The following is a 121,896-nucleotide window of genomic DNA, read 5'->3' as shown; positions in this document are numbered from 1 at the left end:
GTCTGGAACCTTCTGGCATCATCCTCCTAAGAGGGACCTGGCCTTCCTGCAGTGACAGCCTTAGCTTTGTGTCCTGGAATATATGCAAGAGAAAAAAAAAACCCTCCCTCCTTTCCCTGCTTTAGCTCTGCCTTAGCCCACCTGAATTTCCTGCATTTCCATTCATTACCATGAGGTCAGCAAAGGACACTGAGTAGACACAATGAGGTGCTGCTAGTTCAGGAACCTTCCAGTGATGACACAGGAAAGCTGCAGCCTGCATGCAAGCAAGGAGCAGTTCCCACAGCCAGGGACAAGGGGGTCGGAGGGACCCCTGGCCAGCCCTGGCCAGCTCCGGCTGCAGTAAGGGCTGAGCACCTGGGCAGTTTGTGAGCGATGCTGGGTCAGAGCAGCCCACTCCCCAAACCGCTGCCGGGTGATTTAGCCTGGTGAGAAATGTTTTAGTTGGTTCAGAACCTGCAGGGTAGAGAAGAGGGGTGCTTTACGTTGCATTTACAGTGAGCAAAGTCTAAAGACCATCAATACGGGGTCAGCCTCAGAATATTAGTGTTGCTCTAAATATAGGCAAGGAAATCGAGTATTAACTGCTCAGCCTGAGGTTCCAATCTCCTTACCTGAGCTGTACTGTACTGTAACCAAACCTAAACAGCAGCATTGCCTTTTGCTTCCTGGAGATAGTTATCTAGCAGGGAAAAGTGTTTTGCGGGAGGCTACAATCCAGCCCCTGAGCCATTTAGGCCAAACCTCCTCCTCTCCCAATTATTGTTCCTAACAACTGAAGTTTGGCATTAAATGAATCAGAGTAAGTGGACTGCTTTCTGTTTCTTTTGTCTGCAGATGATGTCCACCTGAAAATGTACCTATGGGCTCCCCGTTGCCCTCTATATAGAAAGACTGTAACAAACATCACTAGTGAAATCCAGCTCAGGGAGAACGAAGGTCTGCCTTCATTCAAGACCTGCCTTGCTGAATGGCTTTCCAGCTTGTTTATGCTATTCTATCTTAATGTCAACTGCTCATAGCCTGGGCAGCATCCACCTATTCAGAAGCTGCCCGGCTATGAAATTATTTAGCTGCTTGGAACATGTGACCCAAGAGACTTACTTTGCTCCTGTTTCCCCTAGGTGAAAGCAATAGCTTTAAGCCCAGAGTTGTGCCCAGTAGGACTCAGAGCTGGTGCCTGGCAGCACACCTCGCTGCCGGACTGCCAATTCCCACCTCCTTATGGAACCAGATCTTCCCTAGAAACATCTACTGAGTCAATGGCAGCACAGGAGACATGGGGAGGGCTGGGCAGGGGATCTACTGTCTGGATCTTGTTTAAAAGTCTCACGAGCGTGATAGTTGCCAGCTTGTGCTCTTCTACAGGCCCCTGCAGACCTCTCCCACACCCCCAGAACACCTCTTCCCAACAAAAAGTAACACCCAAAGATTTCACATTGCCAGAGATCCTGCAGACCAGGGATCTTCTGTATCATCATCTTCCCTTATATCTTTGACTTCCCTCGTTGCACGTAAATAATGGAGATTTTGGGTCCCTGGTAAATTAACCTGCAAGAAAAACAAGAAAGGAGAGAAAGAGGTCAGGTATGTCAGTGGTTTTGTCCCTGTTACTAGATTGTGACAGCATCCTGCCAGCACCCCTGCTGCCACCCAACCCAGACTGCACATAGGTAAAGCAAGCAGGATCGCTGGTTCAGTGTGCTCGCTGTACCTCTCCTTTCATTCCCAAGCCTTAATTAAAGCACCATTTGAGGGTCTGGGAGAACTTGAGATGAGAGCATACCTTCTTGTTACACAGCCCCAAACAATGAGCGCGAACAGCAACGCCTACGAACAACTGCACCAGGTGGACAGTGCAATGGTAACCAGGTTGGTGGTGGAATCATCCGGCTGCTGGATGGAAGGACTGGAGGACACCACTGCGGAGAGGGCACCCACTCCCACAGCCTTCCCACTGGTCCCAGTTAGCCTGAGATGGGTGCTGTCACATCTCTCTACTTTGCAGTGCTTTTGTTATCGATCCAGGCACTGTGGGTCTGGACTCAGTTTACAGTCATTTCTTTCACAGGAGTGATTCAGCCAGCCATGCACAGAGCACGCTGCCAAGGTCAGTATGCATCCAGCTGCCCCAGCATGTGGGCTGAGCTAGGATGGGTTGGCTGGGGGTTGAGCATCACCCTGCACACCCATAAGAGAGCCCCATCCTGCGGGGCTCATCGTGGTGACAGCCTAGCTGGAACAAAGATGAGCATTACTGCAGCAGAGCCCAGCCTTGAGGCTCCACGTGATGTGCCCACAAGCACTGGCTCCCGGTCCTCCACCAGGAAAGCTGGAACAAGCTGTGACACCGGGGACACCCTGCACCACTCACCCTGTGCGTCAGCAGCAGCCTCAGCTTCTCAAGTGGCTCAGCAAGAGGTGGTTAAAATCCATTTCAGTGCAACTGAAAGCAGAGCAGGATGGGTTTGCAGCACAACTGTGCTGCGCTTGCGACAGCCCACGAGGATGCTCAGTGCCAGGGATTTTAGGGAAGAATGGGCAGATCTTTGCTGCACCAGTCCCTGCTCTGGCCAAATCCCCAATGTACAGCATCCCCCATGGTCCCTGCAGCACCAAGGGTGCTGCACCAATTCATCCAAAGCGCTGGCACCGCACCCTCCTGTCCTCCGAGCTCAGGGACGCAGAAATGCTCAACTCTGCACATAAGCCACCAGCATTTTCCATCCAGTTTGTTTGCAACCCAGCAAATTCCCTGTGGACATCCCATCCAGCAGCAGGGCTGGACCCAGCAGAGGAACAGCACACATGCACACAATGTCACTTCTGTATTGGAAATAGGTCATTCAGGATGTCAGAACCTTCAGAGGGACCAGCAGAGCTGAAGCCAGGGGTTGTACCGGCAACCAGTCGTGATGGTTCGATGAAAGCTGGGACCCACCTGCCTGATGGAGGGACCCGGGGGTCTCCCCGCTGCTGTCAGCTCTGCCCACTGGTGCCTCAAGGGCTACCTGCAGCAGGGGATGGGGCTGGAAGTCACTGAAACACTTGCAAACCTTCAACCCCAAGGAAAGGGCCCTGCTTCACTTCCTCACCCCTTGTGCTAGGCACAGGTGGTAAATTTTCCAGGAGTTAACATCAGTTTAATTTTTCCCAAACTTGAGCTCTGAGCTCAGAAAGTTACATGGAAAAAATTGGGGGGGTGGATTTAGCTCCCCCCTTCAGCAGGGGCAGGTCCTCTCCCACTGGGCACGAGCGAGGGGCTCTGCAGAGATACCCAGCAACAGCAACAGAGCAGCAAAAGAGACCTGCTGAAGAAAAACTGCTACTGCCCAGCAAATTACTCAAATCCCTTAGCCTTAGGAAATCTCATTAAAGAAATCCATGCCTGAGGAACACATTTCTAAAGGAAGAGGCTGCCTCTGCTGCTCGGAGCAGAAGCCAGGGCTACGGGCACACAGCTTTTCAGGAGAGGTTAATTGGGAGATGCCGCCTTCAAAGGCAGCAATCAGAAAAAAAGCCTTTCTGTTTGAGAAGGCAGCTTGCAAGAGGCACCCAGACATCAGGTCAGGGGCAATCACATGAGGAATTTTCTGGAAGATTTCTCCTGCAGTGCAGCTTCATTAGCAAGTAGGGCAGCGTTTCTATTTGTGCTTCCCTGGAGTAGGAGCATTTTCAGGGAAGGCGCTTGCTTGAGCAGCCCCAAGCTCACAGCTCTGAGACAGGACAGCTCACTCCATTGACGCACATTGTTTCAGGGGCTTGTTCAAGAGCTTTTAATCCCTCCACTGATGCCACTTATAGTTTAATCAGGTTGAATGTTCATTCAGCATCAGCAGGATATGAAGCAGCAGCCCATAGAGTCCTCATCCAGCACCTAAGGAAGACAAGACTAATGCGTGGGTCACAGCAGAGATGGGAGGTGGCAATGCGGTCTGCCTGGTATCAGAGGACTCGGTGCAGGGGAGGGAGAGATAACCCAGCACCTTGTCACGTTAATCACATTATCTACCCCTGCGTGGGAACACAGGGTGCAAGGGAAGGAGGCCGAGAGCCTGCTTTATCTCCTAAGTTCTTCCTCATGCTCTGTACCTAGATTTGTGACTCGCTCCTTGGGAGCTTCCTTAAATCCAACTGCAGCAGCCTCTCCCAGGAGGGAGAGGGGGGATGACGGTGAGCAAACGCAAACACTAACACTCCTGGCCAGAGGTGACATGATCCAGTTCATCCTCAGGGCTTTGTTTCTCCCCAGGTAGAATCAACGTTGCCTAGAAAGACGTCAACACCCTGCAGGGTGGGCCTGCGATGCTGCACCCACTGCTACTGCCAAGATGAGGAACTGACCTTGCTTTTACTGTCCCATGGCTTTGGTCCGTGCCAAGATTCGCAAACCACACTGAAAATAGTCTGAAGTCAAAACCAACATTGTTTCAGAAATGAAGCCACTATCCTTTTCCTTGACTTGCTCACCTGTTCCTGGCCCATGGGGTCAGGGCAATTCTACCATATGGTAAAATTTGAGTTGAGTGGTACTAACAGAGAAGACCTAGCTTGATGCAACAGCCCTGCTCACTGACAGCTCGCAGAGATACTGCTGATGTGGGCTCAATCCCTGCCCTCCAGGTCTGAAATTCTGTAGGGCAGCAGTTTATTAGTGGTGCTCAGGAGCGGCTGGGCACAGCACCAGAGAGCTCTCGCCAGGGATAGGCACCATCATGCAGGGAGAGCAGATGAGCTTGTTCAGCATCAGCTCCTGTTGCATTTTGAAAATGCAAAGATGAGAACAATGCAAATGCAAACAGTTACTTTCAGCTGAAACCGGAATGATCAAAACCAGCGACAGAGAAGGGGGAGGAGTGCTGGAGTGAACCGGGTTGGCCTTGGCTGTCAGACACCTTCCTGTGGAGGGCAGCCCCTGAGATGTGGCAGTCTGCACCACACCACATGCACACATTCCTGCCGTTCACCTTGAGCATCCATCGCAAAAATCAGACCTACTCTTTTATCCACAGTGGAAATACCATGGAAGGATTTACCAGAACAAGCTGCCTTCTACACTGATCAAAACCATTGCAGTTGGATGTCCTATGTGAATTAAAACTACAAAGTTTCTTAAATGGATAACTGTAGGTGGTGGGTGATGCTGCCACTTGCTCCCCTTGTTTCTGTGGCGAAGACCACTGGTGCCACTCCAGCGAGCAGCAAACAGCCATGTGCTCTCACTGTACCTCACTCCTTTGCACAACCCCCCAATGTTAGAGGGTCCCACTGAAGCAGAGTCCATGGGAGGCCCCTCGCCTGCCCTGGGGAGCTCAGAGGGCAGCTACAAAAAAAAGACACACAAAGAAAAAGATGTTCACATTGCAGGAAAGGAGAGAGGTGAGTGGCCCCAACCTTTCAGTACCGACAAGGAAGGGTGACATACTCCTTAGTGTACTTCGCAGTCAGTGCTGGGCTATCACACAGCAATCAAGATGATCAGCATGTACCCAGCACAATCCAGCCACTCCCTAATTGTACTAGAAAGGCTTTTGTCCTCTTTCCCCAAAAGGCATGCTTTTGGGCACAGCAATCTTGGGTTTTAGAGATACTCCTTCTGCAGAAGGCGGGGAAGCACAGTGTTCAAATAAGAAAGAGAAGGCCTTTCTTTTGCCCAGGGAAATGCTGCCCACCTCTGCTGGACCTACCGCCCTTGGGCCACCAGCAGCACTGGTAAGGGCAGCAAGGACATAAAGCAGGCTCATCTCCACCCCAGACACCCTGGTGTCCAGCAGAAACCAAGCCAGAAACACTTCCCTGGCTGAGAACTGACATTTAATATCTGCATTTTGGAAGGGTAACAGAGCATGAAGCCTGCTGACTGGCAGGTGCGTGCAGCATCCGTAGCAGAACTAAAGGCAAAGCTGCTGGGACATGAAGCAAAATTGGAAGACATCAGTGGCATATCAAAGAATAAGCAAAAATCTGCTTGTCTGGGTCAGGGAAGGTTACGGTTTTCTAAGTTATGACATGAACCAAGGCTCAGCAGGGTCTGAAGCTGTCCTGGGGAAGAGCTCCTCACTGCACGACCCAGCAGCACTATAAGCTACGCGCCAGTGCCACAATTAAGTTGGAAGAGGTTACTTGAGTTTCTCGGTCAACTTAAATTACCTGAGAGCAGAATTCAGGCCCTGCTCTAAATCCCATTTTAAGCTTCTCAAGCAGGTTTCCAATTTAAGATTTGCATTTAGTAACAGCCAGGGGTAGGCTGATTTGAACGCACAAATACACAACGTATTAGAAAAACCCTACAGGAACACACACCAAATATTCTACTGCCCCATAAATGTAAAGCCAGAGGAATGCTCCCCACGGCACAACACTCTGCGTTTGCGGCGAACATACGGCTGGCGCCAGGCTCCTATCTGGGCCAAGCGTCCACGCTGCGTATGCCAGGTTGCGTTATATAAGTGCATCCATCTCTGCTGCAGCTGTGTCACTGACGGAGCCAGATCGACGCAGACTCACGGCCACGGATGGAGCGAGGCGGGGGGGTTGCAGAAGGCAGCTGGGTTTTAAGCAAACAGCCCCAGGGTAGGACTGTCCCCTCGGTGTTTGTTATCCCTGCATGTACTATTCTGCAGATATGCGCAGGATGAATTTTCCCCGGAGGGCACGGGCTGGTTGCATAACTCAGCAGCATCGTGTCAGCACAGAGCAATCGCAGATGGCAACTGCAATCCCCGACCCTCCGCCACGCAGCAGAGCTGCTCCCGACAGCCGGAGGAGACCCACGCCTCGCCCTGGGACACAAGGTGGGGTGCCCTGCTTTTGCCCCAGGTCTTTATCGCACCCGTCTTAAAGACTCACATTTCTGCAGATTCACATTTCTGCAGATTCACTTCCCCACCCTAATCCCCAGCCCACACTTACACTGGGACCAGTAAGGAGCCTCAGCCCCAGGCAGAAGCAGTCACATCAATTATTTGCGCTGGAGATCTTAAGGGCGTTAAATATTTTGTGCCAGGGTGTGGAGGGGATTGTCTGTGGATCAGTTTGGACAAACCAGCAGTGACAGAACTAGACCTACCCCATGGGCCTTTCCATTTCTATATTCCTATTTCTCTGCAAACAGCATAGAGCTTACCTGGGCACACACGCAGAGAGGGGACGGGCAGCACATCACTTTACATAAGCTCGGGAACCCTCAGGTGGGCAGCGATGAGGGGTTTTTTTAGCAAAACCTGCCAAAATGCCTGCACCTTCCCCACTGCCCTGCTGCTGGTTAAGGCTTGCTCTCGGGAGCAGGCCAGGCACACGGCCATCGGCTGCAAGGCTGAAGGCCGGGTGTTTGCTGGCTAGGGCAGCCATTTCGTCCCTCTCTGCTCTCTTCTATCTGTGGTCTGGTCTGGTCCAGCAGGACCTGTGTGGCTGCAGGGTGAGATAAGGGCTGGGACCCAAGCTGCAATGCCAGCACCTGACACAAGCAGGCTTTCAGAGGTCTCCTATGACCAGCAACAGTCAGGCAGCTCTGCAGGAGCTTAAGAAAAAAACTGGGCTGGGAAGATGTCAGCCTCAGCCCTTGTAATCTGTAATTTTTCAGTTTCATTGAAGTGTTTGGCCAAGAGAATCCTTAGTAACAGCTGCTGTTTACAGACAGCTTTGCCATGCAGGCAACACCTCCCAGTCCTTTGGTGTCACTGCCAGCTACCCCACGTCCCTGGGGGTCCTTCCAGACCATGCGTGACCACCCAGACCTCAGGACCGCGACCTCTGAGCTTGGGACTATTTAGGAATCAAGCTGGGAGGGGAGCAGGGAGGGGACTCTGCTTGAATGGAGCTGAGCTCAGTCTGAGCACAACTGTTTTGTAAGCTTCCTTCCTGAGCAGATGCAGGTCTACAAACTCAGATGCTGGAGACCAAAGCATCCTACTTGGTTTGGGCAACTGCAGTTCACACCACAGGGAAGTCCGGCCTTCAGCGAGGAAACGAAACGAGACAGACCCACAAGAGGGACCCACGTGCCTCATAGGTGAAAGCAAAGGAAACAGCTTTGTCTGTGCTGAGACAGACTTGCCACTCCACTTGGTGCCTGCTCACCAAGCCAGCCAAGCCCCGAGGTGTCCTGAGTCTCAGAGGGGAAGGGGACTGTGCGAGACAGCGAGGTGCTCTCAGCACTGACCACAGATATTATACCACGCAGCAGAGGAGGCAGAACTGGCAGTTCCTTCCCTGCCCCTGGGAGAGAACAGATGTATCCAAAGTTGATGTCTGAGGGTGCTCGCAGGTCTCTGCCGTGCACCAGCCCGTCTCAGCCACTGGCCAGAACCTCTGCGGAGCGACGCTCCTGCACAGCCCTGCCAGCTCCGCTGGCCTTTTGGGCAGCAGTGGGATGGGCAGCTGCTAATTCTCTTTCCCACCTCTACTTTATTTTTGCAGTAGAATAGGTGGGAAAAAAACTCAGAAGCAGTGCTCTGATGAGTCACTATAGAAATAGCTCTGGGAACATAAAAGACTCCTTTGTGTCACTACAAAGTACATTATCAGGCTGGTGCAGCAGACAGAATAATACAAAAACTGCAGATCACTTACCCAGCTGCAAAGCACAGCAGTGCCCTGCCCTGAATTTAAGCAGCACATGTAACCTGGTCCATTCTGGTTTCAAGCTCAAAGGCATCAGGTCGATCCTGTGGGTTAGCAGCCAACATGTCTTTCAAGAGCTGCTTGATCCCCTCAGACATGGAAGTCCTGCGTTTCTGAGGGATGTGCAGCTCCATCTTTGGGTTTTCTAGCAGCGCTTCCCCAACGGGCACAATCTCGGTCCCCTGCTTGATGTAGGTCCCCAGCAGCTCCTTCTTGGTCTCCGCGTCGATGAAAGTTATCCTCTCAATCATGGCCCAGATGATGATGCCGAGGGCAAAGATGTCAGCCTTGGCGGTGTAGTGTCCCTCCCAAACCTCGGGCGCCATGTAGAAATCGGAGCCGCAAGCTGAAGACAGCCAGTACTTGTTCACATTCACATTTTTGTTCTCACGCCCACCCTCCTTGCCCCGAGCAGTCAGGCCAGCGCAGACCTTACTCAGCCCGAAGTCAGCCACCTTGAGAACAGGGGTGCCAGACTTCTCAGTTATCAGGATGTTGTCTGGTTTCAGGTCCCGGTGGACAATATGATTCTTGTGTAGGAAGGCAATGGCGCTGGTCAACTGCAGCATGAAGCTCTTGTTTGTCGCCGGGTCTGGTCTTCGTGAGAGCACATATTGGTTGAGGTCTCCCCCTTCGCAGAACTCCATGACGAACCACAGGTAGCAAGGCTCTTCTGCATAGCCCAGGATCCTCTCACCTAACCGAAAGGGACAAAAGCAAGAGTGGGTTTTTCAGACACATTACAAAATGTCCACACTAACTCAATGCGGGCAAGGAACAGGTCTGGTTTATGCAGATAGTAAAGGCCTTAGGAACGTGACTGGGACCTATCGCACTGCAGGGTACCAGCAGTGATGCTGGCACTGCTGTGGCTTCAAGCGCTTTAGGATCCCGTTGAGCACCACTCACCAGCAACACATTAATCTGGGCCCACTGCCTGGGAGCCAGCTCAGGGACCTGTTCCCAGCAAAGTGCAGGCATGTGAGTGAGATCGAGCATGCGACTTCTCAGGCGCTTGCAGGGAACCTGGAAGCAGAGGGTTATTTTCCTGTGCTACCGTCAGGCAATTCTCCCCAGGCTCTGAAAGCCAAAGCAGCAGACACTAAAAGCACAATTAGCAGCGAGTCTATGGGAAAAAAATCGGTTCTATGTGAATGCCAGCTCTCCCACCTGAGCTCTGCTGCAGGAGGCAAAGGCTGGCTCATACCTTATGCTTTATTCGTATAACTGCAAGTGGGGAGTAAATCACACCCCTTAACGCTGTGCCAGTACAGCCTCACTAAGAGCAATCACACCAGTGTCAAAGCCTTGCAGCACGCTGGCTCTTCTCAGACTAAATCTGTGCATTTAAGCATTGTGTTTGTGCTAGGGAAGCTCTGCCACTTCATACAGCTTTCAGTAAGTGCCAACAAGTCTTTAAAGAGAGGAAACTGGAGGCCCAAGTATCAAACAACATTTAAGTGCAATCTCAGCCACACTTAGAATATAACTGTTGCCTCACTCATTAGTGCTGCTACTCAAGATTATGACCCAAACAGCTTCTTCCTTCACCAGACATCTCACTGAGCTCTTCAAGCTGAGCATCTCAGGTCCAATTCATTGCATCCAGGTTTTACTCCACAACCCCCCCGCTGAGGCAAACCACTCTCTTGCACATAAACTAGACACGTGGAGAAATACAACAGCATCATATCAGCAAACAGGGCCAGGTCTGCCGCCGGCGCTCCCCAGAGCATCCTGGCATCGCGATGCGATGCCAGGATGCTCCGGGGAGCGCCGGCGGCAGACCCGGCCCCATTAGCTGACGCCAGGATGCAAATCCCTCTGCCAGACCCCAGGTCACCTGCACAGAGCACCTAGGTGACAGACAGAGCCTGCGCACACAACCAGGATATCGTTTTGCTCTAGGAGCTAGGTTTTTTTACCCTCAAGCACCGTAAGGGAGAAGCTAGAGGACACCACTCACCTCTGCCACAGTTAACAAGTCACACAAATGAATCCAAGTATTTTGAAAGCAGTTAACTAACTCCACCCATTTGACAAAGTTGGGTTTTGTTTTAGCAAAGCCCCAGAGAGCATCTGGGAAAGCAAACTTCCAGCAGCAGGTAAAGCCAAGGACTACCAGGGACACCAAGCCCTGGGCTGCCCGGCGCCCGTCCCTGCAATGGTCAGTGATCAGTGTGGGTGGGAATATTGGTTATTTGCACAAACAGTCTGTATCCATGGCTACTGCTATGGAAATGAAAGTCTGCACAACAGAGGGATTTGGCTGCACCTCCCTGCCCTCAGCAGAAGATGAAGGTTAGGTCTGGGGGATGGGAGGGATCATGAACAGGCTGGAGATACTGGGCACTGGGTGCACTTTGAGGAGCCAAATGAGACCCCCAAAGTGCCAGAGGGGGGATCAGCACACAAACCCAAGGGCTAACTGGGAGCAGCACAGGACAGCTTGGCTCTAGAGTCCAAAACGCTGACCAGGAAAAACAGCTTCTCCGGTGCGAGTCACCCTTTGGTGAGACAAGCATGATGGCATGGAAACCGAAGCAGAGGCTGCTCGTCCTGGGAGAGACCTTTCACAGCCAGGACAGCCCCAGCTCACACTGCTGCCCCCCACCTCAACTTTGCTAAACCCCAGCAACACCGCAGCAGGGCACGGGGCTTTGCTTTCCTGCTCCCCTCAGCATCCACACAGCCCCAACACGGGGAGCAGGAGGGTTTGGCTCTTCTCAGCCAGGAACTGCACCACGATGGGGAGCACATCAGAGCCCCGTGCCAGTCACACACAGCCAGGAGCATCAGGCCAGGGGACACAGGTGGGAGGGTGAGAGCATTCACACGGCAGCACTGCCGACAGCCCCTTCCCACAGGGAAGCGGCTCGAACACTGGCTCACCAGGACCTGCTGGCTCCAACAAGCCAAGGTTTGTTTTTAGTGTAACGAAGGCTCCGATTTAAAACTTGGCCCCTGAACCTCAGCAAGGACAGGGAGGACGCCACTGGCCCAGCAGTAGCTGCAAGCACCATGCACTTCACTTTGGGTGGAGCGCTGCTAGGAGAGGCTTAAGCCAAGAGTAATATTTCCTCATTTTCTTTCTATAATCTGAAAGTGGTTTAGTTGTTAAATCATCTTCCTGCCTTCAAAACAAACAGCTTTAAACCTAAAGAGTTGGCAAGCCGCTTCCTAAAGATGAGATGTTAGCAAACCAAAGTCAAGCAGCCAAGAGCTGAAGAGATGCAGACCACAGGCCAGACCTGTTCTCCATCATGAAGCAAGCATCCCTGCACGCTCCCTGCCCGAACACAGGATGGCACATGCTAACCTCCCTGTCCCTGCAGCAGCCCTCCCATGACCTATCCTGGGAGCTCATTAACAGCTTACTAATTTGCTTAGCATCACAGGGGAAAAGAAAAAATTAAAAAAATCTAATGACAGCAGAACCGGCATCCCACTCCCCACTGCTGCATGTAACCTCTGACTCCCTCTGTGCAAAGAGGCTGCGCCAGGGAGACAAGAGCTGGCGGCACGAAGCCTGGGTGCTTGGACTGATGGGAACATGCATGGGCGATGCCAAGGCAGTGCATGAGTGACACTGAGCACTGGTGGCAAGTTGGTGGCCCCACGGGTGACACACTAGGAAGCAACAACTTATACCTGTTCACTTAAGGCAGCTCTATCACTGCTATGGGTTAGGAAAAACAAGAGGGGCACGTGGCTGTGCACAAGCCCTGAAGGTGTGCATGTATCAGGGCACATTGCTCAAGTACATGTCTCTCCTCCAGACTCAGTGCCAGGCTTTCAGCTTCCTTTTTGCACTCTGCCCTTAAATTTATTATTCCACATCTCATTAAAATGATGAAGGTTCAGGCTCCGCACTGTAGCTGAGACCCAACATCGCGCGGTATCCCGACAGTTGTGCTCCCGATTCAGAAAGTCTCCGACTAATCCCTGCCATGCCCTGAGCCCCGGCGCGTTGGCACAGCATCTGTGCAGGCCCGTAAATAGCCCAGCTGCGGTCGTGCAGAATGGCACGGCAGCACAGCTACGTGCCGGCTACCTCGGCCGGAGTGACAGCATGGCAGCTCCGCGCTCGCAGCCTGCATGCTGCAGGCAGGGAAGGAGAGCAAGCAGACCTGGGAGGTTCATCTAGCTCTAGCTTTTGTCTTGAAAATATTTATGGGTGCTGTATCAGACCCAAAGCTTGGGAAGACAGTGAGCACAGCCTCTGCCCGAGGCTGTGGCCAGCATGACACAGCCCAAAGGGCAGTCAGGAGGAAAGCAGATGGAGGGGAGGATGCACTCTGGTTTGGGGGGTTAAACTGCTGCTCTCCAGCCTTGGGATGGAGAGCCCAGCTCCGCTCCCCTCTTCAGAGGGCTGCAGCAGGACCGGGGCAGGCAAAGCCCTCCCCACAGCAGGGTAGTCAGAGGGGTCTCTCCCCACCTAGAGATGGGAGGCACCTATAGCTACTCAAGAGCTTTCCCCAAGCCATGCCACCTCTTCTTGGGGTGTGCAACATGACAAAGGGGGGCAGGAAACCCTCATACCTGCTAGAAAGAGCTTGACTTGCTACAGCTGGACACACACCTGAAGGGAAGAGTTGGCTCCTCTCCCAGGGAGTCATGCCCACAAGAGCACATAAAGGAAGCACCCAGGCTATACAGAAATTAGGACACTGCCCTTCTTGGGGAAGCTGTCTTGGGTGGTTGTACATGGAATGTGAACAGAGAGCACGACCACATCTGCATGGGGGAGAGCCAGGCAGGTCCAGACATGTCCACCCAGGAGTGCAGAGGGGACAGGTAAGGCAGGGGCAGTCTGAGAGCCACAGGTTTGCTCGGAGGATGCGTCTCAGCAGCCTTGCATCAAGTCTGTGCCTGGCACAGGGTTTGGAGTCTGCCTACACTGGGGGGCTCAGCTGGGAGGGCATGGGGAGACTGAGCTCCCCAAAGAGCATACAAAGTCCTGGCACACAAATTTGGGGAGGGGAGGGGGTGGGGGGTGGGTGAGCTGGCTCTGACTGCGGCAGGCTGGGGGGCATGGGGGCATCGAGGATACAGGGCTCTGGTATTTTTCCACATCTTCACTGCACATTGGCAGAGCTGGGTCTGACAAGCAGCCAAGGGAGCAAAGGGAGGGAGGGAGCATTTTGGAGATGTCACCATCACAGTCATCAACTGTGGCAGGAGAAGGTGACCCCTGCCAGCCCCGTGACGCTGCTGAGGGACCCCAGGGGAAGACGGGGAAGTCAGCCCAGGCTACAGGCACTGGTGCTTCCAGGGCTGTCCCCAGGGAGCCAGTACTTGGGAGGGGAATGGGGACAGGAGAGCATAAAGAACAGTCCCAAAGCTGTAAGAGCTCAAGGAAGGAGGCTTGGGGTGCTCAGAGGAGACGGGACTGTGTGTCGGGCAGAGAGAGGGGAGATGTCCCCTTGGTGTGACTGGGGCAGAGACCGGTAAAGGTCCCCAAGGGACAGGCATGGGCTGTGGTGCAGATCAGGGTAATGAAGGGAGCCCCAGGAGGGGGGGTGTAATGGAGGAGGAGGTAAGCACTGAGGGCCACACACAGGGATGCTCCCCAGGGCTGGGTCTGAGCCTGGAGGTGACAACGGGGTCCCTCAGGAGGAGGGGCTGGGGTGCTGCAGAGGTACAGGGCACAGGGAGGGACCCCACAGGCAGGGCACAGGGCTGCCAAGGCACGGGGTGGGGGCTTAGGGAAGGAAGGTGTCCCCAGAAGCAGCACACAGAGGAAGGGGAGTGAGTGGAGGGGACACACAGGCAGAGCCCAAGGGTACGGCACGGGGCAGGGCCCAGGACAGGTGGTGCTGGGCAGGGGCCCCAGGGTGTGCTTGGGGCGGGTGGCAGCAAAGACGGGTGCTGGGGGCAACAGAGGGACACTGCGGGGGAGCCCTAAAAGGACAGGACCGAAGCAGATGATGGGAGCGTGCCTGGGGCAGGTACTGCTGCAGTACAGAGGGACTCCAGGGCTGGCAGGGGTGACAGAGGAGACTGGGACAACCCAGGGTGCAGTGTGGGGAGCCCAGGGGTGGTTATATTGGTCAAAGCGGCAAGCAAAGGTGGAGGGAGAGGTGTTGCGAGAAGCAGGGGGGGGAGCTTTGGGTGCTCCTCTCGAGGGCAGGTGATGCCAAGGAGGGATTTGAGCAATGGGGAGATGCTGGGGGGGGAGGGGACACGACAAAAAGGGTGTCCCGGTGGAATGGGGTGTCCTGCGGAGGGGGCGGGGGGGGTGTCCCAGAAGTTAACCTGCTGCTGGGGGGGGCATGGATGACAGCGGGGAGGTGGCAGAGCCAGGCTGCTCAGGGGTGGGTAACCTGGGAGCTGGGGTGACACTGGGGTGGGCAGGAGGCCCTGTGGGGTGGGAGAGGACGACACTGGGGTGCCTGGGGAGGGGGAAAGGAACAACTCCTCGGCACGGCAGCAATGCCGGGGTGCCCCGGGTCGGGTCGGATACCTTTGAGGGAGGTCTCGACGAGGCGCAGGTAGAGCTGGCTGCGCTTGTTGCCGTGGCTCATGCGCTGGCCCAGGCCGTGCCGCTGCAGGACGCACTCCTCGAAGCGCACCACGTTGGGGTGCTGCCGCCGGAGGCTCGTCAGGGCCCAGAATTCCGCCAGCGCCAGCTCCACGTTCTCGGGGGCGTCGCAACGGATCCGTTTCACCGCCAACCGGGCGCCGCTACGGCCCGACACCGCTTCGTACACCACGCCGTAGGCCCCGCGCCCGATTTCGGCCAACAGGCTGTACCGTGGAGGACCGCGACCGCGACCAGCACCACCACCACCCGGGCCGGGCCCCGCTGCTGCTGCCGCCGCCGCCATAGGGCCGCGCCGCGCTGCCACCCGCCGCCGCCGCGCTGCCCTTTGTGTCCCACGGCGGCCGCCGTCCGCCGGCTCCATGGCGCCGCTGCGGGGGGGGGGGGGGGGGCCGGGGGGCCGCGCGCCCGCCGCCGCCGCCGCCGTCGCCGCCGCCGCCCCCCCCGCGGAACGCCGCGCCGGCGAGGGGGCACGCGCCGCCGCGTCGGAGGGCGGAAAAGCGCGCCCTGCCTGCCCCTTTAAGCGCTCGGCCAATCGCGGCGGTGCGGGACGAACCACAGTGGCGGGTGGGGGGGGGAAGGGGGGGGGAAAGGTGGGAGCCACACCGGGATCCCGACCTCTCCCCAACGGAGGGACGGGCCTCGGTAGCGGTGGTCAGGTCTCCCTACGCCACGTCCGGTAACCGGGGAGCGTGAGCCGCCCGGGGCGTCTCAGCGCGGCGGGGGGCTCAGCGTGGCGGTCGACCCCCTCCTCCCCCCCCGCCGCTGTGGTACGCGCCGCCCCGGTGTAAACAGGCCGGACATCGGGGCGGCGGCGCCCGGTGGCGGCCGCCCCGGTCCGGTCTGTTCGCTCCGCTCCCCGCCGGGCACGGCACAGCACGGGAAAGGCGGCGCGGGCCCGGCCCACGGGGCTCACCTGGGGCACGGGTGGCGGCGGCGGGAGTGGTCCGAACCGGGCGCTGCGCGGCGGCGTGTGAACAGGAGGGGCGGGGCGGCGGCGGCGGGATAAGAGCGGGGCTGCGCGTCCTGACGTAACCCCTTATGTAACGGCGGGGGTGACCCGCCCCCTCCCACCGCAACGGGACGGTCGGTGCACCGGGGAAGGGGGTGATGGCCCCCGGGGGCCGTGTACCGGGAGCACTGGCGGTAGCCGGTGCGGTACGGGGGGGGCGAGGGGGGGTCGGTGCACCGGAGCTGTACAACCGTACCGGGAAGGGCGAGAGCGGGGCTCGGGGCCGGTTTGAGGGCCCCGGTGACGTTCGGGGACCCTTCCCGGGCCCTACCGGGGATGGTCCGATCCCCGCTCCCGGGGCTCCCCCCCGGGGCGGGGGGTTTCCAGCTGGAAGTTCCCCGGGAAAGTCGCTGAGATCCCGGGGGACGTCGCCCCGCTGCTGTGGGGGCCGGGACCGGGCGGGTGTTGGTGCAGCGGGGGCTTTTGGGGCCCAGCAGACTGGCGTGGGGTGGCCCAGCACCCACTGGGTGCCCGTGGGAAATGCACTGGTCACCAAAAACGGGGCACGGTGAATGCCGTACACCGGGACCCTGAGGGGGGGTGGCGAGGGCCGGGTGGGAGCCCCCCGGGATGACCACGTCCCCTGTGACTCGGGTCCTGGATCCCCGCGGGACCAGTTTGGCCACGTTGCTCCCGTGGGCAGGTGGTGTTGGATGGCTGCATCCCCACATGGGGGTCCCTGTCCCACATGCTGTCCCCAAACTGCTCTTCACCCCCCCAGCTGGGGATTTCACGAGCATCTGTCCACCCTGGGTGGTGTGGGGAAAGGGGGTCTAATCCTGCCACTGGGCTGCTGGGGCTGGGAGCTTTGCGCACTGCCATGCCGCTCCCCTTGGGCTTGTTGGGGGGGAATGGCGATCAAACCCCGTAATAGTTTTTCTTCAAGCTGCTTTTCCCGCATTTTCCTGCCTCCGGCGCGGGTGACGTTAGCAACAGACACTCTGCGGACGGTCAAGGAGAGCCGGTTTACAAAGGAGCTCTAAAAATGACTGGTTTCTTGACTCACTTCTGAGGCATGTGCCGCTGCGATCACACAGCCCGCAGCAGCTCTGGGCTGCATCATGCTGGTGTGCGTCCCCCCCTTGGGGGGGACGGAGACCTCCGGAGCCACCGGTACCCAGGGCTTGGTGTGTGGGGCGGGCGATGGCTCCCATGTCGGGGCTGACCCTCTGCAGCGTGGTGGTACGACGCAGGCTGCAGCTCCTGCAAGTGGTTTGAACTCAATTTGCTTTTAAATGGAATCACTTCACCTCCCGGGCCGGGAAATGAGGGGGGCCGTGCCGCAGCCCGGTGCTCCTGGTGCCGCTCGGCAGCCTGGCGCGGTGCGTGCCGGCGGCGGGGATGATGGCAGCGGCATGACTCGCCGTGTTTACGTGGGCTCCGCTTTCTGTACCGGTGTCAAGTGGCCACTTGTGCCACCTGCCCACGCAGGGAGGTCACCGTGTGCCTGCACGTGTGCCCGCCTGGGCTGCGTGGTGACCTCAAGCCACCGCGGCGTGACACAGCCAGGGGCTGCATTGCCTCCTGGTCCCACGCCACTCTTCTGCCAGCTGCTGCGTCCACCGCAGCAGTGACCTCCCACGGCTCCGCGCTGCCCGCCCGGCATCTGCCTTGATCGCGCCGGTGCAGCTGCTGGAGGTTCGCTCTGGGGCTGTCGCGGTTGATCAGAGACTGCACGGCTCCCGCGAGCGGTTGGGAGCAGACCCCCCCTGGGTTTAGCCCCCCTCCGCAGTTCTCCCCACAATGCTGCCGGGGCCTCCCATGGCCCATGAAATACAGCCGGCGCATCCCTCGCCCCGCAGCCCAGCTGCAGGCAGCCCTTGCTGCCCCATGCCTGCATCTGCCTGCAAAAAGGCCGCTTTTCTGCCCTGCCCGCAGCAGCCTGGTGTTGCTTTAGGGCCAGGAGAGAGAGTGAGCAATGGAGCCGTTTCTGGAAAAGTCCTGTCCCACTCAATAGGATAAAGCTGACGGTGCTGGAGGAACCACAGCGGAATGACTGCTATCCCATGGGATGCTCCCGCTGGCAGTGCTGGGTCATGGTCCCCCTGCTCGGGGACAGCCCAGGCAGCTGGCAGAGCTCGTCCCAGCCGTGGGGACGATTTACCCCATCCCAGGATGGGGAGCCGGACACCCTCGAGGTGCCCTGTCTGGTCTGGGAGTGAGCCCCCCCGGGAGGGGCTGGGGGTGTCAGGGCAGAGTGGCAGCGCCGTGTGACGTTAGCTGCCATTAACTCCCACTTGCTTTCGCAGGAGCCTGGTACACACACACGCTCGTCCCCCTCCTCACTGAACCCGCTTTTCACTCATGTAGTTAAGTAAACTTAACTTTTCTATTACCGCACATTTCTCTTACCCAGGTGCTTAATTACCATTGTCCCAGGGAAATGTCAGTGTGACTCAGAGACAGTTTCCCATTAGGAAGCGACAGATGAATATTAATTAAACTCGCTGGTGGGTGGGCTCGCTCCCAGCTCCTTTCCCAGGGGTGGTGGTGGGGGGACACACGACCCTGTCACCCCCCACCCCTGCCCAGATCGTGACTGGCCCCAGGGAGGACCCTCTCGCCCAGCTCATCGCATCTGCGGCACACAGAAAATAAGACGACTCTGCTCGGGGGACAGGAGTAACTCGACCTCCCTCCTGGAGCAAAGGGAACCAGCCCTGAGGAAGCAACCTTATTACAAATGACTTTGCGCCCGTGGGGTTTGCTCCATCTCCAGAAGAGCATCTCCCTCCAGTGCAATTACCCTGCTTGGGGAAGGCAGCTGCACCCCGGCCTGTTGGGCTCCAGGGGGGTGCTTGCAAGCAGGTCTGCTTTCGGGGTGAGGAGCTGGCGGCAGCTGTGGCCACGCTGCTCCCCTCCACGCTCCGTGGTCCTCGGGCAGGCAATAGCATCCTTTGGGGCGATGCTATTGCTGTCACCCAGAGACACGGTTCCTGGACGGGGCCGTTTGCCTGCGTAATGCCAGGTTGAACCAGGGAGGCCAGGCTTTAGGGATGGACTTCATGGGTTTGGGAGGGTTATTTGTTAGAAATAATGGTTTTGGTGTAAGAAATGCTTCTCGCCACCATGTCTGCGGTGCTTACAGGACCGCTAGTCCTGGCAACAAGGGTTAAACCTGCCCGGGGGATGCCTGCAGTCCCTGGCTGAGGGTGTTTGTCGTGGTTTGCAGCTGCATTTTATTCTTCTCGGCTTTGTTCTGTGCTTGCACAGCCCAGCACACTGCAGCGAGGGGGGGACCATGGCTGTCCTCTGCCCTTGCCCCCCATGGGGCCCAAGCTCTGTCCCCTCCTCACCGCAGCACTGCCACGTCCCAGGATGAATCCCGCAGGGGACATCTCCTCCGTCAGCCCTGGGGAGATGCAGGATGCTCTGCCCTTGCCTCACCCCCCCCCCCCTTGCCCTGCTCCCTTGGCCCCTCCATGCTGGTACAGCCCCGGGCGAACTAAAATGCACCTCTGAGCAAAAGCTGTGGGGTCCCATATACTTTCCGGGGAGCAGAGCCTGGCACCCCAAACATGGGTGCTAGCGGAGGCAGCCACCAGCCTTGGGGATGGGGAACCGCAGGCGGCTGGCGCAGGCTGCTCTGCTCGCCCGGCCGTGGCTGCTGGGTGCCCAGCGGAGGGTCCTGGCCATGCCGATAGCCCCCCATGCCCTTCACCGGCACCGGCAGGGCTGAGCAGGGGGCACCGGGTCCGGCAACTGGTGTTCAAGCCGGGGAGAAAGGCAGGTTGCTGGGAAACATCCCTCTTGAGCTCCGATAAAAATAGCTCCGTCTTCAAGGTGAGAGGACGGGCTGCGCTGCCGGCGGCACGTGGGATGCGCTCGCACCCACCGGGGCTGCAGGGGATGGGAAGGGCTGGCCTGGCCCCGAGGGGTCTGCACCCCGGACCCCCACCTTTGTCGTGATATGGCACAGAGGGACGGTGGTGCATGGGCTTGGGGGGGGTGGGGGGGGTGGCATTGCCCAGTGCTGCCATTCTTCACCCCTAAATCAGGCTTGGAAAGATGTGAACAGGAATCGGGGCTGAGCAGGGAAGGTTTGTGGGGGTCTCTGTCCCCCCACCCCGCTCCCTCAGCCCCTTTGGCTCATGTCTTTGGCTTTGTCCCCAGGGGAGAGGGTGGGGGGGTCCGAGCCCCGTCGGTGCAGAGGTGGGGGGTTTCCATGCGAGGGCTTTGCTGCCCAACCGTGGCTGGGTTGGGGGGGACAACACACCAGCCTTTCCCAGGGCATGAAGACCCTCTTGCTCTTCCCGGTGGCTTCGGATGGGCTCACTCCTCTCCCCAGCATCACCACGAGGACACTGCCTGTCCCCAGCCTGGGGAGCAGGTTGGGGAGGGTCGGGGCTTCACCCCCCCCTTCTTCTTGGGCAGGATCTGAATTTGGTACCCAGGGAGGGGATTCACACGCCCAGCAGCCAAACTCCAGGATGCAGTTTGGTGTGTGTGGGGGGAAGATGGACCCCATCCCAGTCCCCTGCCACCTCCCGTGTTTGGGGCACGCGTTTTGGCCCCGAGGACCGAAGCTGGCGCTGATGGGGGGGCCCCAAGGGATGCAGCCAGCAGCAGTGCGGCAGCAGAACATGCACCCCGGTCGCCGGGGGGGCTGCAAGGAGGCCCCGGCACAGCAGGAGAGCCTGCTGGGGAGGTGGCGAGGATGCTGCGAGGCTGATTATTCACAGCTTTCCCTCGCCCCGATTGGCTCCGCGGTGCCGAACGCAGCCGGGCCCCGCTGCAGGAGGAGACTCCGTGGCCATAAAAGCGGGCTGGGGAGCCGGCGGGCAGCGAGTCTGGTGGGCAACCCGGGTACCGCCGTGTGGCCACCAGCCAGCGTGGCCTTGCCACCGCCACCGATGCCCGGCTCAGCCTGACGCCCGCGGAGGGACACCCACCACCCACGACTTGTCCTGACTCAGCGAAGCGGGTGCTTGGCGGGACGGGGAGCAGCGGCAGGTAGGGCTGCCGGGGTCACTGTCCTGCTCCCATCGCGCGGGCGCAGCTGGGCGATTGCTCCTGCTCACCAAAGAGTGACTCTGTTTAAAAACACCCCCCCCAAGCCGCGGTGCCGAGAGCGGCTGACGGTTGGGCTTGTTGCATTATTTTGAGGGGCTCCCGCCTGGCCACAGGTGCTCCTCTTGTCCCTCGTGCGGTTTCATAGCCCGTGAACCGGTGTCCAGAGCTTCGCTGGGGTTCATTTCGATGCCGATGCCATATGTCTGCCGCTCTGGCAGCGGGGACACCCGGGGCTCGGAGGGGCAAAAAGGGAGCAAGGGGAGAGGATGGGGGGGAGGTTTCTGTCTCCCCCACCTTGGCTCAAGCAGCAGCGGTGGCCACAGTGCTGGGTTTTGCGATTCTGTTCCAAAAGTCATGGGCTTTTTTGAGAAGCCTTGTCCTGAAGGTGTTTCCAGGTCATTTTTAAAGGTGAGCAAAGGAACTGCTGGACGGTGATTCTTCTTCTCCACCAGGAATACCTGCAGGGTCCTAACCTGCCTGAGTTAGACCTGTGTGGGAGGAGAGATCTGCTCAGCCTGGGAGAGCTGTTCACATCCCTCACTAGAAATAATCACAGGTTAATCATGATGGGGGGGTCGGTCTCTGGGCTGCCTGGCACACACAGTCCCGATTCCCCATCCCTCCTTGAGTCACCGAGTCTGTAACTGGCCTCCGGGGTGCATGGATGGAACTTGGGGCTTTTCCACACACTAGCAAAGCCTAGGCACCGAACACTCGAGTGGAAACGGGACGGGGGAAGAGGGGACCCCGGCAGATGCCTGGCACAGGTAGGATGCGCTGAGCCTGGCCGCAACGGCCAGGACCCACCGCTGGTATTGCCGGACGCTGGCACGATCCTGTTGAGGCATTTCTGGAGGAGAGACGACTCCGGAGCCTTGGGGCTCCTCCAAGTAACACAGGATCAAGCTCTAACTCTACAAGCAATGCAGGATTGAGCTCTAACTCTGCTTTTCTTCTTCCTCCCTTTGCGTGCTGCTGCTTTTCGCTTTTGTTCAAAGCCCTTTGTTTTCCTCCCCTTTTCCTGCCCCAATTTTGCCAGTTCCCCCCCCCAGCCACAGGAGCAGGCAGAGCGCTGCGGGGACATTTGTGGCACCGCCTGGACAAGGTATGTTTGCAGCTGGGTATCCCGGGATGCCCACGCACGGAAGCTCCTTGGCCACGCTGTGCCCCGGAGAGCTGCAGCTCCCCTGAGAGCCATGAAGTCCTCTGGCTGCAGCAGGGCTGGGTGCTGGGTGACAGGGATGGGACACACCATGTCCAAAATGCCAGAGGACGGAGCTGTGCGGTGCCGGTCATGCTTGCAGCTTGTTTCCTGGCTGCTGGACATGCATGGGGTGAACATTGCCGGTGCAGTCCCTGCACGCTGCTCCAGTGGCACCCGCGGGGCTGCCAGCAGCAGAGCAGCATGGCAGGGGCAAGGGAGGGAAGCAGGTGGGGAAAAAAAAGCAGGGAAAAAGATTCCCTGTGGGGCTGCTGGGAAGCAGCCGGCAGTTGTTCTTGGGAGCTTCGTTCCCCTCGGTTCTGCAGCTGGCACCTACCTGCGCGGCCGGTGAGTCCTTGCTCATCGGTGCTGTCTCGGTGGCGGCGAGGCAATAAGGGACCGTCACTGTGTCTCAGCGGCGAGAGCTGGCTGAGGTCCCACGTCGCCTGTGCCCATCCTGGGCATCTGCCTGCCCTGGTGCCTGCTGGTCTGCCAGGGCGAGTGGAGGTGATGTGCTTAGAGGGCTGCACAGAGCCAGTGCGCGGTGCAGCCGAGGACTGCAGACAGCTTGACACACGATGCTGCAGATAATTCAAATTAAATTTTAATCTAGCATGAATTAATACTGTGGCATTAACATTTCTTCATCAGTACCAATTACAGTACATTAGCAGATACTGCTGGCGAATACAATAGTCTCTAATATGCGTCATTAATGTGTAACAGATCCCTCTGGGTCATGCCTTTCCACCCCAGATAAAAGCAGTCCAGGAGGCAGGCGGGTGTTTGCTGCCAGCACATCCCGTTGGGGTCAGCTCTTGCTTCCAGGGCCGTCGTGGTCCTGGCAGCACCGCAGTCCTGTGGCACTGCAGCCGGGGCTGGCACTGGCCCCTCCAGCCTTGCCCAGGGGGTTCTGGAGTGGCACCAGGCGCTGCCACCAGCACAGCCCCTCTCCCACCCGTTGCACAGTGTATTCAGCCCTCCCTGGCCTCGTCCGTGGAGGTGAGAGGCTCTGGCACGGCTCCTGGCAGGCTGAAGGACAGTGATCGTGGCTTGCAGGTAGGCTCGGACCTGGAATCTGGCTTTTCCCCCCCTCCCTCCTGCAGCACCAGCCCAGCAGAAGCGATGGGTGGGAGGGAGGGGACAGAGCTGCCCTGGCATGGGGTGCAGCAGCCTGGGGTGAGTCCATACCAGGTGATGGCATCCCCCTGTCCCCTTTCTGCTGGCGGCTCCGATCATGGTGTTTTTCTTCCCCAAGGCCAAGGGGGAGAGCTGGTGATTCATCCCCTCCGTACCGCGCGAACGTGGCGATCGCAATATTGCAGAGAAACTCGGCGCTAAAGAAAAAAAAAAAGGGGGGGTTCTTTCTAATGGTATGGCAGGACCAATGGAGGAGATGGATGGGATGGGATGGTGGTCCCTGCCCCAGGGACCTCGGTGGCCTTGCCATGGGTCAGGGCTTGTATCAAGGACCAGGCTGCAGCCAGGGTAAGGGATCGCATCCTGCGATGTCCCCGCCGGTCACTCCGGTCCCCTTCTCTCCTTGCCTGGGACCCAGGAGCAGCACCCGGAGGTGAGTCCTGCGGGCACGGGCACAGTCCCGGTGCACGTCCCCAGGAGCAATGGCAAGGTGGAGGCGGTGGGTGCCCCACGCCGAGGGTGCCAGCGGGGCAGCGATGGGCTCCCCGGGGCTGGCGCTGGGAGGGTGACGGGCTCCGTGCTGTCTCTCCCTCCCCAGGCAGTGGTTGTGGGGTGAGATGGCGTGGCGGGCGCTGGCGTTCTGCCTCTCCCTGGCCGCGGCGGCATCCGCCGATTGTGTGACCCAGTGCTCCCTCTGCGCGGTCCAGACCCGCGGTGCCGAGAGCAGCGTCCGGCCCCTGGTGAGTGCTGGCCCCATGCAGCCGTTAGCCAGGGTCGGGGGGGGGATCACAGCAGCGGGGGCATCGTGGGTGCTGGTGCATGGTCGGCAGAGCTGGGTGCTGCTGGGGTGGTGGTCATGGGCACCCCAGGGTGCTGGGAACGTGCAAGCTTCGGCTCCTCGCTGAGCTTGGCAGCACGGCGGGCACGGACTCCTGGGTGGGGTGGGAGGAAGGTGGAAGTTGGGGGGGGGTCACCCTGAGCGGCAGGGTGATGCCATCAGGCACCCCGGGGGCCGCTGCGGCCGCTGTCTTGCAGATGTGCCTGTGGGAATGCCAGGGCTCCTCGCCGCCCACTCCCGAGTGGGAGACGTGCAGGAAGGCGCTGGCGCTCCTGGCTCCGTTGGTGGCCCTGGCCGAAGGGACAGAACCATTCCCTCGGGAGGTGGAGGAGGACGAGGCAGAGCCGGAGCAGGAGCTGGTGGGTCCTGGGGAGCTGCCGCTGGCACCGGCCAAGCGCTATGGGGGCTTAATGAAGAAGATGGCCAAGGGGAAGCTGCTCTCCTTGCTACGCGAGAACGCCCACAGCAAGGGTGGCCTCAGCAAGAAGTTTGGGGGCTTCAGCCGCAAGCTGGGGGAGCGGGCGGCCCCCGAGGACTACCCGGGGCTGGGGCGGGCAGGCGACGGGGGCGAGGAGCCCACGGGTGCCAGGGCCGAGGGGCAGGAGCTGGCGGAGCTACACAAGCGTTACGGCGGCTTCATGCGCCGGATCCGACCCAAGCTCAAGTGGGACAATCAGAAGCGGTACGGGGGCTTCCTGCGGCGGCAGTTCAAGGTGACCACGCGGTCGGACGAAGACCCCAGCACCTACTCAGGGGAGGTCTCGGACCTATAGAGCCGGCCGTGCGACAGGCGGCATCACGGTCCCCACGCTGCCGGCCCGGACTGCGCCGTCACCCCCAGCCCCCGCCCAGCCCAGCGCGACCAGCGTCATCCCTGCCTCGTCCCCCCAGGGGACCGTGGGTCCCCATCCCCAGTTGTCCCTCTCTGGTTCACCTGCCCATCCCTTAGGGACCCTTGTGCATCGAGGGGACGATGCCACCCCTCCGGCTGCTGGCGGTGTGGCTGCGGGTCCAGCCCCAGGGCTCCTGGGGACAAATCGAGGGGGGGGAACCCCATGTATCTTCCACCCTCCCGCGGCTGCAGAAGTGCAGCAGGGTCTGGAAACCGTCACAGCTGATGTACAGGGCAATGGCCTCTGAGCACCGGGAAGGATGAGCTGGGGCAGGATCAAGCCCTCGGGGCTCGTAGATGGCTCACGCAGCCAGCACAGCTGTGGGGAGAGGTGGCTGGGCAGGGCTGGACCCGCGGCACCATCACCGGGGCAGGCAGCCGGCCGAGAACGACCCCGACTCTCCTCCCCGAGCCGCTCGCCGTATCCCACCCGTCCCAGCGCCCGCCTGGTGCCCCTGGGTTTCCCCCCTCTGAGAAGACCCCCGGAGGCAGGGTCCGACCCACGCCCCGGCCCCCGCTCCCCCCGCAGCCAATAAAAGGCAGATGCCAACGAAGCCGAAGCCGTGCCGGGTGCTGAGCGACCTCCACGGGGCAGACCAAACCCTTGGCGCGAAGGACCCGTGCACCCCAAGCTGGGGTCTGGAGGTTGGGCCGGGGGTGCCAGCTGCGAGACCTGCAGGCAGCACACGGTGGTACCCTCCCCGTGCCAAGGGGGACGTGGGACCCCATGCACCCTATTGCTGCTGCCCCTGGAGCCATGCTCCGGGGAAGGCAGGGCCCCCCCCCCCCCCCCAAGCTGAGCAAGGGCAGGGATGCTCAGCCCAGCCAGGGTTGCAGGCGGGGTGCTGGCCGGGGACCTCCCGCAGCGCAGCAGAGCAGATCCCTTGGGAATCGCAGCAGCTACCCCAGCCGGGAAGGGGCAACCGAGGGCAGTGACTGAGCTGGGGCAACCGAGGGCAGTGACTGAGCTGTCCCCCCATTCCTGCTCGTGCTTTGAGGATGGCGTGACCCTACCGGCAGCAGCTCGGTGCTGAGAAAGCCCAGCCTGGGCAGCACGTTTGGTTTTGAACTTCTTCATAGCCTTACCCTCCACGTAGCTCATCACCGCAGGAAGCCTCACGCCACAGCTCCTGGCCCCGGTGAGACACAGCTTGTGTGCCAGACACAGCGGAGCCACCAGCTCCGAGGGGCAAAAGGGGGGACGTCACTGCAGAGCACTGGCACACTCAGCTCACCCGCGGCACAGGCTGCAGCCAGCACCCAGCCTGCCGCCAGCACCCAGCCTGCCTGCACCCCAGTTTGGGCACCCCCGGTTCCAGCTTACCTCCCAGGGAATGGGGGCACCTAAAGATGCAGCAGGGCTGTGCGGGGAGAGCTGGCCGGACCCTGCTTTGTCCCCCTGCTCAGGGTGGGCTGCTCCCCTCCCTCATGCTGCCCAGGGGGACCAGCACCATAGCCCCCATCCCAGCCTCAGCCTCCCGCTGCTGCTGTCTTCCTCCTCCTCCTCTTCCCTCCCTCTGTAGCACACCACAGGGCTGCGCAGGATGAGGCCCCCCCCTCCTCACTGCAGGACATGCGGACCCCCACCCCGCCACGCACCCCCAGTCCAGGTGACAAGGTGACTGCCCTGAGCACGGGGACACGCTGATCTGCAGGAGCAGCACAGGACTTTTCACTTTTATTATAAAAATATCTTGCAAGCAAAAAGAAAAAAAAAAAAAAAGTCTGTACAAGCAGTCACACTGTTCTCAAAGCAACACCAGGCCCCCCCCTCAGCCCCCTGCCAGCCCACTGCTGCAAGGCCACCCGGGTGCTGCGGGAGCCAATGCAGGGTGCTGGCCCCATGCAGCAGCCCAGGGAGGGGGCACATAGAAGACACTTGTCCCCACGGGTGGGCTGGGGGAAGCCCACCCAGCCCCAACAGCAGAGCTGGGGGGGGTCGTGTAAGTCTCTCTATGGGGTTGAGGGGTCGTTACCGAGGCCTCGGTCTTAATTTTGCACTTCTTATTCTAGTGTTAAGTACACAGCAGTACACCCACGTACAACACGAAACATTGGGTTTTAGCTCTAAAAATTAACAGTTACATGTCAAACAGTCAAAACGTGTTACACGGTACCTGCGGGGAGCTCCTGGGGGGAGCCAGGCTGGCGGGGGCACCTGCAGCCCGGCCGGCGTGGAGCTGCACGCTTTGTACAAGCTTGGGGCAGCGCTGGTGGGTCCCAGTGTGGGGCAAGGCTGTGCAGATGAAGATGAGGAGGAGGATGCTCGGTGCCAGGGAGCCGTACCTGGGGCCTCCCTGGGTGGCAGGATGGGGGAAAGCCTGCAGCAGGGGGGGCTCGGCTCGCCGGCCTTCCCAGCCTCATTGGCCTTGGTTGCAAGACCGAGGTCCTGCAGAAGGGACACTTGGGAAGAGAGAGGTGGACACTTAGGTCCTTCCTTTAAAGCCAGAGTTTGTTTTCCAGGCGCCGGTGGCAGAGAGACCCAGAAGGCAGCGCGGGGCCCCGGCCGGTCTCTGTGGGGTCAGGGCAGCTGTGGGAAGCTGTGCAAGCCTGGCCGGGCAGCGGCATCCCCACGGGAGCCAGGCATGGAGGCACTGTCCCTGTCCCTGCAGTCCGGCCGGCCGGAGCTTCCCGAGGAGCCGCTGCTCCGCTGGCTTAACCCACTCACGGCCAAACCCGGCACACCGAGGCTGAGCAGCCCCCGTGGCTGCGGGGGGATCCCGAATGGATGGAGCCGGCAGCCCCAGGACCAAGCTGCCCCGCAAAATTGGGTCTCTGCGGATGGGAGCCAACCCCCCACAGTATCGCGGGCTCCATTTCCATCCCAAAACACGAGTACCGCAGCGCATCTTCACGTCGCTCTCGGTGCTTCCAAGAAAATCCTCCTGGGGAGGAGCAGAGCAGCTCCCCGCGAGGTGGGGGCATCCCGGCAGCCGTTGCAGCCCTGCTCACTTCCTCGGGATCTGGACGCTGGCGTACTCGGAGCTGGCCTCCTCGGGTTGAGGAGCCGGTCGCCTGGGTGCCTTGCTGAGGTGTACCATGTCCAGGTCGGCGTAGGTGAGGTTGTCATCGCCGGTGGGCCCCCGGTTGGTCTGGATGCAGGCGTACTCCGACTGCTGGCTCATCTCCACCATCCGGCGGATGGTCTTCCTCTCTTTGTCGAAGTTCAGGTCCGCGTAGGTCAGGTTGTTGGGGTCGGATTCCTGCGCGAGACACCAAGAGTTCCTCCTCTGGGAGGACGAGCGAGAAGCCCCCCGTGCCCACCCGTGCCCCAACCCAAAGTCCCACGCTGAAGTCAATCCCACTGCGGCTCGACCTGGGACAGCTCGGTCTCTGCTTGTACAGGGGGAACGATGCCAGCAGCCGGCTGGGACGATCCCGCAGCAATGCTTTACCCTGTGCTACGTCTTCAAGTCACCAGCCACCGCCGCCACTGACAGGCTTCAGAGCCACCACCGCAATTCAAGAGCCACCACTGCAGCTGCCCCGTCACCCTGTCCTGGTAGGGATGGGCAGGGGCCAGCCTGCCCAGCGATGCCCACGCAGGAGCTGGCAGAGACTGGGTGGGATGGACAGATTGCTGCTGATCACAACTTTGCTCGTAACTGTGTCACCAAATGCAAAATAACTCCGCAAATAGCCTGGCTGGCTATCGCACAGCTGGTTCTCCAGGCAGCACAAACCCAGACTTCCCTGGGAGGAGGAGGAGGAGAAGAGAGGGCGAAGGCAGAAAAGGTGCTGGGAAGTGGCTACCCCATCCCTGGGGCAGCTTCTCTTCCCTCTCCAGCCACAGCGTGGAGACATTGAGATGTTTCACAGGGGAACCACCACCCTCCACTGGAGACAGAGATGTTTCATGCAGGAACCACCACCCTCCACTCCTGCCGCTGGTGCCTCCCCGGCTGCTCTCCCTCCCCGGGTCCCGGGGTTAAGCAACACACCTGGGTAGTGGCCTCGCTGCTCTTCTCCGGCTCATGTAACCTGAAAGGGGGAACAAAACAAGTCAGATTGACTGACTGCTCTGTTGACTCTTCCCTAGCGATGGAGCAGCTGGGGGGGTTCAGATGCAAAACAAGGTCCTCGCAGTGGCACCCAGCAGGATGAGTCTTCACCGGTGAGCATTTGCTCACGTACTGGTCCAGCTACATCTCTGCACATTGGCAACTCGGCTCCCACCCGCTTGTTCAGCCTCACCAAAAGCCAAGTGTTTGGGTACAAGATCACGGCGGGGGCAGAACCACAGCTGGGGAGACCGGAAGAGCCTGCACTCCTGCCTTCCCTTTCACAACAAGCTTTTGGGGATCCAGCTCTGTCCCGATCCCAAGGGATGCTGTTTGCAGGCTGGAGGCATCTGGCTCAGAGCGCCCGCCGGTTACTCAGGGACTAGAGGAGATCAGCACTTACCTAGCAGATGGCGAGCTTTTACCTGCCAGAAGAGAAATAGTTTAGGAAAGAAATAGTTCAGGAAACAACACGACCCCCACCCCGCTCCCCCAGGCACATGAGCCCCCATGCAGAGACTGCTGCAAGAGCAGATACATGTCTTTTCCCAGAGGCAAGTGCCTGCAGTTTTCTGGAGTTTCATTCCCTTTACCGCAAGACTGCTCCTGGCAGAGGGCAGGAGGTGCGGGGGGGGGGGGGGCAGTCAGACATTTTACGTACAAGGAACAACAAAAGCGTGTTTGACACTGCTCCTGGCAGGCATTAGCATGCAGCAGCAACCAGGCAGAGCTTTCCCTGCAGCCTGCAAACAACCTGGGCAGCTCTGCTCCATCCCCCCCTTTGGGCAGGAGCTGCAGCAGCACAGCTGTGAATTCAGCATCCAAGCACTGATGCTCGAGAGAGAGGGAGAAGGGGGTCAGGAGCAGCTGCTTCCCTGTCATGCGCTTGGTATCCTTACCCTTGCTCTGTTTTGCCCGGATGAGGTAAAGAATTGCAGCCACCAGCAGTGCCAGCACAGTGCAGACCACTCCCACCACGATATAGATGAGGAGCAAATTGTCTGAAACATGAATGAGAAGGGTCACCATGGGCTGAAAATGCTGGTACTGAGCAAGTGCCTGCAGCCTTACAGCTGGGGTTGGGCTGGTGACACCTGAAGCACCAAGAATGGCGGCTCAGTACCTGCCAGCATCACACCCCCCCAACCCCCCAATATGGAGTTTTTCTGTCCTTGAACCAGACTCTGGTGGGACTTTGAGCTTTCTCAGGGGGGGTGACATCTTACAGCCTCCCCGGCAGGGACCGCATCCCAGCGGCTCTCACGCACCGTTATCTGCCTGGGTCCTGTCGCTCGATCCCCCCCTGGCTGGGGCAGCGATCCACAGGGTGGCCGTCCCGCTGATGGGGTCCTGGGCATCGTGCACCACTCGGCAGGTGAACACGGACCCGTTCTTCTCCTCCGTCGCTTGGACCTCCACCACGCTCCTCAGCTCAAACAAGCCCCGGGGGGTCTCCACCGGCTGGGAGATGTTCTCCACCTTTATCTCCATCCCGTTCTCCAGCCAGGCGACGGCCACATCTCTTGGGTAAAACCCCTTCACGTGGCAGGTGAAGTTCATGGTCTTGTTCACCTCAACGGGGCTCGGCACGTCAGCGACCACGCTGACGCTGGGGGAAACTGGGAAGAGAGGCAGCACCTGGTGCCTGGCGTCCCCCGGCTCTGCTGCCCACAGGGTGCCCTGTCCCTGTCCTGGGACCCCCAGCCCCACAGGAGCTGGGCACCCCGAGCGCCGGTTCCCCCCCAGCCCTCACCTCGCAGGGCTTTGCTGAGCTTGTACATCCCCCTCAGCGGGGTCGTCAGCGTGGAGTGCCGCACCTCACAGATGAGCTGCGAGCGGACATCGTCCTCCTGCAGTGTCACCACCGCAGTGCTGGACATGTTGTAGGAGGATTTCGTCTGCCCAAGGGTGATATTGGGCGGCTGAACTGAGATCCGGTCCTTGCCCTTGAACCATTTCACCTCAACCTCTTTGGGGAAGAACCCTCCGGCCGTGCAGGTGAAAGGCACCCGTTGCCCCAGCCCCGTTCTGTTGTTGGGTCCGGACACGAATGGGGGGGTGGGTTTGGCTGTGGGGAGAAGCGTGGGGCCGTCAGACCAGGCTCTGCCACCCCCACCCAGCCCGGGGCTGCAGGGACCGGGGTCTCCCATGGGGGCACGGATGTGCCTGGGGATGGCCCATGGGACCCTCTCCTGGGACCGGCCCCCGAGCCCCTTCCCCATCCCCGCTCGCCCCGAGCGGAGCCCACCGGGCTGAGATGGGCCAGGATGGGCCAGGGGCAGCTCCCAGCAGGGCTGGTTCCCACTGGGAGCTGCTCTGGGAGCCCCACTCACCGTGCACGGACACCACCGTGCCCTTTCCACGCCGAAACACATCAAGACCGCCCAGCCGTTTGTCGAACTTCACGCAGTAATAGGTGCCGGCATCCTCGGGGCGAACATCCCTGATGCGGATGCTGAAGTCTGTGTTGGACTCACTCACTACCCTCGTCACGCGGGGGAAGGAACCCGCCTGTTCATAAACGGTCTCGTTCCCATCGTCCCAGCCCTTCAGCCACTTCACAGGGCCAGGGGGACCAGTTCCAGACATGGTGCAGGTCAGGTTGAGCATCTCCCCCGCTGCCACCGACACCTTGTCCTGGGGCTGCTGCAGCTCGAAGTCTGGACCCCCCTGGGCACCCACACCTGGGGAAAAAACCAGACCGCGTATCATCTGGCACCGCACACCCGGCCAGGTTCCCCACCTGCCCTCCCCAGCCACGGGACGGGCTGAGCACACAGCTCTGGTTAGCAGGGACCACGGGTGACGGGGCTGTGCCAGCCCCACGGAGCCCAGGGGAGAGGCTGCGGTTACGGCAGCAGGTGCAGACCTCTGCCCGCAGGTCTCAGCAGTGGAGCTTTGCCAGGTGACCACATGTCGTGCTCTGTACAGCTAAAACATCGAGCAAATCCCAGCTGCCCGCACCTGCCGGCCCCCCCGTGCTGCCTCCCATAGCTGCTCAGCTTTGTCAGTCAGGAGGAAATGAGGGCACAATATACAAGGCACTCTAAAAAGCAAGCTCCCCTCGCAGACGCAGATGCGATACCATGTTTTCCACACTGAATCTGTCCCATTTCTCCATTGAATCCAAGCCCTGATTTGTTCTGGCAGCGCACAGCCATTAGCCGAAGCCGGTGCCAGTCAGGCACACGCCATTCCTGCTTGTCACCGACAAGAGGAGAGCAGTCCCCTTCGAAGCATCTCAACAGCGAGGCTCCCTAATCCAGCTGACCGCGTTGCACCACCATCCCAAGTGACCCCCACCTACGCACCCATGGGTGCCAACGCACCTTCCCGCATGCACGGTCAGGCGGGGAGAAACTCCCAAGGTCTCCAGGAAAACTGCAAGGGCTCTGCTCTCCCTGCGGGCAGGCAATAACAAAATCCATCTCGGGTGGACCTGCAGCCAGAGCTGGCGGGGATGGGGGTCCGAGCTCACTGCCATGCAGGTGTGATGCACCGGGATCCGGCCAGCTTAGCCCCCAGTAACCAGCGATGCTGCTGCTCCCCGCTCCCTAAAAACAGCTGCAGCAGCAAAGCGAGCCACCCCATAGCCTACACAGCCCCTCAAGGGGTTAAATTTGGCAATGCTTGCCATGTCAATATAGTTATTGCAACTGAATCGATAAGATTCCAATACAGGTCACTGTTTAAAAGAACATTTTTAAGCAACGTGGGGGAGAGGTGGGAGAAGCACTTAAATACGCCTGCTGATAACAGGGGCCAGGCACTGCTGACCGCTGCAGTCCCGGAGCTGGCAACTGGCACGCAGAACCGGCGTCACGGTCACGCAGAGACCGTCATGTTTGAGCAGGTAACTCCTGTTGCAGCTGAGCAGCGTTGGGACCATATGGACCAGCATCCCGGGCGGGTGGGAGCTACATCAGCACAGCCAGCTCTTCAACCTTGTTGGCTGGAGGGCTGCAGCTGCACCCCACATCTCTCACACCAGAAAAACCCAGGGCAGCAACTCCTGCAAAAGCTGCCCTCGGTAATCCCGCAGCCTCCTGCCGCAGCCAGCCCCAGGATGGGACAAAATCCTTGGCTGGATGCTCCCAGGAGAACCCGCTGTAGGACGAGCTGCTCTGACCCCTCCCGGTCACAGCTGGCTCCCACAGAGACTGGAAAGGATTTTTGGCTGCTGTTAATCCCTTCTGACTTCCAGTGGTATTTGATGTACCCACAGATGTTCTGTCTGTGCAATTACTCAATCTCCATGGCCAGAGTTACCAGGAGCACAGTTTCTCCCGACTCCCCAAGTTAAGGGCTTTTTGCCCAGGGCATTAGTCGGCTGCATCCCCAGCACAGGCTGATGCTCGCAGCCGAAACCTTCAGCCCTTGGTTGAAGCCATGTCAAGGCTAACGTGGTAGCAGCACTCGACACCAAAACAAGTTTGTCCCATAAGACAAGCACGGAAGGATGAAAACCTAGTTTGTGTCACGTCCAAACACGTCGTTCAGGCTGAGCCTCTGTCTTGCGTCCAAACAGCGGCGGTCCGGGCTTTTGCAAGGCGAGCCCGTGTTTCTGGGGTGACACCCAAATCGAGGGGAGCAGCCCCGGAGCAGAGCCCCTGCCCTCAGCGGGAACTTGTGCATCCCACATGCAGAGCACAGTGGGGATGCAGGGCACACGCCGCTGGCTCCGCAGCTGCGGCATCTCCTGAGCTTCTCCATCGCCTGCTGCCCCCGGACCTTTCGCAAGAAGCAGTTGAGAAATACACAGAGGAAGTTTGAAAGCACAGAAGCACCATCCGCCTCTCATCATCCGCCTCTTGCCGAGCCCCCGCGCGGGATGGGACACAGGCTGGGGACCAGGCTGCTCTGGGCACAGGGACCAGCACCCCCAGCCACCCACCACACAGACCCCCCCGGCCCGTTTGCATGCCCCGAGTGGCCTTGTTGCTAATTGCTCGCTTCACCGAGTCAGGCAAACGAAGCCCACGTTGCCTCGCTGCTCGTTAGTGGGTGGCATCGCGACGCAGCCAGGGCTGCACACCCTGTGCGTGGCCACGGGAAGCGGGGGGCCAGGAGCCAGGCTCCCTCCCCGCCGCAGGGGCTCTGTGCCCCACGATGAGCACGTCGCTCGCTGCTCCCCTCTGCAATCCTGTGTAAAACCAACTTCTGCGGGGTGGTGACCCCCCGTGTCCCCTCGAGGGTCCCCTGCGCTGGAGCGAGCTGCCCCGCGCAGCCGAGCCCAGCCCAGCCCCGCAGCGAGCCCAGTGCTTCCTCTTCATCCTCCCTCTCTCCATCTGTTATTCCCCCCACGAGACACGCACCGTGCTGGAGGGGAGAGAGCCGGGGAAAGCGCCTGCTTTGGGGTCCCGGGGCTGACCTGGAGCGTGGTCAGGGCGAGCGGCACGGGCATTGCTCAACCCCGAAGCGCGTTTCTTGGTTGCAGTGATGGGGTCTCAGAACGACATCCGCAAAAGCACCGGGCAGTTAAACTGAGCGTGGCTGGCCGCAGCCATGCCGGGTGCGCAGCAAGGGCCGTAGCTCCCCGCCGCCTCAGCACAAGGCTCCTGCCTTCCCGGGAATCACAGGGATTTATCTTTGCGGGTAGCGGGGCTGCTTCTCCGAGAGCCCAGGTTTGCAGTCGGACTGCGGATGATCCGTGCGCATCTCGCGCCGCCGAGCCCACATCACCTCCTCGCCTGGCAGCGGCGTGCGAGCACCCTGCCTGCTCCCTGCGCCCAGGGATTTGCAGGCAGAGCACGTGCTGTTGTCCAGCGGCAGGCTGCTGGAGGTGCTGCTGCAGCGGGGCCGCAGCCACGCGGGGCTTTTCGGATGGTGCTGCTGCTCCCCGAACAGCCCCGGGAGCAGCCGAGGAACAAAGGGGCTTCTTCACGCTGCCTCTGGTGCCGCCTGCCAGGAGGCTTCACCGGCAGCTCTCAATTTCTCGGTCACTGCAGAAAACACTGCGTGGCTCTAGGTAGTCTCTCGGATTAGGACTAAAATGGGGCTTTGGGGTATTTCGCCATGTGTTCTGCCGTGAGCCACCACGCTACTTCAGAGACTTTCACACGCAGCTCTGCTCGGCCAGCGCTCTCCAGATCACCCCGCTCGGGGTTTGCAGGAGATCAATTATACACGAGCTTCAGCCATGATATGCCACGTTAACACCACACCGCCTTAACGAGACCCGCTCGCGCCTCTCAGCCGAGGAGCACAAGTCCCCGTCAGACCACCCGACTTCCCCACCTGCCTACCCTGCACCCAACAGCCAGGACCAGCCTGACCCACCGCATGCTCAGAAACACCTTCAAACTCCAGCAGCAGCGCGCAGAGCGATGCCCCCACCCCCCTGCGATGGGAAAACACAAAGGGGAAGTTGATAGAAAACCCCAGAATATGCAAGTTAGAAGATGCAAAGTTTCCCTCCCTTCCCCCTGAGTGCAGCTTCTCCTTGCACCCAGCAGAAGATGTCTCTCCTCCTTCCCCTTTCTGGGTGCTCGCCCCAAGAAGCGGTGGGGCCAGGAGCCCGGCCGAGCCCCCTCCCAGCAGGTATTTGCCAGCAGCATACGTGAGCTCCGTACGCTCACGGCGTGCTTGTGCATCAGGAGCGGGACGCGGCAGGGGGGTCTTCGTGCTGCAAACACATGGGACACGCCACGATTTCTCACCGCAAGCACCGGTTCAGTGCAAACCTGCTTCCCACCTGCACATTCACAGAGCCACCCGATGACGCTGTTTTCTTCGACTTCGATTTCAAACCACCTAGAGTTGGAGTGTGATCCTTTTGCCCCCAGGATCAAGGGGACTTCAGGTACTCTGACCCTGTAATCTGCTCTATCCTACACTCCAAAATTAGCAAAGGGTTTTAGTGACCTGAAAATCACCACCTGACAGTTCCCACGTAGGTGGAAGCACCCTCGCAGCACGGACCCAGCACATTCCCAGCCCAGAGAAGAGGCACGAGCACAGGCATCGTGCTGCGCCTGGTCTGGCAGAGCCTCCCTCCCGTTATTCGGTTTAATTTGAGAGCAAAATAATCCCCAGCTCTCTCACTGCGGTGCAAGTTTCCATCTCAGTGACACATTTTTTTTTCCTGTATTCCACCTTTTGAAGTATTTGATACTGAACAGATTGCAAGAGGCTGGGGTTTAATTCAGGAGAGGCTGCTTGGATGCTTCCTGGTAAAAATAGATTTTTTTTTTTTTTTTCTTCTGAAGGAGCTGGGTGAGGAGCTCTGGGGTGGCAAGGGGAGGGCTGCATGCTCCAGAAGCAACGTGCAGCTGGTCACCGGCATCCGGAGCCCCACGGTCACTCACTGAAGGAGCGGGCCGACAGGCAAGAGAAGCCCCAAAATAATCCTGCTGGAATTTCACCTGCAGCAGGGCTGCCTGGGGGGGAAACTAACAGGTGCTGCCTATAAAAAGGGCCTGGAATCTGCAGTTCAGGGGAAGACAAGAAGAGAGACCCAGGGATAGCTGTCGAGCACTATGCAGATCCCAGAGCGGCTCAGGGACGGTTATAGTAAAGGCTATATTTTACATACATGACATCAGAGGAAGCCTCGGATCACACACAGCCACCATTTGCAAGCTTCCCTCCTACAGCATTAGCAGAAATTCAGCTTGAAAGTCAGAGCCCCACAACCAAACAGATTTCCTCTTCAGAGGAAGCTCTGGGAAGTGCAGCCGAAACCCTCCGTTGAGAAACACCTGCACGGAAGGGTTCTGCGCGAGACAGATTTTGCAACAGGGCTTTGCAATTTGGCTTCCCAGCATCTCGCTCCTCTTTGCCCTGCAGGAAGATCTCCTGCAGGACCTTCCCTTTTCCCCTTTGCTTCTGCAAAAGCGCTGTCGGAGCAGCCACCCTCCGGCAGCAGGAGCCTGGGCCAGCTCTTCTGGAGTTCAGGCTTAGTTGGAGCCGTGGCCCGGAAGGGTTCACCGCAGGGTCTCCACCGCACGGGAAAAAAAAAAAAAAAAAAAAAAAAAAAAGATCTGCATGCTTGCACCTGAGATCAGGGACGCAAGCCACCTCGCAACCCAGGGCTTTCTGCCCCAGGATGGTTCTTCTCCTATGGCTGGCTTGAAAAAATGGGGTTCTTACTCCAAGGCCACATTTAAACAAACTCAAGAGCTTTGCTCAAGCCATTCTTTCATGGCATGAAATCACGGCAGTTCACTGAGAAGCTGTGCTCGCCGCCAAAGCCTTCTTGGCTTTCAGCAACCGGGAGTTTTCAGCTTGGGGCCAACACTTCTCAGTTGTGATCAGGCAACTCAAAGCAAGAAGTGTTGTGCTGAAAGCATTTGCTTTCTGCTCAAGTTTGCGCTCAACTCTCTGCCCAAGTAAAGCTTCGCCGGTAAACATTTCCAATGGGCCTGGAAGAGTACGGTTTTCCCCCACGCGGGATGGCGTTTCACCCGTCTGGGAGCCTGGCCTGGGCTATTTGTAGCGGGATCTGGCCGGAAGGTGTGAAATTTGGACAGACCAGGCAAAAAAACTCAGCAGCAAGATGCTCCTGAACATGCATTGCTATTGCCCCAGGAGGTTTGCACAAAAAGCACCCTCCTGGAGGTGCAGACAGTGCTGGGCAGGAAGGAGAGTGATTCCTTAGCAATATCGCTTGAGATGAAGAACACTGAAATGAAACATCCTAGAAAGAAAACGTCCTTGAAAGCAGCAGCCACCACAGGGCTTCGTTCCTGGTGGGGCGAGAAACTTCCCACTGCTAGCGAGGGAAGGGAAACAGCCAAGGAGCAGCACACACTCCGCTCATCCCTTCTCACGCTGCATCCCCAAGCTTTTATAAGGGACTGGTGGAGCCGCAAGCCCCGGGGAGCGCTGGGGGACCCAGGGGGCCAGCAGCAGGAGCCCGAGGTGACCCAGGGCCGGTGCTCGCAGCAGAGTTGGGTGGTGCAAGGTGCCTGGGAGGATGGTGCAATCCCACCGCTCTGGTGCTCAACAGTTGGGTAGAGCAGTGAGAACTGCGTACCGTTGAGGGTAAAGCAAGGGGATAGCAAGAAAAACAAGTTCCTGGTAGAGGAGGCTGGCAGCCCTTGCTGCAGTCTCCCCTCGCCCACCCTGCCATCCTTCCCGTCTCCGGGCAGCCTCCGAGTAGGAATTTGGGCTGCCTGCAGAGATTTACCTCTCACATAGCTGGCAGGGGGTGCTAGCAAATGGGTGGAAACAACATGCCTCTTCATGTCCCTGCCTAATTCCCTCATCTCGCTGGAAAGGGGAATGTCTGCCTTGAAGTTTGCTTCTGGAGGAGCAGCCGAGCGAGGGCCCCTCTGCCATCGCCGCGCTCTAGGTCATCTCATAGAAAGGTCAAACCAAACGTGCGTGGCGAGACAGCATCATGTCACGTACAGGAGGCGTGTGGCGGAGGGGCAGCAGAGACAAGGATGGAGGAGAAAGGGGAGGAAAACAAAACAAAACAAAAAACCAAAACAAGGGGGGAAAAAAAAAAAAGCCAAAACACAGCAGGAGAGCAGGGTGGTGGGAGCAGGAGAGCCCATCGCAGGTCGGAGCCATGGCTTACCTGGCCAGCCGTACAGGGAGAGCAGCACCAGGCAGGTCAGCGGCCAGGCAGCACGGCCGGGGCCGTGGGGAAGCGGCTCCATCGTCGGCTCTTTCTGGGAAGCAGAGATTAGAGTGGCTTCAGAGCGCGGCTCCGGCTTTGGCTTTTTTCTTTTTTTTTTTTTTAAAAAAAAAAAAAGCAGAATTGCAGCTGGAGAAGGAAACCGCTCTTCTCAGCCCCAAAATGAGGAAGGAGGGCTGGGCTCCCGCCTTCCCCCGGCTGCGGGCGGAGAACACACACACACACACAGAGACACGGACACGCGGGGCCCCACCGCCGCCCGTGGGCACCGACCTGGCCGGGCCCCGGGCTCGGGCTCCGCCGCCGGGCGGGCGCATGCCCCGGTGCCGAGCGGAGCCGCGCCTGCCTCCCCGCCGCCGCACCGCCTCCGTTGCCTTGGCACCGGGGTGGGATGGCACCGGGACCGGGGCCGGCCCCGGCTCGGAGAGGACCGACCCCTCCCCAGCCCGAGCAGCCCCGGTTTAAGGCCGTTTTCCCGGTGGCGGCGGAGGGGGGGGGGGGGGGACGACGACACACGAAACCAGCACCGCCCGACCCGGAGCAAACTTGCTTTTGTAAGGTCACCCCGGTGTGCTGCTGCCTTAAGGTGGGCTGGGGGAGACCCCCCCCGAGCCGGTCCCGGGACCCCCGGTTCCCCCTGGGGCAAGCCGAAGCACCCATGGCTGGCAGGACACGGGGAACGGGGCGCAGAGGAAGGATGGGTCAGTGGCCCCAGTACGCGGAGGAGGGTGGCTGGGGTCCCCGTCCCCCCCCCCCAGATTGCCACAGGCTTCGTGTGCCAGGGCCAGCACGGCCACAACACGCAGCCCAGCATCCCTGCGCTAGAACTGGGGTGCCGGGGAGCACGCAGACTTGGGGGGCCTGAATGCGCAGGGTGTTTTGTGCCACCCAAGGGACTGTGGAGGGCCAGCGGCTGAGCTGGGACAGCCCGCAGCAGAGGCACAAGCAGCATTTTGGAGGTGCCACGTGGACAGGGCAGCTCAACCCGTGAGGGTCAGGGCAAGGAGGGGACTCTGGTGCAGCCTGGACAGTTGGAGGGTGGATGGGGAGGGAGAGGAGATACCTGCACCCCTCTCAGCAAGAGGTGCCAGAGACGCACCCCGGGAGCATGGGGACATCCCCATGGTGTCCCCTCAGCAGGACAGGCTTAGCAGGAGCTGGCGGGAGGGAGAGGCAAGAGCCTGAGGATGAGGCAGCTGCAATGGGAGACAGGGCTGAGGAAGGGTGTGGAGGAGGAGGGTGTCTGGATGTGAGCACCCATGGGATGTGTGTCCCTGCACTGCCCTGCTTCACCCTGACACAAAGTCCTTCCCAGGGGAGGCACAAGGACACATTCTCCCCTGTCCATGCCTGCTGCGACTTCTCCCACCAGCCACGGGCATTTCAGCAAGGCCAGGACAGGGACCAGCTTGTTCCCCCATGCCCTGCATGGGAACAGTCACCTGCAGCCAGACCTGATGCTGGCAGCTCCCAGCAGGTCCCCAAACCACCCTGCTTTCCCCTCCACCTGCCCAGGGATGAGGTATACACACTGCTGAGCAGGGGCTTCCAGCCCCAGCACGACCAGGTAGCACCCAGCAGCACCCACCCGTGCCACAGCATCCCAGATGACACCTAACTGCTCTCCCACACCGGGCCGGACCCCAAGGGCAGCACTGGGTGCTGTGCCGGGGGGATCGGCTGCCGGCTCCCTCCTCCCTCCCGGGGCAGCCGCTGGGGCTGTCAGCTTTATTTAGAGCTTCACACAAACAAACAGCAAAGATATCTGAAGTGACTTGGCACTGTCAATCTGCGCACGGCGTCAGCCTGCGCGTGTTCCCGCCAGCCTCCCCCTCGGCCCCAGCTACGCCCATGTGTTGCATCCAGCCTTAATTTAGCTCACTTTGCTGCTGGGAGCCGGGACCGACCTTCCCCAGGCATCTGCACCACACCTCCCTCCGGGAGCTCCCCCGGGCAGCTGGAGGCCAGTGCTAGTCCTACTGTAAAATAACTTGTGGCCAGTGTTGCTCCTGGGGAGCCCAGTGCAGCAGTTGTTTTTATTTCCCCTTTGCACAGCTGGCGAGGGCGTGAACAAGCAGGAGGGACCCAGAGGAGACATTGGGTTCGGCCTTTGGCCTTTTGCACATGCAGCGTGACTTAGAAATAAATAATTCCTTTGCATAGGGATGGGACACGGGTTTAGCAGTGGTTTGTGCAAGCCTTGCAGCTACACTGCCACGGGCAGCGCATCCCACCCAGCCCGAGTCTGGGAGCAGGCACCCTCGGGGCAAGCAGGTGCCCAGCAAGAAGGAAAGTGCTGGGGACGTGCTGCTGCAGTTCACAGCCACTTTCATGGTTATTTTTAAGTGGAAGCACAGTTCCTGGAGGCCTGGCTGACTTCAGCCTGTCTGGGCTGTTCTCCTGCTCGGCACTGAAGGTTCAGACAACCTGTTTCGAGGCGATTACAAAGCGGAGACAGCCCGTACGCAAGCAGCCGCCGCAGAGCGCTTGGGAAGGAAAGTTAGAGCTTAAAAAAGCTCTGCAAGAGAAGGTACCGTGGCAGAGCAGATGGTGCAGCGTGAGCTTCCCGGCAAGAGCTGCTATTGCTCCCCATTAGGAAGCATATGGGCAGGCTCAGCTGCCTCCCCTCCTGCCCACGGCCCTTCCACTTGGCATCGCAGGGCCCGGCTCGAACACGTGGAGTTTGGAGGATCCATCCCAGGAGGGCAGTCCCTGCCCCACGGGCTGGCAACGAACCTGGGGAGAGGAGCGCTCCGCTCCTTTGCGTGCCTGAGACAGAGCGAGAGCGCAGCATTTCGGGAGGTGCAACGCCGTCATTAGTAGCTCCCTTCTGCACCAAACACCCACAGCGAGCAGGAGGCTGCTGCGCCGTTTGGCAGGGCAGGCAGCACTACCAGCACTTGCTCTCCCAGCATCTTCATCCTTCAGCTCAAAACCCCTGCTCCCCCAGGGATGATTTTGGAGCCTGGGTCTCCCCAACCCTGGGAGCCATGCAGCAGCCGACGTGGGGGACCGGGACAGCGTTTTTCAGGAGAGCTTTTTAAGAATAGGTTGTTTTTCACAGCTTTGAGGCACAGCGAGGAACTTGCATCATGCTGCCAGCACCCTGTTGGGGAAGGCACGTGCTCTGGCTGGTCTGGGCTCACCCACTCCCTGCAGGGTTGGGTGCTGGAGGGAGGCTGGGCCAGGCAAAGGCTCCAGCCAGAGCTGCCACCGCTCCCAGCAGGGATCCAATGTGCTTTTTGTATTTCCCCATTTTCAGCTGGGCAGCTCTGCGTGGGCAGCAGGACTGGCTGCATGAGTGGCTTCCTCCCCAGGAGGAGGTGGGATCCTTCCCTGCACAGGGACCCCCAGCCAGGGCAGCAGCACCCCATCTCTGGGAGGGACCCAAAAAGACCCTCTTGTCTGAGCCCTGCAGCTTCCAACGGGGGCAATTACAGCTTCACCAAGGCATTCCCAGCTGAAAGTCTTGCAGCACTGGTTTTGCCCAGACTGCTCTTTCATCCCCTAATTAGCAGCCTGTCTGATCCCCTCCCAGCACTGAGAGCCCATGGGGACAGCAGCAGCTCACTCTGCTGAAGGGGGATTCACAGGTGATGGGAGAGGTTTGAGTTCCTGCCCTGCAGTGCCAAACCTGGACCTGTTAATGAGCTATGTTTCACTAATGATGGAGGTGACTGCAGTTCTTTCCCTGCCCAGGACTTTTCCCCTTGGGATCCCCACTCCCCAGCCCAGCATGGTATGGTGCAGTGGGGAGGTCACCTATGGCCTGACCAACTGGCCACGTTGCACCAGGACACAGCAGCTATCCCAGAGGGCTTGTGGGCTCAGTTCAGCCTCAAAACCCAAACCAGCAGGGAAAGCTTGGAGATAAACATAGGAAAAACACCAATACTTTGGACATCAGCCTAGAAATCACCCTAAAACAAGCATCCAGCAGTGCTGTTTTGGGCCACAGGTGCAGAACCGTGCCCAAGCACCAGCAAGCAGCCAGCACCTATGGGAGCCCTCCCCGATAAACCCAAATAACACATGGCACACCCCTGACAAGGCACTCAGGCTTGCAGGCACTCACTACCCCGGGGAAGCTCAGAGCCACCCAGTCGTGTCCTGGCCCAGTCCCAGCACCCCAAGAGATGCTGCTTTCATAGCTCACCCCAACGAAACGAGGTGTGTGACCACATCAGAGTGCTGAGCCCAGCCCCAACACCCGCACGAGGTCTGCTCCCATGCACGCAAGCCAGCAACAGCCTCACTGCAGCCAGAGAGCAACACGTGCACAGGGCTAGGCATGCTCACCCCATCTGTCCTCCAGCTCCAAAGCCAAATTTCAAGACCCCTCCAGCCCACGAGCCAGGTGGACACATGCTACAACCCTCCTGCCTCTCCCCAGCACCCCTCAGGCTTCAGTCAGCACCCTCGCAGGGCTTTTAGCTGAGAGAAAAACACACAAATGTCTTCTAAAGTAGGTAGCACCAATTACACTGCTGATATTTAGGGCTTCCAGCACAACAAATGGAGCTTCAGCTTCATTAGGTACCATGCCAATTTAATCCAAGACATCCAGTACAGAAGCAGCTTAAATTAGTTTATCTGATATTAACTTATAACAAGCAATATGTTAACAGGAGGATGGAAAGAAGTGACCTGCAGCCAGCCTGTTTGCAAGGAGCAGCACACAGGAGCAGCCGAGCTGGACCGTGACCCAGAGAAGGGACAAAGGCAGCAGGCACCCACAGCAGGAGCATCCCAGCCCTACAAACACAGATTTAAGAAACAGGGGCGTGTATCATACCTGTCTGCTCGCTGCATGGTCCTACTACAACACCCACCACCACGAACACCTTACAGCTGAAAATATGGGTACCCAGGCACCCTCTTATGTGGGAGAGGCCCTGAGAGGGGTAATGAGCTGGAGGTGCTTCGTTAAGGCTGCAATTGCCAGAAGAAAGGCAGGTGTGGGCTGTAGAGGCTGCTGTGTGGGCAGCCTGTACATGAGCTTTGTCCCTTACCTCTTTTTTTTGGGGGGGGTGTGCTCACAGGAACTGTCTGTAATTGCTTTGGTCAAGATTTGATTGTGTGATTTAGGCTTGAGCTGAGATATCACAAGTATTTCAGGTCCTTGCCTGAGCTCTCGAGCCCCGGCGGTGCAGATGGTGCTGGGTGTGAGCGGGGAGGAGGCAATCCCCAGCACGGGGGGGTTTCCGAGGAGGCCACCTCCGCGCACGCCGGCTGGACCTGATGCCTGTTACCGCAGCCTCCTTGGGGAGCCGTGTTCCTAATTGCAGCCCGCTTAATTTTAGTGGCCTTTGAGTGCTCTGCTGCGATCAGCTGGTCCTCTCCAAGTCCATAAAATAATTTTCAGGGAGGATGAGGGAGGGATGCCGGGACTGCCAGCCCCACGCTGGCCTTCGCTGGGATGAAGCGATGCTCCGAGTGCCCTCATGGTGTTCATGCACCATCACCCTGGGCTTTGGCAGAACCGGCAGAGCCCGGCCAGTGTCAGACCATCCACCGTCCTCCGCCGAGCAAAAAGAGAAGCATGTGGGCTGCAGCAGGGACCATATCCGCACCGCAGCTCGCCCGGCCGTGGGCCATGCAACGCTCCCGGGCTGCTCCCGCTTGGCAGCGGCACCCTGCGAGCTGCTGCAAATTGGGTAACTCGGCCAGGCTTCCTTAATGCAGCCCTGCAAGCTTCCAACTGGGGGAATTCCTCCTGGCTGTGTCAGAGCAGGAAAGGTGGTTTATATCCTGTGCCTGGCCTGGAAGTGGCCCAGGCTGACCTGGAGGCAATGGGCAGAGGGATGGGGTTTAGGATGAAAGTGCTGACACACTGGGAAAACCCGGCTGCACAGGGCAGCTCGGAAGGATGGGACCCGGCAGGGCCGGCGCTTGCTGCCCAGTTAGCTGCCGTAAGCAGTCGGAGGGCTGTGATGACCTTTGTTCGCAGGCAGGATCCTGTCCCTTGCTCTGGAGGAGGATTTGCTCGACGGCTGTGGGTGCAGCGGGTGAGCAAAGCCCGAGCAGTCCCACGCTGCAGCCTCCTGGGTCTGCAGCACGTGCACAGCACAGGGATGGGGATCGGGGTGCGAGGCAGCTCCCACCCAGGGCAGCTCACTGGGGGGCACAGGGTGGCCCCAATCTTGCACACCTTGTGCCAGCGGTTGCAAAGTTAAGGGGCTGGGGGAATATCCGCACGGGCTGGCGGGCACAGCCAGGGCTCACCCCAGCTCTCGTGGGCTCCAGAGCCACAGGCTGCCGCGGTGGCAGCCAAGCGGTGCCCGCCCTGGGACCCTTCCCCATCCCAGGCTGGGCATGGAAGGGATGCTCAGCCCTGGGAGCAGCGGTGCTGTGGAGGACAAAGTGGCAGGAAGGGGAGGGGAAGGGATGCCGGGGCAGCCAGGGAGCTCCAGCCGTGCGCAGGACATTTTGGAGCTGAGTGTTTATCATTGATGGGCTCCTGGGAGCTGTTTGAGCCGAAGCCTCCATCCCCGCTCCGGAGCGGGATGCTCTGCACCGCGCTGGCCCGCGGGGACGTGGTGGCGGTGCCGGTACCCAGATCCCCACGACGCACAGGCAGCTCCCCCCAGCCCATGGCCAAATTTATGTACTGGGGGCTAATGGGAAGCCTTGTCACGCTGACACCAGACAAATTTACTTCACCCTCTTGAGCCTCTGCAGCTGTGGCTCTCCCCAACGGGCCAGGTCCCTGCCAGAGCTGCTGGCGGTTCCCCACATCGGATGCAGCCCATCCTCCTCCGGCTGCCCCCTGCTCTTAACTTGGGGGGTGCCAGTGCCATGCTTGTGCCCAGGGCCGGCCAGGGACCTGGCGGGACAGCCTGGAGGCTGAGGGCTGCTGGTGGGTGGACGGGGTGCAGGCTGTGGGGGTGCACATGCGGACTGCGGGTGCCTTTGAGCCTACAGCCCCATGGAGCGATGCTAGAGAAGACCTTGGTCTCCCCTTGGTGGTACCACTAGGACCATGGCAGGGTGAAGAGCCTGGTCGAGGGAGGAGTGATATCATCTCGGTTTTCTTCTGCCTTTTTTTTTTTTTCTGCATCCTCTCAAAGTTCTTTGTTGATTGCAAATTGTTATCATGAAAGCGCATCCAATGCTGCAATAGCAGATAATGCTCCGCGCGCTCTCAGGCACGGCTGCTGTAACTCATTGCAGGCTGAGCTGCCTGATAAAGTCCTGCGGCAGCTGCGGATGAAAATAAAAATGCTAACGCGGGGGGATTTATCATGTTAAGCTATCTCAGCCCATCGCTTCCTGCTTGTCAGAGCTCTTGCTGGAGGCACTGGGACGGTTGTGGGACTTTGAAGCCAAGGCTTGGTGGGGGGATTTGTGCTGTTGGATCTTGGCCGGCCAGGCACTCGCACCTCCGGAGCCAGGGAGATGCCCCAGTGGAGGGCTGAGCCAGGGCGCATGGGGTGTGGGAGACCTGGTATAACCCCACGTCTCCCTTTACCGAGTGTTATTTTCAAGGCTGCCGAGAGATAACAGCGTGGCTGGCAGCGAGGGCTTTTACCACGATTATTTGTGCAAGTGCCGTATCTAACGCATGGCGATGAAAATGGCAATTGCATGGCGGCTGGGATGCAGGGGGGATGCCCCCCCCCCCGAAACAACTGGACCCAGCCCTGCAGGGGGGTTCCTGCTGTCTTGACCAGTCCCCAGCACCACCAGTACCTTCCCCAGCCCTGACACCGGGCTGTCCCCGTGGTGGCCGTCCCCACGGCGGCCGTCCCCACGCTGTCCCCACAGCAGCCTTGCAGCTCAGGGGCCACGTGCCGGAGCTCAGGGCTGTTTGCTTTGGCCCCATTGAGACCAGGCACATCCATGCTGCCTGACCCAGCACTCCCAGCTTTGCAGAGCCAGGGCCATGCTGGTCCTGCTGCTGGGAGCTTGAGGAAAACGCTTCTGCAAGGGGTTTGTGTTGTTTTTGTCTTTTTTTTTTTTTCTTTTTTTGAAGCTGAAGGGCAACAAAAAAGCAGGAGGATTAATTCCAGCTCTGCAAGATCCACCATGCTCCTGGTGAGTGCATTAGTCCCAAGGGTCTGGCTTGGCCCTGATAAGGAGCTGCAAATCAGAGCTGTGAAATGCTGCCGTCTTGCCCTGGAGCTCGGTCTCGAGGCTGGTGGGACTGGCATGACGCGGGGCTGGGCAGCTGGGCCAGGGGCCAGAGGACTGCCGGAGCCATGGAGGGGGCTCAGGGATTTAGAGGGTCTGTGGGATGTCTAACAGGTTTAGAAAATATTGCCTGGGATTATCTACTAGCAGTGGTGGCCAGAGAGGTCTGAGCTGAGACCAGCTGATGTCTGCTGCGGGGGGGTGCCTGCACATGGGAAGCCTGTTCTGCGGCTGCATGCAGGTGCATGCATTTGCATACATGTGCGTGTACACGTGTGCATGTGTTTGCTGTGTCCGCACACATGTGCGTGCATGTGGAGCGGCGACAGCTCTGGGATGGGGCTGTAGGTGCGAACGGGGCTGCTGGCCCAGTGGTACTGCAGGGTCTGAGCCTTGCGCGGCCCCCCGCGGCTGCCAGCCCCGTGCCGGGTCTCGGGTGCCAGGAGAGAACCCGGAGAGCCAGTGGCAAAGCATCTGCCCTGCGACACGCACGAGGGATGCTCCAGCCTTCATTGCACCGCAGCCCTTTGAAGCGGCTCCTGACCGCCAGCATTAATGATATCCACCCAATTAGCCTCTGCGAGCTCTGCCTAGCCCGAAGGATTAGCAAATGAAATCATCATCCCAAGGCATAAGCAGTTAACACCACTAATTAGTCATCGTGTGAATACTAACCCAAACACTAACCCGGGTGCAGGCAGGGGGCTGCTGCTGCCCACCCGGCCGGGGCCTCCCTCAGCTCCTGGAGATGGGAGCTGTTTACGGAGAATTTGCCGGGCTCGAGGATACATTATTTTTACATGTTGCCATAGTTACTGATACCATTATAAAATTAAGCCTGAACCTTGCAGAAGAAATGGATCTGTCAGAAGCAATTATTTTAGCGAGCGCGTTGTTGATCCCGCCGCGCTGCCCACCCCGCGGCTGGCAGTGAGGGGCCGAGCCCAGCCGGGGCGATGGAGCTCCCCACCGAAGGGTCTGCAGGGGCCACAGCCTGCTAACGGGCATGTCGCCGGGCCGAGGCGCCGGGCAGGCTGCTGGAGCACTGGACTCGCCTGGCCGCACCATGTTGGGAGCCGCCGGCGCCGGCACAGCCCCTCTGTGCTGGCAGCACCATTGGGCACGTCCAAGGTGAACAAAAGCCCGCTGAGAGTGTGCTTTCAGCCCGTTCCATGGCTCTCTCCCGCAGTGCCTGCTTTCCCCATCCTCCTGCCTCTCTAAATATTTTTTCCTTTCCCTGCACTTCTCCTCAGAGGGACACTTGTGCCAGGCTCGGGGCACTGCCAGCACCGGGGCCGCCGCCAAGCACAGCCAAGCTTTAAGGTCGCTCCATGCCGGGAGGAGCGGGGAGCCCCAGGGACCCCCACAGTGTCCTGCCCTCACTGGCTGATGGGGACAGCCTGTGCTACCCTTAGGAAGGGGAGCTCCCCAAAGGGTTTCCCCATCCTAAGCAGCAGCCCCCGGCTCTTTTTCCCGGACAAAACTGTCCAGAGCATCCCCAGGAGCATGCACGGCTCATTCCGGGCACGATGCACATGTGGATGTTGGGGGGACCAAGACCATTCCAATGTGCCACCGACAGTTGATCCACATGGAGAGCCCTGGGCATCTCCAGTGCAGGCAGGACACCCCTCCTGCCTGCCTTGGGACCCTCTTTAGGGTGCTGGCAGGACTAAGCACCGCAGCTGGATCTGCCCTCCCCGGGCCAGCTCAGGAGAGTGATTGTCTCTGAGCAATGTCCCGTCAAACACCAAAAGCACAAAATGAGTCTTTCTTAAGCACTGGATGTTCCTGTTTGTCCCACGGTCCTGGAAATCCCTCTTTAATAATTGCCAGAGTCTTGGCCTCCACGACATCCTGCGGCGAAGGTCCACATGGGCCAAAGGAGTGTTGGGCACAAAGGATTTCCTTTGAAATGTGTTTGACACTTTCATTTTCACTGCCTGCCCCGCAGGGTAGAAGATAGAAGAGATGGGGAATGGCCCGAGGGCAGCCCCCAATCTGCCCCACAGCCCCTCAGCTCCAGGGATGTAATCAAAATTCCAGGCTGGGCAGAGAGGTTCCCAGTAGCAATAACTGCAATAGCACAACCTCCTATTAGACACCAGAGACTCCACACAGACAAGCAGCATCCTCCAAGCACCTCCACCTCTCCTGAGCTTGAAGTCCGGGACCGCAGCCCCGGGGGTCCTGGTTCACTTCCCCGTGGCTGCAGGGCAAGGCAGCGGCATGGGCACGGCCGAACAGTGCCCGGGAGCCCACCTCCTCCCCAAATACCCCGGGGGGTCCTGCAGGGCACCCCAGTACCATGGGCCGGCTGTCCCGTAATGCAGCTTTCACTGGGGCTGTGCTTGGGGGGACTGGAAAAATCTCTGCTGTGCTGGCGAGAGCCCTCACTACATCAGGAACCCGGGGGGAGGATGAGGCTGGCAGTGAGGCTGTGGCACTGAAACAGTTCCTATGACAACCCCAAATCCCAGACCTGTTTATCCCCTTTAATAAAAATCCACAATAACCGTGAAACCGGGGAATAGGATTCAATAAGTAAGATGCGAAATAAATCAGGAACAGTGTAAAACATGTCACCGTTTTACTTTGGCTCCATTCCTTGCTTTCCAAGGAAAAGCCTGAGAAATGAGGAGCTGCGAAGGGGCGAGCTGGCCGGTTTGGAATTGCTGGGAGCAGGGTCCGGCCATGCAGCATTCCAGGTCTTCTCCCTCCAGTTCCCTCTCCCAGCAGGAGCGCAGCCCAGGGCAGTCAGCGGGCACAGGCGAGACCCACGTGGTGTTTCTTGGGGACAATCAAAGTGTCTCCGAGACCCTCTCGCCCTTTCCAACCCCCTCAAAGCTCCCCAGCTGTTCCTCCAACTCCTCATGCTGCTCCCCGTCAGTGTGCTGGCTCAGCACCCCCATGGCATCACCTGGTCCCCAATGGCATCACAGGGTCCCCATGGCATCGTGGGGTCCCCGTGGCACCACCGGGTGCCTGTGGCATCGTGGGGACCCTGTGGGGTCCCTGTGGCATCGGATGCTCTAGGACCCGTGACTGTTTGGCTAATGGCGGTGTGCAAAGAGACCAGCCTGTCTCTCCCTGGGGATGGGCTTGTGGCCACCACGGTCTCACGGTGGCAAGGACAGGGATGGAGACAGGGAGCAGAGACAGGGATGGAGACAGAGCAGGAGCGCAAGGGCATCTTGGACAGAGACAGCCACAAACCGGGCCCTTGGCTGGAGCTGCTGCCCCATCAGCCACTGGAGGGGACAAGCTGGAGCGATGCCGGCTCCTGGGAGACACAACGGCCCCTGGGCACCCATCCCTGAGAGAGGCACTGCCAGTGTGGGGGGGTCTCTGCTTCTTGCTGTGGAGCTGGAGCATCCCGGAGCAGGGCAGGAGGCATTTATCCCCGTCTCTCCCCTTTTCTCCTTGCTCAGCCCTGGCTCCAGCACAAGCTCAGCTTTGTCCCGCTCCCCTGCGAGCGCTGCCAGCCCTCTCCTGTCCCCCCAGGACACCAAGGAGATGCCCACATCCCCCTGCTTCAGCCAGTCCCATGTGCTAGCGGAGACCATGCTCTTCCTCAGCATTAATTAAATCATTGCTCCCCCTCCCCTCGCTGCTGGGGCCAACCTCCTCCGTCAGTCAGTCGCGCTCTCCGGACTAATTGCTCTGTTATTCCATGTTTTCCATCAGAAGCTCATGCTCCCCGTTGGCTCTTGGCACAGCCCACGCTGGCTCCCCAGCACGGCACGGCACGCACCGCTGCCCCGGCAGACCATGCCAGGCCTCTCGCCTCGGCACCTCCAGGAGCCGTTTCCCACCTCCCGGCACTGGAAGCAGAGCAGATGCTGGGGTACCCCCCTGAGCATCCCCTGGCCCTTCCCCAGCTCCTGCTTTCTGCCTCTCCCCAGGGCGGGTGTCCATGCAGACCCTCCTCCACGGCACAGCCCCTCCTCAACCCTGTTGCTTGGCTTTGCCATCCCGTGAGGTCGTGGCACTGGGCTGGTGGGGAGCAGGAGCAGGACCCCGCACCGCGCTCCCCTGGCTCACAGACCACGCGGAGGAAAAGCCCGGCTAAACCCCCCGCACCACTACCCACATGCCGGGAATTTCTCGCCATGGCGGGGGCCCGCTGCCAGACCCGTTTTGCCAGGCCTGATCTGCTCCGCTTGCACCCTTACCCCGGCACGGCACCATGTGGATGTCCATGGAAAGGGTCCGGCGCTGGGACACAGCCCAAACCCCGGCTGGAGCTGGCGTGTCCCCTCCCCGTCTGGGATGCCGAGCCTCTCCCCGCCACCCATCCAGCCACCACCTCTGCTCCGCACCGCGGCGAAGCTGCCTTTGCCCAGCCCCGGCTGCGGGCAGAAGGAGCCCGGTGGGTACCGGCCCCAGCATCGCCCAGTGCCCACTGGAGCCATCGCAGCTCTCGACCTGGCACAAGCACCCACCTTTCCGACTCGAGCACCCAGCGGGTGACTCAGCGGGACGTGACACTCGGCAGATGAGCAGTAAATCCCCGACCCCAGCATCGCCCGGCGCTGCCCCCCAGGCAAGCGCAGCCCCCCGAGCGAGGTGCTCCCCGGCACGCTCCTACCTTGTGTCTGCGCTCGGGCACTTGTTTGTGCTTTCACTGCCGGCACACTCCGGGCTGGTGGCTTAAAGGATTTTCCTATAATAACTACCAAATCCCTCCCCTGGGCAGTAAGCTGCAGACCTGGGCCCTTTCCTAGGTACAGAGCGCTCCACAGTGCTCTGCTTGCTAGCTGCTTTGCATATGCTTGTATCAAATTGGATTTCCCCCCTCCTGACCCAGCCCAGTGCTTAAAAAGCCCTAAATCCCCTTGAATTTCATTTCCCCTTGTCTGCGAGGTCTATCCCCAGTTTCAGTCTCACCCACATATTTTACATACTCCTGCTCACAATCCTGATGTGAGCTTTCCGCTAGCTTCGGTGTCCTCCCTGCACAGAAGCCGGGCAACCCATGTCCTGCTCAGAACAGCTGCCGCCTTGGCCAGGAAACGAGCCGCTGCCCGGTGCAGCGATGGCTCCACTCGGGACCCGGTGCTACCGGAGGTTTCACCCCGGCACCCCCACGGCCCCTCGCTGCCGCTGGGGCTGGTGCAGAGGGGGCCAGGCTGGGGACGGGTGCTGGGGGCAGCAGCGATGGACCCCTGCCCTGGCAAACTCCCCCTGCCGCCTTGCCCACAGGGTGCTGAGCGCCCCTGAGAAAGAAATGACACAAAACTGTCCCCAGGGCACGTCCCCCAGAGCAGGAGATGCTTATTCAGTCATGCAAATGAATTTCAGTAGTGGCTCCTCTCCCCCATAACAATTCTCTCCCCGAGAGGATCTCTGCTGGCAAGCAAGGCTCCCTTGGGTACGTACACACACGCTGCTATTTCACGCTGTCTTGTTTCGCTTCTCTTTTTGATTTCACCGTAAAAAGTAGATAAAGTTGGAAACCGACAACTGCAGCAGCTTTCAAGGTTACAGGCAGCAGCGGTGTCAGAAACAGCAGGTTCCTCTACCTGAAAAGCGTGTTTCGCCCTTAGCCCGTGAAGGGGGGGTGTTAGCTGGTGGTGGCACACGGTGCGGTGGGAGCACCTGCTGCCACGGGTGGGTGGGTGCTGGCACGTCGTGCCGGGGCGCATCCAGGTGCTGCGGCTGTGGCCGGCGTGGAGCGTACGCTCTGCGGCTTCCCGCCACCGCCACGCTCCGTCCTCGGCCGCCTGCTGCCCTCGGAGCTGGGCACTGAGCATGTGTGCACGGAGCAGGAGACGTGTGTGGAGCAGATGTGCGCAAAGCAGATGTGCACGGAGCAGATGTGCACGGAGCAGGGGTGTGCGTGGAGGAGATGTGCATGGAGCCAGGGGATGAGCGTGGAGCGGGAGACTTGCACGGAATAGGGGTTGTGCATGGAGCAGATGTGCATGGACTGGCTGGGGCCGGAGCAGGAGATGGGCACAGGTTACGGAGAAGGGGTGGAAGGGCAGGCAGGCTGGTGCCAGCTGCCCTGATTTTAACACAGCATCAGGAGCCCCGTTCCCGAATACCGGCTCCTTTGGGAGGGCAGGGAAAGCCAGGCAAGGGCCGGTCCTTGGCCCATGAGCTGCAGCAAAGTGGCACCGAGAGCTGCTCCTGAGAGCTGCCCTGTGCGTGGTCAGAAGATGCAGGTTTGGTGGGAGCCAGGCAGCCACCCTGCCCGGGGGAGCTGCCCGGGGGCACGGTGGGAGGTGGGAGCTGCCCGTGGGGCTCAGCACGAGCCCGGCAGCAGCACAGGGTGAGCTGGGACGGCGCTGCGGAGGGCACGCGTCTCCCAAGGACCCTTGCTCAGAACACAGCAGGACCGGACGGCACAGCTGTTTGCTGGCTTTAATGAGGATGTGCTCGGTACGGTGACAAGATAACACAAATGACAGACCTGCTGAGCCAGGAAAGTGCCAGTGGTGGCCCATGCTGGTGGAGACAGGCACGCGTGAAGTCCTCCTGGTGTAATCGGCACCGAACAGCTTGCACAAGGCAGAGGTGCTCAGCCTCGTGGCTTGATCCCGTGTTCGAGATGGCTGATGGGTCCTGGGAGAGCTGCTGCTGAGCCCTGGCACGGCGAGTCCGGCCCTGAGCCTCAACCCGGCACCGCTGCTGAGATGGGAATGAATTAGGGGAGCTTTGCCAGCTCCGAGCACAGGGTGCTGACCTTGGGCCAGAGCGTGCCATGCAAACAGATCCACTTCTTCTTTATTGTGCCCTGCAGAAATGTCCCTGCTTCCTCCCCCGAAACGGGCTCTTTGGCCTTGCAGGCTGCGGTGCCACACATCACTTGGCAGCTACCCTGATGCTGGCGTACTCGGAGCAGGCTGCGCTGGGGGTCCTGCCGTGCCGCGGGGCTGCGGGCAGGGGCTGGAGATCGGCATAGTGGATGTCATTGTCCTCCTTGCTGCCTTGCTGCAGAAGTGCACACAAATGGTGAATGCCGTCACAAGAAAAATCTTGCAAAAATAACCCAAATGGCAGGTTCAAGCCGGGATGGCGGTGCCACGGCTGCAGAGACGGCCCCACGCTGTGGTGCGGAGCGTGCTGGGACCACGTGCAGGCAGCTGCTGCTCCGCCAGTGCCCACCCTGGCCCCGGAGCCTTGCAGAGTCCCTGCAAGCCAGGGCATTGGCATGGAATGCTCTTCCCCATACTCGTGGCTCACTCTTACCTGGCTGGGCAGATGTGAGGTCTCTGCATCCACGATTTCGCTGCTGGGGGGGGGGAAGGACGGCCATTAGAGCTAAAGGAAGCCAGGTCCCCTCCCCACTCCACTGAGCATGGCTCTCCTCAATTCCCCTCCCAAATTTTAGGTGGGCTTTGTGGCACATGGCCACACACAACGCCTGTGCTGAAGGCAGAGAAGAGGGACAACATGCTGTCTGCCCGCCTGGGCCGGGCTCAGACACCACGGTGAGGGGCTGCAGGGAGCTCCCCAGCGCTGGGTGCTCCCCACCACATGCTCCTGTGAAACGCAGAGAGAAGCGATGCAGCGCAGCAATGCGCCTGTGAGTAAAGGACTTTTTCTGGGGATAATCACTGCTTTGGAGGGAGAGGAAACCAGGATAAAGCAGGTGGATAAGGCAGTTCGCTCACCTCGGGGTGCAGAAGGAAGAGGTGGTGGGTACGGACCTGGGGGTGCCAGGGTTCCCTGCACAGCACCGCAGACGGATGGGCAAGAAGCTGCCCACGGCTGCCAGCCTGGCCAGGCGCTGGCTCTCTGCCTCGCCCCTGCGCTTCCTCCTGTACATGCAAAGGGTGACAAAGAGGCCAAGGAGGAGGAGGAAGCAGAGCACTACAGCTGCAGCCACCATGCTGGGAACCAGGGCTCTATCTGTGGAGATACAAGGCAGAGCAGGCAGAGGGTGGTGGGCAGCTTGGGACCCCGCCGCAGGCAGGATGGGGGCTGTGGGATGGGGTCCCCAGGGACCGGTGTCCCGCTGGGCTGCACTCACCATGCAGGGACACCACCGTGCCCTTTCCACGCCGAAACACATCAAGACCGCCCACCAGTTTCCTGAACTTCACGCAGTAATAGGTGCCGGCATCCTCGGGGCGAACATCCCTGATGCAGATGCTGAAGTCTGTGTTGGACTCACTCACTACCCTCGTCACGCGGGGGAAGGAACCCCTCTGTTCATAAACGGTCTCGTTCCCACTGCCCCAGCCCTTCAGCCACTTCACAGGGCCAGTGGGACCAGTTCCCGACGTGGTGCAGGTCAGGGTGAGCGTCTGCCCCGCTGCCACCGACACCTTGTCCTGGGGCTGCTGCAGCTCGAAGTCCGGACCCCCCTGGGCACCCACACCTGGGGCACAGCGACAGGAGGGTTTGGGGCTGAGCGTCGGAGCGAGGAGAGGCCTTGCTTCGCTCACCCAGAGAAGCCCCAGCTCGCTCCGAGTTTGCAGCAGCTCAGCTGAGAAATATCCCTGGATATGGCAGAGACAAACCGCAGGCGCTGGGAGCGGCGGGAGCTGGGTTCAAAACGAACAAGGAGCAAATTTGCCTCCCCTGTCGCGTCATTAACAGGAGGTGCTGCGGGTTGCTCGGACTCCAGAGAGGTACAGAGAGAGCCAAGGGGAATTCCTGGCAGGAAAAACTCCCGAGTGCTGTTAAACATTAACGCCCCGGCTCTGTACAACAGGAGCCAAGATTACCGGGGCTCTGCGAGGAAGCGGGGTTCACGGCTCGGGGGCCAGCCGGGAGCCGGCTCTGAGCGGGGATGTGCAGCCCTGGAGCCGAACGCAGCCCCCAAGCCCCTCCTGCCCCCAAACCCCTCCTGCCCAAAGCCCCCCCCCCGCTACCTTCGACACCGGCTCGGCGGGGCTCGGGGCCGCACGTCCCGGTGCTCGGCGCTGCACACCCCGCCCGCCTCACCCCCCCGGCATCCCAAAAAGGTGGTCGGAGGAGGAAAGTCCCCCGTTCCCCGTCCGACCTGCTCGCGTCACCGATCTGCCGCGGCCGCCGGGCCTCTCCCCCGCCGTCCCCGTCCCCCGTCCCCCCAACCCCGGTCCCGGGCAGCAGCAGCAGCCGGCGGCGGGGCAGGGAAGCGGCAGAGGTGGCGGGGGGGGGACGACTGTCGCCGTTCCGGACTCACCCGAGAACCACAGCGGGAAGAGGCTGAGCTGGCCGAATAGGAGCCGAACGGCCGCAGCGGCACGCCAGGCCATCGGCACTGCCAAACTTTGGGCTCCGGGCTCCGGGAGAAGGAAAAAGGAGAAGCTGCACAGGAAATGGAGGCGAGAGGGAGCGGGCTGTTAACGCTTTTGGTGCCTGCCCCGGGGCGGGCAAAGCGGCAGAATCGGCCGGCAGCTCCGCCGGGCTTTATCCCCGAAGGGCATCCGCCGAGGGCGAAGCGGCTCCGGGTCTGGCCCCAGCGGGGACGGGGCAGGAGAGCGGCTCGGGCTCCTTCTCGGTTTGGCGAGCGTTGGCTGCAGGGAGGGGTGTGGGGGGCTCAGGTGAAGCCCCGGGTGAGCTCTGCACCACCGGCCCATCGGAGAGGTCAAGCCGTGGCCCGATCCTGCTGGCAAGGGCCGGGTGTCCCCCCGACAGCCCGGGGTGCCGGGATCGGGCCCCCTCTCTTTGGTCGCCCCATGCCGGTGGCCGTGGCCCGCATCCGTGGGGAGAGCAGGACTGACATCACTGGCGAGGACCGGCCTCGTGACGTGAGATGGTGTCAACGCTGTGGGAACCGGCTGGGACTTGTGCAAGGGGTCCGTGGAGGAACTTGGCCAGCGGTGAGCCCCTTCCTTCCCCTTTGCCAGGAGAGAGCCCAGCACCCTGCCCTGCTGAGCCGAGCCGAGCCGAGCTGAGCCTTCACGGAGCAGGACGTGGGAATCACCATGGCTCTGGTGACATGGGCACTGCCTCTCCCCTACTTGATGCTGCTTCTGCTCCGGAGACCCCCAGGTGAGTGGGGTCCCAGCACAGCCCCAGCACCTTTCCCACGGCACGCTCCCCTGCGCCGCTGGCGGAGCAATCCCCTGTGCCCGTGGGTATCTGGGGCTCTTCTCTCACTGCCTCCCTTCCAGCTTGCTTTTTTCCCCAGCTGAAGAGTTTGGTTTACTCCAGAATGTCCCGGAAGCCCCGGGCTCTCCCCGTCCCGCAGTCACCAGCCGTGCTGGCTGCCCCGGGGGGCGAGGGGCAGGGATGTCTCTTTGTCCCCTGCTCTGGGTTTGGGGCCGGGGGTCTGGCGATGCCCCGTGCTGTGTCCCAGCTCCAGGGCCCCTCATCAGCCCCAAACCCTCCTGTTGCTGTGCCCAGGTGCGGGTGCCCAGGGGGGTCCAGACTTCGAGCTGCAGCAGCCCCAGGACAAGGTGTCGGTGGCAGCGGGGCAGACGCTCACCCTGACCTGCACCACGTCTGGAACTGGTCCCCCTGGCCCCACGAAGTGGCTGAAGGGCTGGGGCAGTGGGAGCGAGACCGTTTATGAACAGGCGGGTTCCTTCCCCCGCGTGACGAGGGTAGTGAGTGAGTCCAACACAGACTTCAGCATCCGCATCAGGGATGTTCGCCCCGAGGATGCCGGCACCTATTACTGCGTGAAGTTCGACAAACGGCTGGGCAGTCTTGATGTGTTTCGGCATGGAAAGGGCACGGTGGTGTCCGTGCACGGTGAGTGGGGCTCCCAGAGCAGCTCCCAGTGGGAACCAGCCCTGCTGGGAGCTGCCCCTGGCCCATCCTGGCCCATCTCAGCCCGGTGGGCTCCGCTCGGGGCGAGCGGGGATGGGGAAGGGGCTCGGGGGCCGGTCCCAGGAGAGGGTCCCATGGGCCATCCCCAGGCACATCCGTGCCCCCATGGGAGACCCCGGTCCCTGCAGCCCCGGGCTGGGTGGGGGTGGCAGAGCCTGGTCTGACGGCCCCACGCTTCTCCCCACAGCCAAACCCACCCCCCCATTCGTGTCCGGACCCAACAACAGAACGGGGCTGGGGCAACGGGTGCCTTTTACCTGCACGGCCGGAGGGTTCTTCCCCAAAGAGGTTGAGGTGAAATGGTTCAAGGGCAAGGACCGGATCTCAGTTCAGCCGCCCAATATCACCCTTGGGCAGACGAAATCCTCCTACAACATGTCCAGCACTGCGGTGGTGACACTGCAGGAGGACGATGTCCGCTCGCAGCTCATCTGTGAGGTGCGGCACTCCACGCTGATGACCCCGCTGAGGGGGATGTACAAGCTCAGCAAAGCCCTGCGAGGTGAGGGCTGGGGGGGAACCGGCGCTCGGGGTGCCCAGCTCCTGTGGGGCTGGGGGTCCCAGGACAGGGACAGGGCACCCTGTGGGCAGCAGAGCCGGGGGACGCCAGGCACCAGGTGCTGCCTCTCTTCCCAGTTTCCCCCAGCGTCAGCGTGGTCGCTGACGTGCCGAGCCCCGTTGAGGTGAACAAGACCATGAACTTCACCTGCCACGTGAAGGGGTTTTACCCAAGAGATGTGGCCGTCGCCTGGCTGGAGAACGGGATGGAGATAAAGGTGGAGAACATCTCCCAGCCGGTGGAGACCCCCCGGGGCTTGTTTGAGCTGAGGAGCGTGGTGGAGGTCCAAGCGACGGAGGAGAAGAACGGGTCCGTGTTCACCTGCCGAGTGGTGCACGATGCCCAGGACCCCATCAGCGGGACGGCCACCCTGTGGATCGCTGCCCCAGCCAGGGGGGGATCGAGCGACAGGACCCAGGCAGGTAACGGTGCATGAGAGCCGCTGGGATGCGGTCCCTGCCGGGGAGGCTGTAAGATGTCACCCCCCCTGAGAAAGCTCAAAGTCCCACCAGAGTCTGGTTCAAGGACAGAAAAACTCCATATTGGGGGGTTGGGGGGGTGTGATGCTAGCAGGTACTGAGCCGCCATTCTTGGTGCTTCAGGTGTCACCAGCCCAACCCCAGCTGTAAGGCTGGGTGGGGGTGGCAGAGCCCGGTCTGACAGCCCAACGCTTCTCCCCACAACCAAACCCACCCCCCGAGTCGTGTCTGGGCCGGACCACAGAACGGGGCTGGGGCAACGGGTGCCTTTCACCTGCATGGCTGGACGGGTCTTCCCTGAAGACACGCTCATGTCCCCTGTCCCCACTGCAGGTGTGTGCCTCCTGTCCAGCCCTGGCTTGTGGCTTGGCATCCTGCTAGAGAAGGGGCTTCTCGGCGGCCTCCTCATCTTCCTCTTCAAGCGTGCGAGGGCATGAGAAGGGAAATGCCAGGTCCGCCACCTCATCCCACTCCGCGTCGACCTTCGGTTCCTCGGATCGCAGCACCGGGAGCGGGTCCCGGGACTCGGCTGCCGCCGGCTTTGTCGTGTATACCGGGAAATAAAGGGGCTGCGATGCAAAGGTTGCCCTGGACTGCTCCACGCCACCCGTCCCGGCCACTCGTCCCCTGGCGCAGACCCCCGCGGCAGCCCTGGCCAGCGGCGGGAGCGGGACGGTGGAGCCTTGGCGGGGGGAACCGGGACAGCCCCTGGCTGCGTCACCGGCAGGGGCAGCGCCGTAAGACCGCCGGAGGGCTCGGGTTAATTGGGGGGGGGGGGTGCCCGTCCCGGTGCTCGGCGTTTCGCATCGCGGTGCTCGGCGCTGCGCACCCGGTGCTCGGCGCATCGCACCGCCGGGCCGCCAGGGGTCGCTGTGCAGAGAGCAGAGCGGGGCTGGTCGCTCCTAGGTGTTTCCAGCCGGTAGCGTTTGTCGGCGCACACGGGGCGGGGCGTGGAGGGGCGGGGCTGGCGCGGGCCCCGGCGGGGTTTAGGCGCTGCACCGCGGCAAGATGGCGGATAGGGAGGAGGCGCTGAGGGAGTTCGTGGCCGTGACCGGTGTCGAGGAGGAGCGAGCGCGTTTCTTCCTGGAGTCCGCCGGTTGGGATCTCCAGGTAGCCCCGTCGTCCTCCCCGCCGTCGGCGGCGGCGGGAGCGGGAGCGTTGGACCGGGAGCTCGGTCTCCTGCAGGTTCAAGGCCTCGCCCGGCGGCCGCTCCCTAGTCCCCGGCCCGCGAGGGTCGGTCTCCGCCGGTGCCGCGGGTCCGGGGGCTGGTTGGGGCCGAAGCCCGTCCTGGTTCTCTCGTTAATTTGAACATAGCTAATTTCTAGAACGGGGCGAAGAACCGGGGGGGGGGGGGGGTGTCTGGGTTTTGCCGGGTTTGCGTGGGTTTTCCTTGAACGCTCGTGCGGTTGTTAGTGCTTCACCGTTTGTACTGTCAGCAGCAGTCCCGGCACCCCCAAATTAAGGGGGAGATCGGCCACCACTCTGACCCGCTCCTGTCTCCCGTCCCCCTCAAACGATCCAGCTGTGTTAATCTCCGAGTCTGCTCACGGATGTCACAAAAGCAACTGTTTCAAAACAGTAATTTTAGCACAACCCCTGTAGAAATATTGCAGAATAAGGGTGGGTTGCTCTGGCATACCTGTAGCGGTGAGTGTCCTACCACGATAAAGCCAAACGTCAGAAGCTGGCAAAGCCTCATCTTTGCTAGGACCTCCAAAGGGGGAAATTACATGAAATGTCTGTATGTTATTTGGGTGTGGTTTTGCTGTTTTTGCTCTCATGCTGAAAAGCTCCTGTGGTGTTCCTTTCCAGATTGCGCTTGCCAGTTTCTATGAGGACGGGGGTGATGAGGACATTCTGACTCTTCCCCAGCCGACACCCAGCTCTATATCCAGAGGCACTGCAGCCAGGTGAGGAGGGAGCTTCAGCTCAGGCCGATCTGTTTATCAGCGGCTTGTAAACCTGACAGTGAAAACTATTTATGTAAAAACGCAAGCTCTGTCTAAAGCACTGATGTATGTTAATTTTCAGGAGAAATAGTTCTGCGTTTAGGTCTGCTTCACCTCATATACTTCTCTAGAAATTGTGAAAACCTCAGCATTTGTACATCAGAAGCGCAGATGTTACGGCACAACTAACCCAAAAATCAGTTAGGACAACTTGCCTCATTGGTCAGGAAAAACTTGATTTGTCTTTTGAGGTTAGAAGATAATCGGTTGGTGACACTTTCATTTGAGCAGATTGTATCTTCACAGGAAAAATATTTTCTAATTTTGTGTGACACCTGATCCGATGAAGTCGAGCTTTTTACCAAAGGAAGTTATTTTTGCCTTACCAAATCCCTGTGCAGTAGGGAAATACTATCCAGTTTTAAAGAGAAGGAGCTACTGACTATATGCTGAAGGAAAAGTGCTCTCGGCTCAGGCTTTGGTGAATAAAGTCCATATTGCAGAAGAACCCTGCTTCAGTTTGGATCATAGCTAACAGCCTTGGCAGAAAAAACAGGAGGGGAAAGACGTGGAGGCTGGACTGTCCTGGGGCCTGGAAGAGAAACCTGTGCTTGTGCAGGTTCAGAAGTGGCGGCTCTTTGGAAGAAGCAACAAAATCTAGTACGCGAGCAGAGAAGACTGAAGACCCGCTGCTTTTTCTGTGGCTGCAGCCGCCATCTGAGCCTCCTCCAGTGCTCCCACTCCAGTTTTCTCTTTGGTGTGGTTGGCAGAGAGGTCCAAGAGCTCGGTTTACCGCTCGGTTACACCAGTACTGACCTGTCATTTCATAGAGTAATGAATCAGACCCTGAAAGTAGGACAGGGTCAACCTAACTGCTGTGTTCAGGAGCTTTTGCTCATGTTGTTGAAACGTGTCATGAGGCTGACGTACTTCTCCAATTGACTTTTGCAGTGACCACAGAGTAACATCGTTTAGAGACCTTGTTCATGCGCAGGAGGAGGATGATGAAGAGGAGGAGGGACAGCGGTAAGTTTTCAGTTAAAGACTTAACACCTGTGTGTTTATCCCTGCCCTTTTGTGATGGCTTGCCACTTGTGTACAGTGTTTTTTTAAAAAGCAGATTTAAGTCGATACAAAATTCCTGTATTGAGAAATCTTAGATTTGACCCGGTAAGGTTGGTCAGTGCAAAGTCTGTACATGGCTGTATAAATACCAGTTTTCATTGCTGAATTGTGCTGTTGAAAGCCCAAGGTAGGATGTGGAAGCCCAAGGTTAAGAATAGGAAAAAGCCCAGATCATCAGTTGTGTCTGTAGAGAACAGAAATGTGGGAATAATGCAGGGATTGCTTTTCTTTCTGCCTGGGTTTTGGGGGGGGTTGGTTGGGTGTTTTTGTTGGTTTGGTTTGGTTTTTTAAGTGCTGCTTAAGGGTAACGTAATGGAGTGTGGAGGTGGAAAGAAAAATGTAGGTCCCCTTTCCAATGGGAACATGGTATACGAGTGGGAAAGCTGTCTACGATGTCAGCTGTAAGTAGTTAAATACCCTTAAGGTTAACAGGCAAGGTAAATTGAATGGAACTGATGTATCTTAAGGTGGCTCAGTCTAGGTAGACTGTGTGGTCGTCTTCGAACAGATGTGAGCTTGCTCTGTATGTGTTACGAGCCATCTGGAAGCTAATAAACCCGATCTTCCAGAAGTGCTTAATTGCACTTCACCGTGTGTTCATTGCTTCCCGTTTAGATCTGTCCTGTGTGTGGTGATCTTTCAGTGTGGCACAGACATGTGCCTTCCCTCAAAATACCTGTTAGATGTTGCCCATTTTCTTCCATCTGACAGATCAGAGGTGTGCTGGAAGTCTTGTTCAGCATGGTAATATAGCATTTGAAACTGAGCCTTGTCAGTGTGGACTGTTTCCCTTGCTAGGGCCGAGAGAGTTGTTACCACTTTATTCCTGTTGATCAATGGATAATTTTATAGTAACTGACGTAAAAAGAAACCCTCTGCAGTACAGGAACTTGTAAGTGGCTACAGTAGGAGATCCACTGGTAGTAGCTAATATTTGTAGATCCAAGTTGGACAAAAATGAACTGAATCCTGATATAAAACTGCTGGGTCCTGTCACGTGCGTCTCCTGGAGAAGCAGCGGTCCAGTCTTACCCAGAAGCCATGTGCTTTCTGTTAGGTTTTATGCCGGTGGCTCAGAGAGAAGTGGACAGCAGATCGTTGGTCCTCCAAGGAAGAAGAGTCCCAACGAACTGGTGGAGGATCTGTTCAAAGGAGCAAAGGAGCACGGTGCAGTGGCGGTTGATCGGACAGCCAAGAGCGGTGGCGAGACTAGCAAGCCTAAAGTGAGGAGTGATGAGTTCTTCCTTCTGTTCCCTGTTTCAGTTAAGGCTCCCACTGTGACAGCTGTTTGGTACTGTGGAGTCCTGGAATAACCTTAAAAGGGCAGCTAAGTCTGGACTTCTCTCTTAGTGCAGCTCCAATTCGTGTGTCACAGTGGCAAGAAAAGCTGCTTTCTTGTGCCATATTTATTAACTTGTTCAAGCTGGTCACTGTGCCTGCAGGACAATAGATGTTGCTGATGCCATGAAGCCCCCCTGTTCATCCATAATGTTGTTGGGGAAAGGGAAGCAAGCTGTCTTGGGTTTGTGTCACTCTATAACCTCTTTGCCCGTCCCTCTCTCTTGCAGCCTTTTGCAGGGGGAGGGTATCGCCTTGGGGCTACTCCAGAGGAGGAGTCTGCTTATGTGGCAGGAGAGAGGAGACAGAACTCTGCTCAGGATGTGAGTATCTCTCTGTTCTGTTTTGTAGATGTCACCCGAGGGATTTCTCTGCTGTAGCTACACAGCTCGCAAGCCCAGAGAGTTATAAAGCTTGATAGAAATTCAAGAGGATGGAAGTATGGTAAATCCTGCTTCTCGTGGGATTTCTGATTAGAAAATAATAGATGCTTGGGTCTTGCGTAAGCAGTTTTTTGATGATCTTTTAATTAAGAATCTGAGTGTTCCTTAGAAGGGCAGATTGCAAAAAATAGTGTGCAAAGAGCACTGGGTAATTAATGCTGCTTTATCCGTTGAAGAGATGTGGAGCTAGCAGCATCAATGCAGGACTCTCGTGCTTGGCTTGTGAGCAAATACCCATCTAGGCTGTGGTGGGAGCTTGGTTTAGGCTCCTTGCCTAGCACACCCTTGGGTCTTCAACCATATTTATCAGAAAGGGGTCTGTGGTGCCACCTTCTAGCAATTGATGTGTGAGTGCTTTGGGTTTTTCCCTCAGCCCAGAGGAACCTGACTGGAATGTTTTGTGCATCTTGAAATTCCTCTGCCGGTCAGGAACTTTTCACTTTGTGTCCGGTTATTGTTCTTACTAAGATGCTTCAGTGAGGCTGACTGTTGTTTGGGGGCTGCTGCAGGTGCATGTTGTACTGAAGCTCTGGAAGAGTGGATTCAGTCTGGATAGCGGAGAACTGAGGAGCTACCAGGATCCGTCCAATGCCCAGTTTCTTGATGATATCCGCAGAGGGTATGTAGCAAGAGGGGAGAGAAAGAATAGCTGTTTTCTGAAACACAAGCCTTTGTGGAATCCAGGATGCTGAATAAATGGCACATTTCACCTGAGCTTTCTTATAAGAGCTAGATTCTTAATGTGGAAACTATGGGAGGGCAGATTTGAACATTTACTTCAGATAAGTGGGAAGTGGCTTTGGTTTGTATGGGGCCTTGAGAGTTTGAAGTGAACAGACTTTCATATTTGGGCTGAGGATTTCTATTGCATCGTGTCACTCCAGGTGAGGGCCAGGGAAAAGTAATCTTTAATTTGTGTCTGTTAGTGGGAAGGTGTGCATCTGCCCTGTTAATTAAGCAAGGGCTCACTGCAATTCCTGAAATTCCAGAGGGCTGTGGCTGGCACTTTTTCTCTGCACTTTCTTGACTTGTTTCTTCAGGCAGCTGCCTTAGGACACTCTCTTTGCAGGGAAGTCCCGGCAGAGCTGCGCAGGTTAGCACGGGGCGGACAAGTGAACCTGGATATGGAGGATCACCGTGATGAGGAGTATGTGAAACCTAAAAGTGTATTCAAAGCTTTTACTGGAGAAGGACAGAAGCTGGGCAGGTAAGAAGACAGCAGCGCTGGTTTACTATGTGTGTGATGTGAGAGAGTCACTTTGAGAGTTTTGCTGGATTGAGCCTTTTGATTCATCTTTCTGAAGAAAACGCACTTGGTGCCTGCAGTGTGTGAGGTGTTCCTCTAAGAGAGGAAATTAGGTTTACTGGCGTGCTCAGCCTTTCTGTGGCAGGAGGCGGATCCCTGGTTTGGAACCACCATGACATGTCACGTAGAAGCAGTGTTTCCAAGTTACACTGCCCCTGTTCCTGTGGGTGTGTGAAGACCTGTGATGCAGTGCTGCAGAGGGAGATGGCAGAGGTGAAGTTCTAGACAAGTTCCTGCTGACTAGCAGACTCCTAAATTCTCAATTCCAACTTGCATTGGTGTCTCTTGACTAGGAACCCTGGTAGTTGGGCCCAGCAGGCGATAAGCTCACTGCCTGACTCCTGGCACCCTGCAGCCAGGTGAGTCGTTTGGTTTTTAACAGCTCGCCTTGTGTCTCCCTGTTCTCAGCACTGTGCCCCAGGTGATGGGCACCAGCTCGCCAGCCCAGCAGGCAGAGAATGAAGCCAAAGCCAGTTCTGCCATCGCTATTGATGAGTCGGAGCCCATCACCAACATCCAAATCCGGCTTGCTGACGGTGGGCGACTGGTCCAGAAGTTTAACCACAATCACAGGTACAAACGCAACAGGAAACACAGGTTACTAACTGGGAAGGCCTGAATGATGCTGCAAACTGCACAGATGGAGCAGATGTTAAAATCCTGGCTAGCCTGCTAAAGGGAGCTCTGGGGATCCTTCTGTGTAGGTGAATAGGAATAAAGTTATTGTGGGGTTTTAAGGCAGTCGTTAACTGTTGGAAGGATAGGATTTGCTTTCCAAATAGTGATGGATTATAGCCAGTGATACTGCACCTGGGACCTTCAGTATTATCAGCAGAACTTTCCTTAACGTTACCTATAAAAAGCTGAATCTCTTCTAAGGGCTTTAGCAACTGTCAGATAATTAGGAACTTGGTTCAGTTATTCTGACTCTCAGTTCAGACTTTTCTACTGGGCTGTTCCCTGGGCTGAATGGAGCACCAAGGAGTACTCTTACAGCAGTTCAGTTCCCTTGGACAAGTAAAGGTGGCTTATATACCCTGCTGCTTCGTTAGACTTCTCTCCCGAAGTCCTTCTCACCTACTTGATCTCAGAGAGTGTGGCCATTTGTTTATACTCATTCCTCCAGTTTCTAGAAGAGAATCAAGCATGATGCAAAAAGTTACAAAAACTTTCTTCTACGATCGGGTGCAGGAAATAGATCCAGTGTCACTGTTTTGGCTGCTCTTGGGAGTTGAGATCATCTAGATTATGGTGCGTGTGATGAGCTCAGTCACTTATAGCAGCTAGTGTCAAGCAATTTGTTAATCTGTTCATGTTGAAGGATTCAGAAGCTTTCAATTTCAACTAGCCGCCTGACAACACAAACATTCCCATTGGGCAGTGTAAAAGAACATTTAGCTGTAAGTCTTTAGCTTATAAAGCAGCTTGTGTTATTTTCACTGAATGGGAGCCTACGGAGGAGTAGGTTAAATCTGAATCGTCTGGCTGTGGCCTCTACTGTTAGCTGAAAAACAAGAGCAGCAACTGCAGGGTTGCATGCTCTGGAAAGGGTGAATTTAGGCTGTTGCCATGCATTTTTTACAGGATGTTTAGTAACAGGATCACCCTTGTGTGTTTGATCCCTTTGGGCAGGATCCGTGACATCCGACTCTTCATAGTAGATGCTCGGCCAGCGATGGCTGCCACCAGTTTCGTCCTCATGACCACCTTCCCAAATAAAGAGCTGACTGATGAGAACCAAACCCTGAAGGAAGCCAACCTGCTCAATGCTGTCATTGTTCAGCGGTTAACATAAAGGAACCCACCTCTCGCCACACGCCTGCCTGCAGTGCGCATGTGTCGTCTTGTCCTGTGTGTGCACCTGCGCTGTGCAACATGGGCTCACATCTACTCGTAGCTCTGGGTTCTTAGGTCTTGGTTGGACTTTTTTTCTCTTTAGTTGCATTTCCCATGGTTTTTTTTTTTTTTTTTTTTGTGATGATGATCAGTGGACTTTAAAATAAATAAACAAAACGAATCCGTTTTGAAAGGAGCTGCAGCCTATTGTGCCACAAATTCTCCCACGAGAGTTCAGTTACCTTTGTGGATTGCGTTACTGCGCTCTTTAGAGGGGAGGAAGGTAAGGGGGAAGGGAGCTCCCAGGGAGCAGTTTCTGACCGTTGCCAACTGACTGCTCATCACAATCTTTTTGCTCTTCCCTCTCCTCCAGGGACTGCTGCAAAGTACTCCCTTTGTTTTCACACATTAAATACAAACTATACGAGAATGGGTGATCTGATTGTCAGGATAATGGTTACACTACTGTAAAAGCTTCATGGGGGAAGTCTTTGTGAAACAGCTGTTGCTCAGTGTGGGGAAAACTGATGTGTGTGTGCAGGTGCAAGGTTTAACACTCTTCTTGGGCTTTTCTGGAGAGAAAGTCCTGACTTCCCTTCCCTCAGCAGAACTCTTAGGGGCATTCACTGCAGTACCCACCTGCTCTGCCTGCACTTTCTGCAGCAGTCCAGACTGACTGCAGTTCTAATTTGCTGTATTGCATTTCTCTGAGAAACCCTGCTGCTGACTTTTTCTTTCCAAGAAGGCACAAAGCTGAATCAGCTTGAAGTGACTGAAAGGGCAAACAGAGTCTGTCTTACTGGAAAGCAAGTTTTATTTTGAGAGGTGAATTATTGAGAGGATGGAAGCAGCTCAGGTGGAAAAACTCAAGGCTGTAGTACCCTTTGCTTTATTTCCTCTCCTCTGCTGAGGACTAACATAACTGAACACCTGGAATTCTCCAGCTTTGGTCTGTTCTGCTGTTAATGTTTTGGGCTCAGGTCTCCATATTTTTCTTTCCTTTGAACAGAATCCCACAGGTGAATTTGTTATGCCTAGACATGAGGGACTGGTAGCTCTGGTGTAGCGTCACACGTACGAGTTGCCATATAGCGTTGTGCCACGGCACTTTGCGCCGACCCGCAGCATGCTTGCTATCCAAAGCCCTGGGCTTCAGCGCAGAACTCGGAGCTGTGCTGAACAGTGGGCCTCCAGACATCAGCTAACTGGGAGCTGCCCTGCGCCCAGCGGTATCCCTTTGAGAGAGGCTGGATTGCTGCCGTGCGAAGGGTTGGAGCACGCCATCCGCTTTCCGCCTTAGTCACACTGGAGCCCTGCGGCTGCTACTGTGCTGTAAGTCCACCCCCCTCATCACTCTGAAGCTTCCAGGTCCTCACCTTGGTGCGAGCAGAGAACAAGCTGTAGGGAAGTGCAGGCTGGGGGAGGGCCAGCAGGTTGGACAGGTTCAGCATGAGAAACTCGCTTGGCTGGCTGTATTAATACAAAACTGTGGGAGTAGATACCAGACCTTAGCAAGGGCATTTTTACAACAGTTTCTCAACCGAGAGCTGAATTAACTTACATTTTTCATTACTAAATGGATATATAATGTGCGTAACAACAAATTTGTAAATTATTGTGAAAATTACCATTAAAAGGCCACAAAATAGGAAAACAGCGTTTGATCCTTTCTAATAGTGGCTACCATCTGTTCTTGTATTTTGGATGATGTGCATGCGGATGTCTACTCTTACTGCTTTGGGTTGCTCTGCAAGCAGGCTTCCCAGTGCTGAGCTGTCTTCAGCTAAATGAGATTAAAAATCTCAGCAGCATTTTTAGAGATCTTTTCTGACAGGTGAACTTGGGGTTTGCCTGCCTGCATCACTTGATGTTGCATATTATGACCACTTAGTAATCTCTGTGAAACAGTACAGAGAGAATTCAGAAAGGGAATTTCCCTCAGAGCTAAATACAGCCACAACTGCCTTGCGCAAAGTCACTCATTTTAATTGCTCATCGGAGGATGTTCTTGTATCGTGATCTTCTCCACACGTGCCATTTTGGGGACCTGGGACAACACCTTCCAGAGTGTTCGCCAGGATGCGCCCCTGGAGCCAGAAAGAAAGTTTATCTAACAGAAAGAGTATAAACTATTTGTCTCCTGCTTCTGCCTTGATTAGCCAGTGGCATCAGAGGACTGAGGTGGTGACTAGCTGGTGTCTGCGGTCTTTGGCTGGATGAGCTGGACACATTGGTGCCCCCAGATTAAATGAGGGTTGGCAGCTAGACAGCAGCTCATCTAGCTGCTGACCTCAAGGATTTTGTCGTGCAGATTCTGCTCACCGATGGGAAGTTTCATATCCAGGTTTCCTCCCAGCTCTCTCCTTGCCAGTGGCATGGAAAGGTGATAAATTCAGTGGGGCACTGGGCTCAGAGACACTTCTGTGCTAGGAAAAGCGAATTTTCCCCCTGAGCCGGAGGGTGGCAGTACTGCAGAGAAGCCGCTCTCCACCCTGAAGACTCCTGCTGAGAAATTCTGCCAGCTCCCGCTGTGTGCAGGAGCTGCACCTTGTGCTGCTGTGTGTCTGTGAGCCCTTCTGGGACACCGCTGCCGACTCCTCCTTCCTCTGGTCCTTTTCTTGGTTTTTGTTTTTGTAAGTAATGAGCAGTCCTTATCTCCTGGTAAGCAGGATCAGCTCTGCCCTGCCGCCAGGCTATCTGAAGTGTGCCGGAGTGGAGCACTGAAGTGGTATCCAAGATAGGCATGTCTTCTTCCAAAGTTGACAAAAGAGCCTGTAGGACAAACTGGAAGCAACGTACATGCAATCTCCTGTATGAAACTGTCTTCTTCTGGGAGCTGGTGGAACATTTCACTATAAAATAAGCTATAAAGCAAAAATGACAGCCAAGCTAATTAACGGGGAAGGGATAAAAAAAAAACAGGAAAAAGGTGGGTGGTGGAAGGAGACACCTTGATTTTGTAATGAAAATCACCTTCCTTGTCACTTGTGCAGCTCTTTGGTGTTTGCCATGCCCCTGCAGGAAGGTAAATGCTCATTTCTGACACTCCTATAGTTTGTGATGGTTGTTAGCAAGCTTATTGGACTTTCTCTCTAATGAAATCTCCTTCCTTTATCATTCCATTTCTTTGTTCTAACAGAGTCATAGGCTGAGATTGGACTTTTCTAAAACTGACATTTATGCCTGTGGAAAAAGTGTCTTTTTCTCCTTTGCCCAGAGAAGTGTTTCACTTTGAAATTTTCCTTTTTTCTCTGACCGTTCCCTTCACAGGGGAGTCTTGCCTGTCTTCCTGGTCTTTCACACACTGGTGCTAAGGCAGTGCTCCACATCTCATGTGAAAACTTGCTTCTTCAATTTCTGTATGATAAGGTACAGCCCAGCTTTGCAGCTGTGCTGTCCTACCTGGGGCTGATGTCTTTCACTGTATCAGCGTGTTTTTCTCCGAGTGCTGTAGTTTAACGGTTTTCTCTTCCTCAGATAGGTAATTGTGGGACTTCCTTGGATTTTTTTTCCTTTGTATGCAGTTCATTGTTTCCTCTTCTTCCTTTTCACATGTCCTCGTTGCTAAGATTTAGTTCCTGTGTTTTCTGATAGCGTTTTGCACCATTTCCTGGGAATTTTACGTCCCCTCTGTAATGCTGCTTTTGCCATGGGATGTTTCCTGGTCCATGTTTCTTCCATGGTCAGTGGTCTGCTTGCCTCAGGAGGTTCTGCTATCCCAGTGCCTTTGGTCAAGTAGTTTTTCAGTGATCCTGGTGTAGGAACATCCATTTCTAGGTGTAGCTGTACCTTCAGCTGCCTGTTCAGGTAAAACAATGTTAACAGCACAAAGCAGCTAGTTGGTTGTCTTGTTTTGGCACAAAACTTAGGTAGCTCAGCTAGCAGATAAATGGAAGCAGCAACAAGAGATAGGGAGGAAGAAATCTCAGTGGGCACACCTGCAGCTACAAGAGGATGACTGTAAATTTTGGCCTAATTTTTTTTTTCTTGTTGCCTTTGGTTGTAATCAGTTATATTTAATTTAGTCTTTGCTCCTTATTGCTGGACAACACTAATTCTTTCCAGAAGGAGAAAGTGACCTTTATGCCATGGCTTCTTCTTGGGTGGGTCTTTGGCTCTCTGGTGTCTTTATTTAGAGGAATGATTAAAAGGATGTCAGTGTGCTCCTGGGATGCTCCTCGGAAGTTCAGTCAGGAGGCTTTTCTTTTGAAAGCAGCACTGCTTTACAGATCCTTTGTTATCAAGAAAAAGGACCTTGAGTTGATGTTTCTTCTGACTCTGTAGCTACAGCAGAAAACTGACTTGGGGGATTGTTGTCATAGTCACGTAGAACAAGATGCTTATGGTATTCTTCAAAGCCCACCACCACGAGGGGAGGACCTGTGATACCTGCACTAATCCTTGGGCAGGAGCTGGCGTCTGTTCAGGAGTTTGCTGTTCTAGGTAAGCCTGTGTGAAGAATTGCTACGTTGTGAAAGCAAGAGTGCACTACTCCCTTACCGCTTCTAAATGGTCTTGTTTCTGTTGGTGAACCAGAATGTTTATAGATGGAGACTGGTAATTTTAAATGACAGATTTAATTAAGCAACAAAGTTGTTTTTCTTATCAGGTTGTGGGTTTCCATTGCCACTTGTATGATAAACAACAGCCATCATCCAAGGAAGTGTGTCCGACAGTCACTTGAGGCAGAGCTGGGAAGCCGGAGCCTGCGGTTCTCGGCCATGCCTGCTGCCAGGTGTGCTTTTCTGGTGACCCAGCCGCATCCCCGATGAAAGAAAAGCCTTTCAGCTCCTCTTGCACTTGGAGACTCAGACCAGACTTCTCCGAGCTGCGTGCTTCTGTACCTGTCCTTCAGGCACAGCAGCAATGAATGTACGCATCAGTGCTCTGCCTGGTGCGAAGGGAATTAGCCATTGCCTGCACACTCGCTTGCTGAATTGTGCAGAGCTGGGTCTCCTCACCTACAGTCCTTGTTAATGAGGCGTGATCACCCTGCCAGCTTTCGTGGTGTGTTTTAGGCAGGTTTACTTCAGGAAGGAAAAGAGCCTAAAGCTAGTTGATGAAAGTTCAGCTGCAAGTCTCCTTCTTGCTCTGGTAAATAATGCACATGCTGTACCACGTGGCATAAACGTACACAGCAGGCACGATGGCGGTGAGTGGCTCTGGGAGCTGGTGGAGTGTGTGTCACTGCAGACTGCTTGGGGACTTTCATATGTTGGCTGCTGCCAAAGTGCTAAGTGGGCTCCTACAGCAACACTGATAGAACAAGTAAGCAAACGCACACTGTCTAAACCAAAACTGTAGCAGCTTATTGCAGCTGCTGGCCAGGTGATTGGGCTGGCTGTCAGCAAGGATCCTGCAGAGTTCAACAGAAACAGGAAGATAAATCCTTTTTAGTTACTTGTTAGCAAAAGTTTTTCCAAACAAGTCCCAGGTTTCCCAATTACACACTTCTACAGAGAGTAGCATAATAGTAATTATGCAACAGGCCCACATCTTTGGCAGTTGAACAGCTCCTGTGTCAAGCACCTCTCGATTTACTAATTTATCATTTTCTGACTTATTTACTACATTCCTAAATGCTTATCTTATTTGCTGTTCTGTCTTGTCTGCACTAAGCCTGTCTGTCCCAGCGCTGGGAGTTCCTGAATAGATTCCAGATGTTCTTATTTGCTCAGGTACATTTCATGACTCTTCATTAAATTAACTCTTTATTGGCTTACAGGGCCTACAGTAGCAACAGCCCTTCCTCTCTTTTCTCATCCATCTTGGTGGCTGTTGAAGTCACGACTCCTGTTCCACCAAGAGAAGGCAGCTGTGCTAAGGGGAACATGAGAGCTGCTGGCTGTGCTTAGAGCAGTCAAGGAGGGGTAAACCTTCAGAGGACTCGCTAGTGGAACGTATCCAAATACTGCCACTTGCTTCTGTGCCAAAAAATTCCCATTTGCTGGCTTTAGACTTCTTTTTTTTTTTTTTTTTTTTTCCATGGGGCTCCCTTGCCTGAGCCACCTGTCTCTAGGTCATAGTACCCTGAGAAAAGCTGTTCAGCTAGCATGGCTTGGATTGGAGTTGTTTGTATCATGCATTCCTGGGCCCTGGGCTGCCTTGAGAGATAAGATCTCATGCTTCTGCAGTGGAGAAGGGGGTTCTGGGGAGGGGACCTTTCCTTTGCAGTCAGTCAACTCCAACATGACCTTGTTTCTTAAACTGCAGAGCTTTGGCTTCTCTGAGCCTTTTGCTGAGTATTTGCACAACAGAAAAAATGGCTGTAGCTGGAGTGTTGCTGAGTGCTTTCCCTATTCTTTCAAAACCTATTTCTAAGCAATTGATAGCAAAAGATCAGTGTAGTGATGGAAGAGGCATTGTCCTTTTGCTCCAGACCCTTGGTGTGCGCAGTGTACAGTGAGCTGGTTTGGTTGGATTTCAGGCCTTGGCACACGGCGTTATTAGAAAGCTCATTGCTTGCAGCAAGTAGCCCAGTGTATAGCAGTGATTAACACTGAGATTGGTGCTTTTCATTGAAATCTGCCTTTCCAGCATAAAGCTGAACCCCGCTCTTGCGCAAAGGAGGGCTGAGAGCTCCCCATGCCGCACTAGCAATCGTGACATCCTGTCTAGAGCCAACGGGTGATGCTGTCTTCTGTAAGGCACTGAGCAACATGACAAAAGGCTTTGGGAGGATCTGAGCAGAGCAGAAATAAAGCTTTCCTGTGTTGAAGATAATTGCGCACTGAACTAGCCAGGGAGCGACAGCTACACAGCTACTCTGGGAGGTAACTGTTGGTCATCTGTTGGCTTTCTAGTCTGTGAGCAGAAAATGCAGCCATTTGTACCTGGAGAGTAAATGAGTGCCAAAGAGCCAGAGGATTAAGTGCTGAGTACAATTTCCAAAGGTATCTTGTGTCTGTGCAAACATAATTGTGTGTGATGAGTGGGTACAAAATGGCCTAGAAAAAAAATAAAAATCAGGTTTTTATATTTCCTTTTGAGTTTCCCCTTTCCTCTTGGGTGGGGAGAGATGTATTTTGCTTTCTTATAGAGATGTATGCTTAGATATGCTGGTGGGAGACAGGGATTTGGCTCCCACTGCACTGGCTGTGGTCCAGCATGAGTGATATTTGTTATCTGGGATGTCAGTAAAATAGCAGTGAAGAGAGATGCCGCTGACTCAGTTGTACTGTGGCTTATTAACCAAGTTCTGACTCAGCCTGCAAAATTCAGGGGTTTTTTTAGATTAACCCCCACTGGACAAGGCAAGGCTGAGCTGAAGATGACACATTTTTCTAACAGTGTTGTGATGAACCTTGCAGAATGAGTGCCTGTGTTCTCCTTGGGTATGGGTGGTGGTACAGAGACACTAACATGGGTTTAACACACCCAGTGGCTCCTGGCAACCTGGGAGGAGAGCAGGGAGAAGGTTTTGCCTGTGGTGTTCTGCCCCAGCTGCTGCATATGAGTTCGGCTTCAGAGACTGAGTTTGATCTAGCTAGAGAAGCCTGTTTTTAAAGAGCTGCCTGATGAGACTAGATGTGCCAAGCAGATGATTAGCGGGCAGAGTGGCAGTGCGATCCCTTTCCTGCCAGCCTTTTGCTGTGTGCCTTCTGTCCTCTGAAGCCAATTTCTCCCTCTGCCTTTGCTTTGCCAAGTGCTTGTAACCGTGACGGGCTGCGTGCTGTGAGCACCGCTGCCTTGGGAACTCAGCTGCTCCCACACAGCCAGCGCTGAGTAACTGGGCTCCTACCGCTCTTAATGTGGGAGTAATTTTTGGTTTGTGATACCGAGACTGCTCAGCTCTATGGGCTGTGAAGGGTCTGTGAAAGGGGACTAAGAAAAGCACGTTTCTTGTCACCACACTAAAACATACTGTGTGGGGTCTGCATTGCCATGGAAGATCTCTCAGGAGCTCACAGACTGAAAGAGGTTGATAATTGCAGATCTTGCTTAATAGAGAAAGGAAAATGTATCCCACGCCTCCTACTCTCACTGACATTGTCCTGGGCTAGGGCTGTGCCAACACCTTGCACTCATTAAGGAGAGGGCAAAGCAAAGGGGCAGGGGGTTTCCACAGCCCTGAAAAAGGAGCCAGAGCTGGACTCCTGGTCTTCCTGGGCTGCCTTGGGAGAGAGGGGCTTTGCCAGGGAGTGACTCAGGGCAAGAACCTGCCTGTCCTGCTGCCTGCTCCCTGGCTGCTCCAGCCACTTTGGTTGTCCGCTCCAGGTTTCGCACGCTGGTTCTTTGCAGCTGTTGGTTGCTGGTGGCGAGGCAGGAGTCCTGGGGTGGCTCAAGAGTGTTCCTGCGGTGGTCTGGAGCTCAGGCAAAGGACTTCTCCGCACCCCTAAAATCTCAGTGTGGCAGCAGCCCTGCAATGGGGAGGAAGCGCTGGACCCAACTTCACCTTTGAAGAGCATCAGATTTGTCCGCTGGACTGCAGAGAGCCTGGAAGCTACTGCCCCAAGTACTTGCTGCACTGTGAGCCCTGCCAGGTTTCCTGCCTCCGTGGGCAGGGTCTGGCCGCGCTCCTCCTACAGGGCCAGTCATTTCCCCTCCATCAGCTCCCCGTGGGTCCCCACAGATGTTGTATTTTCACTTGTCAAATCTCCACCTAGCTCTGATCTGCGCCTGCGGTGTGCTCTTTGACGTACAAAGGCAACTTCTTCCTTACCCTGGGTAAGGAAGCTTCTGTTTCCCCACCACGTGACGCTGAAGGACACGGTCATGTCTGCAGTCATGCTTCCAGGTGGTAATGAAGATGCTGAGCTGCACAGGTTAACCCAAGAAGGAGCTCTCCCACAGAGGAGAGTGGTCTGCAGAAAGGTAAGACCAGTGTCCTAGGGTGGTTTTTTTCTCACATGCAGAAATGCATTTCACATGTGCACACTAACCCTCACAAGTGCGCACACCCACACAGAGCCTACCCGGATCGAGCAGCCGCAGGCTGTGGGGGTGTTTCGAAGTGTTTATGACTCAAGCTCGAGAACACATTGTTAAAGCAAGGCTCTGCATTTTGTTGTTGTTGCTGACTTTCAAGTGAAGTAGGCAGAGACATGCAGAGTGCTGTCCTACCTGCTGAGAGCATAAAGGGAACAAAAACTGCCACAAAACCTTACAGCCAAGAGAAACGCCTTTGTAATTTTAGAAACAGAACTGCTGTGGAAACAAGATGTTGTATGAGTAAGTGCTCCTCAGCGGTGGTACAAGCCTAATGCTTCAGCCATCCCTGCAGGACAAGGTTGGTCTGCAATTTGGAATACAAGGGACCTGACTCTCACTGTGTGCTGTAAAAGGCAGAAAGTAAACTGGGACCAGAAGCTGAGAGGCACGAGCAGGCTGCTGTGGTTACCTGGCACGGGGAAAGCGGGCACTCTGCTCCCCTGGGTGTGCAGGAAGAGGCCGGGCCCTCCAGCCTGGTGGGCACAGCAACGTCAGTGGTTTTTCCGTGGCGTGGGCTGTGGAGGAGTTACTGCTAATCGCTGCGTGAGGGAAACGCGCTCAGTGCCTTCTGGAATGCTGCTTTTTGGGATTGTGCCTGTGTTTTCGGAAGCTGCTCCCTAGTACCATTACAATGAAGGTCTGTCATCCCTCGAGGGTGACTGTCAACTCGACTGATGTTAGCCGCACAGCAAGCCATCTCCAGCCCAAACAGGCGGGGGAACCAGCAGGTTGCCGCCTCATCCCACAAGAGATGAGGGCAAGTGGGAGTTTGAAGCAATCCCCAACTTGATTTCCCTGTTACCCAGCTGTCGATGTGACCCTGCAGTCTGTCCTGAGCTCAGCCCAGCCTCTTGCACAGCTGCCTCCATGCCAAGTGTTCATCCCTCCTCACTCCTGCTCTTCTGCAGAGCTCTTCCTGGAGGAGCTCGCAGCCTTTTATAGCCATGTCTGAACAAGGCGTGTTGCCTGGGATGGCCGTCTGCTCCGTGCGAGCCGGGGAGCCTTCTGCATCTTTCCAGAAAGGGCTGTGTATTTTTTGGTTGCAGGACAGCAACCCACCTGCTGCACTCTGAGCTGCGCTGGAGCTGCTCAGTGATCAGGCAAGCCAAAACGTGGTGTAGACCAGGAACCCAAGATGCTGACAAGCGTGTTAGCCCCAAGCAAGCTGCCCCATCCAAGGCAGCCTGTGCTGAGATGGGAGGTCAGCCCCAGTCTCCAGGCGTCTGCTTTCTATGTGGTCTCACCCTGTATTCTGCAGTATACTCTTGGTCTTGTGTGATGTAGAGGTGTATCATGCTAGACAGCAAGTTCCTTTCGGGGCTGTGAGGAAGTCAGTGCTGTAGGTTGCCTCTGGGAACTTGCCAGATACTTGAGGGTTGGTACAGTATTTACTAAAGCTAACCACATCCAAATAAAATAGAGGCTTTGCCATCAGCCCTTTTCCTGTGCGCTGAAACGCTCCTTGTGCTTCCCCTGTTGATCTATAGAAATCCCCTGGGTTCTGGCCTTTGCAGTCTCTCTTCTTGGACTGCCTGCATTACAGTCACTTTAAGCCTGTACTTTTTAATATTAAAGACCTTGAACCACTGAATTGTGGCTCAATAGAATAGGAAAGGACAATGTTAGACCAGCTCAGCCGATAGCTCTGTCTCTGGCATTAGATACACATCTCATTTACGTTAGCAGCCTGTGATCTCATGCAAACATGCCTCTGAGGAGAATCAAGGTGAAATGCCAGGGATGTGGCCCTGGTGACAAGACAAGCTCAAGACAAGAAAATGAGACAGATGCCTGCTGATCAGCTCTTGCCTTGGGGCTTTGGCTGGTCAAGGAGGGGATGAGGGCTGGAGCGAGGAGACAGACTGTCGGCATGCCCAACCCCTCGAAGCTGCTGTGCAAGAGACCCTGAAGACTTACGAAGAATATGAAACGCCACTGAGCAGGGCCTCAGGAGCCAGGCTGCTGCCCAAGGGCAGGTCGTGTGTAGGAAGCACTGCGCCCTGACCCACCAAGATTACCAGCAGATGGGGAAGCACTCTACAGCACTCCAATTCCCACAAGCAAGGTGGTCATGGCTATCAGGTGGAGTGATGCCCAGCCAAAGGACAGGTATGTGTGTCATGGGGGGGGGGGGGGGGGTTATGATATGACTCAAGGTTTAAATGGGCCTCGGAGAACCCAGCGGATGGGATAAGCAGTGGCTGGAGGTTAGCTGTCAGCCAGAGGTGCGTATCATTTCTCAGGTGGGTTTGTTCCCTGGTGTCTCGGCTGCAGGAGAAGCCAGGACTGCCACTCTGCAGAAAGGTTTGCTATGCTGTTGGGGGCATTCCCTACCAGATGACAGGCAACGCCCTTGGGTTTTTCCTCCAAATCTTCCTGTTGGATGTTGTGCAGGTGAGTGGCCACATGAGATGGGGTTATCTGCAAATGGGCTTAGCATAAGGTCAGCAGACTGGGGCAAGGGTAGAGTTTGGTGTGTAGCCAAAGCCCTTGGGAAATGCTCATCAGAATTAGGCATTCAAACTGGATCAAAATTTCATGATGTAAGCATTGGTGGTGGGCGTGCAGGAGATGTTTCCGGGCCATTTCAATGCTTGGAGTGGTCTCCAGGGGATGCAGATGAAATGTTGGCTAGAGCGAGCTGCATCGTGCTGACTGCTCGCAGCTTTTCGCCAGGACTTCTTTCCCTTTCGAGCTGTGGTTTCCATTTCCCCCCAGCTGGAGCCATTCCATGTCTCTTTGATCATTTTCCTTGGAAGAGCCTGGGATGCAGTTACTGACCCTGCTGTTGGCTTCCTGGTCAGCAAGAGCCCAAGGAGAAAATATGGCAAGCTGGTCCCATGGTGAGTGTCTGGGCTGGAGCCTCAGGAGGGTCTTTGGACTCAAATTCCTTCAGTGCTAGCACAAGGAGACAGCTGGGATGTCTCACTGGGAGTTTAATATGATTGTGGCTTACGGAGAATTACAAAACTTTAACATCACAAGGACACTAAAGATAACATAACTTGCAGTGGGGTCCATATGTCATTGCAATGAAAAAGGAGGAATGTACTGCAAACCGGAACGCTTGCTGTTTCTCTGGGGCCTCGAGTTTTTGAGGCTGGTGGGGTTTGGTGCTGTGAGAGTCCTGTGTGGTGGCACATACAGTTTGGTAGTCAGCTGTGCCACGAGCTCTCCACCAGGTTCTAACCACGGGCAGATCTTGCATGTTAGAGGAGGTACCGCTGCCCCCAAGGTTCTGCTGCAGGGCAAGGACTTGAAGTAATTAAGAGAATAAGAAATGTTGGACAACTTAGACATTAGTTTTTCTCTCAGTGTTTGTGTTTAGCCCCTCCAGCCTGACTGATGGACACTCAGTGGAGCAAAGCTGCTTCCTTGCACAGACCTTGATCTTGCAGTAGCTGGGCTGTGGTCTGGAAGCTAGGGAAGAGGTTGTGCTACATAGCTCAGCTTGTGCAATGAGAAGTGTGACCACCTTATCTGAGGGTCGCATCTGACCAGCTCTTCTTCCTCCCCAGGATCGCATGCTCCATGCCATTTGGGGTGCTCTGCTACTGCATGATGTGGTCCACTCTCTCGGATGCCACCCCCACCTCCCTGAAATTCCTGTGGTACCTGTTGATGTACAGCTTCTTCCAGACTTGCATGACTGTAAGGAACATGGTGCCGCCTGGGGCTGACTGTCTTACACACCATCCTATATGGCAAGGGACAGGGGCACGGTCAGCTGGGGAGTCCCAGCCTCTGCAGGAAGGGACCTGGAGCAGAGTCTAGGAGAGCTCTAGCTGAGGAGCAGTGAGGGATGCAGGATGCGCAGACCATCCATCCCTGCAGGGCTGGTGAGATGGAGCAGTGCATTTTAGTGCTGGGGATTTGGCTGGGCTGCCTGTATATGGTGATGCAAACTTCTCCATCACTGGTTTGTGGGAGCAGAGCAAATCGCAGAAGAAGAGGGTGAAAAGCCACCTGTGTGCAGGGGTGGCACAGAAGGCAACATTATCTGCTGTGTGTAGGGACGAGGGGGGTCATGACCAGCAAATCAGGGAAGCAGCAGCTGGAGCTGTGTTTGAACTGTGCTCTCCTTAGTGCCACCACGTGCCGTACTCTTCCCTGACAATGTTCCTGGGAGGAACCCAAAGAGACCGTGACTCGGCCACTGCCTACAGTAAGTGTCTGTGCCCCTACAACCCTGGTCTGCCTGCATTCCTGGGAGACCCTCCCTGGAGGAGAGGTGAATAAGTTCCTCTCTCTGGCTCTGAACAGGCTGCAGAGTGGATGGGGTAAACCAGGGATATGAAACCAGTCATCTTCTGCAAAGAATTTACCTGCAGAAACATTTCTTAGATCTGTATCATCCCTAGGGGACTCAGGACCCAGATTTATTAGTTCCAAATATTAGAGCATTTACTGCTGGAGCTAAGGGAAAAAATCAGAGCAGGTAGAAATAGCAGGTCTCTTCTTCTGGGGCAGCTCTGGGTGTGGGTGCCTCCAATTCCATTGCCAAAGCTGGTTTCTTATCTTGAGGGATGTGTCCCATCAGCCAGGGACTGGGACTGAGGTTTCTCTCCCGGTCATCCTGGCAGGAATGGGGATGGAGGTGTTCAGCACGCTTCTTGGGTCAGGAATCCAGGGGCAGATTGTGGGCAGCTACCATGCCCGCATGATGAACAGCTGTTACGTGTCGAACGAGACCCTGCCCAACACCAGCACCTACAGCCTCACGGACTCGCTGGAGAACATTGTAAGGGCTGGCCCATCTGCCCTGCTCCTCCTGTAAGCTCTGGGGCCAGCTCCGCTAGCTGTGCTGCCAGCTCTGTGTGTGGTACCCGCATTGTCACTGTGCACTGTCTCTCATTTTCCAGCGTAGGGCCTACGTATTTGCATCCCTGGTCCTGGGATCAATCTATTGCCTATCCTGTCTGATTCTCATCTTTGGAGTCAGGGAAAAGCCTGGTAAGGTCCGTTTAGATGCAGTTTGGAGGGTTCCCACTGGCAGCGGATGGTGAGGATGGGGTTGCAGAGGAAGGTGTGAGGCAGAGGGAGCTGGGCACCTATGTGGGGGATGGTTCTCTGGGTGTGAAGCTCAGAAACACAACACATACTTGGATACTGAGACCCTCCTCAGTTTGTGCTGGCAGCATCTTGCTACTGCAGAGGAGAGGGGAGATGCTCTGGAGGAAGGAAGGCTCCAGCTGCCTGGGAGATCCTGTGGGGAGCTGTGGGCCTGGGACAGGGTCCGCAGCTCACTGCTTCGCACGGAGCAGGTCTCGCCAACACACAGCCTGCAGAGCTACGCAGGCCAGCCCGAGTGCGCAGTGCAAAGAGGCAAAATCTTGCCTGTAGCTGACACCATGGCTGTTGTCTCTGCACCGAGACGTCAGACTCTGACAGATCCTCACCCAGCTGAGCTGCACCCCAGACGTAGCGGCACAATCCCCCTGTGCCTCCCACCCCATCGTGTTTGTTCTGGCAGCTCCAGTGCCAGCCCTGCTCTCTCTCCTCTCAGGGCCCCTCAGCCCCCTGGGGAAGGTTGAGCTGCCCTTTGCCAGCTGCCTGAGGATGATCGTGGGACACAAGCCCTACATCCAGCTGCTGTGTGGCTTCCTCTTTGCATCCCTGGCCTTCCAGGTGCGAGACCTGCCATGGCAGGAGGAGAGCTTGGGGGATGAGATGTCTGGGCAAGTTATCCAGACACTGAACTTGGGACCCCCAGCCAGGAACATCTCCATGTTGCTTTCCCAGATCACACAGGGGATCTTTGCCTTCTTCTGTACTCATGCCGCAGGGCTGGCTGGGAAGTTCCAGCATTTAGTGCTTATCATGTTGGTAAGTGAGCCCCAGGCAGAACTTCCTCATGGAGGGGTTGATCCCTGGGTCACCCCAGCCCTCGAGCATGAGCAGCTCAGCCTTATAGAGTCATGTGCTGCTGTTTCTGCCCATCAGCAAGGACATCACCCAGACAGAGACTCCCCTTTGGTTCACTCCTCAGGTCACAGCTTCCCTCTCTGTTCCCTTTTGGCAGTGGTTTTTGGGGAGATTCGGAAAGAAAACAGCAGCATCACTGGGCCTGGTGGTGAGTTTGCCTGTGGTTGTGGCTGTGGACTGAGAAGCCCTGCGAGGGGACAGCCTTGCCCCCAGCCACTCATGGTGTCTCAGTAGAAGAGCTGGCTGGCAGCTAAGGGTGGCCCTGAGTACGGTGTCCTCTGCACTGCGGATGACCAGGAGTTAAGCCAGTAGTTCATGGCAGCTCTGCGCTTCCTTGTGCCTGGCCACCACTGGTATCAGTGGCCATGGCTTTGCAGAGCTTGCAGTAAGGTGCAGGGAGGCTGAGAGACCAACCCTGGGACAGTGGGGAAATGATTTTTTGCAGCATCACTCAACCAAGGGCTTGGGCTCTGAGACTCCATGGCTGCAGATCTGGTGAGCAGCGTGTGATCAGATGCTGTACCAATGCACCAGTGTGATGTGCACACGCAGACATCATCCTGTGGCCTCTGTCCTGCTCCAGGATCTTGCATGCTTGATGCAAGTTCTGCCATCTAGCTCCGTAAGAGGCATGGGGAGGGAAGGAAGGGCTGTGCACCATGCTTGGCAGTGGCTGGGAAACAGCCTGCTCATCAGACGCACGTCCCTGGCTCTGCAGGTCAGCAAAGAAATCCCATTTGGCATTTTGCAGAATTAGGTGCTCAAATCCCATGGAGGATCTATCTCCAGATGCCTTCCTCCCAGATACTGGGCACAGCCATAGTAGATCCAGCTTTCCCGTTTAACCACTCAGCTCCATTGCCCTCCATAACTAACTCTTCTTTACCCATGAGGAAGGTTTTGCTGCCAGTGTCAGCCTGTCCAGCGCCTCCACGCTGCACTGCACAGGGGACAGAAGCAGTTCTGTTTATAAAATAAATGTGTGGGAAAGGGGGCAGTGTGGCCTTTAGTTGGGCAGACGGGTGCAAGCTGCCTGTGAGCAGCAGAAAGGGTGCATATTGCATATGCTTTTGTTTTTCCTCTTCCTCTCACCACTGCAGCTGATCATCCCAGCCCTGGCAGCCATCACCCAGGTGATGCACAACTTCCTGGCCTTAGTCTTCCTGGTGATCGTGGCAGGCTGCAGCATGGCTGTGCTCTACCTTTTACCATGGTGAGCAGAGGCACCTCCGAGCCACTTCCCAGGCAGAGAGGAGGGGAAGGCTGTTGGGAAAGCACCACCCGTGATGTGCCAAGGCTGCCCGTTTGCTCAATACAGCAGCTTTTGGGCTGCAGAGGGACATGTAGAGGTGGGACTGGACGTGGATGTGATTCACGGTCCCCCCAGCAGCATCGTTCAGTCTGCGTTCGGGTTCGGCAGCAGGATGCCAGTCATTGCGCAAGGCGCTGTTTTTCTTCTCTTTTTCTGAAGCAGCTGCCGCACCCTCTCTGTAAGACACTCTCTGCCCTGTTTGCCTAAGGCAGAGGACAGGCAAAAAACGGTCTCCAGAGTGGGGTTCTGCAAGGGGTTTCTGTCTCTCTCTGCTGCTTGGAGAGGCCTGGGAGCAGCTACAGCTGAGTTCAGCTGGCGCCGGCATGGGTGTCACCGATGTGTGTGTGGGGCTGTCTGTCGCCAGGTCCATGCTGCCAGATACGGTGGACGACTTCATGCTGAGGAACCCCAGCTGCCTCAACCTGGAGGCTCTCTTCTACTCTTTTTACGTCTTCTTCAACAAGTTTGCAGGTGGCCTTGCCGTGGGGGTATCGACGCTGAGTTTACAGTAAGCCCCAAACACTACCTCCCCTATTTTGTCAGCCCAGCACAGGCACTTCCCACTACTGTTTTCTAGAGTGTTGACAGGAGATGCTGGAATGAGTCACAGGGGTATCCAAATTTGCCTTTCCAACATCTACTGGGAGCAAGAGGAGCAGAAAGGAGTGGGAATTCCCCAAAACTGGGCCTCCGATACCAGACTCTAGAGGAGAGCGACAGAGGTGCCTACTTGCCTTTCTGTGGTGGCCCAGTGGGGCTGGGGGAAGGAAAACCGTTCTCCTCTTTAGTTTTGCAGGTTACCATGCTGGAGACTGTACGCACAACCACTCCGTCATCCTCGCTCTGCAGCTTCTTATGGCCCCGGTCCCAATAAGCCTGCTGCTCATTGCCATAATCATCTTCCTCCTCTATCCCATTGATGAGGAGAGGAGGAAGCAGATGAGGATGGAGATGGAGGCAATGGGGTAAATTCAAGCTCCCTGAAGGAGCTGGGTCACCTAGCATTATTCTGGGTGTCTGCCTTGGTCCTAGCCTGACACAGAAATGTTGTACGGGGAAGGGACTGTGTGTATCCAGTCCAGCTCCCCTTGGTTGGGCTACGATCCTCTCAAGGGGTGCATTTCCCAAAGGGTTTCGGGGTATTTTGGGGGCTGCTGACTTCACGTCAGATTTCATGAGTGTTCTTGTTCCTTTTAACAGACATCAGGTACAGTGCGGCAGCCAAGAATAAACCCAGGGCTGAAGTGGGTGAGTTCATCGGGAAGGACGCGGATTTGCTGTGCTGTCAGGATGTGCTGCTGTCAGGGAAAGTCATCGCTTCCTGTTGTTTTCTGTTCCCTGTCCCAAAGGCCTGCTTTGCATCCTGACCCCTTCCCTCTCCCAGCTGGCAGGCATGGGACAGGGAGGGGGGTCCTGCTGCAGCCCCAGCCCTGCCACCTCACCAGAGCTGCTTTCTCCCGGGCTTGGCCTCGCCAGTCTTTTGGCAGGTCCCGACAGATCTGGGCAAGGCAGATCCATGCTCTCCTTCTGGGAGAGACTGCAGTGCCAGGGAGGAAGGGCCCCCGCCAGCCCCAGAGCAGTGCTCACACACACTGGCGTGTGGAGGTGTCACTTAACCTTGTGGGAAAGCATGCACAAAGAACACAGGGATTGTTTTTGAAAGGAAACCATTTTTGACCAGTTTTTAGGGAGAATACTGCCGAGATAGTGCATGTCTCTGTACTTAGACTGCCCCTTCACAGGGAAAGGTTTAGAATTTCATTGAACAAGGGTGAAGTTCAAGCCAGCGGTGTTTTAAAGCATGTGCAGATACAATGACACCTGGCAGCAAGGTGGTGGAAGCCAGCTCTGTCCGTCTGCCTGGGCCTCGTTAGCTGAGTCACTTCGGGGAAACCAGGAGCTTCTCCATGCAAGAGACCACGGGAACGGGCTGCACTGCCTCCGGCTCAGGCAGCCGGGGAGGGTTCTGGCAGCTTGTCCTGTTTTTTGCCAGCTTGGGAGGTTACAGCAGAAGTGTCAAATGAATGTCAAGAAGAGCTGAGTTGCCTTTAAATCATAGCCCATAGCTAGATCTCCCGCAGCAGCATCTTGCCAGAGCTGCTCGGCACCCCCACATCTCTCCTGGCAACAGTGAGGGGGCAGCGGGGCGAAGAGAGGAGAAATCAGCCATCTCGTGGCTGGTTGCCCTCAGCTGTGTTCAGCCTTGTGCAGAGGCAGAGAGTGAGGCTGGTTATTTTTAGGGCTAGAGCTGTATCTGACCGTTGGTTGACCTTGCAGCTCTCCAGTCTGGTGCACACTGGCAGGATCTGAGCAAATTACTCCCCAGTTGTGCGCTGAATTAATTTGAAGCCTTAAGTCTTGTGGTGCAACTTTGCGATCAATGGCGGAGATCGTGTTTTAGAGCTGCGTCAGGGCACCTGCAGGATCGTCGCAGCAGTCCAGATTCAGAACAATTTCTCAGATGCACAAAAGGCCTCCTTTTCTTTCCCCCTCTTTTTTTCTTTTTTTGTTGTCTTGTTTTCTGAAGTGTGAAGGATGTTCCTTGGGATTGCCTGACTAAGGCTGCGGTCAGGTGTTGGGATGCACTGCCCTCTGCCACCACGCTGCTTTCAGCCTTGCTGCCTCTGGATTTACGAACAAGCAAGTGCCTTTGAGCGTCAAGGAAACACTCTGATTGCTGAGAATTTCATATCCTGCCGAAAGCATGAATTATGTCCAAAGGGAGGCACCCCTTGGGACAGAGGAGTGGGCTTGATCTGGAGCTCCCAACCTGCAGCATGGGCCGTGAACGGGCCACGGGCTGCTGCAGAGCGGGACCAGACCCAGTGCAGAGCAGGGAGCTGCTGCTGGCATGCATGGTGCCTGCCAGCCCCACTGCTGCCTGGGGTGGTGCTTGTGTATATCAAATAATGTCCTGTTTATTTTTTACAGCATTAAATCTGAATGGTCACGCTTTTCCCTCTTGGTATTTCTTATTTTGCAAGTTCTGCCAGCAGACGATCCAGAGGGCAAAGAGCAGTTTGGGCAGAATTCACTTGTTTTTAAGCCTTTGTGCTTTCTCCAGAATTTAGAAACCAGAATCTGACCAGAACCTTTCCTGGGTCTTGACCAGGTGGACCCTGAGCAGCAAGGGGTGGTCAAACCTGGCCAAGCTCCTCACCCCTGTTGAAGTACTGGTTGTTGCAGTGACCTTGCTTGATGGTAAAATCAGCAGGTTATGCCAGGGAGTAAAAAAAAAAACCCCAAACACCCCATCCAGGGCGAGAGCCGCAGTGCCTGACTTGTGCACGCGTGTCTGCGCCAGCGTGGCAAGGGCTCTAGCGTAGGCATACGTTGAGCACTATTTTCCCCTTTCAGATCCTTGTTTATTGCTGGCCCTTGTAGGGAGAGCAGGCCCAGCCCTTCACCAAGATAGCAATAATCAGGAGGGATGAGAGCATGCCCCTTTTTCTCCCGTTATTTTTCATCTTGACTCTGGGCCTCACACATCTGCCCTGCTGACAGGTGTGTTCATGGAAAGTCAAGGACCACAGGCACCATCTGTGTGTTTTAACATAAAAATCATGCTATGGCATCAAGCAAGAAAACACATCCTTGGTATTTCAGGATTTAAAAGATGCAAGCAAGGAATAGAAGCAATTAAAACTTGCTTCATCCCATTATCTGTTATTTTAAGAGTCTCCTCCTCGTGTGTCCCATTTTAATGCACTTGCTGAGAATACTGGCTTTTTATTAGTCTCTTGGCTGTCCTTGGAACTTCTCTGTTCCCTTGTGGACACTCAAGTTCATCTCCTTGAAGTAAGGAAATAGGACGCTTTGAGGCAAAAATGCTGTGCCTGGAGGGATTCTTTTTTTTTTTCTTTTCTTTTCCCCGATCAAAAAAGAAAGTAGCTGCTGTTGTTCCCAGAATAAAGTCCTTTTGAGCGTGGAATTGTTCAAACCTGTATGCCTTCTGCTGAAATGCAGGGCCAGTGCTGACCTCCGCCAGCATGGTGAGCAGCATTAATGCAGATCTGTAACACAGCATCTTATCTGCTCGCTGGCTGCTGTCATTGCATGTGCCCAACACTCTCAATTTAGGCACAGCCTAGTCTCGGGAACTGTGGAAATAATTAAAATGCCTTGTCTGGGGCGTGTGGCCCGTGTGCGCCGGCACCCCCGGGGTTCCCCGCTCTGGCAACCTCGGGCCTCCACAGCGGCCTGCACTGCCCCACGCACCCGAGGCTGGGCGGGCTCGCTACTGCTGAGCCCTGCGCTTCTCGGGCCTATAAATGGCGGAGAAATGGGGGGGTTCCCTCACGGCCGGGCCGCGGGGGGGGGGGAAGCTCCGCGTTTCCCCGGCAACGGCGCCGTGCCAAGATGGCGGCCCGGGGCCGGGCAGGAAGGAGGCTGGAGGCGGGGGAAGAGCGCGGAAGATGGCGGCGGCCGGGGCTCGGGGGCGGGGCCCGTCTAGGCGGGCGGGCGGGCTCTATGGCGGCGCGGCGGCCGAGGCTGCGCACACGTGGCCCCTCCTTCCTCGGGCTGCGGGCGCTGCGGGTGCGCGAACGGCACCGGCACCGGCACCGGCATGGGCGTGCATGTGGAGACCATCGCCCCCGGCGACGGTGAGCCGCGGCGTGCCCTCCTTTCTCCCCCCCTCTCCTGTCTTCTCCCATCTCTCCCTGCCTGACCCATCCCGGTTCCGGTGCGGGACCCGGTGCCGGTCCCGGTCCCGGTGGGTTTGATGGTGCGTGTCTCCCCGCAGGGCGGACGTTCCCTAAGCGTGGCCAGACCTGCGTGGTGCACTACACGGGTGAGTGCCGCCCGCCATGGGGCCTGCAGGGCGGGGCTGCTCCCCCCACCACCGGGGGAGGGTCGTCTCGGCCCGGACCGGCGACCGAGGGACGCGAAGGGGGGAGCGGGGTCTGCCCCCCCCCGCTCCGCCCCGGTAGCCTGTGGGGATCCCGGGCCCGGCTGGGCTGCGGTGCTCCCCGGGGGAACCGGGTGGGGGGGTCCGTGGGGTAGGGGGGTTTTCCTCGGGGGGGGGGGGCCGGGGAGGGGGGTCCTGGCTGTGCCCCATGGCCGTGGGGAGGCCCCGGTGGTCCCCCGTGGAAACCGTCTCTCCCGCTGCCCCATCAATGGGGGGGGGAGGCTTTCCCACTCGCGTCCAGCCCTCTTTTTGGGGGTGTACCGGGAAATGGCTCAGGGGGTGCCTGGGGGACATGCAGGACCCCCGCAGCCAGCACCCTGCGGGTCCCTGGGGGGGGTGTCCCAGGGCAGCAGAGGCCTGTGGGCCGTGGAGCAACTGAACTGAGCCCCCCCCCCCCCCCCCCCCCCCGCTGGCTGCTCCGGTGGGACGCTGGTAGTGACGGGTCACCCCCCCCCCCTCCCCGGGAGCTTCGGCGTCTGCCGTGTTGGAGCGGGGTCCGTCCCCCCCCCGAAGGTCCCCGCAGGGCTGCAGCCCCCTGCCCAACGCCATCCCTGCTGTCCCAGCCCCTTCTCCCTTGTGGGGGTGACACCAGGGGTGCCCGTGGGGCAGACCCAGACCTGCAGCCCACCCTGGGCCACTTGTAGGGCTGAGCAGCGGTCCCACGGCGGGGGGGGACACCAGTGCGGGTAATGCAGGGTGCTCTTTGGGGTTCGGGCGTAGTATTTCGATGAGGGGCTGTCCCGAGAGCTGGGGAGGGTCGTAGTCTGCACGGTGTCCTCCAGCAGCCTTCTGCGAGCTCGGGGGGGGGGGAGAAACCAACCCTGGGACCCCCAAAAAATGCTTTGGGGGTCACCTCTCTTCCTCGGCCACCCTTCAGACAGCACTGGTTCATGAGGGTGGCTGCTGTGCTCCAGGGCTAAACAGAGTTGACCCATTTGTGGCTGTTTCTGCTAATAACCGATTCCCTTTCCCGTCCCAGCACTTTCCGCCCTGCCCTCGCTCGTGGTGGGGGGGCCGAGGGTGCCCCCCTCTGCGGAGCGGGGCCCAGGCAGGCCTGCCTGCCGGGAGGGCTCGGCGGGCATCCAGCCCATCTGCTTCTCCTCCATCTTCCCCCCCCCCCCCCCCCCCCCCCCCCCCCCCCGCCCAGCACTCCCCAGTCCTTCCAGTTCCCTCGACAGGAGGGAGAGGAAGCGGCTCGGTCTCCCCCGGCCGCCCCGTTTCCTCCACCGGTGGAAGAACAAAGAGAGGCTGGCAAGCAGTCAAGTGGCTCCCGGTGGGCCAGCCCTGCCGCCTGCCAGCCCTCCCGGCTCCCGGCACCGTCTCTCCCCTCCCGCCGTACTGCCAGAGCTCTGCCGTTCTTCCCGAATCCGGCCCCCACCCCGGTAGAGCTGCTCACGGGTCACCGGCTTCCCATCCCGGCGCTTCAGGCAAAGTGCTTCGTGGTGACTTGCTCCTGACGGACCCTCCCCAGCAGCAGCAATCCGCTGTGCGTGGGAGCGGTTCTCTAATTTCCTTTTTTTTTTTTTTTTTTTTTTTGTTATTGTCTCCTTTTGGCCTTTATTCTCCCAGTTCCCTCTGCAGGCAGCTTCTGCCCCCCTCCCCGCCTCGGCAGGCAGCAGAAATCAAACACCTTCGGGCCCTGACGCTGTTTTCGTGGCTGAACGCTGCCCACCTTGGCAGCACGGTTCCCCGCAGCCTGCCCAGCGAGAGGCCAGAGCGGGGCTTGGCTCTCGGGGAAACGTTAGAAACCTTTGATTCCCCGGCCCCGTTACGGTGCTCGCTGATCCCGGAGCAGCATCAGGGACGGCGGCAGAGCGCTGTGCGGGAAGCGCCGTGCTCCGAGGCTCCTTCCAGAGCCCCTCGTCAGCTCCGTCCCCGGCTGCCCTTTGCTCCCGCGCAGAAATCTGCCAGCGCTGGGGAGATCCAGCCCGTGGTGCACCGTGCTGGGTGTGCGGCGATTCGGCTCTTGCTCCGCTGGGTTAGGGATGTGTGGTGACTTTGTTAAAAAACGTTTTGGAAAAAAAAACCAACCCGGTGATCCAAGGGTGAGGCAGTGTGGGGAGCTGGCTCGGTTGGCCGTCCGGCGGCTGCTGCCGCTTCTGTCTGTGCCCAAGCCCTTGTTCCATGGGGCTGGCACTGCTGAGAGCAGCCATTTCATCCCAGGGGCGAGGGACGGACAGACAGACGGCCCCGGTGCAGGAGGGCAGCACTGGGGAAGGAGGTGGAGAGCAGAGCATCTTCTGGGCCGCCTGCTTGTGAGATGCTGGTTGCTCACGCTGGGATTGCGGAGCTGGAGGCACATGGAAGAGAGCTGGGGGAACTGGATCCTTTCCCCCTCCTTCAATCCCGGGTGCCCGCTCTTTGCGGGAGGTCGTGCCTGCAGCCCGTGGGGAGCCTTTGATGTGAAATCTGCTACAGAGGGCTCTTAAACTAAGTCAGGGATAAAGTTCTCTGATGTGTTTGGGACTGCCAGTGCTGGGTGCTGCTGGGGCTGGGTATTGGGCTCCCTGGGAGCAGGCTGGGGGGTGAAGAGAGCTGGTGCGAGGGGGGGGGAGCTGCTTTCTGAGTGCACAGGGGCTGCAGAGAGTGTGGGGAGACCGCAGGCACCCCACTGTGCTTCTGGAGGGGAAATGGGGGCCTGTGGTCATGCTGGGGAGTGCCGGAATGGGAGCAAGTGTGACTTCGCTTGGCTGAGCGGCTTAGCCCGAGTGGCAAAGTGCGCCCGGCTGCTTGTGTCCTGGAGCGAGGTGGGCTTGGAGCAAGGGGTGGAAATGCTGGGAGGGCTGCAAGAGAAAATTGGCTTTCTCCAGCAGGATAGCACAGAGGGGACCGCCGTCCTTCCCCAGGACCCGCACATTGCTGCGCAGGCTGGACGCAGCCTCGGCTGCCCTCTCTTCCTGTTGTCTGCACGGCACCTGATGCGCTGGTGCTCTCCCCGCCACGTCTGGGTGCTGCCACGTTCGCGCAGCAGCAGCAAATGCTCTGCGGTTGCGAGACGTTTCCTACCGAGGCGTGTGACTGCTGGTCGGTGGGTTGTGGGAGCTCAGCGCCTGCTCCCGAAGCACCCTTTCGCTGCCTGCGCCGGGGGTCCTCTCTCCGGTGGCTAACGGTGGGCAGAGCCCACCTCATGCATCCAGCTGCGGGTGGTGATGGGGGTGGGCTGGGTGATGGGAAGCGCTGGTGTGGGCAGCTCGGGCCCTGGGATCTAAGGTGTCTGGCAGAGGTTGCTGGCGGAGGCAGGATTTAACCTCAGCTGGGCAGCCCTGTCCTGATGCAGGGGGGTTGGAGCATGCCGCTATCCCAGGGCTTTCAGGAAAGGTTTCCCGTCCTGTCCCTTCCTCCGGCTGGAGCAGAGGTGCCTGCCCCACTGCTCCGGTCTCTCCCTGCCTCTCCTCGGGAAGCTGGCTCTGTGCAGGAGCCCCTGGGCGATGGCCATGACGAGGATCGGCACCCCAGGCCAGAGGGGATGGAGGGGGTGCAGGTGGGGCTCCACACCCCCTCCTTGGCAAAACCCGAACCTACAGGTTTATCTCAGGGGCTGCCTCTGCTTGCCTGCTCCAGCCCTGCTCTCCGCCGCCTCTGCCCGCCTAGGGGGGGACCGGAGCCAAGTGGCACGTTGCAGCCCGCGTCTCCCGGCTGCTGCCTGCCAAGTGTGGCAGAGACCTGGCAGAGCTGCGCTGCCTGCCCGTCCGGAGCTGGGGCTGCTCTCCAGAGCCCCCCCCCCCCCCCCCCCCCCCCGCTTCATCCTGCAACTGCTGCAGCCCCAGCCTCAGGGCTCCATGCTCTTCCTCGCTGGGGTTCTCCGGAGCCCCCCCCAGGTGTCCGTATAGCCCAGCTGAGATCTCTGGAGGGGGGTGTCAAATCTTTCCGGGTGGGAGCTGGGGCAGGTGGGTCTCTGTAACCCACCTCCACGGGCTCTGCGCTCCTCGCGGGACCACTGGTGGCAAGCAAGGGCTGCGACGAGCCGGGATGTGCCAGGAGCTGGCTGCTGCTCCTGGGACTCTAGCTGGACAACTGCTTTTCCCAGAGGATGCTTTGCCTCTATAGTAGCTTTAAGATCTTGTTATCTCCTTGCTCAGGGACGGCAGGGATGAGGAAATGGTTGCTCATACTTGTCCAGGGCTGGAGAAATCTCCTGGGAGCCTTGTGGGCAGAGGAAGTGCCTGAGATGAGGATGTTGTCTCCGAAGCATTGGAGCCTCTTTGCTTTCCCCGCTGGTGTCGTGGGGGGGGAGAGTGGCAGCCCCGTGCCAGGGAGCAGGGACAAGCTCCCGTGTGCGACCTTTGCCGCCCTGGGCTGGGGGAAGCCCAAGTGATCAATCCCCCCCCGGGCTGCTGCAACCAGTTTAGTCCATTAATCCCTCCCTCCTGCCACTGGGGTGCTGCCGGCTCCGAAACGCTTCCTGAGGCCAGATTTGGACAGGTGAGCTCGACGGCAGGGGTGGGCAAGGCAGCACTGTCCCTTCCTGCGCCCTGATGGTGCCTGTATGTTCCCCTGGCTGGGACGTTAAATGAGATGCACTTCTGCAGGCAGTGGGTGCCCCACGGGTGTCCCGTTTGCTGCAGCAAGCAGGGGAGTTGTGTGGTGCCACGTGTTCCCTGGGTTTTTTTCCTCTGCGGGCACCCAGGGAGAAGGGCGGCACGCATGAGCTGTCCCCTCGGTCCTTCTGCAGCCACCCCAGCTCGTTGCGATGCCTGAGGGCTCGGAGTTGAGCTCAGGGTCGGCTCGTGTCGCGGCCAAGTGGCTCTGCCTGTGCCAGCCGGCATGGCCTGCCCCGTGTCCTGGCTGCCAGCGTCCCCGCCGGGCGGGAGGAAGGCCAGCGGACGGGAGCGGGGAGCAGTGCCAGACAGGGCTGGAAGCAGGTTCAGCGACAAGAGGTTTATCCTGGAAGGAGGAAATGAGAAAACTCCAGATTTACTATTCCAAAGTCCAGGGCTACAGCGTGACTGGCTGAGCTGATGCTCAAAGCCCTGGAGAGGGGATTTTTGCTTTCTGTGAAATTAAAAGCTTAATTCTACTCCCTGAGAGAAAGGTGGGCTGCCAGCCACCACCCCCCACATCTTCCTGCAGCCCAGAGGTTTTGGTGCTTGTTGTCCCTACAAAGGTGATGTATTTTTTCCCATTCCCTTCTTTCTGTTCAGTGCCTCCCATCACCACGACTGCCCATGTCTGCGTGCCGTTCGCTCTGGCTGCCAGCGTGGTGCGAGCCGGGGCTGAGATGCCCTGACCCATCCTTTGCACAGATGTGTTTTCTCTTGCCCATGGGCAGTGCTCTGGTGAAGAGAAATCACTGTGCCCCATGCGTTGCTGGATGAGGTTGTATTTTCAAGACTCTAGAGCAGTTTCCAGGCAGGAAAACAGGTTTTGGGGCTGTTTTGGGAAGTGAAGACGTGAGAAGCATTTGGAGGAGAGTTTAATATTGCTCTTACTGTACAGGGCACTGGCTGTGTTAATGCAGAGCTGGAGCTGCCTTCTAGGAGCAGCAACTCTGCTGGCCAGCGGAGCTGCTGCTTCTATAAGGCAGCTCTGGCTCTGAGATTCCCCAAGAAGGTCAGGCAGGGAGCAAGGGAGGGGAGGAAATTCCTCCTTTGCTGGTGTTGGGGAGTTATATTTAGCCCTGGGGATATCAGCCTTGCTCAGTCCTCACCACGCGGCGTGTGCTGGGGGAACGAGGGTTGCCCTGGGCACGTGTGTCCGGTGCTTGGTGCTGCCTCTCCCTGTCGTTGTTCCTGGGTACGGGAGGGATTTGGCTGAAGACCAGCGGGATGCAGCTCGGCACGGGGAGGGCTGGAGGCCGGCAGGAGCCGAGATGGAGCACTGGAGTCCTGACTCTGTTTTGGGTGCCCGAGGATGGAAGCCTGTCCATGGCCAGGAGAGGGAGGTGTGTTTGCTGGTGGGATGGGAAGTGCCAGACCTGATCCTGCTGCCTGCAAAACAGCTGGCAGTGGTGCTGCGAGGTGGGGAAGGATTTCCCCCCCCCCGCCTTCCGTCTGCTCCCATCGTCTGGCCTTGGTCCCAGCCCAGAGGAGCGCTTCTCTCTAGGTCAAAGCAGCCAGGAGCAATCCTGCCCTGCCCCAGGGAGGGTGCTGGTGGGGGTTTTCCCCTCCAGGCTGCCCCATGCAAGTGTTTCCCCAGGGGAAAGCAGGCTGAGCTGAGAAACATCTTTGACTCAGGGCCATGTGAGCTCTCCAGGGGTGATTGTCACCCGCTCAAGCTGCCAGGTCACAGCCTGTTTCACGCAGACCTGCGTGGTTCTGTCCCTGTGTCACCATCGTCTCCCTCCCTCTCTCCCCAGGTATGCTGGAGGATGGGAAGAAGTTTGATTCCTCTCGCGACAGGAACAAGCCCTTCAAGTTCGTGATGGGCAAGCAGGAGGTGATCCGCGGCTGGGAGGAAGGAGTTGCTCAGGTGCCTGATGCTTCTCCGCCTCGCGGTCTCCCTTGCAGGGCTGCACAGAGCCGTCCGCCTGGGGAGCTGCAGCGTGGGCAGAAATCACTGTGCGCAGCTCGTTCTCTATTTTTTTTTTTTTTTTTATTTTATTCCCCTGTGTTTTCCACCCCTCCGCCCCCTTGGCACTGGGAGATGTGGGTGTGAATATCACCTTCTGCATTGCCACCTGCCAGATGGCAGGAATGGAGCAGGGCTGGGCCCCAGCAACACCTACGGCACGTCGGTGACTCAGCGGTGACATTTCTCTACTGAGTCAGCTCTGAACGAACGCGGCGGGGAGCGCTTGGGCCTCCCGCTCCGAGCGGAGATGGCTGCTGGGCTGTGAAGCCCACGCGGAGGGAAGGCTGGTGGGCACGGCACGGCTTCGGCTCCCGCGTGCGTGACTGCGGCCGGCTCCGTGTGCCGCTGGGGACGTGAGGCAGTGCAGCACGAGGGTGCTGGTGGCTGTAGAGAATAGCCTGGCATTCCCTGCCTTCGCTTGTGTGAAGGCCAGCTCAAGCCCTGCTCATTTTTTAGCCCGTGCTGCCTGCTTTTCCCTTCTGATGTTCTTCCCATTCCTCTTCTGTCCCCTCCGGTTTGTCCAGCTTGGGTCCTTGCTCTTGCCCGGTGTAGGGAAAGGAGTGGGCACAGGTCTGTGTCCCTCTTGCTGTCACTCACCCAGTGATTGTGCCCATCTCCTGAGATCCCTGTGTTTCTTTTCCTGCCCCCAGATGAGCGTTGGTCAGCGGGCAAAGATGACCATCTCCCCAGATTACGCCTATGGCTCTACTGGCCATCCAGGGATCATCCCACCAAACGCCACTCTAATTTTTGATGTGGAGCTCATGAAATTGGAATGACCTACCCCAGCACCCTGTCCTTGGGTAAGGAGGGGCAGCTGCTGCCGGGGGGTGTTGTGGCTTGGGGACACTCAAGGTCCTCATCTTTTGCCTCGGGCTAGTGTGGGGAGGTGGGATGGAGGTGGTGGCAGTGGGGGGGGGGTATGAGAAGGAGGGGACAGGTTTCTGGCTGTAGGTAGAAGTTTCTCTCAGGAGGCTGGTGAGCTGGGGATCACTACAGTGGTATGAGCAAAGCTGCCAGCCTGGCAGAGCAGGTTCATGCCACGGAGGCATCGTGGTGCCGGCTGACCGTGCCTCGGGTTCCTTGCGTTGCGTTGCCGCGCTGCGGGGCTCAGCTGCCCGCTCCCCCTTGTGCCTCTCTTGCTGCTGGTGCGTGGGTCCTGCGGTGCGGGCAGGATGGGGCTGTGCTTCCCCCCTGTAAGCGGGGCTTGACTGCCGCTTTGAGTGAACGGTGCGGTTTGCGACGAGACTGCTGTTTTGTGAGCGCGTTCCCTCTTCTGCCGGGTTTCCTTGGCGGGCGGGCGGCTTTGTCACGCTGCCTCTCCTCTCTCCTAGCAGGTTTGGCACATGGAGGAATCCAGAATCTCAGCTTCAAGAAGAGTGCACATGACTTTGTACGGAGCTTTTCCTGATAGTCCACTACACTCATTGTATAACCTTACACCTTGATTGAATGCCTTTGGTCACTAAGCTTTGCGTCTGACTCTTCCTCCTTGTATCATGTTTTTATGTCTTTTTAAACTATACGCCGTAAACCTCAACTCTTTTTGGGTCAAGTTCTTAATCTTATTTTTGTTCCAGGTGTAGAATACGTTTTACCAGTAGCACGCAGATGGGCTGACCTTAGATAGGAGTCATTTGAACAAAAGGAAACCCGTTAGTTACTCGTTTTGGTGCAGATCTCTATGGTGTTTTCAAACCAGAAATTGCTGCTGCTGCAAAAGCCATAGCAGAGTGAGGCTGTCGAGGCTGAATGGATGCGGAGAGCAAAGTAGCGCTAGGATTGTGTGTAGGTACCCTGCCTGGAACAGGGGCAGTGAGGGAGCAGCGTGTCCTTTCCCTGCTCCCCGGGGAGGGCACAGCATCGCTGCGGGCACCGTGGGTTTGCTCCCAGGAAGGGGGGGCTGCTCTGCCCCTGCTTCACTCTGCCATCTCATGGTGGACCTTCCTCCCCCCCCTCCCAGCCCGCTTTCAGATTTATGGAGATGGGTTTCCATCAGAGCTCCACCACACCCTGAAAATTCAGTAGCTTACATTGAGCTTTCTTTAAAGAAAAAGGAAAACAGCAGACAAACGGAAGGTGCTGTCTACAGGGGAGGTGGCGGGGCTGGTGGGGAGTCAGCTCAAATAAAACGCCCCTGTCCCCCCTCTTCCCCCCTGGAAAGGAAACATCAGACCCCAGTTGTCCCCGGTCTGAGCACACCTGACCATTCTCTCCTGACACCTGATGCTGGTCATCGCCGCTTGTCTGGTCTCATACGATGCATAGCTTCCCCCGCTGCTGTCCTATCTGCCCCCTCCCTCCGCCCTGCCTAGTGATTTGGTAAGAGAAATTGCTGCCGTTCACTTCCTTCTCCACCGCATAAAGGTATCAAGTTTTATTATTGCAATAAAAACGCTTTATGCTGGCTTTTCTCAACCCTGTGTCTTGGAGGTTTTTCCCTCGCCTGTCTGTCGCTCAGCACAGCGGGTGCTGTGGGTGCTGTGCCAGGCTCGCGGGGTGCTGTGGGTGCTGTGCCAGGCTCGCGGGGTGCTGTGGGTGCTGTGCAAGGGTGCCGTGCTGGGCTCGCGCGGTGCTGGAAGGGCCGGCCTCTGGCTGTGCTGGCTTGCTTTGGGGTGAGGCTTGGGTGCTTGGCCCTGGGAGCACAGAGGGACGCCTGGGGCTCGCTGGGCTCTGCAGAAAGGTGATGGTGGTGTGCTGGAATTTGCATAATTAATTGCCTTACCATAACCTATTAAGCGTTGCCCTCACAGCCTCTCGATGGTGTGGCTGTGACTCAGCCTGGACTGGGAGCATGAAGGGCGGATGGACGTGTGCTCCCAGGGTCCCTCCAGCTCTGGAGAAGCGTATCGATAATCTCTAAGTATTTATTTTGGTCTTCTTTGGAGGCTGGACATTGCAACGTGTGCATGGCACATCCAGCAGCCGGTATTTGCAGGCCAGACCACCATGGACCTGAAAAGCCTCTTGGGTTTTTTTCGGTGCCTTTCTTAGTGATTCCACCACCGTGCCTGGTCGGCGGGGCTCCCTGAGCCCCCTGCTTCTGGTCTTTGCTGCTGCAGCTCAGATGTTTGCCGGCAGCGGCTGGTGAACGTTGCGTGGCTCATGGTGTAGGTTCTGCTCGGGGACTGCCGTGTGCCAGCACCCGGCTCCTCCGTAAACGGCCTTTGCTCCGTTTGCCACGATCGATAACGCGGCCACGATCGATAACGCAGCAAGTCCCAGCTCCCGAGCGGGATTGTTGGGAGCAAAGTTTGTGTTTAACGGGGAGCTGGGGAAGGCGCTGGAGGGGACAGCAGCCGTGGGGCAGGAGCAGCTCTGCCGCTCGGGCTGTGTTCGGGAACACCAATGCTTGCACAGGGTCGTGTGGGATCAGGCCAAGCTGTGCAGATATTAGTGCTACCCTCAATTGCTACTCAATTAAGCAGAACAGGGAGCTGCTGGGGCACCAGCATCATGCCCTGCCCTTTGCTGCAACCACTTCTAGGTGGAAACTGAAGGCGAGCTTGGGTTTCTCTTCCTGCAAAGCTTTTTGCTTTAATTATTAACCGGTGCCAGGCAGTGCCATGGCTTGTGGCTGGAGATAAGCCAGTGCTGGGGGGAGCCCGGTGCCCTCGGGGCCAGCGGCTGCCTCCCCTGCCCTCGGCACACAGCCCCCCCATGGCAGCTCCCGCAGCACCCAAAAGTGCAGGTAGGGTGCGGGTCCTTCCAGCTCCAGTTTGGCAGGGGTGAGGGTTTGGGGGCAGACACAGACCCCCTGGGAACCATCCTTCTCTGGCTGCTGTAGGATATCTCCCTGCTCCTGGCCGTGTTTATCAGCGGTTGGGCTGCTCTTGTCCCAGGCTGGCTGAGGCAGCCGGGCACCGTCGGGCTAAAAATAATATCAGTAAATAAAACGCTTCCTCCTGGCCTGGCATGCAGGAGCGGAGGCGCAGGGAGCCGGGACGTGCCCGGCTGCCGCTCCGCAGCGGCGCTGGCCCCGTGCCGGCAAGGTCCTGGGCTGGCGTCACCAGCTCTGGCCCCGGCTGGGTGCCCGCAGGACCCTGCTGCCCGGTTCCTGGGTACACAGTGGCCTGTGGCATCCCCAGTGCCGGCAACAGGATGTCACAGGTGGGTGCTGGACGTCTGGATCCCGGGGTGACGCGGCGATGTCCCACAGCAGCAGGGATGCCGGTGTCCACCCCGCGCCCTGACTCAGGCGAGCTCCGTGCTCGCTCAGTTTTTCCGGCGGCGGCGCGGGACTCCCACGGGGCCATCACGCCTGGTGCGTGCCCCGGGGCCACTGGTGACGGCTGGAAGGGTGCGGGACGTGGCATCCCGGTCACGGCCACGTCAGCCCCACACGCCTGGGCAGCGAGGTGTCGACGGGAGCCAGCCGCCCACGTGGGGCTGCCCACAGTGGGGCACCCCGCTTCACCCCCTGCCCCAAAAGCAGCACCCTCGGTCCCCCGGTCTGGGGCGTAAGGGCTGTGGTGGGTTCAAGCCGTGTGCCGGAGTGGTGATGCAGTGGGAGGGGGGCCACCATAGTGGCTGGGGGGGTGGGCACGGCCCCATCCCTGCTCCCTCAGGATGCCTGAACCCACAGAAAGCCATCCCCATCCCTGTCCCCTTCCCTGCAGTGCCAGGGCCCTGTGCAGCTTTGGCTTCCTCTTCCTCATCCTCTTCCTCACCTGTGCCCTACCTGGCGGGGGTGTCGATCAGCTGAGGCTGCCTGGCCCCTCCCTGGTCTGGGCACGGCTATAAAAGCCGGGGACCGAGCAGAGGGTGGCACAGGGAGCCGGGAGCTGTTGGCAGGTGAGTCCAGGGGTGCCAGGGTTGGGCTCGGGGGGGGGGGGAGGTCCTCATCCATCTGGAGATGCTGCTGCGGTCCCTGGGCTGCGTGTGGGATCCTGTCTGGTTCCCTCAGGGCTTGGAGTTGGGTCTGGATTTGGCCCCTACGCCCCGAGTTTTGGACTGGACGATGCGTTTCAGGACACACGACGGTGTGGGGCAGGGCTGGGTGGCACAGCCTTGCCGTGGGCACAGCGTGAGGTGCGCTGGGGGGGGGGGGGCAGAAGGGACTGATGGGGCCACTGCGAGGAGCAGTCGGAGGGGCTGTTCCCATGGGACATCCCACTCCTGTGTCCGGGTGATGCTGGAAGGGCCCCGCTGGGCAGGTGGACGTGGGGAGCGGGACCCACTATGAGCCGAGCGATGCTTGGGGTGCCCGTGCCCAGCACGCAGCCGCCCGTGTCCCACCTGCCGGGAACTGGTGGAGGCGGTGGCCCCAGCGACATGGCCCTGAGTCACACCGGAGGCCCCGGGTGACAGCCCGTCTCCGGCACACGGAGCCAGGCACGTGAGCCGGGAGGGATGCTTGGGGAGAGGTATCCCATCCCCGAACCACCCCGTCCCCAGGCACGGCAGCGGTGGCAGCAGCAGCGATGGCAACGCTCTACCCCTCCCTGGAGGACATGAAGGGCCACCAGATCTTGCAGGTCAGCGCAGCAGCATTATGGGGGGGTTGAGCAGACCCCGATGGATCCCTGTGGAGTCCCGTCCTCGGAGGGTCCCCAGGGCTGGGGGGCACAGCCTCGAGCAAGCTCCGTCTCTTTGGCAGGCACAGGCAGCTGCCGGGGTAAGGACGCCCGCCACGACGGTGCTCACGGAGAAGCCGAAGCTCGTCTCGGACACCGGTAACGTGGGTTGCATTCGGCTCTCCCTGTCAAGAGGCTGTCTGGGGGGGGGGGTGGAGCGATGCTCACCGTGCAGGGGAGCTCAGCTGAGGCCCGCCACAGCTCGGTGCATGGGTAGGGGATGGGATTTGGGAGTTTCTTTTTGCTGGCCCATGGTCCCGGGGGGGATCCTGGGGGGGGGGGGTGGCAATGGCCATGGGTTGGGGACCCCACGAGCTGAGGCCGCTCTCGGTGTGTCCCGCAGCGCCGCCCATGCTGTACCCAAACCTGGCTGAGCTGGAAAACTACATGGGACTGGCTCTTTCCAGCGAAGAGATCCAGAAGAACCTGCTCCCGGAAAGCAGCACTGTAGGTGTCTGGGCTGGCGACTCTCGCCTGTCCTGTGCAGGGCTCCCCCCGTGCCACAGCATCGCTGCTGAGAGGGGGGGGTCTCCGGGGACACATCCTGCCCGGAGAAGGGATGCAGCATCCCCCTGCGGGGTGATGTGCGCAGGGCCCTGTGCCCCCACTGGCCCCGCTGACCCCCGGCTCCATCGCAGGCACTGACCCCCGCCGGGCCCCCCCCAGGCCAGCTGGTTGCCCCCCTGACCGGGAACAACGCGGGGCTGCGCCGGGCGGAGATCAAGCCGGGCGTGCGGGAGATTCACCTGTGCAAGGACGAGCGGGGCAAGACGGGGCTGCAGCTGAAAAACGTCGACCAGGTGAGGGGGCTGGGCTGGCGTGGCACGGTGTGGCATGGCACAGCGTGGCACGGCACGGCGTGGTGCACCATGGCATGGCACAGCATGGTGTGGTTCACCATACCATGGTATGGGGGAGCATGGCATGATGTTGCATGGCAAGGCAGGGCACGAGCATGATGGTACAGTGCAGCGTGACGTGGCACGCTACATCGTGGCATGGCAATGTGTGGCATTACATGGCGGAGCATGGCACGGCACAGTGCAGCACACCATGGTGCATTATGGCACAGTGTGGCATGGTACAGCACGGTACGTGGCATGGCGCAGCTGTCCAGTCCCTGTGCCATCGCTCCCCCCATGTCCCCAGGGCATCTTCGTGCAGCTGGTGAAGGTCAACTCGCCGGCAGCGCTGGTGGGGCTGCGCTTCGGTGACCAGATCCTGCAGATCGATGGCAAGAACTGCACGGGCTGGAGCAGCGACAAGGCGCAGCGGGCGCTGAAGAAGGCGTCCCCAGAGAAAATTGTCATGGTGGTGCGGGACAGGTGAGCGGGCGGGCGGGCAGGCGATGCCGCCAGCAGTGCCGGCGCTGACCGCGCTCTCCCCGCAGACCTTTCCAGCGCACCGTCACCGTGCACAAGGACAGCAACGGCCACATCGGCATCGTGGTCAAGAAGGGGAAAATCATGTCACTGGCCAAGGACAGCTCTGCCGCCCGCAACGGCCTCCTCACCCACCACTGCATCTGCGAGGTGAACGGCCAGAACGTCATCGGCATGAAGGTAGGGGCTGCGCACAACCGGCGGTGCCGAACGCGCCCGGGGGTGCCCGGGATCTGGCCAGGGGAGCCGTAAGGAGCTGCCACGCCACGGTGGGCAGAGCCGGACACCCCACGGGACCCACCCGCTCTCTCCCGCAGGATAAGCAGCTGACAGAGGTGCTGGCGGGGGCCGGGAACGTGGTCACGCTGACCATCATCCCCACCGTGATCTACGAGCACATGGTCAAACGGTGAGACCGTGGGGCCACGGTGCCCACCCCCACCCTGCCGTGGCCCCATGGGACCCTCCAAGGGGCCCCCCAGACTACCCCGGCTGAGCGCCCGTCCCTGTGCCTAGGCTCTCGGCGGGGCTGGTGAAGTCAGCCATGGACCACTCCGTCCCCGACCTCTGATGCGATCGCTGCCGTCCCAAGAGGGCTGGCGCTGGAAGCTTGGAGGGGCTGCAAAGGTACCCCCGCAGCATGCCCAAAAGAAGCTGGCTTAGCACAAAAACCCTCATCCCTACAGAGGCTGGTGGCTGCCGGGTGGCACGGGGGAACCGCCAGCCCACGATGTCCTCTCCTCCCTTTCATCGGCAGGGATGGGGCACGTGCCTCCCACTGTCCTGGGGTCCCCGTGTCCCCCCGTGTCCCCGCCTGGGCCAGCCCCCCTCGGGGCAGACGCCAAAGGCTGGCTCCAGCCAAAGCAGACACAGACCCAGCGACGTTTATTACATCCACCACAGACAGCGAGTACAGGACAGGGGAAACAAGAAAAGGGGGGTTACAGCTTTTTCAGTTCTGTATTTAAAAAATATATTGTATAGATTTGTCTTTCAAATATAATCGTTACATTTATTTCTTGGCAAAGCTTTGGATAGTCTAACAGACGTGTACACAGATCCACAAATACATTGCACAAGAGGCGTATATCCTAGCTCCGCTTACATCGGCTGCCCCGGCTGTCTTGCCACCGTTTCTCCCCCAATACTTCACCCAGCACCCCGTGCTGTGCCAGCGGCTGCCGCTGCCTCCACCGTCCCCAGCGCGGGCAGAGCCGGTGCCCCGCATCCCAGCCGCTGGACGGGGGATGCGGGGAAGCGCAGGCCGTGTGGGATGCGGTGTGAGCCCCTACGGGGACCGGTGGATGCCGGCATGTGGAGCATCGCTGGCTCCCAGGGCACCCGGCCGGTGGCACCCATGGGTGGTGGAGCGGGGTAGGATGGGGAAACACGGTTAATTCAAGTCACGAAGAAGCCACACACATTCGTGGGGGTGGGAGCGCCACGTGCCCAGGGGAGCCCCAAGTCTCGCGTCTCGCCAGCCCCCGCTGAGCAATCCTTGCTGTCTTTGCTTTTCAAAAAAAAAAAAGGCTTTTTTTTTTTTTTTTTTCTTCTTCTTTTCCGGAGGCCACCAGCAAAGCAGGGATTCGGCTGGGGGGCCAGGGCAGGCAAAGATGCTCAGCTCTGCCTGCACAGCCCTGCCTGCACCCCCTTGCTGCCTCCCAGCAAAGGCATCCCCGAGCTCCGGCACAGGGTGGGATCACCGGCATCGCCAGCATCACCTCTGCCAAAACCACGAGAGCCCCCGGTCCCGCTCCGTGGCAGCCAGAGCCAGGGCTGGGGGTTTCCCCCCGCCAGCTCACCGCCACCTTGGTCCCCCCAACAACCGGGCTTCAGTCTGTACCAAAAAAAAAAAGTGAATATAGTGCAAAGCAAAGGGAGGGAGGGACCGAATCTTCCCCCGGGGCTGCTCGGCCTCGCTCGGCAGCACGGGAGCCGCAGTCCGGTTCCATCCCAGTGCGGGGAGGCATCTCCCAAGCAATGGGCGGTTGAAGGGAGCCCGGCCAGGGCACCGTCCCGCCGGAGGGAGGAGGACGGACACCGAAGCGGGTCAGCAGGCTGGGGTGAAGGTGCCCCACAGGCTCCCACTGCCTCCCGAACCAGTCCAGAACTGGTCCCTGTGTCCAGGCGGGTTCCTGCCATCCTCCTGCCCGCAGCCAGACTTTGCTGTTGCGGTGCAACCCGTACCTGAAGCATGAAATGCACCTGGTGGGGGGGTGTGTCCCCGCTGTGGCCCCCCCGGCTCGCTCTGCTGTTGTGCGGCTCCTCGCAGCCCCATACCCACCCCACCCCCACCCCCACCCCCCCCTGCAGCTGGAGGCACCGTGGTGTCCGTCGGGCAGGGAGCTGCAGCACGATGCTCGGTGCCACATGTGGGCATCGCCGCTTGGCACCTCTCTTCCAGCAACGGTCCTTTCCCTCCTCCAGGACAAAGGAGCTGGGGGGGGGGGGGGCCAGCACACCCCAATGCACCCACAGAACCCCCCCGGCCCTTTCCCACCCCCCCCAGGGCTGCATAACGAGCCAGAGCCAATGAAGGACCCCGGGGAGAGCGGGGACATGGCAGGGGGCTTTACAATCAGTGGTCGGGTCCGTGGGGGCGGGCGTGGGGTGTCGGGGTGCGGGGGGGTCAGGGCTGGGCGCTGCCCCCGGGGTTGGCGACGGGGCGACAGCCCATCCTGCGGATGGAGTGGAGGGCCACGGTGCAGCAGCCCCGCAGCAGCGAGCTGATGTTGTAGATGGGCTGGCCCTGCCGGCGCTGCGAGCGGCACAGCCAGGCCACCGTGGGTACCGCTGGCACCACCACCGCCAACAGATCCACGATGAAATGGCGGCTCCAGTAGCTCTTGGAAGGGGCGGCCTCGCAGCCGGTCACCTCCGTCATCTCCTCCTCCGCCACGCAGGCGATGGCCACGGAGGGGCTGGCGCCGGGGGGCTGCCGCACCGCCGGGTTGCAGGGGGTACCCCCCTCGGCCCCGGCACCCGGCACGGCGGCGGCGGGCTCGGCTGCCGGCAGGTCCATGGTCCCAGCGGGGTTGGAGAGCTCGGGGCCAGGCATCACGTCTTCCATTTCGGAGACCCAGGCTGACGTGGGGCTGCCTAAGCTGCAAGCCTGGGACTTCATCACCTTCTCCAGGATGGTGTCCAGGTCGGGCTGGCAGGGCACGAAGTCCGTCTGGATGGCCCGCTCCTGCATGCAGCTGGCCTGCACCCCAGCCTCCACGCCGCCCCGCAGCCCCAGCAGCTTCTCGTAGGTGGAACTGGGGGGCAGGCGGCCGCCGGGCTCGCCCCCCACCTCCAGCGGGTCCGTGTGGCCGGGAGCATCCTCCGCCCCCGCAAAGCCGCTGTCGGCCCCCTCGTCCAGCGAGATGGTCTGCGAGCCCCCCACGTTGCGGTCTCCGGCCCCCTGGTCGCTCAGCTTGGTGTAGGTGGAGCTGCGGGTGAGGGATCGGGCCGGGGACCCCCCGGCCGACTCGCCGGCCCCCTCCTCCTTCAGCGCCCCGTTCTGCGCCACCTCCATGCTGTGCAGCAGCGTCTCCAGCTTCTTGTTCTGGATGTTGATGTCCACGAAATACTTCTGGAGCCCCTTGTCCTTCTCCAGCAGGTTGTTCTTCACCGTGTCAATGACCTGCTTCAGCTGCTTGATCTCCTTGCGGGCTTCCTTCAGCGCCAGCTGGGCCTCCACGCGATGGCACTCCTCCTCGATCCAGTCCTCCTGCATCCGCGACAGCTGCGTCTTCAGGTCCTCGATCTCGGCGTCCCTGCGAGAGACGGGGAGGGCACCGCCGTGGCGCTGAGGGGGCTGTGGGGCCAGACCCGTCTTCACGTGCCCGGCATGGAGTTGGAGACAGATCACCCAGTAACACTCGCGGCTGGGACCCAGGGATGGATCCGGTGGCTCGGGGACCCTCGGGAGCGATGCTCAGGGACCCTCAGGAGCGATGCTTGGGGACCCTAGGGAGTGATGCTTGGGGACCCTCGGGAGCGATGCTCGGGGACCCTAGGGAGTGATGCTTGGGGACCCTCGGGAGCGATGCTCTCCCGGAGGAGGATGCAGAGCCCAGGGCTGCGTGGGGACAGGCAGGTGCCCCGGGTGGGCGCGTGGCAGCTGGCATGCCGGCGAGGACGTGCCTAAGCCCGAGAGGAGCAGATGGGGATTAGCCACCCTCTGACGCTGAAATTCAGAAAAAGCGTGGCAGAGGCTTAAACCGGGGGTGCAGGGGAGAGCGCAACCACCGCAGGTGGGATATATGGGCTCCGCGGTCCCCGAATCGGCGGCTCCCTGGTTGGACGGGCAGCAATGCCAGATGCCCACATGCCTGCAATGCCGCTGCAAAGCTGTGAACCCCGTGCCTGGGCATGAGCCCAAGGACAAGATGCAGGGCTAGGAACCGAGAGACCCCAGAAGGACCAGTCCCATACAGGACCTGCTGCCGCAGGTGGCAATGGCTAGTGCCGGGACCCTTCCCGGCAACTCCCGTGCCAGGGGGGGTCTGTGCCCACTTCTCCCGTGCTCACCTGTCCTGCAGCCGCTCCTGCGTGTCCTTCAGGCGAGCTTTCAGGTGCCTGATGCAGACCTCCTTCTGCTGCAGGGGCGTCAGGTACTGTTCCGGCGTCGGCGGCTTTATCCCATGGTTGTCGCTGCAGAGGTTGTACTTGGCCGAGCGCCTGCGGGGACACAGGCGTCACCCGCCCGCCGGTGCCGGCGCCGGCACGGGCTCAGTGGAGGGGCCCCAAGGGAGATGCTTGCTCTCGGGGTGCGGGGGGGTGCAGCCCTGTCACGCATCCCAAAGGAGCCCCGCGGGCGGGAGAGGCAGGGTGGGTGTCTCAGGGTGCTGTGCCAACGGCGGGAGGGTGGGCACAGCTCCCGACCCCGCTGGTGCTGAGCCCTCTGCAGAGCTGCGGGTTTCGCCGGGGCGGCGGGTGCATGAGCAGAGCCAGGAGCAGGCGGGTGCCGAGGTCTCCATGTGCCCAGAGCGAGCTTTCCAGGGAATGACAGATGCAGATGGAGACCCCAGGGTGGGATCAGCCCCAGAAGAGATGGAGACGGAAGATGGGTAATGGGAGGGTTTGGGATGGAGCAGGTCTTGGAGCTGGCAGCTGTGGAGAGCCCGTGGAGAGCAAGCCGGGGCATCCAGCATTTGCTCCAGGCTGGGCCAGCAGCATGTCCGGACCCTCCTCACGCCGCCACCGGGGCGGATGAGGTGATGTCTCTGGCCCAAAGCCCAGGGCAGCGTGGAGAGCAGGGGCTGGCCAGGGACAGGGCTGCGAGGCACGCAGCACGAGACACTCCTGCATTGCAGCAGGGTGGCCCAAAACCCTCCATCCATCGCAGCAGGGTGGCGGGTACTCTCTGTGCATGGCAGCAGGGCAGCCCAAAATCCCCATGCATGGCAGCAGGCAGCCCAGCAGCCTTCGGCCAGAGACGTAAGCATCGCGTTAGGAGCAGCCAGGCAGGACCGTGGCCTTGCAACGCCCCGTGGCAGCAGGACGGCCACCGCTCCTTGCTGCGGCATACACGGGCTCTGATCGCCAGGTTACCCTCGAGCCCCTCCGGCCCTCCCAGATTTGATGCCACCTCTGGGAGCTGGAAGGCGGTTGGGGACGGGTGGGAGCAGCCCAGCCTGGGAATGAGTCTCGCTCCCTGGAGCAGCGCACCAGCAGCCCAAAACACTGGCACAAGCTGCTGTGCCTGCAGGGCTGGGGTCGGTGCCCGTCCTGCAGCTCGGTGCCCGGCTATTTATGCCCCGAGCGCACCGGGAGCTCCCCGCTGAGAAGCCAGGCTGCCGCCGGCTCTCGCCGGACCTTCGCCGGGCAGCACGAAGGGATGGAAACAAAGCTCTTGTCCGCCATGCCTTTGGTCCTGAAGGACCCGGGGTGCTCCTCAGGGTGCAGGGGCAGCGGGAAGGACGCGTGCAGCGTGCAAGCCACAGCCACGGCAGGACGGAGGGAAGGGGACGGGGTGCCGGGCTGGCAGGCAGGGGGGACAGGGAGGGAGAAGACATGACAACGGTGGCGGAGAGGTTTGGAGGAGGATGGTGGGGGGAATCTTTGTGAGACAACACCAGCGGCTCCGCTGGCTCCGGCTTCCCCAGCCGTCAAGCACACAGCCTCGCTCCACCGGCCCCTGCGCTCCTGTCCCCGCCGGGCACCGGCACCAGTATCACAGGTGCTGCTCCCTTCTGCCCAGGGGGGCACCCGGCAGCCGCCCTGGGGCCACGGGTGATGGGTTACCTTGGGGTGGGGCTGCTGTCGCTGCCCTTGCAGGAGCCAGAATTGCTGCTGCTGCTCAGCGAGGAGGTGCCGTAGGTGTCCCTCCCGGGGGGCGAGGGGCGCCTGGAGGCAGGGAGAAGAGGCTGTGTCTCAGGCCGAGTGGCTGAGGGCGCTGAAGACTTAAAGAAGGAGGCAAAGCCACTCCGTCCATAAACCCCACGACTGCCAACCACCACACCGAGAACACACAAGACAAAAGGACAAAACAAACAGCAGGGATCAAAATGGCACGGACATGGCGACGGGCACAAAGGCAGGGCTGGGGGTGTGGGGGGGGCTGCCCACCCACTCCCCCCACCCTCCCAGCATGGCATCCCTGCACCCCGAGGACCAGGAGCCCCTTGGGAGCCCTCGGGGACGGTGGCTCTGGCAGAGCTCGAGCCACTCCGCTGCCTGCTGCCAGGTCAGCCCTACACATGGGCAGATCTGCCTTTTCTCTCTGCTCATGCTGCTGGTGGCAGCCGGTACCTAAATAACGGCAGCCCAGGTCATGGAGACATTTGGAGGGGAATAAATGCTTTTTTTTCTCTCTTTTTTCCCTCTTGCTCTTTATCACTGCAGCTCAAGGAGAGGCTTTTCAAGGGCTAACACACCTCTCAGCTTCACCACCCCAACCCCAGTGCCCCTGTGCCACTGGCTGGGGCCCTCCGCCACTGCCTGCCTTTGCCTGGATGGACAGAGGGGTCGGTCCCGGCTGTGGCAGAGACGGACAGAGAGGGACGGGGGGGGTGCAGCACTCGGGGGGGCTGCATGCACGGACGGGAAAGTGCTGTGCGGCGGGCAGCAACATGCAACCCCCGAAAGCCGGGCTGGGGGATCGTGCTGCAAAGTGGCAGCTCGTGGTGTAGGTGGGGATGGTTCCCTCCCTGCTGCCAGCCAGGAGAAGTGCTGGGCAGCCGCCGGTGCCGGGTCCCAGGGGCCAGAGGCCGAAGCATATTCACCTGCGCGATCCGGTGGACGAGCGTCTGCTCCCCGGCAGAGACATTGCTGCAGTGCTGCAGGTCCTGGGCGCTGGTGAACTGCAGGTTAAACGCAACAGAGAGAGGAGGTGAAGGCAGGGAAATGGCCCCAGTGGGATGGGAATGATGCAAAGTGCCGGCACAGGGGTGAGCCCCTGCACCAGGGCACCAGTTTAGTCCCCAGGGCCACCTGTACAGGGACAGATGTGGACTGCATCCCCTGCACATCTGGGCTGTGCTCCTTGCCTGCTTCCCACAGCCCAGGAACACCAGGATCCTGCATGCCCAGGGTCCTGCCCAGACGGGGCACGCTGCGGGCGCAGGGTGAGGGCTTTCTTAATTTATAAGGCAAAACAGAAGCATAGCAAGTACCTGCCCATGGTCTAAAGCCCCTTTCCCACCAGTTTTCAGACACGGGACAAGCTTTCCCCTGACCCCAGGTCCCCATCCCTGCCGGGGAAGGGAGGTCTGCTCCAGGGACACAGGGTCCCTGCGGTGGTGGCATTTCTTGGGGCAGAGATGGGACAAGGGCTCTGACACCAGCCCTGGACCTCGCTGAGTTTCTGCCCAGGCAGGCAGCTGTCCCCACAGCGGGCTGGGCGCCTGCTTTTTCTTAATTAAGTCAGAATCGCCCGTTCACCAGTGAAATCAGGTAAGGAAGCACAGATCCCTGCATGATGCGGCAGCAACAGCTAATCCCTTGAGAAACACAGAGCCCATTTTCCTGTAAATAAATAGGCCAGATCCAGAGGCTTGTAGCAATCATCAGGAGCTGCTCAAGGAGGCAGCACCTCGGGCACACACAGGGATGTGAACTGCTGCAGCGGAGCAGAGATATGGAAAGCATCCACTCAGCATGTCCATCCCGCCGAGCATCCCATGGGACCGCTGCAATGCCCCACCATGCTCACGGGCTGCCAGCGACAGCCAGGCCAGGGGCACCGTGTGGGCCCCCCCGCTATCCCCAAGCCCATTCACAATGTGGGTATTTGTCCCAGATTTTGGCAGCTCCAGCCCAGAGCAACCCAAGCGATGGGATCGGCCAGCTGATAATCGATGGGCGACTGCAAATGCCAAGTGCTGCTCGGCCACAGTCCAGGGGAGCGCGAGGAGCGGGACGAGACAGGGAGGCAGGAGAGGAGGAGGGAGCACGGCCAGCTCACCCCGATGCAGCCTTTTGCATTTGCCACCCCAGGGCTGTTTTTTCCAGGCTACCTCTTGCCTAATACTCAAAGCCCACAACAGCCAGCCCAGGCTTCTCCTCTGCCCAGGATACACCGCTCCCTGATCCCCAAACCACGGCACCAAAGAGGCCAGAGCTGTGGAGGGAGGGGTGCCAGTACCCCCAGGACACGGTGACCAGGATTTGGGGGTCCTACTGCTTCCCTCTGGGATGGACACGCTGGGAAGGACCTGAGCAGGGGGAGGCAATGCTCTGCCCTGCCAGATAACTGCTCCCGAGTCAACAGCACGCGCGGCCGGGCGGCTGCGGGCTTTGCTAATGCAGCAGCGTGAATCAGCATCCAGTGGGAGAGCCGAGCGTGGCCCAGACGCCGGCATGAGCATCCTCCGGCAGCACCATGCGGGGCTGCGGCACAGCCCAGGCGCCGGCTGCAGGGCCCCGCAGAGCTGGGCAGCAGGTTCAGCTCCGTCCCTCCCTTTCCATGCTGCAGGGTGACCCCCCCAGCAGCTCTCGGGCAGGGCTTTTGGGGAGATTTGCGGCCTCAGGGGCTAACTCCTCGCCCTCTCGCAGCCCCAAGCTCCGTGTCCTGGCCTGACACAGCCCAGCGGTACCCGGCATCGCCACCGCCTCCCGCTCTTCCCCGTTGACAGCAGTTACCCGCACGCCAAACCGCTCTGCTCAGGGCTCCCTCTCCTCTCCATTAACATGCAGCACCAGGCAAGTGCCAGCACCGCAGATGGCACGCCTGTGTCCAGCACACGGGCTGGTACTGCTCCTGCCAGCACCCCACACTGCACCCCAGGCTCCTGCCCCAGCACCCAGAGCCAGGAACGGCTCTGTGGGGAAGCCTGGATTCGGCCTCACGCCTGGTGAGCTCAGTTCCTTCTCCTCCTCCTCCCACTGCTGCAGACTCGCCCGGCACCCACGCCGAGGCTCGATGCCTCTCGCGGTGCCGGCAGGTTTAGGGGGTGAGAAACTCAAAGCAGCCCCGAGCTCCTGCTGCAGGGAGCCTGGCTGAGGTCTGCCATTAGGCATTGAAATCCCAGGGGAAGGGGGGGGAACACTGTCCTGCACCCTCCCCAGGTCCCCGTCTCACAGACATGATGGGCTGCGCATCCTCTCCCGGCCGGGGTACCGGCTCTGCCTCGCCAAGCTGCCCCAGGGCGGCTTGAACCAGCAGGCTTGAATTTAATCACTGGTAATAAATTGTCAGTGTCTTTATTCCCACAGAATCAACAGGCCATTTCAGTCTCCCCAAAAGCCTCACCGTGCCAACAGGCTGCCAAGGACAGGCAGGTTGGGCAGACTTAGCACCAAAGCTGAAAACACACTTTCTCACCTGGTACGTGGCTACTTTGCCTCTAAAGGCAGAGGGAATTACTTGTCTGCACTCAGAATTACCACTACGGCATGGAGCAGGATGAGCAGCTCTAGTGCAAAGAGAGCCTTGCCATGAACGCGTGAGAAAATCCAAGATTATCTTATCACATCTGAAATGCAAGAAAGGGAGAAGCAGTGAAGACCTCTGCTTTTCCAGTGATTTGCAGAGGGGTCCATTCCCGCAGAGGGGCTGCCCCTGCCCTCCCGTGGGACCCACGTCAGCCCGGACCCCACCTCCCCGCAACGCCTGGCACTTCTGGGGGCTCCATCTCGCTGCTGTGGCTGCTCATTGATTAGGCATTGGGAAAAACATACTGAGAGGAAATGAAAAGCATTAAAAGATGAATAACTGTGTCCCTGAGCGCGCTGCATGCTCTCCAGCAAGGAAGATGATGGCAGCCATGAGGGCCAGGAAACACAGGGGAGTAACCAAGAGAAGGTCACTAAAATCTAAAATCCATCTAATATAGATGGAGTTTGTGGCAGGAGTCAGAGCAAATCTGCAAGGGCAAGCAGAAAAGAAGAAATCCCATAAAAACATGGGGGTGGAAAGCAACCCAAGCCAGGGCAGAGGGCAGGCAGGCTCATCTCTCCATGTCAGAAGCATCGGGGACGGGGCCAGCAGAGCCGCCCATGGCCAGCCCTGCATGGGGAAGGCAGCTCCCGCTCCGCACAGGGACAAACCCCCAAAAACGAATATTGGGAGCCTCAGCAGTGGGAGAGGAAATTTGCAGGGCCGGAGGACAACGTGCCACTGCCAGCGACTCTGGGTCTGCAAAGCCCAAGTCATGCAAAGGGTGGATGAGATAAAGCCAGGTCTCACGTGAGATGTCCAGCTGAGAGCCAGCGCGGGGAACAGATTTCCTCCACCTTATTTTCGTCTTTGCAGAATGATGAACATGGGGAACGTCTTGCAGGACACGGAATAAATGTAGTAGAATCCTTTGCTTGTGGGTTGATCCTCACAGAGCTGACAAAAACAGCTTGTGCCCCAGAAGAGAGAATGTGTCTGCAGCACAGGCCCCGGAGAGACCCCGAGCAGTAATAACCTGGTATCAGAAACGGGTGCTGAGCCCAGCCACACAAACTGCAAATGCTGATCCCCACGCCCCAAAAGTTCATCTCCGCACCATTACCCCGCTGGGACACGCAGTCCCAGCTCCGTAGCGCAGCCCGGGCTTGCAATTACACAGAGATTTTTAACAGCCACCGCCAGCGCATGGACACCGGGGCGAGGTTAGGGCGATTTGGGGAGTGCTGGCTTGTCCCCGTGCCGCAGGCACTGGCAGGACTCTGCTCAGCACAGCACCTCTGTGGCCGCTCTCGTTCCTTGGGGATGCTGGTATGGGCCAGGGTCTGACGGTCCAACTTACACCAGACCCAGAGCTCATGCTGCAAACCACCTATTTTGTGTTTCAGCATCTTGCAAACCACCCCAAAACACAGCTCAGGGGATGGGCAGGATGAATGCTGCCCTTCGCAATGTCTAACGCTTTCTCCTAGAGCCACCGACAGCCAAACTCCCTGCCAATTGCCCGGCTCATAGTGGAACAGAAAGGCAGCTCTTTTAAAAACAACAGCACAAAATAGTGCTTATTCTGTGCAACAGAATTAGCCTGGGGAATTCACACTAAATAAAAGCAATGGTCCTTGATAAGGAAACAGCTGGAGTTACAGCACGAAAAGCTGACACCTCACGCGGGGTGGGATGGAGGACAGCCGGGCATGAGAGCCTCTCGCCCCCAGGAGCGGGTGACCCCCCTCACCGGCACATTGTGCCGTAACTGCTCCGAGCACTTTCCGTGCCTGCTGCGGTCAGCAGTGCTCAGCCCCAGGCAGGGCTCGGCCCCAGGCAGGGTTCAGGCAGCCGCTGATCCCCGCTGCACCAGTAATGGTGTCCAGCACCCCCAGGCACAGCATGTGCCCCGTCCCTGCCAGCACAGGTTGCTCAGCCGGTTCCCCACCTCTGCACGTCCCCCGGGGCCAAAAGCCCCCCACGCTGCCACTGTTCTGGGGTGGGTGACACCACGGGGCTCCAGGTACTCCTGAGCTGCATCCTTCGGTGGGTTCCCAGCTCCCGCCGGCCGCAGAGGGGATCTGGGGCACTGCTGACCCACAGACCGCACCGCGATGGCCATGCAAAGCCAGACGGGTGGCAGAACGGTGACAGGGTGCCAGCAGAGCACCCTGGGGCTCAGCCCGGCGTCTCAGGGGAGGATTTCCCCAAGAATTGTGGCTCAGCCATCATTTGGGGATTGCTGCCCCGCAGAGATCCCTCTTTGGCTTGAATGCCGCCTCTTCCCCACTCCATGCTGGATCCCCTGGCCGTGCCAGCGATGGACAGACAGGGCTTGGCAGGTATCGCTCCTCCTAGAAGCTTCCTGCATGGGAAACGGGGGCACGGGACCCCTGGAGAGACCCTCGCCATCGGCTCGGTGAAGCCTCCGATGATTCCTCAGTCCATTCCTCCAGGGGTTTCGCCACTGCAGGCTCTCACTTCCGAGGCATCTCTCTTTGCTCGACTTCTGCAGGGTTCACGAGGAACCGGCTGCTGCGCCGGCCCGAGCTGCCCCACCGGCTCGTCCCGTCCCCACGGGGAACACACAGAGAAGGTGCAAGAGCAGGTGGGCCTGTTTGGCAGCCCCAGCCCCAGCCCTCGGCACGCAGCCGCCCGGGCCCAGCAGCCGCTGCATTTTGCCAGATTTCTCGCTCACTGCTTCTTTTGTCGGGGTTCCCATCACCCTGCCCGCTGCCGGATTCCCTTGTTTTCCTTGATGCATCCTGCATTAGGAGTGTTTTGCAATGGTGGCACCAAGCCCAAGCATCTAAGAGCAGCTTTACCAATTCTGCAGAAACCTTAGGAGAAGAACCGTGCCCGGCACACGCTGGTGGGTGCCTTCCTTATGGGTCCCTCCCCATATTTTCAGCCTTCCAGTACTAACAAGATTAAAAGCAGAGAGCAACAGGGGGAGGAAAAATCACAGCTTCCATTTTTCTGTGGAACAGAAAGGTCTCCCAAGGAGAACTCCCTGCCTTTCCAACACAGGCTTTGCTTTTCCTTCACACTAAAAATAAGCAAAGTGCTGAACATGGTGAAAAAAACAACCTGATTTGGGACAGAGTGCTGCATCCCCAAAACAGCGGCAATGCCAGGATCAGTTTGTGTTTGAAAAGCGACTGGGATGCAGTTGGGTGGTGGTGGGAAGGAGCAGGATCCGGCAGCCGGGGGCCGAGGCCGGCAGAAGTCTGGCAAAGGAGGGGGTCAGCGTGGTGGGCACCATGGGCACCATCTCAGCTGCCTGGCTCAACACCGGCTGCCTGGTGCACAGTGGTGACCATGTCTGCACTCCTGCTTCTGCCACGGGGGATTTTTTGGGAGACGGGCTGTTTTGCTCCTGCTTGGGAGTTTTCACGGGAGCAGTGATACCTCCAGGGGCTGGGAAACTCTGCTCCCTGCTCCAGCAGAGACGGGCTCATCCCAAAGCAGATAGAGCTTCATCTGGGTCCCAGACAGAGGGAGATGCTCCAGTTCACGCCAGAGCAGAGCGCTCAGGGCAAGAGCAGGGACAAAATGCACAGGGTGTTTATGCAACACCCCCAGAAAAATCAATTTTGCTAAGAGTTGTTGTATCACATAATGAAACACAGGAGCAACTCCTTTTATTCTCTTGTTTGTTATAAAATGCTGAGTTGACACCCAGAGATTACAGGAAAATAGAGACCATTTGAAAAGATCAGGTTATGCAGCTCATCACTTTTCCAGTTGACCTGGCGGCAGCGCCAAATGGGGAGGTGAAAATTCCTGGCCCTCATTAGCTAAAAATAAGGTGCCTGACCAGAGGGAACAGGCTGGTCTCTTCCTGAGGCCTCTGGAGGCAAAGGGAAAAGGGAAAAGAGCTCAGTGACAAACACTGTACCAGCAGCAGTTGCCATGAGAGTAGGAGCAGGATACCCAGGATGCAGACCCTACGGTTTTACCCAAGGCCGGGAGGGTTGGCAGGTTGGGGATGCTCGTGAGGTTACGCCCCACCGCCCACCCTGTGCTGGTGCTCTGCTGGGAGCCGAGCTGAGGACCGGTAAGCAGAAAGAAGAGCCCACTCCTTTGGGATACGCAGGCAAAAAACATGGAAGAGAAATCCACCTTCCAGCGCAACAGCTATCCCCTCCCCTCCACACCCCCGCGCGGTCTTGGTGCGGTGGAAGCGGGTCTCCCCTCACCACCATCCACCTTGAACGAGGGCTGGGAAAAACGGTGGTCACGGCAGATTAGCCCTGGGTCTCCGCACCGCTGGAACGGCCTACTTTAACAACACACCAAATCTCCCGTCTCAGCCCGCTGCGACGCTTACCAAGGTGCAAGCCCAGGCATTGCTCCCTCCTGACCCCCCCCCAAGCGGGGACCCCTGCAGCCCTGGAAACCAGGATTTGCACCTTCTTGCACAAGGTCACGGCGCCACGCACCCATTGCCTAGGGAGGGTGGGAACGCCGGTATTTTATAAGCACAACAAACGCACAGCAGCGGGTTTCTGTGCGACAACCAGGCAGTGCTGACCTTGCGGGGAGGAGAGAAAAGGAGCACCCGGCTCATCAATCAGCTCATGTATTTTCTGTATCCCTTCGGAGATGGAGCATTAAGCCATTAAATAATAAAATCTCAATTGCAGAGCGGCTCCGGCTCCTGCAACGCCCCATGGTGCCGGGAGACACGTCTGGATGCCGTACAGAGCAGATGTGGGTCTGGTGCATGCAGGGAGGGTCTGGTGCATGTGATGCGGGCCTGGTGCGTGCAGGGAGGGTCCGGCGAGTGCTCTGCAGGTCTGGCGAGCGTGATGTATGCCCGAGGCGTGCCATGCGGGTCCAGTGGACGCGATACGGGTCCGGTGCTTGTGGTGCAGGTTCGATGTGTGTAATGCGGGGCGATGCGGGTCTGGTACGTGAGATGTGGGTCTGGTGAGTGTGACATGGGTCCGGTGCATGCAATGCAGGTCCAGTGTGTGCGCTGAGGGTCTGGCTGGTGTGACGTGTGTCCGGTGCATGCCGGGGGGGGGTCCGGTAGATGCAATGCAGGTGTGCTGTGGGCCCGATCCGTGACCCGCCCCAAGCACCCTCTGCCCCGGGGACCCCCCCCACCACCACCCCACCACCCCCCCGATGCAGAGCAACGCTGGCAGCCCCGTGCTGCGGGTCCGTCCCCGTCCCCCCCCCCCGAGTCTGCAGCCAGAAAGGGATGAGTCACGGCGGCCGCGGGGTCCCCCCCCCACCCCCCCACGCCCCGCTCACCTGCGCGGAGCCCCGCCGATGTCCGGGGGGGGGGAGCCGGGATGGGGCGGGGGGGGGGGGGCTCAGCGACCTGGCGGGGAAGGGAGAGAGCGGAGGGTGAACGGCGGCGGTGCGGGGCGTTCCCCCACATCCCCCCCCCCACGCCCCCACCCCCCCCCCCCACGCCCCACGCCCTCCCCCGTCTCCATCACCTGCGCCGGCCTCCATGGGTGCGGCGGGGCGGCCGGGGAGCGGAGGGATGGAGGGAGGGATGGAGGGAGGGAGGGAGGGAGGGATGGAGGGATGGAGGCAGGGAGGGAGGGATGAGCCTTGCAGCTGCGTAATTTACCTCCCTCCTCCGCGCTCTTAAAGCGACGGCGGCGCGGGTGGCCCCCCCCCCCCGCCGGGTTTCCCCCCCGTTTCTATGGCAACTCCTTTTTGCCGGGGCGCAGCGCTCCGCCCTCCCCACCCCCCCAAAAAAAAAAAAAAAAGCCGGTTTTTGAGGTCCCTCCCCGGCGGCGGAGCCCCGCGGGCCGGGTGCTCCCTGCGGCCGGAGCCGGGTCGCGCTCGGTTCCTCTCCCCACGTAACCCCGGAGGAGGAGGAGGAGGAGGAGGAGGAGGAGGAAGCGGGGGGGGGGGGGGGGAGAGCCGGGGCAGCCCCGCGTTGCGGCCACCCGGCCCTTGGAGACCCCCCCAAGGTCGTAATTTTCATCTAACCAGTCCAATTCTGAGGACATCCGTCCACCTAATTAATGACGCACTTTCATAAAGTAAAATAAATAAATAAATGACAATCTTTGCCTCATTTAAATACCTACGGGTCAGTCCGGCGGCAGCAAGACTGCCAGCTCCGGGGCTGGGATTGAAAAAGCAGCGAAGCATCAGCAAAAGTGAACTGCTGCACAGGGCTCGCAGTTGGAGTGGGTTCTCTCCACGCCCTCCCCGCTCGCTTGATGGGAAATCATGCCGGTCAGTGCTGGCACGGCGGGGCTAAGCTCTCAAGCAGTGTGGTTACTCATGGTACTACCTACACATTTCCTTCTGTAGCTATCGAGCTTCACCTTTCCAAATTATTTCATGAGCAAACATCTAGGGCGAGGCTGCTCAGCCCTTACTGGGAGCCACCAAGCGACTTACTGTGGCCCGCGTGGCAAGCAGCGGGGCTTCGGCTCCCACTCTGGTGACCACGGCTGAGAGTGCCCAAGGTCGGCTGCAGCCACCCCTTCAGCAACTGGGAGAACAGTGAGATGCACATACACATATACCTGTGTTACGTATGTACACCTAACATCCTATGTGTGACTTATGGAGGGAAACTGTTAAGCAGAGCCTGCTCCTAGTCCGGATCTGGACCCCAGTCCGACAGCTGAGCACAGCTGGGCAAGATTAAAACCCAAGTCCCTGTCTCACGACATGTGGAGGGATGCTGAGCTCGACGCTCCCTCCGGCATCATGCTCCCCCTGCCCTTGCAGGTTCCCTTTGTAACTCCCCCGCGGTTACGGCAGAGTTCTGACAAACCTGTTCTGTAAATACGCGCAAAGTCTTTCTTCCAGGACTTATTTCCTGCAAGATTTGTACCTCATTTATTCCGATACACAGACTATTTTCAATGTATATATATCCTGCCTCTCATTTATTCCTGCCTGCCTCCTGTCCGCCTCCAGCCTCCTTTTGTTTCCCTCTTTTCTGGTGAATCCAACACACAGCCTCTCTCCTTGAAAGGAAAATTAATGAGTTAGCGCATCTGCTGCCACTGGAGCTGCTCCTACCCTGTGACAGCGGCAGACGTGGCGCAGATGTCGGATGCAGTGTCATTTTGGATGGCTTTTCGGGGGAGAAAAATGGTTTCTTCTTCCCTCCCCAGCCTGCAGTGCTCCGTTTGCCAGGGTGCGGGAGCAGAGGGCTCACCGGGAGATGCAACGCGCCGGGAGGGATTAGGTCTGCTGCAGGGGAGCGAGGGAGAGGTTTTCTCTCCTCCTTCTGCCACAGGCTCACTGCCAAGATGCCGAGCAGGAGATTTGGAGAACCAAACCCTTTCCTCACCCCGGGGTTGGTATGCGACTCCTGAACAAAACTGCCAGGCCTGGGCCCGAAGAGGAGAGGGAAACGAGCCGCTCTTGATTACAGTCTTGGCCTGGGCTACGCTTGGCGAGCATCACTCCTGTTGGCATAAGAAAAAGGAAAATACTGTTTCTTTTGCAGAAAATGGAAAGGTTTTTACCTAACAGGGTCACTTTTCCCTCCCTTACACCCAGAAAAGTAACCCCTCGGAGAACCGCAGCAAAGGCTTCTTATTGCTTATTTTATCTAATTATTCCTACGTGGAAAAAAGAAAACCAACTGAAACCAGCCCTGCCACCGGCCAGCCCAAAGGCCAGCCCATCCTCGCCTGCCCAGTGCAGGGCCTTCAGTCATTTTAAAGCCTTTTTACTCCCCTGAACAGACCCCTCAAAATCAATTCCTCACATTCCCTAAACCCTGAGCCCACAAATAAATCAACGCCGGACAGGAACACCACGTGGTAGCAGAACCAGACACACGGGGGTGTAACTGAGGTGAGCGAACACCCGCAAAGCCAGGATGACAATATCATCCCTTCTTTCAAATTTTAAGAAAATCACCAAAAACACTGACTCCGAGAAGGCGAACCCAAAGGAGAGCTTAGGCAGCCGCCAGTTTTGATCCTTCAGAACAAACGCCAACAAGCTAAGGAAACATCTTGTGATTTTTATTGATTTCATATTAAGAGAGGTCAGCATATCCACAGCGCTGTAACACTCCGGAGTGCTGAACACACACAACCCTCCTGTGTCTCGCAGGTTTGATGCAACTGAAAAACACACCCTTTACAAAATGACGGTAGAAGTGTTAAAACGTATCCAAAATAAGCTAAAAAAAGCGAAGAACTAATAATGTCGGTTTAACATCCAATTTTAAATAGGCCTACACATAAATAAATAAAAGTGTTAGTCTTTAAGTAAATGTGCTCCATGAAATCTAAAATCGCAGGATTTCTAGGGAATAGGATTTCTCCCTGAAGCTTACGTGACTCTTCTCAGGATAGTGCAACTTCTCTCTGCCCGAACACGTAAAACTGATGCTGGAGACAGTAACTTGCCAGACCTTAAAATATCAAATACTGAACATTTTGACAGGAATAATTTCAAATAGACTAATTTTTTTTGACAGAGAGCGCTTAACAGACTTCTCTTACTGGTGGTGTTAGATAATTAACACACACAAGCCCCGTTAAAAATAATTTAACCTCCAAAGCTGGTCTCTAGGAAAGGTTTTTAAGGACTTTCATAAAATCCCTTATAATGTAAATCTCTGACATAGAATATGCATTTTAGCGATATTTTATTAACAGAATAAGTAACTGCTCATCATATAAACACATATATTAAAAATAAACATACTAGTGAACACCTGGGTAACCAACACTGAGGCAGCACACCTGCACAAGCCAGATACTTGCCAGTGCTGAGAGGTACTACGAAGGAAAGGGAGCTCTGTTCAGTTACAACGGTTTGACAAGACATTCAATCATTTTTCGAGGAAATATATTTGCTGAAAAATTTAGAATAAGTTTTATTTTTATTAGCTTATCCGAATGCTACGTGATGTCAGGGAGCGTTGAACATCGGGCCGAGGGTGGCTGTAATGTCAGCAAAGGGAGCACTCTGACTGAGCTCAATAGCTGACTGCTTCTTCAGAACAAGAAGGATGTAAAACTTGGCCACAGCTTCTTTCCGGTTGTTTTTCCAACAGAGCTCCCGAAAACTGAAAGAACGCATGCCTGATCTCTTCAGGTGCTGCAGAAGGGAAACCAGAAAATGAGTCAGGTCAGCTTCACTGCCAGTAAAACCAGATTCCATCAAGTCTGAACTGAAGAGTGCTGCTCGGAGTATTTTCTGCTTGAACGCCTTGAACAGGATCTTACCTTGGCATTTGCATTTATATAAGTGGCTCTTAACGTTTTATTGCCATAATATTGCTAGCACCTACATATGTTACTAAAATCTACATAGGCCCACAGTTCCAGTGAATTCAATGAAATTGTAGAGGCATGCGATGAAGAGCATCTGTAATGGGTTTCATGATTCAAAACAATAAAAATCATTGCGTCCCCCGTTCTTTGGATACAAAGTACCAGCTATATCCTAGGCAATTTCAGGCACAGCTAACTAAGTGTTATTATTTCGTAGTTTTTAACGGCTACACTTCTACGTAAGTAGTTCTTTATGGGCGTTGCACAGAATCTTTGAAATATGTTCACATAAAATAATTTAAAAAAAAAAAACAAGGCGGCTGTGAAGTTGAACTCCAGCGCTAGGGAAGAGCTAGGCTTGGACCAAAGTTTGGTGTGTTTTGCGGACAAAACCCACTCCCCACGCCCTCTTGCCCACACTCGGATTTCTCCATCGCCTTCCTCCATTCTCCCCTCAGCCACATGGCACACTGGATTAGGAGAACTGACCTGAAGGAAAATAACTTTTTGCTGTGTTTTTTCTACCCACCCCCAACCAGACCAACACTGAAGCACCAAAACGCTCGTCCAGGCAAAAAAGGAAGGAACAGGACTGAGACATTAGGCCAAGAGTTTGGACATCCAGCATCATGGCAGCCTGTGCTGGCTCCTGTCGATACAGCATATGATATCATACATTACAGCTTCACCAGTTTTACAAGGATTTCTGCAAGAAAAGCAGAATAAGCCTTCCTGATGCAAAGGCTACGCTCCCTGCTAAATTTCAAGCATCTTGAAAGCACTGGGGCATTAAAACCTCTTAAAAAAGGCATTACCAGCTTTCTTTTTAACATAACCCTCACTCGTTTCCCTAGCCTTCATCTCAGAAACAGCTCAAGCAGATGAATAGCCAAATGATGGCACCCTGCAGTGCTCAGCTGAGATCTGGCAACCTGTAAGGAACAGGGTTTTGTAGAGATACTCCAGAGCACACTCATAGAGGGAAGAGAGCAAGGGCTTAGTGTTACAGCAAACACTGCTGTGGAAGCAAACATTCAGAAAATGCTAGAGATTCCAGCAGCTGTGGGAGAAGACACCATGTCAGGCACTCAGAATCCTGGTTTCCTACATAAATACCCCATAATACGCAGTTACACGCTGTGTATGAGGGGCAGCAATATGATCAACAGTGTAAGAGATTTTCTGACATAGTCCAACTGAAATCAACACCTGGTTTTAGCATCTAATTACAAAATCCAGCACTGGTACCTGTAAAGTTTTTAATAACTGAAGAGTTCTTTTGCTCCACCTTATTTCTTCACTGTCTTTCCCATTCCTCTTTAGCTCCTTGAAATGGAATAGAAAGTTAGACAGCATGTGTAAAAAGTCACACACCATGATGATAAAAAGGACAAGAGTTCTAGGCTAATTGAAAATCCAACTGGAGCTGGACATCTTGATATCCATACTCAGGATATCTGGGACCTTTGAGACCTCTGCGGTCATACTAGGCTTTGTGAAACAGACAAAAGAATGCAAACTATGTTCCTTCTGCTATGAAGAGACAGATCGGGTGCAACAACATGTTGGGT

The 121,896-nt window shown here is 58.0% G+C and overlaps 12 protein-coding genes across 35 annotated transcripts in view; 7 read left to right on the top strand and 5 right to left on the bottom strand.

Annotated features, from left to right (window-relative positions):
• Window positions 1–1,108: 1,108 nt before the first annotated feature.
• STK35 (serine/threonine kinase 35) lies at window positions 1,109–16,849 on the bottom strand. The gene is made up of 5 exons (XM_052810336.1): window positions 16,241–16,849; window positions 15,836–16,082; window positions 15,089–15,784; window positions 8,572–9,319; window positions 1,109–1,551 (listed from the first exon to the last, which is right to left on the bottom strand). The coding sequence occupies exons 1-4, from the start codon at window positions 16,847–16,849 to the stop codon at window positions 8,607–8,609; spliced, it is 2,265 nt and encodes a 754-aa protein (XP_052666296.1). The 3' UTR covers window positions 1,109–1,551; window positions 8,572–8,606.
• A 3,865-nt stretch (window positions 16,850–20,714) lies between these two features.
• Window positions 20,715–23,797, top strand: LOC128140501 (uncharacterized; the record flags this gene model as incomplete). The annotated part of the gene is given in 4 exon segments (XM_052784363.1): window positions 20,715–20,954; window positions 20,956–21,131; window positions 22,190–22,296; window positions 23,119–23,797. Coding segments are annotated over 4 exon segments (843 nt in total), but the record flags the coding sequence as incomplete, so codon positions are not given.
• Window positions 23,798–23,980: 183 nt separating this feature from the next.
• PDYN (prodynorphin) lies at window positions 23,981–25,815 on the top strand. The gene is made up of 2 exons (XM_052784312.1): window positions 23,981–24,272; window positions 24,568–25,815. Exons 1-2 carry the CDS (start codon window positions 24,150–24,152, stop codon window positions 25,141–25,143), a joined length of 699 nt encoding a protein of 232 aa, XP_052640272.1. The 5' UTR covers window positions 23,981–24,149; the 3' UTR covers window positions 25,144–25,815.
• A 1,097-nt stretch (window positions 25,816–26,912) lies between these two features.
• LOC128140382 (tyrosine-protein phosphatase non-receptor type substrate 1-like) lies at window positions 26,913–51,624 on the bottom strand. Of its 5 annotated transcripts, XM_052784050.1 has the most exons (9): window positions 51,428–51,548; window positions 38,790–38,883; window positions 31,597–31,947; window positions 31,017–31,331; window positions 30,532–30,882; window positions 30,163–30,264; window positions 29,667–29,688; window positions 29,204–29,243; window positions 26,913–28,465 (listed from the first exon to the last, which is right to left on the bottom strand). In XM_052784050.1, the coding sequence occupies exons 1-9, from the start codon at window positions 51,506–51,508 to the stop codon at window positions 28,211–28,213; spliced, it is 1,611 nt and encodes a 536-aa protein (XP_052640010.1). In that variant the 5' UTR covers window positions 51,509–51,548; the 3' UTR covers window positions 26,913–28,210. The 5 variants fall into 5 exon arrangements, 4 of the variants coding, with proteins under 4 accessions (XP_052640010.1, XP_052639976.1, XP_052639989.1 ...); XR_008234714.1 differs by having other exon boundaries at window positions 28,297–28,465; window positions 29,667–30,264; window positions 51,428–51,554; XM_052784016.1 differs by lacking the exons at window positions 26,913–28,465; window positions 29,204–29,243 and having other exon boundaries at window positions 29,258–30,264; window positions 51,428–51,554.
• Window positions 51,625–52,228: 604 nt separating this feature from the next.
• LOC128140484 (signal-regulatory protein gamma-like) lies at window positions 52,229–56,431 on the bottom strand. 5 transcript variants are annotated; one of them, XR_008234758.1, is made up of 6 exons: window positions 56,104–56,430; window positions 54,964–55,314; window positions 54,605–54,842; window positions 54,180–54,222; window positions 53,401–53,921; window positions 52,229–52,507 (listed from the first exon to the last, which is right to left on the bottom strand). XR_008234758.1 is itself a non-coding variant. In XM_052784277.1 (5 exons), the coding sequence occupies exons 1-5, from the start codon at window positions 56,174–56,176 to the stop codon at window positions 53,793–53,795; spliced, it is 831 nt and encodes a 276-aa protein (XP_052640237.1). In that variant the 5' UTR covers window positions 56,177–56,431; the 3' UTR covers window positions 53,338–53,792. The 5 variants fall into 5 exon arrangements, 4 of the variants coding, with proteins under 4 accessions (XP_052640237.1, XP_052640248.1, XP_052640258.1 ...); XM_052784277.1 differs by lacking the exon at window positions 52,229–52,507 and having other exon boundaries at window positions 53,338–53,921; window positions 54,180–54,219; window positions 56,104–56,431; XM_052784288.1 differs by lacking the exon at window positions 52,229–52,507 and having other exon boundaries at window positions 53,338–53,921; window positions 54,641–54,842; window positions 56,104–56,431.
• Window positions 56,358–59,317, top strand: LOC128140466 (tyrosine-protein phosphatase non-receptor type substrate 1-like). Its single transcript, XM_052784209.1, has 6 exons — window positions 56,358–56,421; window positions 56,771–56,915; window positions 57,270–57,620; window positions 57,886–58,200; window positions 58,335–58,685; window positions 59,070–59,317. The coding sequence occupies exons 2-6, from the start codon at window positions 56,849–56,851 to the stop codon at window positions 59,171–59,173; spliced, it is 1,188 nt and encodes a 395-aa protein (XP_052640169.1). The 5' UTR covers window positions 56,358–56,421; window positions 56,771–56,848; the 3' UTR covers window positions 59,174–59,317.
• A 371-nt stretch (window positions 59,318–59,688) lies between these two features.
• Window positions 59,689–68,387, top strand: NSFL1C (NSFL1 cofactor). Its single transcript, XM_052784225.1, has 9 exons — window positions 59,689–59,846; window positions 60,549–60,646; window positions 61,637–61,711; window positions 62,868–63,033; window positions 63,379–63,471; window positions 64,101–64,210; window positions 64,661–64,798; window positions 65,306–65,470; window positions 66,530–68,387. The coding sequence occupies exons 1-9, from the start codon at window positions 59,745–59,747 to the stop codon at window positions 66,690–66,692; spliced, it is 1,110 nt and encodes a 369-aa protein (XP_052640185.1). The 5' UTR covers window positions 59,689–59,744; the 3' UTR covers window positions 66,693–68,387.
• A 107-nt stretch (window positions 68,388–68,494) lies between these two features.
• Window positions 68,495–85,859, top strand: LOC128140399 (sodium-dependent lysophosphatidylcholine symporter 1-like). Of its 9 annotated transcripts, none has more exons than XM_052784076.1 (14): window positions 68,495–71,176; window positions 71,343–75,547; window positions 77,939–78,058; window positions 78,383–78,507; window positions 79,183–79,315; window positions 79,751–79,829; window positions 80,248–80,405; window positions 80,527–80,617; window positions 81,171–81,490; window positions 81,654–81,737; window positions 82,690–82,802; window positions 83,266–83,409; window positions 83,690–83,866; window positions 84,102–85,859. In XM_052784076.1, the coding sequence occupies exons 2-14, from the start codon at window positions 75,449–75,451 to the stop codon at window positions 84,130–84,132; spliced, it is 1,674 nt and encodes a 557-aa protein (XP_052640036.1). In that variant the 5' UTR covers window positions 68,495–71,176; window positions 71,343–75,448; the 3' UTR covers window positions 84,133–85,859. The 9 variants fall into 9 exon arrangements, with proteins under 9 accessions (XP_052640036.1, XP_052640058.1, XP_052640045.1 ...); XM_052784098.1 differs by having other exon boundaries at window positions 68,495–75,547; window positions 81,171–81,292; window positions 81,407–81,490; XM_052784085.1 differs by having other exon boundaries at window positions 68,495–75,547; window positions 84,102–84,149; window positions 85,436–85,859.
• Window positions 85,860–87,377: 1,518 nt separating this feature from the next.
• Window positions 87,378–96,738, top strand: FKBP1A (FKBP prolyl isomerase 1A). Of its 3 annotated transcripts, none has more exons than XM_052784327.1 (5): window positions 87,378–87,505; window positions 87,646–87,693; window positions 94,106–94,218; window positions 94,971–95,123; window positions 95,658–96,738. In XM_052784327.1, the coding sequence occupies exons 1-4, from the start codon at window positions 87,469–87,471 to the stop codon at window positions 95,097–95,099; spliced, it is 327 nt and encodes a 108-aa protein (XP_052640287.1). In that variant the 5' UTR covers window positions 87,378–87,468; the 3' UTR covers window positions 95,100–95,123; window positions 95,658–96,738. The 3 variants fall into 3 exon arrangements, with proteins under 3 accessions (XP_052640287.1, XP_052640298.1, XP_052640309.1); XM_052784338.1 differs by having other exon boundaries at window positions 95,655–96,738; XM_052784349.1 differs by lacking the exon at window positions 87,646–87,693 and having other exon boundaries at window positions 87,403–87,505.
• Window positions 96,739–99,390: 2,652 nt separating this feature from the next.
• Window positions 99,391–102,430, top strand: SDCBP2 (syndecan binding protein 2). The gene is made up of 8 exons (XM_052784249.1): window positions 99,391–99,797; window positions 99,920–99,995; window positions 100,240–100,343; window positions 100,535–100,696; window positions 101,046–101,221; window positions 101,287–101,458; window positions 101,596–101,687; window positions 101,795–102,430. The coding sequence occupies exons 1-8, from the start codon at window positions 99,744–99,746 to the stop codon at window positions 101,847–101,849; spliced, it is 891 nt and encodes a 296-aa protein (XP_052640209.1). The 5' UTR covers window positions 99,391–99,743; the 3' UTR covers window positions 101,850–102,430.
• A 1,155-nt stretch (window positions 102,431–103,585) lies between these two features.
• On the bottom strand, window positions 103,586–116,411 carry SNPH (syntaphilin). Of its 6 annotated transcripts, none has more exons than XM_052784180.1 (5): window positions 116,355–116,411; window positions 108,493–108,570; window positions 107,513–107,614; window positions 105,797–105,946; window positions 103,586–105,039 (listed from the first exon to the last, which is right to left on the bottom strand). In XM_052784180.1, the coding sequence occupies exons 2-5, from the start codon at window positions 108,534–108,536 to the stop codon at window positions 103,908–103,910; spliced, it is 1,428 nt and encodes a 475-aa protein (XP_052640140.1). In that variant the 5' UTR covers window positions 108,537–108,570; window positions 116,355–116,411; the 3' UTR covers window positions 103,586–103,907. The 6 variants fall into 6 exon arrangements, with proteins under 6 accessions (XP_052640140.1, XP_052640123.1, XP_052640117.1 ...); XM_052784163.1 differs by having other exon boundaries at window positions 107,513–107,713; window positions 116,355–116,393; XM_052784157.1 differs by lacking the exon at window positions 116,355–116,411 and adding an exon at window positions 115,627–116,000 and having other exon boundaries at window positions 107,513–107,713.
• Window positions 116,412–119,051: 2,640 nt separating this feature from the next.
• The window catches only part of RAD21L1 (RAD21 cohesin complex component like 1), a 21,273-nt gene continuing 18,428 nt past the window's right edge, over window positions 119,052–121,896 (bottom strand). Inside the window, exons 16-17 of the mRNA XM_052783956.1 lie at window positions 121,574–121,651; window positions 119,052–120,149 (exon numbers count right to left, since the gene is read on the bottom strand). Of these exons, the coding sequence (XP_052639916.1) occupies window positions 119,961–120,149; window positions 121,574–121,651 (267 nt within the window). The 3' untranslated portion in view covers window positions 119,052–119,960. The remainder of the gene's footprint in view (window positions 120,150–121,573; window positions 121,652–121,896) is intronic.

Source organism: Harpia harpyja, chromosome 1 (genome assembly GCF_026419915.1).
Source record: "Harpia harpyja isolate bHarHar1 chromosome 1, bHarHar1 primary haplotype, whole genome shotgun sequence".
NCBI lineage: Eukaryota > Metazoa > Chordata > Aves > Accipitriformes > Accipitridae > Harpia > Harpia harpyja.
This window is presented reverse-complemented; position numbering and strand designations above follow the sequence as displayed.

Coding starts and splice junctions, on each gene's coding strand:
- STK35 (XM_052810336.1), bottom strand. CDS start 16,849: ATGTGGGGATGCAGCCATCCAACACCACCTGCCCACGGGAGCAACGTG. Junction 15,785..15,835: donor CCCCGGTTACCGGACGTGGC/GTAGGGAGACCT, acceptor CGTTGGGGAGAG/GTCGGGATCCCGGTGTGGCT. Junction 9,320..15,088: donor CGTCGAGACCTCCCTCAAAG/GTATCCGACCCG, acceptor CCTTTCGGTTAG/GTGAGAGGATCCTGGGCTAT.
- PDYN (XM_052784312.1), top strand. CDS start 24,150: ATGGCGTGGCGGGCGCTGGCGTTCTGCCTCTCCCTGGCCGCGGCGGCA. Junction 24,273..24,567: donor AGAGCAGCGTCCGGCCCCTG/GTGAGTGCTGGC, acceptor GCTGTCTTGCAG/ATGTGCCTGTGGGAATGCCA.
- LOC128140382 (XM_052784016.1), bottom strand. CDS start 51,508: ATGCTGGGGTCGGGGATTTACTGCTCATCTGCCGAGTGTCACGTCCCG. Junction 30,883..31,016: donor GCTCAGCAAAGCCCTGCGAG/GTGAGGGCTGGG, acceptor CTCTCTTCCCAG/TTTCCCCCAGCGTCAGCGTG. Junction 30,265..30,531: donor CAGGACCCAGGCAGATAACG/GTGCGTGAGAGC, acceptor TTCATGTTTCAG/ACAATTTGCTCCTCATCTAT.
- LOC128140484 (XM_052784263.1), bottom strand. CDS start 56,176: ATGGCCTGGCGTGCCGCTGCGGCCGTTCGGCTCCTATTCGGCCAGCTC. Junction 54,843..54,963: donor CACGGTGGTGTCCCTGCATG/GTGAGTGCAGCC, acceptor GTATCTCCACAG/ATAGAGCCCTGGTTCCCAGC. Junction 54,223..54,604: donor TCTTCCTTCTGCACCCCGAG/GTGAGCGAACTG, acceptor CCCCCCCCCCAG/CAGCGAAATCGTGGATGCAG.
- LOC128140466 (XM_052784209.1), top strand. CDS start 56,849: ATGGCTCTGGTGACATGGGCACTGCCTCTCCCCTACTTGATGCTGCTT. Junction 58,201..58,334: donor GCTCAGCAAAGCCCTGCGAG/GTGAGGGCTGGG, acceptor CTCTCTTCCCAG/TTTCCCCCAGCGTCAGCGTG. Junction 58,686..59,069: donor CAGGACCCAGGCAGGTAACG/GTGCATGAGAGC, acceptor TCCCCACTGCAG/GTGTGTGCCTCCTGTCCAGC.
- NSFL1C (XM_052784225.1), top strand. CDS start 59,745: ATGGCGGATAGGGAGGAGGCGCTGAGGGAGTTCGTGGCCGTGACCGGT. Junction 64,211..64,660: donor CTTGATGATATCCGCAGAGG/GTATGTAGCAAG, acceptor CTCTCTTTGCAG/GGAAGTCCCGGCAGAGCTGC. Junction 64,799..65,305: donor GAAGGACAGAAGCTGGGCAG/GTAAGAAGACAG, acceptor CCCTGTTCTCAG/CACTGTGCCCCAGGTGATGG.
- LOC128140399 (XM_052784076.1), top strand. CDS start 75,449: ATGTCTGCAGTCATGCTTCCAGGTGGTAATGAAGATGCTGAGCTGCAC. Junction 78,508..79,182: donor TATGGCAAGCTGGTCCCATG/GTGAGTGTCTGG, acceptor CTTCCTCCCCAG/GATCGCATGCTCCATGCCAT. Junction 79,830..80,247: donor TGACTCGGCCACTGCCTACA/GTAAGTGTCTGT, acceptor TCATCCTGGCAG/GAATGGGGATGGAGGTGTTC.
- FKBP1A (XM_052784327.1), top strand. CDS start 87,469: ATGGGCGTGCATGTGGAGACCATCGCCCCCGGCGACG. Junction 87,506..87,645: donor GACCATCGCCCCCGGCGACG/GTGAGCCGCGGC, acceptor GTCTCCCCGCAG/GGCGGACGTTCCCTAAGCGT. Junction 94,219..94,970: donor GGGAGGAAGGAGTTGCTCAG/GTGCCTGATGCT, acceptor TCCTGCCCCCAG/ATGAGCGTTGGTCAGCGGGC.
- SDCBP2 (XM_052784249.1), top strand. CDS start 99,744: ATGGCAACGCTCTACCCCTCCCTGGAGGACATGAAGGGCCACCAGATC. Junction 101,222..101,286: donor GTCATGGTGGTGCGGGACAG/GTGAGCGGGCGG, acceptor CTCTCCCCGCAG/ACCTTTCCAGCGCACCGTCA. Junction 101,688..101,794: donor TACGAGCACATGGTCAAACG/GTGAGACCGTGG, acceptor CCCTGTGCCTAG/GCTCTCGGCGGGGCTGGTGA.
- SNPH (XM_052784163.1), bottom strand. CDS start 108,536: ATGTCTCTGCCGGGGAGCAGACGCTCGTCCACCGGATCGCGCAG. Junction 107,714..108,492: donor TCGTCCACCGGATCGCGCAG/GTGAATATGCTT, acceptor GGTGGTTGGCAG/TCGTGGGGTTTATGGACGGA. Junction 105,947..107,512: donor GACAGCAGCCCCACCCCAAG/GTAACCCATCAC, acceptor GTGTCCCCGCAG/GCGCTCGGCCAAGTACAACC.